A 128032-nucleotide genomic window follows, 5' to 3' on the forward strand; every position below is an offset into this window, starting at 1 on the left:
ATCCTGGTTCATATCTAGTCGTCTTTGCGCGAGAACGTTAAAAGCGAACAGAGCCTCTCTCGTTCCTAGTCCTCCTCTGAATCCAAACTGGGTGTCATCTATATCTTCTTCTATTTTTTTGAGAAATATCTTAAGTGTGTGGCTTATTAAGGAAATTGTTCTGTACTGGGAGCATTCTGTCGCATGTACTGACTTTGGTAGTGTTACAAACGTGGACAGCAACCAATCTTGGGGTATTACTCCTATTGTATATACTTTGTTGAACAGATATAAAAGTATATGCAGTGTTTCTTCGTCAATGCATTTAATTAGTTCAGTGGGTATCTGATCGGGGCCTACTGATTTTGCAGTCTTTGCATTTCTAATTGCCTGTTCTAATTCGCACATTATTATTTTCGGTCCTGTTTGTTCTTGTGATTCTTCTTGTATCATTCTATCATCGTCGAATAGTTTCATTATGTATTCTTGCCAATATCTTAGTTTATTTTTGATGTCTCTAATGAGTTTACCATTATCATCTTTGAGTATTCCATAGTGTGCTTGCTTTTTGGTATTTATTAGTTCTTTTATTTTTTTTGATTTGGACCCTCTTTTTTTTGGGTTTCCCATTTATCATTTTTATCTTCAATCAGCGGACGGTTGATATCCTTAACAGGCGCCACGGGTGCAATTGAACTGCTTGGTATTCTTGGTTTAGATTGCAGCTCCGACAAATCAATGGAACAAAGTGGCTGTTCTGTGACTGCGTCAACCGACCTTATAGTCTCTTTCAAATCATTTTGTTCTTTTAAAATTAATGGATTGTTATTGTTATTCTTAGTTTTTGCAGAATTTTTTACCTCCATGGAATTTTTTGTTAACTTTTTCTCTATGCTTTCTATTTTTTCCCACAGCAGCCTATTATTTTCCTCTAGGAATCAATTTTTACTTAACTTACAAATTAGTTCATTTAGCAGATGAATGATCGTATTTTCCATGAAATCCCCACTATTTAAGGTTATATTAGAATCACAACAAATCACACGCGTTTTATCTAAAATTTGAAGTTTTCCGGCCCAATTCCGTGCCGTGCATGATTTATGGAAGGCTTTTCCACACTTTACACATATTATTGTGCTTATTTTCTTAGTTTTGCCACAAGTAAACTTGGTTTTTTCGCTCTCACTGTCGCGATCATCCTTATCGGGCGCCATCTTTTTATTGGTCAGTTTTTTTTTTGGTTTGTTCTATTCTAATGATTTCTCTTATCTTGCACTTGCCTCACTATAAATATAGCTTCGATGTATAATCTCGATGCCGACCTAAAACCTTGTTGTTCTTCTGCTAATACTTTGGTTGTTGGTTCTGCTTTGGTTGTTAATTTTAGTGTGGTGTTTAATAAATTAACTGCTCTGTAATTCTATGGGTCCCATTTGTCTCGATTTTTGAAAAAAAGTATTAGGGTGCTCCATTCTTGTGGTATTTTGTTTTGTTCTATTATTTGTTTGATTAGTTTTAATAGTTGTTTGGTCAGATCGGGTCCTCTGTACTTTAGGAGCTTATTGGATTTTCTGTTCCCTCTTGATGATTTTCTATTGTTCTTAAAAAAATATTAAAAAATAAAATAAACTTATTAAATTATAATATTTCTTTTGATCCAAAAAAAAACATTGTTAAATTTTGGGTATATAGGTCAGAGGTAACCAATGTACAAGTCGATGTAAAGTATTGAAACTTGATATACAGATACTATAAAAACTTAATTGCTCAGTTTATTGGTTAATTGCCTTTAACACTTATAATATTTTTAGATACCTAATATTAGCGAGATAATGGACAAATCTAAAGATGATAAACAAGAAGACAAGGAAGATTTGGGACTTAAAATAGACCATGCCTATTTTTGTAATTCGACTATTCCGGTAATAAAACACATGTGTGATAATAATTTTTTGTAACTTATTACCTTATTAATTGTAAGTATTTTATAACTATATAATAAATTAGAAACTTAATTTATTTGCTTTATTTATATTTATACTTAAATTGAATTAGGAACATGAACAAAGCAGAACGCAGTTTCCATATCACAATTTGTGATATGGAAGGTACCGTTTAATATACAGAACGAGATTCTATAATTTTTAATTTTCTTAAATCAGTACTTTTAGAGTAAAACCAAAGTATTTTCCAAATAATCATTGAAATGGCTGATAAATGGCCCGAGTACAGGCACTCCTTAAATAAAGCAGGAGCGCTAAGAATCTCCCGAATAGCTAGAAGCATGAATACATTTTCTAATGAAAGAAAACTAGATACATGAAATGTAAGGAGCATGTACGAACTAGGAAATGTTCACAACACCATAAAAGAAATGAAGCGCCTAAATCGCACCTCAGTAACAACACTGTCATAAGTCAAAAATTGCCATTTTGAATAAATCGGGTATGAAGATTATCCTTACTATTTAATATTCGATTATTTCTATAAATTGAAATTTACTTCAATAAGATTAATTTAGGTTATTTTATCAATTAGTATTCAGTATTGTAGAAATTTAAAACTAACATATTAATTATTAACAAATGTGTCTGTGTTGCTGAAAACCCAAGGGTCTATCATAAAAATGTGCCACTGTTACTGATCATAGTGGTTAGTAATTGCGGTTCAATGTGAAAATTGTGATAGGTTACAATAATTGTCAAAGCATTTTAATACATTTATTTAAAAAAATACCACAAAAAGGTAAAAACATAAGAACATAAAGTAAATTTGCTTATTACCTATTACAACATAATCGTTAGAAACATTTATCTATTTAGATTTTTAACATTAATTTTAAAGTAACTACTGGTTTTTGATGCCTTTCTTTGATGAATGTTGCATGTTGCTCTTGTACAAACTTAGAGAAGGGTCTATTTTGCATCCTTAAGATCGATAAAAGTCATGCTATTTTAAAATAATGTAATTTTTGTTGCATCAAAAGCTCAAGGCATCTAATTTATTTTGAGCAAGTTTCAATGGTGCGTTATAAGAGCTGTTTTAATTCAATATTATCATGAGTTAAGCAAATGGAATTTCTGCTGTTTGTTTTCCGAATTAAAGTTTTTTTGAAGTTACTATCACTGTAATAAGTTTTGTAATAAACGGTAAACAGTTCATCTTTAAATACTTTCAAAGTTACAATATCGGACCACAAAACTTTTTCTCCATCGGAATTTAAAACCAAATTCGTTTCCATTTTCTCCTGCAAATATTTTATGTCAAAAAAAACCTCTTAAATTCATTTCTATAATTTTGCGAGCAGTACCAGTTTTTTGCATTGGAAATTACAGGAATCCATTGCGAAGGAGTGTAAGTGGGACCAGATCTTAGCACACGTTTTTTCTGTTTTTTAATCAGGGAGTTCATGTTGTCCCCTTCATTTTGGGTATCACCAACAACCAAAAACTTTAAAGAAATTAAAGGAATATCGAGTTTACTTACTGTATAAAGAAGTAACGAGGTTATAAATTTATTTTTGTTTTGACCATAGCAATTGTCGCAGTATGACACAGCAGGAAGGCCTTTAGAATATTGATTTTTAAGAAATGAGTATAAATGTGATCCTACCTCGTTATATCCGCGATTACCTTCTCTTTCGTCCAAGACGTAGCAGAAACCATTTAATAAGCCTAAGTCAAATATAGTAAAGGTATACGTACTTAACTTTGATTTATAGTTAAAGGAGTTGATGTCCCCACAAGGTGTCTGGGAACTGTCTGTAAATCAAAACAGACAGTAATACACTCACGTTCTTTGCTTCTTTGCTTATCTTTATCTTTTTTAATACGTGACAGATCTTTTTCCTTTAAATGACGATAATAATTTTCTTGTCAATGGACCTTACTCTTACTTTTTACTTTTTATACTCTTCACACGTACCGCACTGATCTTTCTTAGGATGAAAAAATGAGATATTAAAGTCATTCCTAAAAATTCGTGAGAACATGGTGACATTCCCATAACTTTTATTTTCTTTCATACAAATTGTTTTGTAATCTCTATAGATGTCAGCTATTTGCTGACAGCTATCTCGATACATGTATTTTGACCGACCAATTATTTTTCTACGACAAATTCACAAAAAACACATTATTAACAAACAGAAAACACACCATGTAGCTTTCAGAATAATGTAACAGTGTTGTTGTCAAGACCTACCGCTATTAGTAAATAATACTAGTATAGCACACTTAATTTGAAAAAAATATATCTAAATATTACTGCAACACTGTCATAAGTGAGTTGTTACACTGTTGCTGAATACAGTTCTACAAAAATAGTTATAGCTTTAATAGACATAAGTCGCCATCTAGCTCTTATATGACAAAATATCTTTTCAGCAGTGATTCTGACGAAAGTTTAACAAAATACCCATTTAATGTAACAAAAATAAAAAAAATACTGAATTTCGACTTGTGACAGTGTTGATGCCGATGTGCGAAATGTAAATTTGCTTGGAATAAGTGAAATGGAAAGACCAGGGTCTAACAAAGTTACTACAATATAGACGATCTCATTGAAGATCCCATTGGAGATTTCATTGGAGGTCCCATCTCAACAACCCCATTGAGTTGATCAAATATGTAGACTTATATATTTTTACTTCTACTATACTATTTTACACATATTTAGTTTGAATATAATTTTAATCCAAATTGCCTACAGTATTATTTAACCAATATTCTTGGTACTAGTGTATATATTCCTTCCCCTTTTTTTCATATATTACATTTTTTTTTATTACAATACATTAATTTTACACTTTTGCGTTAAACATAGTACCTTCTACCTGTATTCTAAACCATTCTATACTGACACTACTCGCTCTTTGAATTTCACTTAAGGAAGGTAATTTCAATAGGTAATTATTTACACTCACAATATTCATATACCTATTTCCTTTTGAAACTGCACAAGTTTTCCATTCATATCAGAGATATGTAAGACAGGGGATATGACATACGGTGAAATAGATGGGATCGGTTCGCCATATTAATGAGTATCTGACAGATTGTTGTTTGTGTCGAGTAGTTCTGTGCATAGAAATTTAATTTTAAAAATATTTTGAGCTTATTTTTGTACGGTTTTTACGTTTATTTAAAGTGAAACTATTATGACATCGTGTTCTTTTATTTTATGTCCAAATAACACTCGTAATAATAAGAAAATCTCCACTGGAATATCTATTCATAGGTTAGTATGAAATTGTAAACAGTATACAGGGCGGTATTACTTCCGTTTTTAGTGATGCCGCGTGTAAAAAGAACATGTAATCTTTTTAATTTGGTTTATGTGGTTGTAGATTTCCTAAAGATGTTGAAAGAAGAAATGCCTGGATACAGTTCGTAAATAGTGTGGGAACTGGGAACCTTCAAAATTTAGTAAATTGGACATTATAATTATAATTACACCTGGACATTACACAGTATACAACTTCAATTGTACATTTCACTTGCTTTCATTTGCAAATAAGTAAGTTTGTATAGGTGTGAACAAAGAGATTTCAACTAGAAGGTTCTTGATATTTTGTATAAAGTACTAGTTAATAATTAATCACATTTTTGTTGTGGCCATTCTTTAAATATGTACTATTTGACATTTTTTTTGATGTAACAACAGCAGTTTTTTGCGTTTAAAAATATGATTTATGCTTTTTTATAATAAAGCTACTTTATTTGTGTACAAAATGAAGTTTCAGTCAGCTTATAAAAAAATTTTGGTGTATGTTGAACTGAAAAATAAATTTAGCGGTAACTGCTTTCCTTTAGAAGATTTAAATATTTTAAAATGCAATCCCACCGATCACATTAATGTCACTTCCAGAGAATATAGATTGAGTAATAGTTGTGATACTGATGTGTCAGTAGATATAATTCATGATCACAGCTATAACAATCCTTTCTCTCAATACTCTAAAAGCATAACTACATACATTGCTGGTTATATTGTGTTTTACTTACAAAAAAGATTAGTCTGTAGTGAATGTTTAAGCGCCTCAGTAAGTGTCACTCGGAACAACTTTTTATTTTCATTTATTGATAAAAAAAATAAAAAAGGATTGCAATATCCATCTGAAAGTGTAATTGATATATGCTTTATGGCTGAGACAATTTTAAAAGAAATCCCTTCTCCAACTTGTATGAGTATCAACGATTTAGTTACAAAAGTTTTACGGAGGTACATAAACAAAGACATCTTTTTAAATTTACTTAGTCATAGCATTGATCAACAATTCTCAGATAATCACAGAATACTTCTAATAAAGGCTGTAGCAAGTCGCTATATTGATATTAGGATGTTCTATATGTGCAAGAGTAAGACTGACAAATCTCTCAGTATGAGACCTCTTATTAATAAAGTGGTATTATTTAGTAGACACTTTAGTGGAATTCAAATTGTTAAAAAAAAATTAAATAAAAATATTGTTTAAAAATTCTTGTAAACATTGTTAACATCAATATAATAAAGCTCTTTCATTTTTATAATTTTTATTCGAGGGCTCGATATACCACCATATTGTGAGCTAGTTTTTGTACCAGCTTTATACATAGGATGAGTGTCTCAAACTTTATATGTTACGGAAAATAAACGAAAAGCCGGTGAATATCGACAATCGCCTGTTGAGTTAGTTATTGTTGACAGTTGCAACAGCTAAAAAGTAGTATTTTCAACCGTTTAAAATATCCCGCGACTTTGACACTAGCTATAATATCCCTTATCATAGGCTCGCATTACTGGAAAAGGGATCTTTATATGCAGATATAGATTGAGTAATAGTTGTGATACTGATGTGTCAGTAGATATAATTCATGATCACAGCTATAACAATCCGTTCTCTCAATACTCTAAAAGCATAACTACATACATTGCTGGTTATGTTGTGTTTTACTTACAAAAAAGATTAGTCTGTAGTGAATGTTTAAGCGCCTCAGTAAGTGTCACTCGTAACAACTTTTTATTTTCATTTATTGATAAAAAAAAATAAAAAAAGGATTGCAATATCCATCTGAAAGTGTAATTGATATATGCTTTATGGCTGAGACAATTTTAAAAGAAATCCCTTCTCCAACTTGTATGAGTACCAACGATTTAGTTACAAAAGTTTTACGGAGGTACATAAACAAAGACATCTTTTTAAATTTACTTAGTCATAGCATTGATCAACAATTCTCAGATAATCACAGAATACTTCTAATAAAGGCTGTAGCAAGTCGCTATTTCCATAGAAACCACAATAAGTTAAAAAAGGATAAAGAACACGGCATGTCTTTGATACAATTCTTTAACTACCTACCTATACACAATAACTAATTTTTATATTTTTTATATAAATTTATAAAATAATTATATATAAATATATAATTTATATTAATAGTACATGGAACTAACATATCTAAATGTATATAAACTTATGTAAGTGCACTTGCTAATTGTTGTTTTTTACTTGTATGTAAATGTTATAATTTTAAAACCATATCATTGACTGGTTTTGTACATTTTCTTAAACTTTATGTATGTAATAAATTTTATAATTAATAATAAAGTGTACTTGAAGAGTACTAAAAATGAAAGTAATTTTATTCCAAATAACTATTATTAATCTAACTCAATGCTTATTTCCACACTAAACAGTAAATCGTAAATACAGTTTGAATTAATTTGAATCCGGACCTGCCCGTCGCCATATTGGAGAGTACATCCTGTCAAATTAAGTGGTCCAATTTAATAGATACAGAAATATCGTTTGTGTCATATCCCCTCTCTTACATATCTCTGATTCATATTATATTTGAATTTAAAGTTAGACAGATACTTACACATAGTCAACTTAGGTCTAGTTTAGGTCTACGACCTAAAAAAAAAAATAGTGCACTATTATACGCATACCGTTCGTTTCTGTCTCATCTTATTTATTTTCTCGAGGTGATAGTATTTTACCGATTTCCGGTTTTTTCTTCGGTTGTTGGGGACCAGCAAGTAATGTATACTGCCGTCCTAAGCAAAAAAGCAGTATCTCCACAAATCGACGGTGTCACGACAAAAAGGCATAAGCGCCATTGACAGTTTTTTTCAGGAGACACAAAAAACGTTTAATATCGCTTAATATTTCTTTTTTTTACATTTTTTTGGCATTTTATTATTATCGAACTGAGGCACTCTGACTTACCATATGTTATTTATAAAACAATTATTATAAACATGAGATATTTAACATTTTGGTGCTTACGCCTTTAATGTTAGGTTCTGTGGTGTTTAAGCCTTTTTGAAAGGCGGTTACCATATTTCGAAAAAAGTATTTTGATGAAAAAATGTCGCTTAGGAACTTGTACGCCTTTTAATTTTACGGAATTATAACAAAAATGGAGAATAAAGTAAAAATAATACAAATTAAACAATACACAATAATATATTTATGAGTTTCTTAGAGTTATATTGGTGTAAAAAAATACAAAAATAAAAGTTAATATAATTATCACGTTATATTAAGTAAAAAACAACAAAAACTATTAAAACGTACCGTTTTTTTTACATTGATAACTAAGTAAGTTGTATTATAAAACTAATAGAAATAAAATGCAAATCAAAATTTAATAACAGAAAATAACATTTATCAATAACAAAACAAACTAATAGAAACTAAGAACCGATATAACAGAAAATTGAACCAGTTGATGAGCTAGAACGTAGTGAGCTAGAACTAATGCTGTCAATTTCAGTCTCATTTTTAAAAAATACTGTCGAGGATGATGAATCTGATTCGGAGTCGGATTCGGAGAATCATTTTGTTGTATAAAATCATTACAACCTATCTTATCATCAACTAATGAACTAAATACTATTGCGGCATTATTACTACTATCATCAGTATCATCACTATCTGAGTAAGGTACAAGCTTTTTATCACAGGTTAATAAATCAGTCTCTTCTTCGGCAGTTTCATCAATATTCGAAAATAAACGGCTGTCAATATTCAAATTTAGACTTGAGGAAAACTGAAATCCACAATGGCATCATCATCTAGAACAGAACTAGGCATTTGGAGTTGTTGTTCATGGTCTTTTAGTACAGGCTCCAAAAGAATATCATGCTTTAGCGCTTCATTGAGGACCTCATTTTCAGTGGAAAATGAACCATGGTTTTTATTATTTCCGCTGGATTCCTGCACATTGCTTTTCTGATCTTCCCAAATGGATTGCAATGCAAGATTCATTATTTTCTGCCCCCGAGAAACCATTCTAAAAACCATTAAAAAAAAAAAGAAGTAAGCGCCATTCAAATTTTAGTTTTTTAAAATATTATTACTACCAAAATATAACTTTAAAATTAAAAAAAAAACTATACAACAAAGTTAATATATATTTTATTTAGGTTCAAACCTTATAAACCTTATTTAAGTCGGTTAAGTAGTAACTTTTCTATGGCAAATCTAAGTCATAGTGTATTTTAAATGGCCAAATAGCGGTTAGATAAACGAAAAAATTTTTTCTGAAAAGGCCTAACCGACAGTCGGTAAAATTGTACATTCTTATGGTATATTATGATTTCTCAAGATAAATAATCTAACTAAACGCTTAACAAAACATTAAATATTAATAATATTTCAAATTATTGTTTACCTTATTGATATAACCACGTTTTCAGACCCAAGACGTAAGCACCACCTTCCACTACGGATCTCGTCGCTTACAGATTTCGATGTCACATCTTTTAAGAAACTCGTTTGGCGGTTAGAAAATTCAAAGCTTGTTTTAGTCGAGTTGGAATTTTTTAGAGCAGCGTCATTTTAATAGTCGATAGGACGTAAAATGTATTTTGTTTTGATACCAAAACATAAATTTATAAATTTTGGCGCTCATGCCTTTTTGTCGTGACGCCATCGAAATGTAAGTTTCGAGATAATGCAGATTTTAATAAAGAGGGCTTTTTTTTTTTGATATCATTGAATAAGTTTATTTTTTTGTAAGCTATTTTTATAAATTTTAATGAAAATGGCTAATACTGCTTTTAAGCAAGGTATATTATTTACAACCGTTAAGAATGAATTACATAAAAAAGCAGTAACTCCAATTAGTTTGATGTTACTGCTTTTTAGTGTAATATTTCTTCAACGGAAAGCACGGTGATAACAAAAATCATTTCGTTTTATTAACTTTATTAGTTAAGAACTTTCTTAAAACATCATTAAGTTTAACTCTACATTTTGTTGAAAAACAAATAATTAGTCAAAACAGATTATTAATTATTAAAAAAACACAAAATCTATTTATGAAACATCATCAAACTCCGATCTTAAATCTGCGGCTGCATCATTGACGGGAAGGCTTTGCCAAAATTGTCTTCGATTTTCAGGAATTAATGTAACCAAATTTTGTAAAATCGTTAGCTTCCTTTCTTCTGTAATTCCTCTTGGTTTTGAAATACTGACAGGTTCTTTGAAGCCAGACTTGGCTATATTAATTTTTAAAAATTTAATTCTTTTGTTTCGTTAGAAACAAAACTTGTTTTATAAAATAAATTAAAGATACCTCGCTTAGCAACAACTGTAACCATGTCTTTCAAGTAGGGTCGTGGTGTTGTATGGTTTATTTTGTAAATTAATGAGTTGTCAGGCCAAACAAAGAAATCCTCAAGCTTCATTTTTTTGGTCTCAACCTTTCCAGAATTAGCTGACTGAACGCAAGACACAAAATCAGCGAAGTCATAAACCTTTTTCATTCGCTACAAAGACTGCTCCACCTGATGGTGAAAACTGTCAGCTGACATAAAGGAATGACCTGGTTCAAAATATCTAAAGGTAATTGTCTGTGCTTAAATTATATTAGAATTGATAATGTATATTTAGTATGAGAACAGTGACCAATTCTTGTTTTGGCCCGTACAGTTGTCAAGCCAAATGATTGTATTATGTTCTACATCACGCATGTGCAACATAAATGCATCAAATGTACTTATCAAGTCTTCCCTTTTCCTTCCTGACATGCATTTATGCCAGAGGCACGCAAAGGATTTGATTTTCTGTTTCTTTCCGACGGCTACAAAGGTTTCGTTGAAAACTATAATTCTTTGGCAAAACACAACTTTTTTGAACATATCGATTCTGGGCAACATAATCATCTTCTCCAAGTCAGCTGAAACACAAACTATGCTTGATGGATAATCATACTCTGCATCAGCCCTGTACTTTTCACGTGCTTTCTTAGATTTTTTGGTATGTTCTTTCCAAAAGTTACAGTTACTACAATCCTCCGATAATGAATGTTCGGTATGTTCAGGATTGTGAAGCTTAAAACCCTCACACAATTCGCACTCCTCATGGCCCAACGATGCAAAGGAAATATTTAAATCCTTAGACACACATTTTCTATATAGTTCATATGAATACTTTATATTTGGATGAACTGTAATAAAATCTCTATGCATACTTCGAATGGTGATATCACTCGGAAGATATCTCTTGAGAGGAGCATGTTCCCTGCGATAATGGGACATAGAAGGGTTGAAAGATTCAACATGTTTTTTTTATTAATTCCCTGTCTACACGGGGTGTTTTTGTATGTTTTCCTCTTCTATGAAATAAAAGTACGATATTCTCAGGGTCTTCTTTCGCCATAACATTTGTAATGATTTTGTTGTTATTTGAATGATATCCTAGAGTGCACAGAAAAAGTTTTTGCACACTTTATGCTTTTTACCATTACTTTTTAAAAAATAATGAACTGAAATGAAAATAACTTTCTCGTCTAAGACTCATTCTGAAAAATATTTTATAGCTACTTTAAATTTGGCGCCTTTGCATTCCCGGACATGTCCTCTATATCGACCCCTGCAAAGAATAACGTTGTAACCAGCATTTATGATATTCTTCAGAAATGATAAAAAAATATACCAATTTCTATGATTTCTTTTTTATATGTATGTTACATTTTTTCAGTGTAAGAAGTAAGTAGTTATATAAATGTTGAACTCCTCTTTTAGAATAAGGTCTATTTTTTTTATTAGAGTATTCTGTTTTGAATACTCACAGGTTTTTGAACTGTGGTAGTTACAACTTTTGATATAAATATAAAGTTTCATCGAATAATCTTGTAACTGCACTTACGATATTCTTATCGCAAAAGTTAATATGAATTTTAAATTATTGTTCATTGTAGGTTAAGGAATAATAACAGTAGATATTTTTGAAAATGCAAATTTTATTACAAACTAAATATAAATTCGAATTAAATTTAAAATGAACATATTTATTTTATGTCTAGTCTTCCATATCGCTGTCTTAATTAATGTTTTTGCAATCAACTGGGTGATTTTTAAAATAATCGTGGTAAGTGACAGGAATGCACTGGCTTCGACATAAACTCTGCAGATCATCATATTTTGCTTTTGTTATCCTTAGATAAGATGAATATGCTAGATGTAGATTCTTACAAAGACCTTTACTAGAAGTTGCTAACCGTTTTTTGTTTCCTGGAGATATGTTTCTGTAGCAAGTTTAACTTAATTTTTTTATCGGATATGAAATCATATTGAATATTCACCGCGCCAGGATTTGTTTCAGAAATATTTATCTGTTTCATCATGTTCCAGACCATTTTTTCGTTTTCTTTATTTATATATCAATTGCAAATGTTGTCATAAGTTTTTTAAAATCAAATATATTGTCTTTGTGCAGTTCAGTTACGAAATACGGTTTACCTGTTGTTTTTGCACATCTTACTAAGCTTATCCATTGTTCGGGAATAAAAACTGTTTGGTTCTTTTTACGTCTCTCTATTAAGGCGTGCATGGAATCTTCCTCATTTTGAGAATGTTTTAACTGCAACAGAATACATCGCAAATATTCTGTTTCTATTTTGTCCTCCACAATTATCACTATAAAATATAAATATTTTATCCTTTTAAAACATTAGTTGCAATGAAATTATAAACACTGCTACTTATTTCGTTAGCTCCCTTCCTTCCTCTGATTTCATCCCACATGTAGCAAAATCTTTCATTGCGTCCTATGTCAAATGTGAAATTATAAACGCATAATTTTCGTTTATAGTAAAACATTGACAGTTCAGACTGAGATGTGGTGAGAACTTTCTGCAAGTCGTAACAAGCAACTATAGTTTCCATTGAATTTTTAGCGATCTCTTTATCCCTTTCCTTAAGTTGTCTTACAACAGTCTTATTAGCAATGGTTAGTGTACTTCAGATTCATATCTGCTTTTTCGTCTTCACTTGCATTTCGGTAAACATGACAGAAGACACACTGGTCTTTTTTTGGTTTAAAAAACTTGATGTTAAATTCGTTGTTGAATATCTCACGGTATTGTCTTAATGTTGCAGTAGACGAGATAGGATGTTCTTTCGGCATCCACTCCGTATACAAATCAAAAAGGTTAGAAATATTTAGTTTCTCTTCAAAATATAATTTTGTTTTTTTCTAAGGTAATGAAACTCTACTGCTGGAATGGACGATATGTGTTTTCGAACAGTCTCATGTATTTCTTCTACTACTTGTTGTGGTCGAGTGGTGTGTTTTCCACGCATATCTTTAACAATTATACCAACTTCACTCTCTGACATCTTTTTAGACATTGTCATCACCCAACTATCGGTTATATCAAACGTATTAAGAAACATTTTTTTACATGCCACAATGTGGCTATCACTTATAGCCACTTTGTACTGAAATGTCCACTTCCTTCGAGATTCAATGGTAGTATTTAAAATACGAGTTCTTGTGTATCTAGTAACCAAACGACTAATATATTGGGTCTGAAGGTTGTGATCTCCCATTTTCCAAAACTCTTTAAAAAGTTGTTGTCTTGTAAGATTCAGTTTTTCTTGTTACTTTCGGATACATTTGTCCATACAACCACCTTTAAGTTGTCGTTGTTTTACAACTTTACCTTTTTTATTTATAAATTGTTCTCTTTTGTTTTTTTTACGAATTACATCTTTTCATTCCGTTCTATTAGCTTTACCTGGCTATAAATAGTGATGTCGATTTATTATTGTTCCGCCGGAGGTAATCACCCAAACCGGAATGATTCTGATGTAGAGTAGAACTTTTTGATGATTCTGTAAATAATTAAAATAATTAAAAAACTTATGACTAACAAAACAATAAATTTACCAGATGATGAAGAATTATACTCCGAAACGTCGGGAGAAAAAGCTTCTTCAATTTCACTTTGCTCAAAATCATCAAATATTTCATTTTGTTTCTCTAACGTTTTTTTAAAAGTTGATTAGTTCATCTCCTAAAAATAAGATCAGAACAATAAAAAGAATATTTAATGTAGACCTTATAGAGGGTCTTAATATATAATGTAGAACTTAAACCATTTTATATAAGAACCAATTATTTACCAGTATTTACAAATGAATAACAACTTGCTTGTCCAAGTTCCACGTCTTTAGTACCATTACTAGAGGACCAACTCGACATCGAGTTTTATAAAAAAGTTTTATAATTTAAAAAAATCTACCGGAAGTAAAAATATTTTTATGAATAACTCAAAAACTATAAATGATAATTTCGTGAACTTACATTTTTGAACTCTACGTTGAATTCTCTATTAATTTGACTAATAAAAACGAAACCGGAAGTCGACCTCAAAACCGGAATGCAATTTTTAGTTCATCAAATGTCGACGTGGATATCATTTAGCAGTTAATTTTGCATGCTGATCACGAATCCGGTGTCAGATTTGCTTTATCTTGACGTTTTATGCGCGTTTTGGGTCACTTCCGGTGTCGGATCGCAACCGAAAGTACATATTTAGATTTGTCTTGACGAGACCGTTCGATCCACATATACATTGTGGGGTCTAAAACTTAAAGTAAATTTTAACTTCCGGTCATCTCAAAACCGGAAGTGAATTTTTGTACCAAAAGTATATCTTGACAATCTCATACGTAATACTAATAATATTCCGACAAAATATTTTAATTATCTAATATGGTTTTTGAGTAAAGTGGTGGACAAGAAAAGGGCTTAGCGTTTTAGTATATAAGATGTTCTTCTACGGGACCTTCTAAAAATTAACCTTGTATCGTTATTTATTTTTAGAAAATTATAAAATACCAACTTGTTTGTTGTAACGCCAACAGGATCAGTCGAGAACTGCGTTGATGTCTGCTCATGATTTTTAAAAAATAACACCTGCACTGTGTACTATTCAACTGCAAACTAAACACCGGGGACCGGGAAATAATCAAAATCTGTCTTGTTTATTTTCCCCTATTATTCTCACAATAATGCCGCGAAATATTGACACACGACATGTAGTATCTACCTGCATAATTATCGGAACTTAGCAGCCAATGCGGCGAATAAAATTGTAATTACAGTTACGGTGTAGTTTCTGAAATATGAGAATTATTTTGATACACTATGGTACGATACAGTATTTTTCGACGAAAATTTGATTTGGTTCAACGTTGTATATGTAGTTACTCTGTTATTCTACAAATAATTCAATTTTTTTTATACTTACGGTATTATTCCATTCGGAATATTTCTTATTAATGCAGTTACAGCCACACCGACCATGTTGGCAGATAGAGCGTAAAAAGTTATCCAAGAAGAACACTGTAACTCAAAATCACCAAAAATGTTAGTTACAACGTTATTCTATGCAGGGGTCGATATTAAGAGGCCACTTTTATGAATTTAATTTTTTTTTTCATAACGATTAGATTCCTTCTTTTGTCTTTTTGCTCGATGGTTCATTCTTTTGTATTTAATTTGTTAAAAATATATAATATGTTTGTTGATGATTATATTTAATTCTTCTTGACCTTATGTTGCCTGCAGTTATGTATTATTTGTTTACCTCTGGCCAAAGGCCCTCTAGCTGGATTATGCTGTTCTCAGAGCGTAACCTAACTATTATGTAAATTCATAACCCACATGTTTTCTTTATAGCTACGTTCAGTTTGTTCTAGTTCTGTATTAAATAATTATCTCCTATATTGTGTCGTATGATATTTTTTCGTAACCTTGTTAAAGATAAAAATATGCTAATTAAATTGAACTATCATTAGTTTGACCTAGAGATTTTATCGGCTTTACAGTTTCAGATTAACTAAGATAACTTATCATGTAAAAAGATAAGTACCTCACCGTTTAATATAAAACACATAGAAAGTCACAGTTAATTGTAAAAACGTTTCAAAGTGACAGAAAAATGACACAAGTACTATCAAAAGACCTTAGTAACTTATTAGAAAGTGCTTTAAATGAAAAAATCGAAAGTTTCGACATCCACATAGAGGGCAACGGTATGGGAGAGGGTTATTTAGGAGAAGTTCTTTTTATAACATTAACTAACAAAAGCACCAACAAAATTGACAATGTTGTAGTTAAACAGGTACTTGAAAGTTCTACGGAGAGTACTATGAATTTTATGTCATCAACTTTCATGAATGAAATTCACTTCTACGAAAAGTTTCTCCCAGCTATACAAGAATTTCAGAGAACATATCCCAGGGCCGAAATTTTTAACCATGCTCCCAGATGTCTGGCTACATGTCTAGAAAAAGGAAAAGAAAAGTTAATATTAGAAAACTTAAAGTTTAGGAATTTTACTTTGCATCCTAAAAAAGAATTCGTAGGATATAAAATGTACGAAACTATATTTAACACATACGGAAAGTACCATGGAGCTTGTTTAGCCTTTAAACATAACCAACCAGAAAAGTTTATAGAATTAGCAAATGGTTTTCAGAACAACTTTAAAAAATTTATTAAGGCTGGTATGTATTTTTAGCTTTTTGTTTTATACTACTTATATTTTATTTAGTTACCATTTTCGAAAAAAAATTTCTTGTTCTATATCTACCTGTGATTTCTTCTACTTTTTTGTGAACGTTCTTTTTCGATTCTGGCCTTACCCATTGTTTATTTCTGTACTTGCCATTTTGTGAATACCATGTCTTTTTCTCGGATCATGGTTAATTTTTGTTTATAAAATACTCTTTCTTCAATATTTTGATTTTGAATTAGCTGGCGCGAATGTTTCTGACAGCGGGATTTTGATTGGTGGTGAAGTAGACGATAGTGTCTTTATGAGCGGTTTCCATGTTGAAAGTAATGAATTCCGCCATCTCTATTATTGGGACAATTCAGTTTTTTTTGAAAATTTTACCTCTATACGCGCGCTCCACGTTGGAAATTTGTACGGCAGTGAATCGGTAAAATCATTACATATGTAAGATAATGAGTACAAGAGAAACAGAAGATATATTTTCTCTCTCTTCCTCTCTCGAGAATAAAAATGTTCCTTTTGTATATATATTTATTATTATATATATATTATATATATATATATATATATATATATATATATATATATATATATATATATATATATATATATATAGTAAACTCTTAAATATTGGGGAAATCTGCAAGAAATACTCTAATGTGTATCAATTGTTTCGCCGAACGTTTTCGCCAAAGAGAATTAATTTGGCTTCTTCAGGGCTGAAAGAGAATAAATTATAATTAGCTACCATATATTATCTATTAAAACATTATTGATCTTACCGTAACTTAGAATTGTAGAGTTAGAATATTAAAAAACTTTGCTAGTAACATAGTGGTGTTTTTTGTTACTATGTGCAAAAAAAGTTTTTTATAAGAATTGAAATGTATGGTAGCTTCGAACTTGACACGTAAAGGCTTACCCAAGGTTAATCGAAAAACCCAATGCAACTACATTTAAAAGGAGGTAATTCTTTGAATTGTCGGCAATAACTAAATTTTTGATTTTAAATAGTTAAAAGTGAGGTTCTGTTTAAGCCAGAACGCAAGCGCTGACAACTTCATTATAATTGGTATGAATCTTTATGTCGTTAAAGTTCATTGGTAAAAAACGAATGAATTTAAATCCCAGTAAAGGGAAATATTATTTTGATTTTCTTTATTTAATTATATTATATTGTTCATGTATTATTGAATCTTATTGAGACGTATCTAAGAAAAGCAAGGGAATGTTATATATTTTTTGTTAATGAAAATTACTTATAAAGGTATGTTAGTTGTTAATGGATATATCAGTCAAGTTAGTAATCTGTGATATAGTATTGTTCTTGGTATCTGATTTAAGTAACAGGTGGTATATATCGCTTAGATTCTTGATGTCACTCTTAACATTAATGGAGAAATCGTTAAGAAAAATATAAGACATTTCAATGAACTCTCTTTTAGATTTATTGTTCTCACGGTGGAGAATTGTGGTGTTGGTATAGTCCATGAGATGACCAGTGGAATGGACATGTTTGGCTAATGCACAACGGTCAGGGTGAAGTCGAGAATCACTTTTGTGTAGTGTAATACGTGATTTTAATAATTGAGATGTTTGACCGATGTAGGAATTGTTGCAAGAGAGACATGGAATGTTGTAGACAATATTACTAAGCCTATCTATGGGAGTCTTATCTTTTATCTTAGAATAAAGATTATTAATTGTTAGGGCTGATCTACAAGCTACATTAAGTTTAATGTTGTTATTATTATTGTTATAATGTTGTTATTATTATTGTTATTATTAATAATAATAACAACATTAAACTTAATGTAGCTTGTAGATCAGCCCTAACAATTAATAATCTTTATTCTAAGATAAAAGATAAGACTCCCATAGATAGGCTTAGTAATATTGTCTACAACATTCCATGTCTCTCTTGCAACAATTCCTACATCGGTCAAACATCTCAATTATTAAAATCACGTATTACACTACACAAAAGTGATTCTCGACTTCACCCTGACCGTTGTGCATTAGCCAAACATGTCCATTCCACTGGTCATCTCATGGACTATACCAACACCACAATTCTCCACCGTGAGAACAATAAATCTAAAAGAGAGTTCATTGAAATGTCTTATATTTTTCTTAACGATTTCTCCATTAATGTTAAGAGTGACATCAAGAATCTAAGCGATATATACCACCTGTTACTTAAATCAGATACCAAGAACAATACTATATCACAGATTACTAACTTGACTGATATATCCATTAACAACTAACATACCTTTTTAAGTAATTTTCATTAACAAAAAATATATAACATTCCCTTGCTTTTCTTAGATACGTCTCAATAAGATTCAATAATACATGAACAATATAATATAATTAAATAAAGAAAATCAAAATAATATTTCCCTTTACTGGGATTTAAATTCATTCGTTTTTTACCAATGAACCTTAACGACATAAAGATTCATACCAATTATAATGAAGTTGTCAGCGCTTGCGTTCTGGCTTAAACAGAACCTCACTTTTAACTATTTAAAATCAAAAATTTAGTTATTGCCGACAATTCAAAGAATTACCTCCTTTTAAATGTAGTTGCATTGGGTTTTTTCGATTAACCTTGGGTAAGCCTTTACGTGTCAAGTTCGAAGCTACCATACATTTCAATTCTTATAAAAAACTTTTTTTGCACATAGTAACAAAAAACACCACTATGTTACTAGCAAAGTTTTTTAATATTCTAACTCTACAATTCTAAGTTACGGTAAGATCAATAATGTTTTAATAGATAATATATGGTAGCTAATTATAATTTATTCTCTTTCAGCCCTGAAGAAGCCAAATTAATTCTCTTTGGCGAAAACGTTCGGCGAAACAATTGATACACATTAGAGTATTTCTTGCAGATTTCCCTAATATTTAAGAGTTTACTATATATATATATATATATATATATATATATATATATATATATATATATATATATATATATATATATATATATATATATACATATATATGTATATATATAATATAATATTTATTAATATTATTATTTATGTGATATGTTTTGTATTATTTATTAAATGTTCATAATTATTTTAGTCTTTAGTATTTCAACATAATAATCCAAATAAATCACTGTATGACCGAGAAATATCAATTTTGAAATATGTTTGTGTCATGACTAATTGGCAAATGTTTTACGTGTTTGGTTCATACGCTGGTGTATGTGAGTTCGAATCCCAATATGAATTTACTTTTTTATTTTTGAAATATTTAAAAATACCACGTTCATTTTATTAAATATATGTAATATACGCAAAAATGCTAAATTTTAAAATAAAAAGAAAATTTACAACATAATCCGAGTTGTTGGTTTTTGAAATTATACTTCTATACGCGCGTTCGACTTTGGAAATTTGCACGGGAGTGAATCGGAAATTTTGCACGGGAGTTACAAGCCTCGTTAGGCATGTTAAATTATAAATTAAAACTTGTAAATATTTTAAGAAAGTTCAAATGTGTACTTATATACACAACAAACAACAATTAAATATTGTATTTGTCAATGTCAGATAAATTGACAGTTGTATCACCAAACAATATTTTTTTTATGAATATTGTTATCATGGTAAATTAAACATATGCGTAAGTAAGTTATGTATATTGTCATTTTTAAATACTTATGAATATTTCATTTTAATTTGTATTGTATTATTATATAGAATTATGATGCAGTTTATTGTATTGTATTTTTATATTAATAACAAAATTAACAATGAATTTTACTGCAAAGTACGTGTAAAAAAATGTTTTTTAATTCAATTCCTTTTATACATATATGAAAATAAAAATATATATTTTCATCAAAATATTGATTCAATCCTTTATTTACCTACTATACTCCTATTACAGGTCAAATGTTTTTATACAGCAAACGATGCACCATATACCTGTATACCTAATTATTTTTCGCTTTCTGCTCTCTCTTACCTATAGCATTACATATGTAATGATTGTGCAGATTGACTCCCATATAAATTTGTAACGACGAACGCGTGTATAGAAGTATAACTTCTACCGGCAGTCCCACTGGACTGCCACATCCGTTTTTGTTTCTATGGCTTTGTGAATAATTTTTTGTTTATAGAAGAGAATAGAGGCTATTGTTCTGAAGTTTTCAAATTCAATTTTGTGAACTGTATCAAGATTGTGTTGACCTAGAGCTGAAATTGAATCGGAGTTTTGAACAAAAGTGTAATGTTCATAAATACTATTTTTTGTTATACGAATTGTTTGGCCTATATAAGATAGGGAGCAACCTGCACAAAGAATTTCATAAACTCCGTTCTGTTCATTTGGAATTTTGTCTTTGACTGATCGGACAAGAAATAAAAGTTTTTGTTAGAAGGTAAATATGTATTGTCTTTATTTTTCTTGATTTAAGGATTTTGCCGATTTTCTCAGTGAAACCTTTGATGTTCTCAGTGAAACCAAGAAAAGATATGCTTTCTTAATAATGTGTTTGGATTAAAATTGAGTATGAAATTGATGTGGGAAATGTTTAATGAGATACGTGAGAGATAAGTGGTCTTGCTGGATACTGTATTTAGTTTTCAGAATATTTAGAGATTCGTCTATAGGGATAGGGACAGTAAGATAGGATATTGTTTAAGAAGTTCGATGAAATGAAAAGAATTTTTCACGAAGGATGAAGCATTTTTAGCGAGAGGTTGTAGCGTTTCGGCAAAGTACTTGGCCAGTGGTTGTGTAGAACACTTAGACCTTTTGGATAGACCATATATTCAAGGTGTTCTGGAAGACTTTTCACGAAGAATTTGAGATTGTTTTATGTCAACTGGAAGAGAGGTTTTATTGATAATAGCTTTTGTTGTTTTCTCCAGATAGGTTGTTGGATTATTAGCAATTGGTGTCTAGTCTAGGATATTTATGAGATTTGAGAGTTTGTTAATATAAGAAGTGTTTAGGATAACGGTGGTCATGCCTTTATCGGTTTTGAATTTGACTGAAGTTCTTTCAGGGCTTTTTTCGGATTTGCTGATGTTTGGTTGGAGTAGGAGGCTTTGAGTTTCTAAGAACTCTAGCCATATTTTGTCTAGCTATTTCAGCATCTTCAGTATGACAGATAATTATTGTCTCAATTGAAATGTGACTTGGGGTAACAGAGTAATTGAAACCTTTTGCTAAAGCTTGAGTGGCAATGGTCAAAATAGGAGTATCGGAAAATTTATGAACCACTGTAGTGGATTTCAACGTTGTTGTTTTTGGATTTTATTCGGAAATTAGATGCGCTAATTTGCGCTTTTAAATTTCAGTCTTAGATTCGAAAGTGTTTAGGGCTGTTTGTATGTTGATACGGTCGAAACTATCCCATAAGATAGAATGTACATTGAAAGAATAAATAGATGAATAAATAGTTAATTTTTGGTATTTTTTTTATTTTGACCAATGGCTTCATTTGGATGTTTTGTTAAAGCTCTTTTAAGGGCCAAACCACACTAGTATATTTCAGTTGTTTGCTATGCGTTGGTGAATGTCGTTATTTGGAATACAGTAAGGTACGATTATCGAGGGAATTTCAAGGATGGATCGCTAATGATAATTATGTAATTATGTTGTTTGCACAATATTTTGGTAATCGTGAAATCGATAGTGTATTTAGTTGAAATGGCACAAGATAGTTTAGAGATCCTAATGTCCCTTTTGTGGGACGTTAGTCGCCTTTGAAGAGAGCGGCTGGTCTGGTCAATATAGCAGGAGTTGCACTCTGCACAGGGTATGTGATAGACGACAATAGTTTGTTCTAAATGGCTCAATGGAGTTTTGTCTTCGAAAATAGTTTTTTAAGGCTATTTTAACAGGTAAGTTTTTAAAAAGTTTTGTAAGCTTGTTCGTGATTTGTGGGAAGTACGGGACCGAAACATATTTTGTGGTTTGTTCAGGGGTGAGTGGGGAATTATTCATCTGTATTTTATTAGAAATAGACGCTAATGTTATCCCATTGGGTATTTCAGTAATTGACTGTCCGAGAGAGAGGTCGTTTTGGGTAAATAATGCGACATGATTGAAAGTTGGTTTTGATTGGATGGAAAATTAATTGTGGGGGGAACGATTTGGAAGTCGGAGAATGAATGAGGAGAGTGCAGCAGTGTGTTTTGTTCGATCGAAAGAAGAAGTCCAGTTTTGAGTGCAGTGTACTAAAAAAGGAAAAGGCCGGTTTGTGTTTGAAAAGTTAGCATCATCAAAAAAACCGTGGAACGAGTAATAGGCCAAGTCAAGAGATGATATAAATTCTTGAGTCTAAAGTATCCAGTATTGTGTTAAGTGATTCAAAAATTTGAAAGATTGCATCAGGAGAAAGCCGGAACGAGTACGGTACGAAGCAGTGAGAGGAAAGGAGAACAAAATATAGCAGAGGAGCAGAGACATTCTTGGGGGACGTGGACGAGTTTTCCTTTGATCGAAACACCAGCAAGTAAGGAAACGTGTTATGGGTGAAGACAGTGTATAATCATCAGCAAAGGTCAGTTGTTTTCTGTTATGATATGAATGTATTGTTTTTCGTGTTAAATACCACAGGACATATAGAACTACATATTTCACTATTATAAAATCATCAAATTTCATTGCTACATACAAATCACTACATAAATCATTGTAGTTGACTTTTTTTATGATACAATAATATTGATAAATAAAAATTGTTTTTATATCAAGAAAATTGAACATCGAGAACATTCTGTAAAGCAGAATTAGAGAGATTTTTATAATTTCTAATTGAAATACATATGTGTATTATTTTGATTCTCTTTTGTCTATCCCTATAAGGAAACCACTGAGAAATATTTAAAGCCACAAAAGTGCCCTGAGATTTATATTTTATTTATGTTTTGATTTGTTTAATTAATGAAATAATTAATTGAAGTAGATTACATCTATAAACATCAATAGAGTCAAAGTAGATCATAATAACATGGCCCCCAACGTGTAAAGGCATTGAAAAGATTTCTAGTGGCAAATTTGAAAGGATAGAAAAAGAAAATACCGGTAATTGAAAATTTATTGGCCCGTGGTTAAAAGTAAGATATTTGCATTTGATGACATAAAATTTTAGATCTCTTTAGGTTCAAATTTCCCATAATTGATTTATTTAATTGATATTTACATTTGATATATTTTCTTGACAATTTATTATATTTGGGCGAGAAAAGTTTCGTCTTAGCAACATACTAGTTGAATTTCATATTTGGCGGGGATAAAAGTCTAAAAATATGTCGATCACAAGAAGCAGAAGCAAAGACAACAAAAAACAGGAAGAACATTCAGAACAAGAAGACGTTTTAGAAACAACAATCATGGAAACAGAATAACAGAAAGAATCGGGAATAGAGAAATTATTACAACTGTTGCAAATACAATCACAAATAATGAATGAAACATCAAAGAAAATGGATAGAAATCAACAGGAAATAAAACAAATAATAAATGAAACATCAAAGAAAATAGATGAAACAAAAAAAACAATGCAAGAAAATTAGAAGGAAACAAAACAAACCATAGAAGAGAACAACAAGAAAATGGAGGAACACATAGAAAAGTATGAAAAGGAAATAAAAGGATGTTTGACAATGATGAAGAACGAAATGAAAGATCAAGAAATGAAAATTCAAAATAAAATGAAGGATATACAAAATTGCCAGAGAAAGGAACTAGAGAACTTAGAAACCAAATTTAAAAACGCGTTACAAGAAGACATGCAAGAAATAGAAAGAAAAATGGAGGAAATCAAGAATCAACAAAATTTCGGGGAAAGAAGGGAAACAATTATCTATAGTACAAAGGAAGTGAAAATACGGTTTGGAGGGGTGTCCTTCATAAATAATTTAAAAAAGAAAGTACAATACATCGGACATTTTGAAGCAGCAAAAGAAACAATTAGAAACCATCTCAAAGATGAAGCAAGTCTATGGTTTGACAGCAAAGAGGAGGAGTTTGACAGTTGGCACAAATTTGAACGCAATTTTTTGAGTTATTTCTGGGGAAAAATCCAACAAGTACAAGTAATTAATTTATTTTAAGAATTGTAATTCCTTCTCTTATTTTATTGTAGGTGTATTGAAGGGAGCTATAATTAACATGAGTTCAATGGTAAAATCCATATTAAAAGAGAAACAACCAGAATTATACAAAAAGTTTATACCATTTGCTGATAATGCCGTAGAAATGTTCTTGAATTGTTTAGATTATAAAAGCCCATATTCTGTTATTACTCATGGTGATTGTTGGAGTAACAATATGATGTTTAAAATAAACGTGAGTAAAGTCCTTTTACCCTATGACGGCCGATATGCAATTAAGATATGATCAGTGGGCCTCAAACAGTGGGGCGTTAATATTTAATTCAGATCGCTTGAAAAGTAAAAATATTTAAAAAAATTTTAATAGAATCCTTTATAAAAAGGTATATAAAAACTCAGTCGGGCTATGTTAAATAGACAAAACGTTTTCGAAATAAATATTCCATCATCAGTGTCAGGTTAATACATGAATGTATCCACTAAATATGGGGGTAAAAACCCTTTAAAAATTACTAATTGAAATTTAGTTTACATTATGTCTTGTTTAAAAATCAAGGTTTCTATAAGTCTCTATTTTGCGTAGAGTGAAATATATACGAATGGTTTTGCATGAAGTAAAATTGAAAAATACTTGCCAAGTTGTTGGTATGTCCAAATTTAAATAAAATACATCCTAGACTTTCTACAGACACTGCATTAAATATATACCTTAAAACAAATTGGCACTAAATCACTTCCGATGTTTCAGCAAAACAAAAGATTTAAATACGTGTAGTCCAGTAATTTATTAATACCAAAGCTATTGGGAGTAGGCAGTCCGTAATTAGACCGAAGGTACTCTATCGTTTAACTAAAACACACCACAAAGTCCGAATTGAATTCCCGAAACACTTTCTTGTTACTTCTTTTTAGCAAACGATTTGTCCTATTTACTGTCTGATATTTCACTATCAGAGTCGTCACTATTTGAATCATCTATCCGAATAATTGGAGGCCGGACCCCATCTATAACTCGCTCGGTTTGAAAAGACTGAACGATTATGTCTTCCGTATGTCTAATACAATTTTGCCATTGTTCTTCCTTTATTTGTTCTAGCGATTCTTTCCATAAACTCAGAACGCTAGTGTCATCTGTTTTTTTGGATGCATGTTTATCACAAAAATTTTTGGCTATACCTCTAACTAACTCAATTGCATTATAGTTCTAATGGTAGGGCGGAAGTAGAAGAACTTCATGGCCATATTTAAGAGCCATTTGGTCAGTAACAAATTTCTTTTGAATTTTGTGCCCTCCACACCTTTGAAGTAAATCGACTTTTAAAAATGTGTCACTGTGTTAAATTTTCTTTTCTGTCAACCACAACTTCATTTTTTCTTTTGTCCACCTGCTGGAAGGAAATCTCTCTTCTACTCTAGAGTGGTAGAATGCGTTATCCTACACTATTATGGATGGTCGCTCCAATTTTTAAACAAATTTTTTTCAAACCATTCTTCAAAAATATTTGCATCCATATTTCCATGGTAATCACCTCGTTTCTTTGTGGACGAAAAAATTAAACTAGCCACAGGAATAAAACCCTCATCATTTCCAGCATGAACTATAATGTAGCGTTTATCATTACCGGAACGGCTAGAAGAATAACATTTCGTGGTGTCATCTTGCAATGATGATTTCGACATATTTCCTTTAGCGAAAATCCAAGTTTCATCTAAAAATAAAACTTGCCTCGGACTATCAGACGTTTTATTGTTCATGTATTTTCTTAGAAAATGCCACCGTTTTGAAACAACATTAGAGAGTTCACACAATACTTGTCTATTATTTGTCTTTGTTTATTGTATTGTAACTAGGCAAAATTAAAACTATGGTGGACTGTAAAACACTGGCTTTAATGCTGTTTAAAACAAAAACATTGCCTTTTGTAAAATGAAAACTTATACGAATTTATTGTCTTTTTACCGAAACTGCCTCACTGTTTTCTGCTTGATGTCTAGTCGTCTCTCTTCCCCCTTGTCGTCTCTTCGGTGCGCGCACTGCTGGGTGAAGACACGCACACTGTTGCCGGTTGTAATAAAAAGTCTAATATAATTGTTTGCGGCGCAAACATGCCCCCGGCCTTGAAAGCAAAGGGCCTTAGCTTTCAATTGGTAATGGACAAATTTTTGTAAAGCTCCGCTTAACGATTCCATCTTGGGTCTTGATTGATGCTACTCTTGCGACGTTATCAGAGCCTTTGAAAATATGAACGATGCGACCTAGACGCCATTGAGTAGGTAGAGTATTGTCCGACTTGAGTAAAACAAGAGAACCCTCAGATGGGCTGCCATGGTTGGTTTTCCACTTGGTTCTGTATTGAAGTTCGGCTATGTATTCGAGACTCCAACGTCGCCAAAAATGCTGACACAATAACTGGATGTGCTGATATCTGGTAAGACGGTTTACCCTTTCTTCAGTAATGTTGCGGTCTGGACATGCAACCAATGGTCGACCAATTAAAAAATGAGCAGGAGTTAATGGAGTATAGTCGGATGGATCGGATGATAGCGGACAGAGCGGACGGGAATTTAATATAGCCTCAATTTGATTTAACATAGTATTGAATTCCTCAAATGTAAAATGAGTGTTTTGAAGAACTCTCTTTAAATGGTGCTTACAACTCTTAACACCCGCTTCCCAGATTCCGCCCATATGTGGTGAATACGGTGGGTTGAAATGCCATGAAATAGCTTCTTGAGTATATGCTTTCTGCAAGGTTAGTTCGTTATTAGAAAGAAAAGTACCTAACTCTTTAAATGCCCCAACAAAATTAGTTCCGTTGTCGGAAAATATCTTTATAGGCTTGCCCCTCCGTGCAACAAATCTACGAAGAGCAAGTAAAAATTCGTTTGCTGAAAGACTTGAAACAAGTTCCATATGCACCGCCTTTGTAGTGAAGCAGATAAACAAGCTGATGTAACCTTTAATTATAGAACCACCACGCCCCTTGTGCGTTTTGATATTGAAAGGTCCAGCATAATCTACTCCGGTATAGCTAAAAGGACTAGACAAATTGAGGCGCTCCTTAGGTAAGTTACCCATCATAGGTTGTATGGTCTTTGGATTAAATCGAAAACAAGTGAGGCACGATTTAACTGTTGACCTAGCGAATCTTCTGCCCCCGATGGGCCAGAATTGTTCTCGGATAGTGGCTAACAAACCCTGAGGACCAAGATGCATTAATCTATAGTGCTCAAATTGAAAAAGAAGCTGACAAAACTTGTGCTTTGAGTCTAAAACAATAGGATGAATTTTATTAAATTCATAGGAAGAATTGATCAGACGACCGCCTACCCGCAGAAGTCCTTTATCGTCCAAAAATGGGTTTAGACTAGCTAGTTTGCCCTTAATTATTGATTTGTTATTGGTTAAGAGTTCAATTTCATTTGAGAAAGATTCCTTTTGTGACATTCGAATTAATGAATGAAAAGCTTGATCTAATTCGTCAATGGAAATAGGAAATTTATTAAGAGATCTTTTCTCCTTATCTGAGCGCAGAGAATTTGATTTGAAACGAAAACACACAGCAACCACTCTTTTTAAATGACTAAGACGTGAAAAGCGCTCAAATGGAAATAACTTTGAGGCAGTGGCCAAATGAGTGAAATTCTGTTGCTTTAATTCTGGTAGGTCTAAAATATAGTCGAACTTTGAGGTGGGCCAAGAGGATTCATTCAACTGAAGCCATGGAGGACCTGACCACCATATCTCGTGATTCAAAATATGGCTGGGAAATAGACCTCTGGACAAGATGTCACATGGATTGTCACGTGATGATACGTGTCGCCATTTGCAATTGGAAGTGAGAGATTGAATTTCGGATACTCGATTACTGACGAATGTGTTCAGTAAATTTGGACTGGTGCGAATCCAGGATAGTACTATAGTAGAATCCGACCATAAAATGGTTTCGTTTATTGTTATTCTCAAAGATTGCTTCACTTTATTGAATAAACGTGCTAACAAAAGTGCTCCGCAAAGCTCTAACCTAGGAATACTAATTGTTTTTATTGGAGCTACCTTTGACTTGGAGCAAAGTAAATGAATGTGGACCTGATTGTCATGATCTAGACTACGCAAATAAATGCACGCCCCATATGCAATACTAGAGCTATCGGCAAATCCATGAATTTCAATGTATTTGTAATTTTTGCATATGGCATGCCTAGGAAGATTGACTTGACTAAGCTGGGCTAATTCAGATTGGAATTTAATCCAACGTTCTGCTAAATCGTTTGGAATGGGTGCATCCCAAGAAATCTTCTCGAGCCAAAGTTTTTGCATTATAGTTTTGGCTAACACTGTGCATGGACCTAAAAGTCCTAATGGATCAAAAATCTTGGATATTGAAGAAAGAACAGATCGCTTCGTAGGAATTTTATTGATGGGTAGTGTTTCCACCTCAAAATGTAGTAAATCCGCATTACATGACCATGTTAGTCCAAGCGTTTTTGCCTTTTCTTCTGGATCAAACTTCAAAATACATGCATCGTTTGAATGCTGCAAGCCATCTAATACTTTATTGTCATTAGAATACCATTTTCGTAGATTAAAACAACCTGCCTTTAAAATGTTTGAGACGGTTTGACAAATATGTTGGGCGTCTTCAATAGTGTCTGCTCCAGTAAGCATATCGTCAACGTAGAAATCGCGCAGAATAATTTCCGCTATCTCGGGAAAAGTTTTTTCATTGTCTGTGGCGAGTTTGATGAGACATCTTATTGCTAAGTAAGACGCACATGCTTGTCCGTATGTAACGGTGTTTAGAACAAATGTTTTTATTGGTTCGGAAGGATCGTCCCTCCATAATATTCTTTGTAAGTTTTTGCATTCATCGTCAACAGTAATCATGCGATACATTTTCTCGATGTCCGCTGTTACGACATATCGGTGCTGACGAAATCTAATTAGTATTGAAAATAGATCATCCTGTAAGGTAGGCCCGACGCATTGAATATGGTTCAAAGACAACCCTGATGTGGTCGGTGCTGAACAGTCAAATACTACTCGTAGTTTGGTAGTCAAACTTTGTTCACGAAGCACTCCATGATGTGGCATATAGTATACAGGATGAGGATAATCGTTTTCTTCTATCGCAGTCATGTGATTAAGCTCTTGGTATTCTTGCATGAACTGAACGTACAATTCGCGGAATGATGGATTTCTTTTTAGTTTTCTTTCAAGGCTGTAGAATCTCTGTTCTGCTTGAACCTTGGATTCACCTAGTGATTCTGGTGACTGCTTTAATGGAAGACGCACAATAAATCGACCGTTCTCGTTACGACGTGTATTTTCCTTGAAGTGCTCTTCACAAAATTGCTCTTCAGTGGAGAGAATCTTCGTAGATTGGCATTCCTCCAATTCCCAAAATTTTGCTAATTGCATTTGCAAATCCAAATTAATGCTAGTGCTGAGGTGGCATCTGATATTGTTTAAACTAGAGAGGCCGACCTGACCCGATGCAACCCATCCTAGATGAGTCTCTTGGAAAACGTACTGGTTGATTTTGATTTGGTTGGGACATAATAGTTGCCAAAATAGATCTGCCCCAATTAAAATGTCAATAGGTCTAGATTCGAGAAACTTAGAATCTGCTAGGATAATATTGCTTGGGATATTCAAGGTTTCATTATCGACAAATGTTGCAGGTAGATTGCTAGTTATTTCCTTTAGAATAAAAAATGTAACATCAGCCTTAAAATAGTGATATTGTGATTCTATACATATATTGCACTTTCTGGAAGAACAAGAAGTCTGATTGCTGATGCCAGTGATAGAAAGATTGGTAGCTTGACCCTGAAAACCTAAGAGATTGAAGAAGCGCTCGGTTATGAATGATTTCTGAGAACCTGAATCTAGAAGCGCACGCGCAATGTGATATTTACCCCTCGAATCTGCTATTTTTACACAGGCAGTTGATAAAATTGTTTGCTGCACAGAGGGCAATGCAGTTATGGTAGTTAGAGAAGTGTTATTGTTTGCTATAGTTTCATTGTTTTCATGTTTATTACTAGAGATTTCCTCATGAATAAGAGTATTGTGCCATTGCTTACATTTTCGGCAAGGCCCTAGTTTGCATTTAGAACGAATATGGCCTGTTCTTAAGCAGTTTAGACATAATTTGGCTTTATTGACAAAATTGCGCCTCTCAAAAATAGAAAGCCTAAGAAATTGCTCACAGGAATAAATTGAATGATCGCCCTTGCAGAAAACACAACCTTTGCTAGTACCATTAAACTCGCTTGTAGAAGTAAAACTTCGAGCATACCCTTTAGACCGTTGCTTGGCATCGAATTTACCCGATTTCTCTTGTATTGAAGGCTGCTTTTCAATCTTACCCTCTATTTTTTCTAAATAGTCTGCACGATCCCTTAGAAATCGCTTTAAATCGCTCCACGTTTCGTCTTGCATCTCTTTAGTATGTTTTTCCCAATCACGTAAAATATTGTTGTCAAATTTAGATGTAATCATATGAATCAAGAGTAGATCCCAATTGTCAGTACTTTTATTTAAATTCTCTAATGCCTGCAAATGATTAGAAACTTCATCAACCAATGCTCGTATTTTGTGTGAGGTTTCTTTGCTTATTGTTTCTATATTAAAAAGTGCTTTTACGTGCTTGTGAATTAACATTTTAGCCCTATCGTATCTTTCGCATAGTGAGTTCCAAGCACTGTTGTAATAAGAAGCCCCGAATTTAATTTCTTTAATGACTTGTGCCGCGGAACCTTCTAATGAACCTTTAAGATAATAATATTTTTTCATATCGTCCAATTTTTTATTGCTGTGTATCATGGCTATGTAAGTATCGCGGAATTCGATCCAGTCCTCGTAGTTACCGCTAAATGTTTTTAGATGCATTGGAGGCAAAGAACTCAAATTTATATTGTCATTATCAGGAATATTGCTTGAATTTGAATTATCGTATTTGCTTATCAAGTGTTTGGCTAGTGCCACAGAATCGAAATAATTATTTTCGAAAGTGAACCTTTCGTTATCCTGAGTTTGTTGTAATTCTAGTTCTCCCTCAGCATTGATATCGATATCGCTTTGAATACTATCGAATTCCCCACATAATGGTTCTATCTTTTCTAGTCTTAATTTTAATTTTAAAATGTCCTGTTCTGAAATATTTGCCTCATTTGCCATATTGTTAACTATGCTCGTAAAGCTTGATAGTTTAGAATTTAGCGATGTGCGGCGCGAAATGAGTTTTTTCAGTTCTGCTTTCATGTTTAATCGAGTGCAAACACCACCAAAGATCGTTTAAATATAGTGTAATGTTAGCTAGATATGTTTGAAAAGAAAGAAAATAAAAAATATTTTAAGTTGAAAATTGATTCACCCTGTATATTGAATTTGCAGTAATTTTAACCTACTTAAAATAAATATCGTATTTGAGGTGACTGTAATATAGTTCAAACTTAAATTTATAGCTTTATTTTCAAAACAAATAAATTAAATTAATGAGGCTATAATAAAAAATGTTATTGTTTGGAATAGATAAAAAGGATCGCTCACCAATTTGCCGGTAAAAAGTGTTTGTCTTTCTTTTCTTGGCGTCGACACAACCGTAGAAACTTGAATTTCAGCCTTTCTATAGTTCGTCAAGAAATGTTCCATCCGTGCTCGTTTGGACCAATAATGTTTATTGTATTGTAACTAGGCAAAATTAAAACTATGGTGGACTGTAAAACACTGGCTTTAATGCTGTTTAAAACAAAAACATTGCCTTTTGTAAAATGAAAACTTATACGAATTTATTGTCTTTTTACCGAAACTGCCTCACTGTTTTCTGCTTGATGTCTAGTCGTCTCTCTTCCCCCTTGTCGTCTCTTCGGTGCGCGCACTGCTGGGTGAAGACACGCACACTGTTGCCGGTTGTAATAAAAAGTCTAATATAATTGTTTGCGGCGCAAACAGTCTTTTTATATCGAAAACCTAAATGTTTCAGCAATCTCCACAAACTTGTTAAACTAATATCACACAGTTCCTTTTTTTTTATTTTTTGTAACACAGCATTAGTTGTTACATGTTCTTGGGCTTTATACATATATAAAATATTTTTAATTTTAAGTTTAATTGACTTGTGCAAATCTAAAGTTTCTGGATGTCGACGATTTCTCTTGCTTACTTTATTTATTTCATCCTCACTCATGTTATTAATTCTTCGGAATGTCCTCTCTGAGATACCGCAAGCATCGCATGTGCGTTTCTGAACTGCCATAACAGATGTCATTGGACCCATATTATTTTTTTCCAAATTGAAATAACTTTCGACTTTCAGAACTAAACGCCATTCTTCTGGAGATAACACTCTACGTTTCGACTGTATTTTCTTTTCTTCGAAATTACTCATTTTACTTTAAAGTACCGTTTCACTACACAACTATAAAAAAATAGGTACTTATATACAACTACTACACCCTAAAAAGGACGAGGGTTGTACAACAGACGAAACAATCGAACACAAATTATTTAACAGCCAATGCTAAACAAGCATAAACACTGCATTGATTGCGATTGCAAAAACAGTTTGCATGTTTTAAATAAGATTTTTGATGATTATATATTTTGCTAAATTATTAAATAACACCAATACAACCTACGACCATCAATTAATTTTTAACGATATACAGAAGTGTAATATGATGACAAGTTTGAATTTGATCTACTTTGTCGATAACAGTGTCGTTAACAGAAAGATATTTTTTAATGGCATGAATCATTTTTCAATGATTGTTTGGATTTAAGAAATACATTACTAAACAAATTTGTATCAAGGATTTGCGCAAAGTGTGTATAAAGGAGATTACAATTATTATGACACATGGTACTCCTTATTTTTCAAATAATATGTTCTTATAAAGGCATAACTTTGATTATTGGGTAAAATTACATTATAGGATACGTCAGAAGAAATTAAAAAAAAATTAATATGTAATAAATTCACTGTTTAAATATATATTCCGTACTCGTACTATTGCAATAAAATATTAAAACCAATAAACTATAACTTGTTGAGCAGTGCTGATTGAAACAACAGAGCAGTAAAATGTTATTCATAAAGGTAGTGTAAAATATATCGCCGCTTATCTGGTTCGCTAGTAATAAAGTTACCAGCATTTAATTGCAAAGCGGTCTTCTTAGGTGAAAAATACTTTATACCATTTTGTAGAAATATGATAATATACGAAATAGATCAGACAACTCACTATAATATTTACGTTCGCTATAAGTATGGGCATTTTCCTATACTTCAGCAAATAAAAAATGAAATGAGTCATAAGCTTGATCACTAAGTTTGTCGTATCGTTCATAAATCGCTATGAGTTTTACAAGGAAGCATGTCTTTAGCGAAGTATTTATTTTTTTATTTTGCATATTGCATACAATAATAACACACAAGTAAAAGAATTTTTTTATATAGAAAACATTAAATTGAGTATTACAAATGAACAATTAAATATATCAATATAATCTAAAACATTTTCGGTCGTATTCAGGAATTCCATCTTTATAGTTTTTCTTGCTGTTCTGTCAATATATTTCTTTTCTTGTCTGCTTTTGTTTAGTTTCTGGTAAAAATTTTTGTCTCTCTTGGCTTACTCAGTTCTTGTGGTTCTAGAAATTCTTTGTTCATATTTTCTCTCTTCTTTCTGCTGTAGTCTTTCTTTTCTTCTGAGCCTTGTTGCATCAGTAAATATGATCTGTTTTTTCTTTCTATTATAATACGACATTATTCTTCAAAACAGTCATTCGTTCTTGTTCTTCTTTGTATACCTTCTATGTCTAGTAATTTCTCAGCTGTTTTCATAAATTATTAATAAATGTTCACTTATTGAAAGCACCGCCACTACTTACCGCTTCAAACGTTCAGAGCAAATAGCACTGAATATTTGTATAGGTTAACTTTAAGTTTTTGAAACATTTTCGATAGTATCCCTGATTTTTTATATACACATTAAACCCGCACACCCAGTAATCATATCGAAATTTTTAGTTAAATATTTTAGTTTTAGAGATATTGTTTACGTTAGCATGCTAGTAATAACATCATAAAATACAACTAATGTCGTAATGACTAAAAGCTTTAACTAATGTTTTAGGAATCAGGTGCCATAGAAGATATTCAACTAATTGATTTCCAGATGTCGTGGCTAGGCACCCCAGTTATGGATCTAACGTATAGTTTGTATTCAGGCACTGGAAATGAGAACTTAGACAAGCTAGAGGATCTCCTAAAAGTTTACCATGACAGTCTAAGCGAAACGTTGAAAAGTTATGACTGTGACATTGAAAAAATCTTCCCATTCGATGCACTTAAGAAGGAGTGGAAGGAGTACAATGCGTTTGGATTTATAATGGGCTTACTCTTGTGGTTAAACAAAAGTATGGAACTCAGAGAGGTACGATGTAAATTTAACCCTTCACTGTATGATTTTTTATTTTTCGTTACAAAAAAGTTTGCACACTGGGTTTTCGTTATTTTTACGGAAAAAAATAATAAAAAAGATTTTGAACAACTATTTTTTTTATTTTGGAAAAATATAAGTGTTGTTTATAAACAACATTATGCAAATAAGGATATACTTGAAACAATTTTTAGGAAAAATGACCTCACAGACCTCACATGACTTTTGATGAACTTACAGAAATTATCAAGAAGCGTAAAACGTCTTATCTTGGACACATATTTATACACGACAGGTATAACTTCCTTCAGCTTATTATAGAAGGGAAAATAGAAGGCAGACGAAGCCCGGGTAGACAACAAATAACCTGGCTGCGCAATATCAAAGATTGGACAGAATTAGACTTTCAAAGTTTAATAAGGAAAGCCCAAAATAGGAAAGACTTTGCAGAGGTCATCGTCAACCTTCGCTAAGAAGACGGTACCTAAACAAGAAGAAGGAAAAATGAAAATTTTTAAAACATTTCTTCGTTTTAGTGAAGCAAAGTGCTACACCACACTTTTCGCACAACATATGTGTATAGCCATTTCACTGTGGAAATTTGCACCTTATTTGTTTTTCGGACCATACAGGCCAATGGTGAATTCCATCCATTCAAACATACTTTACTGGCATAACCTATGCTGGGCCTTTTCTCTTCTATATTTGTAGCGCCTCCTCAGTTTCACTTGCTGAATGTTCTCCTAGTTTTGCAATGGTGGATGGCTCTTCTCTCCTGCATGATGCTTCTACCAGTTTTGTTCTAAAATGAGCGTGTGTGACTTTAGGGTTTGCGTCAGTTCTATGTTAGGTCCAGTAGATGGTAAAATATTCTAAAATACCATTTTTTACTCCATAGAATAATTTAATTTAGTTCTATATTGCTATCCAACTAATCAACATCGCCCATATGACTCTTGTACAAGATATTAACTTACTTCTTTTGTTCCCTTTTCTTTCTTGTCATATCTCTTGACAGTAGTTTTAGGAACTTAGCTAGCGAAAGTTAATTGAAACGTGACTAATTTCTTATCCTTCCACACTAAGCTACTTATTTACACACCATCACCAGTACCAACAAACTCTACACTAGTTCCTGTTTCTTCATTTTTCATAACCTTTTTATCCGGAAGCTTACAATTTGGAATCCTATTCCTTCTTACGGTTCCTAAACTGTGAATACCTTGTTTGGAAAGATATACAAGGAGAGATATAAAAGAGTAATAATTGTCAAAATAAAGCCTGTGACTCATATTCCTAGAAATAATTCTAGCCAATCTCACCACAACATTTGCAGTTGCTCCGAGGTCAGGTTCAAAAGCAGGTCTCGTTTTTTGATAATTCTCTTGTCCTGTATATAAATCTATACGATACGCATATCCAAAGCTACTGCATAAGATAAAAGATTTAAAATCCTATTTATGTGGCTTGTTTGGTAGGTACTGCTTCATGTAGGGCCTAGCTTTAATAGAACTAATTTGCTCATCGACAAACAGATATTGTTCTAATGGAATTCCGTTTGTAAATGCTTCATTTAGGTGGTCAATTACTGGTCTTATTTTATAAACTCTATCTTAGTTTGGATTGTCACGGAATAAGGCATTCTCGTTATTATTGAAATATAAAAATTTTCTGATATTTTCTTACCTGTTGACTGACTAGCATTTTTTAATTTTCTCAGAGCCAATTTCTTCTAACCAATATGCCCTTGTATTAGGCAAATGAACAAGAGACATATATATTGTAATTCCAATAAACTGCTTTATGTCACATCATGTAATATTCAGTGGTTTGTTAGGATTCTGCTGTATGGCATATAAATTTGACTCCTTCACAATTTTGTCTAAAAGGCTATCTGTGAAGAATAAATTAAAATATTCATAGGGACTTTCTAGTTGTAGGATATGACGTGGAAGGCTCTGATTTCCTTTAAATTCCATTTGCTAAGTTCAATTCTTTTTTCTTTATATAATGTCTAAAATAAAAAAAAAACATTCAGTATTTTTAATCACAAATTGATTGTAAAATAAGTATACATTTGCCCTTGGAGTAAACCAGAGTATCTGGAAGCTCCTCTTCTACAGTGCTATTAACTATATTAATGTCTACAGCATTATTATAGATTTCTTTTACTGGTGTAGAATCCTTACTATTAGACTCATCATATGTACCAACTTGTTCGTTAGGTAAGAAATCTGAATCGAATATCATCATCATCATCATCATCATCATCAAAACCATCTTCCCTATCCCAAAGCCTATCTATCATATCGGCAAGTTCCTTGTCAGTCAGCGGCCTTTTATCTATGCAATTCATGATGTTTTATCTAAAAGATAAAGTTTAAAAGATATGCATGATGTTGTTTGTAAACAACAACAACAAAATAGAATAAAAAATTAATTAAAATCCTTTGTAAAAGGTATATATTTAAAAACCCAAACGGGCTGTGTTAGACAAAACGTTTTCGGAATACATCATTCCATCATCGGTGTCTAGGAGTACATGAATATAGCCACTAAATATATGGATAAAAACCCGTTAACAAATAATTAGTTACATTTGTTCGACATTATATCTTATAAATACTTATGATGTTAAAGTTACCGTTGGATTAGGTAACATGGCGACATATGACTCCACGTTGAAGTTGCAAGTCCTGAGACGGTGTGTCTACGAGGACTTTATGGTTCCTTGTGAAAATAGAATACATCATTATGAGAAAAATATGCGCAATAGTGTATACCGCAAGAAATCATGCATTTTACTTACCTTATTAATAAGACGTAAAATATTTTAACTCAAATTACTTTGGTAAAACTAACAAAAACAATCTGAAGCACATGTCAGTGTCTAATCGTGTACACTACCTAACTAAGAAGACATCAGATACTGGTAACCAACACCATCTATGATTGTTTAGTCTACTTACGCTGATTAATACTACATTGTTAGTGAACAACGTCATGCACAAACTGGTACATCTTTAGCTGCTATTAAAATAAATCTTTATTTTTAGTATGTTTTTTTTTAACATGATGCAGTGAAGGGTTAAGATAATTACAATTTAAAATATGTTCAATAATTTTACATGTATCATTTTTAATTATTTTGTTTGAATTTCTCATTCTTCTAGCCGATACTCTAATAGATTTCAAATGCTGTGTCTTGTTCAAAACTTTTACTTTATGTTGTTATCGATTTAAGTCACTCTTTCATATAAATATAGAGAATATTTAGATGTTGCGTATATATTTTTTCATATTTCACATTTGTTTATGTTGCACATATACAGAGTGTCTCTAAATAAGTACCACAAGCTTCGGTAATTCTGCGTAAAAAAATACTGACAGTTGTTATTGGTCATTTTTTGACATACAATTAGGAATTTTATGTTTATTATTGGTATTTATATGGGTAATGTTCTCAAGTTTTTTAAAGAAAACAAAAACTACTCTACTAAGATATTTCAGAATTATTTATAAATTTCTCGTTTAATTTATGACAAGAACTTTTTTTTTATTATTTTTCATATAAACCTCTGTTCTTATGCAAAAAATTATCTTATGGCTTATTTGTCATTTCTTTAATACATTCGATAGTAAAATACTGTCAACAATTGTCAGTTATTTTATTTATTTTGTTTAATACGAAATTTCAAATTAATGTTTCTACATTATTAAGGTTTTAGTATGACATAACATTATTTTAGGTAATTAATCTTTCTTTTGTCGACAAAAATGGAAAATTTTACCAATGCGAAATTGTCAGAAATGCATTTTTTCTATGGTCGAAATAATGGAAATTGTCAACAAGCGACGATTGTATCATCATTATCATTATCTTTCGCTCAATAATCCTTTGTGGATCCTGGCCTGCTCTAAGATTAGTCGCCATGGTCTCATTTTGCCAGACAAAAAGTAAAAGTTTGTGCAGTGCTTGTAGCAGGGCGTCACCACCATTCTTGTAGAGCTCACTACAAATTTGATCAGTTCCTGGTGCTTTATTATTTTTAAGCTATTTAATGGCTTTTATTTGGGTTGAATACATTCCAATCAATCTGCTTGTTTGATATAAGGGTCGTTATATTTTGCGTCGAAAAATTCAACCCACCAGTTCAAGATTGAGGTCGTATTACTTTTCTTAGGATATTTTCTTCTCCATCCTTACAGCTCCCTATTCTTGGCTTAAACTCTTTACTCATTTTGTTTACATTTCTGTAGAAATTTCGAGCTTTGTTTTAATTTCTTACCCATTCTATGTTTTCTAACTTCTTTTTTTTAATTGACTTTTTTTTCTTTTATATAATCTTTTTTCTACCCGTCTTAGGGTTTGGTATTCCTCCCTTGCTCTTCTTGTGCATATAGCTTGATTTGTCTTTAGTTATACTCTCTTTTGTTATCTGTTGCTTCTTGGCACCCTTGTCAAAACATTCTTTTTGTCTAACTGGTTTGGTTTTACTTAATTTCCGATGCCTTTTCAGTTATATGTTTATATTTTATCCACAATAATTACATTTATTCCGCTTCCAGAATTTCTATTTTTTCATCCATTTGTCTCCTATACTCTCTCGCAACACTAATTCTGTATTGTTTTATATGTTTATCCTTATTTAGGTTTGAAATTCTTCCTCTGATTTTAGTCATTACAAGAAAATGGTCACTATTTAGGTTTGGACCTCGGTAGCTTCTGACATCCATGAGGTCGAAAGAAGGCCTTGCATCTATTAGGATGTCATCTATCTGGTTAACAGTTTTGTTGTCAGGTGATTTCCATGTTTCTTTGTGTATTATTTTATGGGGAAATCTTGTTCCTTGTACTGTCATGTTTTTGTTTCTGCAAAATTTATTAGACTCAAACGTTATCATTTGCCTCTTTATGCAAGCTCTCACATCCTATAGTTAGCTGGAAAAATTGTTCTTCGCCAATTTTTGCATTAAGGTCACCAGCAATTATTTTCCCGTCATGACGTGGATATCGATCATATTCCATGTCATAGAAGGTGTCATAGAATTCAACTTTTTCGTCGTCTTCCTTTTCTTCTGTGGGTGCGTGTACACTAATAAGCTATAGTTAAAAAGAATCCACGATTGTATGCTGAGTTGTATCTAGGACGTAGGGTACTCCATCGCAAAATAGTAGCTGGTCTTACCAATCTTTGTGCCAAAATAGTACATTTAAAAAACAAACGGCTGACTGCGGCGACATTGATAAGTACGAGCTGTGCAACTTGAAGAAGAATTTCTCGAATTTAAAATTCGTACAGGCTCTACAACCTAAACTGCTTTTAAAATAAATTGTATACGAAATTTCCATGATTATTTCCCCCATAATAACAGGCAAATCTTACCTTAAATTCCTATAGGAAGATTTACCTATTCTTTTTAAAGAAATTTTGCTACAAATGAGAAAAACTAGGCAAGAAAGTTTCCTGTAATTTTTCTCAATGGAGTATTCTGAAGTATTCTCAATTGTACTGTTTTAACGTATCAGTTACGCCATATAGTGCTAGACATTCTGCTAATCTATTTGCTCTTTGTACTTATTTTTCAACGTCTCCATAGCTCCACAGTGTAATCCCTATGTACTTAATTCCCATTACTTGTCCAATGCTAACTCCATCAACATCAAGTTTGCATCTCATATGTTCTATACTGATCACTTCTGTTCTAATTTTCGAGTTTAAATCGTCATGTTAAATTCTTTTGCTCTTGTATTAAACCTGTAAACTAGTCTCTAAAGGCTATCTTAATTTATGGATATTAAAATCGCATCGTCTGCGTAACATTAAATATAGTAAATCCCCTTGTCATTCCATTGCCTGTATCTATAGGTTCCGTGAGATGTTCATCTATTCTGACTTCCAGCTTATTGTTTTGATAGACGTTTTTAATTAAATTTTGATAAAGTCTTTATAATATTAAGCAGGATCCCTTTATTATACAAGAAAATAGTATAACACTTTTATTATTTTTAGTATAACCTTAGCGAGATGATGGATAGCTCTCAAAACGGCGAACCAGAAGAAAAGAAAAATGTGGATATTAAATTGGATCATGCCTTCTTTTCTAAATCGACTATACCTATAATAAAACATATGTGTGATAATGATTTTTTGTAACTCAATAAAATAAAAACACAATCTAATTGTTTTATTTATATTTATACTTTAATTGAATTAAGAGACCATAAACAAGATAGACGCCATTTTTTGGTTACAGCTGGTAGTATGAAAGGCACGTACCGTTTAGTCTTCAGATTAAGGAACCGTTATCTTTAATGTCCTAAAGAAAATACTTTAAGGTAAAAGAGTTTTCTGATTTTTTGTCTTAAATATAAAAATTGGTGCAAAAATTTTAATCAAGATTAAATTTTTAGAGGTTAATAATGTAAATATTAGTCAATAGATTAGTGAGATTTCAAATTTACGATTGTGAAATGTTCAGTAGCTAACATCTTCTTTGCTATATATTTTTAAACATTTTTTTACCGTCTCTAAAAGACCAGTAAACGTAAAATAAAAAAAAACATAAATAAGATGTCAAAACTTTAAACGTGATAGTAATTTATGCATCTCAGAATAACCTAGATGGCATTACAATAAAACGCTTCTCCGAAATCGTTGTTCCTTAGTGAAATTGACTGCATCGGTAGTTAGCTTTAACCACCGATCAGGAAAATGTTGTCGAAGATAGCTCGTAGATTACTCTACTTTGAAGATAATTGGAATTAATATTATTAACAATACCTCTTACAGTAATTCTAGATGATGTTGCTTCTTAAATAGTACTAAATTTAAACTTTACTCAACTTTAGTATGAAACACTAAAGTTAGTTTAGAATGTATATTTGATCTACTCGGGTATTAGATCAAACTACTTGAGATACAATAGAAGTGTATTTATATATATAAATATATATATATATATATATATATATATATATATATATATATATATATACACTACTCCAAGAAATTAACGCACCATTTACAAAAACAAAAAAAGCGATTTATTGGTGTTTTAAATTTAATTGTATTCATTTTTGTAAGGAGTATACCATATATCTGGAATGTTTTTATCAGCTTACTTGTATTGTTTTTTTGTTTCAACCGGTTTCAAAAGAAACACAAAACAAAGGTGCTGTAAATTTGTTAATGTCGATAAGAGGATAGTATCATTTTTCAGTCGTTGTGTGAACTATTGCTGTTTGGTGGTAACATTTTGCTATTGTTTTAATCAAAATGCAACATGAATCGAGAAATTTTACTAATGAAGAGTGTGCTCAAGTAGTGGTTTTGCACTAAGAAGGTTAGAGTTACAGACATTTAGGGGAACGGTTCGGCGGACACCATACTTCGATCTCACGAATGATGGAACGGTACAGAGAGACCGGTAGTCACTCTGAGCGTCCAGGATAAGGTCGACATCGTGTAACAACGTCCGTTCAAGACCGTATTTTACGACTTCGCACCATAAGACAACGATTTGTAACTAAAAGAAGCTTACAATCCCAACTTGAAGATGTTCATAATGTTCGAATCAGCTGCGAAACTGTTCGCCAACATCTCAAGGAAGGTAATTTGGTAAATCGTATACCTGCCAGAGGGCCAGCCTTGACCGTAGCTCATCGCAGAGCGCATTTAGAATTTGCACGAAATCTTATCCATTGGTTGGAGGCTGATTGGAATAGAGTTCTGTTTACAGATGAGAACAGATTCTGTCTTTACAATTATTGTGAAAGGTACATTCGCGTGTACCGATGTCAGGACGAACGGTATGCACAGTGTAACATGCGAGGAACGACGTTATTCGGTGGAGGGTTGGTTATGGTCTGGTGTGGCGTTTCTTTAACGGGTGGTACATCAACACTCACCGATATATCGTTGACGTTCTTCAAAACTTCGTTGTGCCATTTGTTCCGTATATTGGCAAAAATTTTGTTCTAATGCACGATAATGCAAGACCGCACGTTGCAAATATAGTGAAAAATTATCTAGAGGAAGCTGAAATCGACGTTATGGAATGGCCAGCGAATAGTGCCGATTTAAATCCTATAGAGAATGTTTGAGACTTGCTTGGTAGACGTCTACGGAATTTTCCTAATCAGCCAAACACTCTGCAGGAACAGAAACAACGTCTTGTCCAAATTTGAAATGAACTGGATCAGAATACTTTAAGACCGTTTATTTTAAATTTAAATCGTCGATGCTAAGCTGTCATTCGTAGAAGGGGTGGAAATACGTCGTAAAGCAAAAAAAAAATTGAACAATTTCTATTTTTAGAAATAGAGATTTTGCTGTTAATTTTTAAGATTGTGTTAAGTTTATGAATATGTTTATTGACCATAAAAGTGACACTTTTGCGTGTCAAAAAAATGAAAATTTTACTTTTATTAATCCTAAATGTAGTATCTGCAATATAAATTTTGCACCATAAGCACCATAATCTATATAAGCCATTCAACATAATTTGAATTCCTAGATAAAATAGTTTACAATAAAGTTAAAAATTATCTCGATTTGTGGATTTTACCAAGTCATCAAGTTTGATTAAATTTATAAAAATTTTACCAGTCATAATATTATTATCTTGAATGCACGATCTGAGATCAGAATTATTGCATATTTATATGCCAAACAACACAAAATGATAAAAATGTAATTCTAGCTAACCGGAGATATGCTGAAACAGTAGACGCGCCTTGGGCAATGTCCTATACCTATTTGCATACACTGCTGGTTATTCACTATAACTCCTTTCCCCTTAAAATGAAGCTCCTTCAGGAAGTTGAACTTTGTTTTCTTTTTGTTTTGATCTTCTTGCTGCTTTTCTCTGTTGTTTTCTTTTGTAAATAAAGTATAATAAAGATAGGATAATACCAACATACAGTAGAATAGTCCATACGCTTGGAATGAGGAATTTTTGTATTTTTCGTCGGAATAGGAAATGGTCCATTGGTATGCATTTCTTTAAGTTCCAGTGACTTAAGGTTAATTTTCATTGGTACAATTTTTGTGGCATTAAATTGAATATTTGGTTTGTTTATTATAAGTGGTTGTCCATATGTTTTTTCTAAAAAGACCAATTCTGGATTTCTAAACGTTATTTTGCAATTCGAATTTTCCATAAGATATATTCCGGTTAATGTTTTAATCTCTGTTCCTTGTGGACAATTTAGTTAATTTTTCTGGCAAAGGAAATGCTAAAAATTTTTTTAATTCTGGGATGATTTCTATATCATTTTTTGAAATATCAACTTTGATATATTGGCTTTGTTGTTGCACGTCTTCAACTTGAATGCAATCGAAAACATTTGTCAGGTCTATAAAACATAGATATGCTGGTTTATTGTAATCGATCACCTTTTCTGGGATTTTTCATAGTACAAATGCGGCGTCTACACAGGATCTTCCGGATCTAACTCCTTGTTGTTTATCTCATAAAGTTGTTAGTTTATTGATTTTAATGGTTAGGACTTTTGTGGTAAGCTTAAGTGCGGTGTTCAGTAGATTTATACCTCCAAAATTGTTAGAGTCTTCTTAAAAACTATTACACAGTTTATCCAAACAATATATAAGAAAAAAACATGCGATGACCCTGCCAGTCAGCAATCTTACACTTTGACAAAGAAAGCAGGGAATACTCCACAGAAACACAATACTCCACAGGGAGGGACCGAACTAGAGAGAGAGTGAGAGATATGCTAAATGTTCATAATTTATCTGACGATGTAATATACTGCGCGGCATAAGTTAGGGATATTGCTAATATAATGGTAATGATACTTAATTCTGCATCAATTATTTGTAAGTAAACAATTAAAACTTTTTATAGTTTTTAAAAATCATGAAAACTTGAGACCTTTGAAAGAGAATCAGACAAAAAAAACATTCTAGATATTGACAAAGCACCTGTTCATAAAAATAAAAATAAAAATAAAAAATAAAACCTTTTATTGCCTTATATAAATTTACATGTCATTCATTTCATTCATTTTAGCCTTCTTTCTTCTTCAGCGTCCCGCTCATGCACCGCCAGCTTCTTGATGTTTTGACCTCTCGGCATCCTGGACATCTTTGTGTGGATATATCCTCGTCTTCTTCTGTAGGTACTAATTTAAGGCACCGTACCTACTTCCCTGCATGGCTGTTTTCCGGCAACCATCCGGCTAGACCCTGATCAGATGGTCGATCAGTCTATGGGTAGATCTATGCATCCTCTGGATCCTGTTATTCTCGAGGATGCCCCTGGTCTTATGGAGTCTTCTTGTGGCCTGGTGGAAGAAATACCTGGTCCTTTTCTCAGCCACGTCCCTCAGTGGTATGTACTGGAGCCTTTCTCTGATGGTTGCGTTCGTGATTCTGTTCTCCCATGATGTTCCGTCGATGATACGGTAGCATGAAGTTTCCGTGGCTTCTAATCTTCTCCAGTGTGTCTCTGCTATGGAACTCCACACTGGTACAGCATATAGCATCACCGATCTAACATAGGCCTGGTATAACTGAATCTTCTTGGCCTTGGACAGTGGACTGGTCCTAAAAATGAAAGGGAGAATTAGTCTTTTAGCTGCATTACCTTTTACCTTAGTTTTTTGTGCATGCACCCGGAAGTTGAGTCTTCTGTCGAGGTGGACTCCTAGGTACTTGACTGTTATTTCATCCTGGATCATGTTGCCTCCTACTCTGATTTGGTTTCGTGGTAGTCTGGAACTCTGGCTGAAGACTATGAATTGCATCTTTTGGACGTTGATTTTTATCTTCCATTTTTCGGTGTATCTCGTGATTTTGTCCAAGTGGTTTTCTATGTCCCTGATTATTCTTCCTTCGTCTTTTCCGGATGTGAACACTGCTGTGTCGGCTGCATACAGAGCTGTTGAAGTTCTTGGATCTGTAGGTAGGTCTGAAACAAAAATGTTATATAAAATTGGCGATAAAATGCTGCCCTGAGGCATTCCTTCCTGAATATCCTGGATTGCTGACATCTTTTGGTCCGCTGATACTTGGAATGTTCTGTTGGACAGATAAGTGTCACAGATATTGATGAGGTAGTGTGGTAGCCTAGCTTTGTCCATCTTGAAGATAAGTGCCTTTTTCCAAACCGTGTCATATGCTTTTTCTATGTCCAGTATGGCTAGTCCTGTCCTTTGTTTCCTGTTGAATTTTATTTTGGTGTCGCTGATGATCCTTGCTAGCTGCAGTTCGCAGTTTCTTCCTTTTCTGAATCCGAATTGGTCCTCTTGGATAATTCTTCTTCTTTCTGTGTGCTTCATCAGTCTCTTGTAGATGATCTTTTCCAGAATTTTTCCCATGGTTTCCAGGAGAGAAATAGGCCTGTAGCTTTCTGGTCTTCTTCCATCTTTCTTCGGTTTTAGAAGTGGGATGATCTTCGCGTGTTTCCAGTTGCTCGGAAAATGTCCTTTTTCCAACTGCACCATATAGTGCAGTTGCACTATGATCTTCTTTGGGAGTTCCTTTAGGGTGATGTTGTGAATCCCTTCTGGTCCTGGTGCTCTGCTTCCTTTGAGTTTCCTGATAATCCTTGCAACTACATATGGGCTGGAGTAGTCTTCTTCTTCTACTTGGAATTCGTTTCTTCTTTTTATCCTGTTGTATTCGTAGTCGACTTCTCTTCTTGTTCTTGGGTCCGACATGTCCTGGTTTTGTCTGTGTATAGCTGCCATGTTCCTTGCTATGGCATCTACTTTTCCTTGAGTAAAATGTATTCCCTCGTTGTCCATAATTTGTGGCATCTTTTGTTTTCCTCTTCTCTTCGCTTTCAGCATTTTCCAGACATTTCCTTCGTTTTCTTTAGCTTTCCTGATGTTATTATGCCACTGGTTTTCAGTAAGACTTCTCAGTCTTACTCTTATTTCTTCGGATAGGGTGTCTCCGTATTCCTTGTATTCCTGCCTTCTGGTCCTCTGGAATGCTCTTCTGGCCTTATTTCTATCCTTGATGATGTCCTGAAGTTCTGTAGGTATGATCAGTCCTTTGTTGTTCGTCATAGACTTCGGTATGTTGTCCACCATGGCTTGTTGTATTCTCCTAGTTATCTCTTCTATTTTTCTTTCGACTTCTTCTATTGAATGAAATTCCCCCTTCATCTCGATTTGGTTGAGTTGTCTTCTGTAGTTGGGCCAGTTTGCGTCTTTCCATCGCCATCTTTCTGCTGGTTCTATGGTGGGTAGATCGACTCTTGATGTCATCCTTCCAGTGACTGGTTTGTGATCCGAACTGCATTCGAAGTTGGCTCTAACATCTGGATGGACGTATGATGACGTCCTTTGTGACAAATAAGTCCAGTGGTGAATTGTTGTGTCCTCTTATTGGGCTGATCCTTGTTGGTTCGTCTGAGCACCTGTTCAGCCATTCGAAAAGACCTTTGTTCTCTTAAATCGTTCGAAAAGACCTTTGTTCTCTTAAATCGGATGAACAAATATAACTAATTAAAAACTACCTGACCGATTGTGCTCATCTTTCGCAAATGAAGTAACTACATAAAAACTCACATTATGAAATGTATTTTAAATGTTTTCATTGTTTAGTTTAATAATTATAACCAATTGAAAAACATGCTTATTTCGGGTTTAATTTGCAACAATTTTTTTGTTTATAAACAATTTTTAATTTTCATTTTAAAGAGGTATTTTCAAGAAAGTCGCCTGTTAAACGTTTTTATCTATGCAGAATTAATTTTTTCACAATATTGAAAAGAATTAAAAAAGTCGTTTTTTGCCATAATGTCATAACGCAGTGAGAGTTTAGATAACCATGAGATAATATGCCTTTTTTACTAACTTTTTCCTGATATTCCATTTAAAAAATAGCGCTTAGTAATTTTTCGATTTTTAAATTGATTTTTTGGTTCCGTTTCATGGGATAATAAACTATAAACAACTTATAAATTTAATTTAATTATTAAATTTTTGAATAAGGAAAATAAAAAACCAGTGTTAATTGTTGATGTAGATAAGTAAGTTATTAGATGATTTATACAGTTTTATAATTGTTGTATTATTATTTATTTATTATTGAGCTAAATCTCTACTTATGCGTCGGAGTTGGGCGGGCATGTTTTCGACGCTGAAGTACCTGAGGGTCTTAAAAGTAACCTTGTTTTGGACGCTGCCGGAAGGATTATCGCAGGTACCAGATATTAGATATAATTAGGGTTTAATAATGGTCATTGAAATTAACTTAGTTACTAGTTATTAGTTTGCCAGAGAATAGTGAAAAGTGAACATGGAAATTTCAACGTTAGTAAGTAATCATGGTAAAATTTTGCTCAAAGTGAACAGTTTTATTTTTTCTCAAGATAAAGTACTAAAATCGGGAGAACCGTATTGGAGGTGCGTAAAACGGTTGTGTAAAGCGAAGATATTCACGAAAGGGCCAGAAAAGTTAGTGATCCGAAGTAATCTAGAACATAATCACGAGTGTGATATCAAGACGGTTAATAGACAGATTGTGCGTAGCAGTGCCAAAAGGAAGGCTAAGGATAATTTGACCGAAAGGCCGTCCAAAATCATACATAGTGCGTTGAAAGAAAATGTAGATTGCTTGAGCCACATGTCTGTTAAAGACGTTAATTTAATACGAAATCAAATATACAGTGAACGGCGAATGGCTCAACCGAAACTGCCCAAAAGTAAAGAAGAAACTATTGCTGCGGTAAATATTATGAATATCAAAACACTTAAAGACGAGAATTTTATATTTGCGGTTGAACTAAGTTCTAACATTATCATCTTCTCGTGTAACACTAACATGCGTTTTCTGTGCGGCAGTGAAACGATTTATATGGACGGTACATTTAGTTACTGTGCTCAATATTTCAAGCAATTTTTTACCATACATGTATTTATCAATGGACATTAAATACCATTGTGTTATTGTTTACTTCCCTACAAATCGGAACAAACCTATATAAAACTATTTAATATTTTGAAACGCAAATGTGAAGTAATTGGTCTAAAATTCAATCCAAAAATCATTTTCTCCGATTTTGAAATTGCTATCCACAACGCTGCGCGTTTTGAATTTCTAAATGTGCACATTAAAGGGTGCCGTTTTCATCTTATGCAAGCTTGGTATCGTAATATCGGTGGTTGTGGCTTAATTTGGGAATATAAATTGGCAGACAGTGAAATATCTAAATGGCTGAAATATATTTTTGGGCTGCCATTTTTACCTCCCTCAGAAGTCGAAGAATCTTTCATATATGATTTTATGGCTATTCAACCAAAGGATTCAAAAATTGAAAAGTTTTCCGACTACTTATTGGACAACTACATTGGCGACCACGCAACATTTCCGTCGGAGATGTGGGCTGCGATGAGTGAGAGTTTACAATTAACAACTAATGCTTGTGAATCGTTCCACTCGCGTTTTAATGATAATTTTTACCATGCTCATCCAAATATTTTCCATTTTATTGATGTTTTAAAAAATTTTCAAACTGAAACTTACATTAAAATTAATAGTGACTGTAATAGTGAAAGTAATAGACTTAAAGATCCAAAGAGTAGAAAAAAAATTATGTTCGTTAGAAATAGGATACATGAGTATCAAACTAACTGTATCGATCGATTCCATTTCGTAAAATGTATGTCGTATTTATTTCAAAGTGACAAATAAACCTTATCAAGCTTAATCTCTAGAATTTTATTACCTGACTTTCCATTTACATTTCAATTACACCCAGCGTCCAAATCATGTATGCAGAAACAGGTAATTTTATTTTTCAGTGTCAAATTTTAAATTTAGCGTCCAAATCATGCACGCCCTCGGAGTTCATATCATAGTACTTCAAGGTCATAAGCAGTGTGAACTTTGACAACTCATTCATCAACGAAACTCATATTTAATAAAATAATATTATTTACTTATTTAGTTCGATATAATCTAACTAAAATAACTATATTTAGTTAGATATACTTATCATCTCTTATATTATTTAATCACAAAACTATGGGTATATATAAGAGCGGATACTTGTAGTTCGATAGTAAAATTTTTATACCGGTAAAAGATGATACCAAAAGATATTTGCGATCTACTAGAAGAGTCTTTAAATGAAAAGATAGAAAATTTTGAAATTCAGGAACATGAAGGCAACGAAAAAGGTCAGGGATATTTATCTGAAATGTTATTCTTGTCCTTGAAAAACAAAAATACCGGCGAAGATCATCATTTCGTGGTTAAACAATGTCTCGTAGGTTCTGAAGAAACAAGCAAATTTATGTCGATATGTTTTAAAAACGAAGTGCATTTTTATACAAAAGTAATTCCAGCATTAAAAGAGTTCCAAAAATTTTATCCCAAAGTTGAAATTTTTGACAATATACCAAAATGTTTTGCAACGAGCTCAAAAGAAGGAAAAGAAAAACTTGTAATGGAAAACTTAAAGCTAAATGACTACAAAATCCACCCTAAGAAAATACCATTAAATAGTAAAATGTACGAAACTATCTTTAAAACGTATGGAAAGTTTCATGGAATTTCTTATGCTTTTAAACATTACCATCCTGAGCAGTTTACTGAATTAGGCAAAGGGTATTATCAGACTATAAAAATGTTGTTTGATCAAGGTACGTAATTATTTTATTTTCTCATTTGTCATAATTCACTTATTAAACGAGTCATTAGTTTTTCTTTCGATATTGCGCATTTTAGTTAGCGGTTTGATAAAAAGGAGTAAACTTTTTTTTAATTACAAAAAATAGTGGCTTGAACCCCCTGGGTCATTAGCGACATTAGTTAGTACATTATATTAAATTTTAAGAATTGTATTTCTAAAATAGCTTGCGAATGCGATCCGTTTTATTTAGATGAAACATCAAGGCCATTAAATATCTTTAATGTCCATAATTAAATTCTTCGTTCCTTCTTGTTTATTGTTAGGTTTAGTTTTAGACAAAATAGATCTCAATGTGTTTGTTGTTTTGAATGTTGTTGAAATGTTGAATTTATTTCCTATCCTTTTAAGTTTTTCTGATAATCCTTATCGAATTACAAGTTATAAAATTCCACAGAGTTCAAAAATAAGTAAAAGTTAAGTGCATACAAGTGATAGTAGTTAATAATGGAAATACCATCAGAGGGCGTAGGAAATTTCGACACTAAGCAGGTAGCAACTAAAATTTAATGGCAATTTTCGACACCAGCCCCAATTCCCGTTTTTATCTTACAGGTATATTCGACACCAAATAAATATAGCTGCGACATAAATAAAATACCATAATTAATTTATTTATTTATTTTAATAAAAGTAATGTGCATTTTATTTCTTTATAACTGTAATAATATCTAAATATAATACAACTATTACCTAATTTTTGTACATTTTACCGTTAATATACTTGTATACAATGATTTATTTGCTATTATAGGAATGATAAGATACAGCTTTTATAAAATCTAACCTACGTATTTGTTGGAATCGTAGTTTATCCATCATTTTCTCCAAAAATGCCAACTTAGCCTTAACAGTAGTATCTTTGATTTTTGCTGGTATATGTAAACTATTTATTTTGACATAAGTGTCTACTTGAAATTCTTTTAACTTTTCAATAAAAATAAAAATAGAAGGATGTGTTGAATAAAAAGAAGAATTAAATCTCGAATGAAAGGATTCACAGGCATTTGTGGTCCTCGCAATAGACGGATTCTGATTAGACCATATGTGTGGTGGAAATAGAGCGATATCGAAAATGTAATTTTCCAGTAAATAATCTGCATATATATCAAGTGTTGCGTTTATAGGTTTATATGACATTAAATCATAAAGAAAGCATTCTTCAACTTCTGCTGGATTTAAATAAGTTAAACCAAACGTATGCCTTAACCATTTTCCAATTTCTGAATTTGTATCCTTATATTCTTATACCAAACCCAAAGATTGAATTTTTTTAAACCAGTTTTGGTGTAAGTGAAAAAGGCATCCACTAATTTTTGCATTGGGCCACATATACAATAAAGCACAGTGAATTGCTTTTTCAAAGTCCACAAATATTTCAGTTGGCTCTAATGATAATTGAAATGTTTCAAAAATCTTAGACCTTAATAAAGAAAATAAATTTTTGTGTCATTGACAATTTGTCCTTTAACAAACAGTATGCTAAAGGAACATAATGTCCATTTTCCAAGCCATGTATAGTAAATAATTGTAGAAAATATTTGGTACTGTATGAAAATGTACCATCCATATACAAAGTTTTTAATTTACAGAACAAACGAATATTTGTCTCGCATGAAAATACAATTACATTTAATTCAGGATGATTTAAAAACAAAAAACTTTCATTGCGACAGGTTTTAGGAGAATAATTACTAACCGCGTTATGGACTTCTGATATGCTTCTTGGTAACGGACCTGGTAACAGTTTACGACGACAGTTGTAAATGTTCTTTCTTATGCTAGCTATGTCAGGAACCGTCAGCAAATTGGCATCACACTCAGCAACAGCAGTTCTTGTAATTTTGGCTTTTCCGATATGTCCTCTTGGGCTTTTCTTTTACATGCATTGGTTACCATCTTTACTTCAAGCTTTTTTGGATCGGCTTCATGATTATGTACCAAATCACTTCTTGTGATGGTGAGGTCCTCACAGCCTATTGTAAACACTTTTGCGGAACACTTAGTGTTTCTTTGGATGCAGCGCCAAAATATCTCGCCGCTTTTTAACACTTTCTGTTTCGAGAACGAATGATGCTCCACCACTAATAAATCTCGACCACGGGAACTTTTTATCAAACTCATTTTTTAAATATCCGTATACGTGCACAAGTCAATGTCAAACAAGAAATAAATTACAACTGAAATAATTTAGTCACAAGTACACAAGTGCCACGCCTCCCGCCGTGACAATAAATATTGGGAAAACCCGCTTGTCCTGCTTGGGTGCAAATGTCCATCGCCGCTAATTACCTACCTACCTGCTTTAAGCCGCGGTGTCGAAATTTCCTATAATAAAATTTGACCCTTCGATTACCCCAGGTACAAAGACAATTTGGTGTCGAAAGTTCGCCCGCCGCCATCAGATAAGTAAGATAGAACTATTTTAATAATTTTAACAAGTTTTGAGTAAATAAAATAATTTTGAGAAAGATTAAAAACTGGTTTTGGCGAAGTCCGAGGGGTCAACCCGCTTAGGTATTCCTACGCGTTTATTTTTGGTTTTTTTGGCAGATAAGAAAGTAATTAGTGCAAGAAATTAAATATCAAAATAAAAGCCACATAATGTTATTACAAAAATACAGATCCGGCCTTAAAATAAATTAGATTAAAGGTAAGATTAGAATTAAATTAAATTAAAATAATAAATAATAATTGTTATTGTAATAAAAAAGTTTATACAATATAGGGAAATAAATAGAATGTAGGAATGTTTTGTGAAGAAGAAACACGGCAAAACTACAAAGAGATAAAGAAAATACCCGAAATGCAATCGAAAACTATGTGACAAGAAGAAGGGAAGTGAAAAGAATTTGCAGAAAAAAGAAAAGAGAACAGTTAGAAAAGCAATTGAAAAACATAAAAGAAGCCTACATAAACAGAGGTAAATAATTTTTACCAAGAAGTTAAGAAATTCAGAGAAACTACAAAGAATAATTCACAGTATTGCAGAAACAAAGAAGGCTTATTTCTAGGTGAAACAACAGAAAAATTAAACAGATGGGCGGAATATTTCGAAGATCTATTAAATACAGACCAATACGAGAACCTTGAGCGAAATGAGAAATGCCGAAACCATGGAATAGTGCTCTTATTTGTCCTATCTATAAAAAAGGAGACAAAACGGAGTGCAAAAACTATAGAGGTATAGCTCTATTAGAAGTAGTCTATAAAATACTTGTAAAAATTATTAGGAAAAGATTAATAAAATATGATAACAAAGTGATTGGAGAATACCAGGAAGGTTTTAGATTAGGAAGAACATCTACTGATCAAATAAGTATGTTAAAATTAATACAAAATAATAGCTACGAACAAAACTTAGAAGTACATTTGCTACTTATCGATTTTACACAACCATATGACTCCCTATCTCGAACGATGCTGTATGAGGCCATGAGAACATTAGAAATACCATAAAAACTTATAAGGCTAGTCATAATGACGCTTAGGAACACGATGAATAGGGTAACGATGGAAGGAAGCTTTTCACGAGAGTTCACAGTGAATAGAGATTTAAAACAAGGGGATCCGCTATCAACGAATTTATTTGTGAACAGTGCATAGCGTACGTGGATGGTGTGGTGATACTAGCGAAAACAAAAAAACATTTACAAAAAAGTTTTCCAGAAATTTGAAGAAGAAGCAAAAAGATACGGATTAATAATAAACCAAACAAAAAGGCAATATATGAAAATGAGAGGAGATATAACAAATAATAACAAATATATCAAAATGAAAGGAGCAGAGACTGTCTATAGTTCTGAAAAAGTGTTGGAATTTGAATATTTAGGAGTAACCATAACGAACACGGAAAAAAAGAGATAGGCAAAAGATTATTGAAGGGAAGCAGAGCAATAGGGTCACTAAATTCATTACTGAAATTAAAAAACGTGTCAAAAACAGCTAAACTGCAGAGTTCAAACTCTTCAATGGATGGAATAAAGACGGCAAAGAATATTTAGAAAAGACGAACGAATAAAGAAATAATGAGGATGTATGGAAAACCAGCAATTACGGCAAAAATACAAGCCCAAAGAGCTAGATGGCTTGGTCACATTATCCGAATGCCAGAGAATCGAAATGTTAAAACAATACTGAAGGAGAGAGAAATGGAGAAAAAAAGAAGAGGACGTCCGAAGAAAAAGTGGTTGGAAGCAGTAAAGCAAGACTTATCATTAATAGGACCGCATTATCTAATAGCGGATTAAGCGCCAAAATGTAGTTTTGAGATAAATGGGATTTTAATTTTGTTTTTGGTGCTATTTCTAAAATATAGTAATGACATATTTCATATTTTATAGATTATTGCAAATATAAATAGACTTTCACATGTTTTTTAAATTTTTAAAAAATAGTTTATATTTTAAAAGTTATTCGATCAAATGTCGCTTAATTCGTTAATGATTTTTTAAGATATGCATGAGTTAAGATCCGAATATCGGATTAAAAGACATATTTAGCGCTTAATCTGATATTTCAAAATAAGAAATGCTTGTTATAATAATGTTTTATTCATTTTTTACGTTAATACATATAAAAAGTTACATCGTTTACATAGAAAATACACCAAAAACACTTCACTAAGATAAGTCTTCAATATCGAAATCCAATGATCCATTAAAGCCGTCAATGTCATCTTGAATGTCTTCGTTCCCTACGATATTTTCATAGAATTGTTTAGCATCCAATGGGATAAGTTCCAATAATGACATGATGTCATTAAGTTTTGGGATAGAGACAGGTTTTCCATTAGGCCACAAAATTTGAAGTTTGGAGGAATACGAAAATTCTGTAGTTCTTGTTGCATGTCTTTTGACTCGTTTACTTATGTCTACTTCTTGAAAATTTCCGCCGTGATTTTTGCTAAAATATATTTTAAAAGGATTTTCTTTGAAGAGCAGTATTTCTTTAGTTTGAAGCCAGTTAATTGAGTTCTCATTTATATCTTTCTTTCTATTTACGATATTTTTTAAAATATTCCCAACTCCTTTAAACTCTTCTTTTTGTACCATTTGAACCGTTAATTTGTTTCGTTTTCGGCAACTTTTCATAACGTTTATATAATCGTCTGGAGTGTACAACCGATTTTGGATCTTTAGTGCTGATTCTATGTCCCCAAATTCGGAGTCATTGGGCATAAAACTGTGTCCTGATACTAGAAAGCGCATCGTTATTTTTTTCAAAGAAGGTATAAGCTCAAGCACAAATTTTAAGAGCATCACAATTTTAATATTGCGGTTTTGTCCTCCGCAACTGTCAGACCATAATATTAATTCAGTTATTTGAGGTGTTAAGTTCTCTTGCAAATATTTTAGTAAAACTGAACCTACTTCCTGTGCTCCTTTTCCTGCTGTGCCTTCGACCCAAATATAGCAATATCCTCGCACAGTTTTTCCTGAATGTATACCGCAGTTATAAAACCACAACTGCCTTTTGTAAAATACAATGTTCGTTGGAATGCGTGGTAGTGGTAGGGTTTTTTCCAAATCAAATGTCAGTAATACCTCCACATTTTCTTCATTTTTAGATTTTTGGAGATCTGAATTCATGAGATTTTTAGCCGCTTTTGCTTCATCTTGATGAGTATCTCTCAAACTGTTTTTTCTCTTGCTCAGATGTAGAACTTTGAATTTTAACTGCAAAATTATCGCATTTATTGCATGTGTCCTTTTTCAGTCGTTTTCTTTGCAAATTAAAATTGTCATAAAATATGCGTTTATAGGAGAAAAAGAAACACTATCCTGATGTTCTTCTTTATACAAGTTAAACATTTTGTCTAATGTTACATCACTATTTAAAAAAAGGCGTTCACTTTGATTTCTACAATAATGTGACTTATACTTTGGAAATTTGCTTATATGGTCAATAATTCTTTGACTACGATCTTCAGGCATTTTTCGATGGATAGCTGTCTTTTCTCCCCTGCGATCTTTAATGACATTTGTTGAACTAACTTTTTTTAAGTATCGGTCTACTCTTGCCGAGGATATTCTCAAAGTTTGAATATACATTTTTGAGCATACTTCTTTACCAGCTAGGTGGTATATCCTTGTGTGGGTTCTTTTAGATGTTAGTTTAGCTCTTTTTCTTTTTTTAGGCACCACAAAGACGGAAGAAGATATATAGAGGCACTTAGCTTGATAGTTATTAAGTGCCCAAAATTTGTTGAATTCTTGTTGCCTTTCTTTCAAACTTATTTTGTCGTAACATTTATCTTTGCAGCGATAATCTCTAAACTGTCTAGCTTCTACCGATTTGCCCTTTTGACTTACATACGGCTTATTGGTTTCGCATAAAACTTTTCGAGATTGCCGGGATTGATTTTCTACTCGTCTTTTGCGACCTTTTCTTGGTCTTCCTTGTTTATATGTCTCCATGATTTCTGTTTCTAATATATTTTCTTTATTTTCATTTCCTTGCTCTCTAGCAGCTTCTGTATGACCTCCATTAGATTCTTTGGAGGATTCTTCATTATTTGCGTGTGTTGTTAAATGATTGTCGTTTTCTAAGCCAAAGGCTTCCTCGTTTGTTTCTTGCACTTGTTGTGTACTACTTTTTACGTTTTGTTGGAAGTTTAGCTGAAAATTTTCGACTGTAACTTGCTCGGATCTAGTAACGTTTGTGTTGTTTTTCATATCGACACTCAAACTTCTATTTCTATGCAATAAATCAAAAGAATGCGGACTCGTTGAATGGTTTGAGACATATAGGCTAGTGCAGGGAATACTCACATTAGAATAGGATATATCCAATAATACTGAGTCCTCAGGTAATTTCTCCTCTCCCATAGAACTGACTTCATTAGGGCAGGTACTTTCATTATTTAATGTCGAGTTTATTGATGCGTTCATTAGAAACTCACTTGCCTCGTATGCTTTTTGCACCTAAAAAAGTACCTAGTTAAGTAAAGTTACAGTAGTTTAAAACACAAGTCATGAGAAATCTTGTGTTAAGCGAAAAGATTTCAGTAAATGATATTCATATCGAAAAAAACACTTCTTATAAGTACTTGGGGCATGAGATACGCATAGGAAGAGATAATCAAACGTGCGAAATAAGCCGCCGCATATGACTCAGTTGGGTGGCATTCGGCAAACTGAGATATGTCCTTAAGTCAGAACTGCATATTATGTGTCTCAAAATAAAAGTCTAAAATCAGTGTGTCTTGCCAGTACTTACATGTGGTTGATATAGTGCAGAAATTCTAACAGTAACCTATAAAAGTAGTAATAAAATTTGTGTTACACAAAGAGTCATGGAACTCTCGATGTTAGGCATTTCTCGTAGGGATCGGATTACGAACAAGGAAATAAGACGGAGAGCAGGAGTACAAGATGCCATAGAAAAAATTAGGACCCTTAAGTGGAACCGGACGGGGCACGTAGCTAGAATGTCGGATAACAGATGGATACAGCGAATCGTACATTGGAGACCAAGATGCGAAGCATATGGAAGTAGAGGTCGTCCGCCAACAAGATGGTCTGATGACATAAAACGGATCGACAAAAATTGGATGCAAACACCACAAAACAGAAATACATGGAAAAGACTGAGGGAGACCTACATCCAGCAGTGGATAGATCGGGGTTGAAGGATGATGATGATGATGAAAGTTTAAAAGGTAGTAAAAAAGGTAGTTTAAATGGACTCACTGTACTTAAATGTAATTATATATAATACGTACCTCCGGCTCCGGTAATAAATTTTCATTCTTTTCCAAGGAAAAAGAGACTGCACTTTTTTCTAAAGCTGTGCATATAAGTTTGTATTATAACTTCTAGAACTTTTATTCATAAGGCTTGGATTATTCATTTTGATAGATTAAAAAGGTAGATCTAAGCTAATTATTTTATTATGCACGTCGTGTAACCTGATAAGAAATGACAACACTCTGATCACTTGTTGGTTAACGACTGAGGTACAATGATACAATGATTCAACAGAGCGCGCATTTTGTTTTAAAATAACGAATTACCTGACAAAGAATGTCTTTTAATTCGATATCTTGAACGTTAGACAATATGTTGTGTTTTGTAATAAAGAACTCAGCGCTTGATTCGTTATTACATTTAAAAGATGCGGATTTTTGTTTATGACAATGGATTATATACCATTATTGGCGCTTGATTTGATATTACATTTTTTGTTGTAAGGGTTTTTAATTCTGTAAAATCAACTTGGCGTTTAAATCGATATTACAAATCCTATTGTGTGATTTTTTTAATAAAATAAAAAATGTCGCTTAATACAGGCGTTCAAAAACCGCTTTTTTTGAATTTTTTTTTCACCAAACCTATTTTTATACATAGATTTGCACCCTAGCTGCAAGATACTATTATCTCGATTTTGAATTTTTGGCGGTTAATCCGTTATTACATAACGCGGTCCAATAGGCATATATAATATTTTTCTCGTATTATTCCTTGTGTATCCTGTAGTATCTCGTTCAAAGATATTTTGTTCTATTCGGTCGATTGTTAAAAATTCCTTATTAATAAACGATAAAGGATAATCTTTTTTTAATAAAACAAATGTTAACAACTGTTTTTCCTCCAAGAATTCATTTTTGTTAGAACAAGCAATTTTGGCTCTATCGTATAAGGATTTAGTGATTCCCTTTTTAATAGTAATGTTGTGATTTGATTTAAAATTTAAATATGTATCTGTTGGTGTGTGTTGGTTTTCTATACACCTGAGTCTCATATCCTGTATCGTTGTTACAGATTAAAACATCCAGGAAAGGTAATCAGAAGGCAATCAGGTAATAATCAGAAATCAAATAGATTAGATCGCTGCACCAATCAGGTTTAGAAACTCCATCAAAGCCGTAAAAACTTACCCGGGTGCAGACGTAGCATCAGACCACAATCCGGTGGTATGTAAGTTTGAAGTAAAGTTAAAAAAGCCAAATGTAAAGAACAGGCCCGAAACGCTAGATATTAGGAAGCTTTCCAACGATAATATTAAACAACAGATGCAGGAGAATTTAAATACCGAAATATCAAAAATCCTTAAAAATAACAATGAACCGCTGGAAAAGTGGAGTGAAATTAAAGAAGAGATTAGGACTTCAAGCACTAAGTTTTTACTACCTGATAAGAGAAAAAAGAAAGACTGGATGACTGCAGAAATCCTTAACATGATGGAAGAGAGACGGATATATAAAACTAAAGATACTGCCAAATACCGTGAAACCCATAGACGAATAAGAGCTAAGATAAAAAAAACTAAAGAGAAATGGTTCTCGGAGAGATGCGAAGAAATCGAACAGTGCGAAAAGGTATACGACTATCACAATATGCATAAGAAGATAAAGGAACTTACAACAAAGAAAAGCTACAATATTTTATCGAAAGGGCTGTGCGATAATAATGGAAATCTACAACTAGACCCCGACAAAATAGTTAGAATCTGGGAAACTTATGTGGAACAACTGTTTAATGATGACCGTCCTAGTGGGTATACACTGAGCAATGATGATACTGGCCCGTCTATTCTAAAATTAGAAGTGGAGAATGCTATAAAGGGTCTTAAAAATAACAAAAGACCAGGCAACGATAACGTATACGGGGGAGTATTGAAAATGCTGTGCGAAACAAATAGTCAATTTCTAGACTCACTCGTCAGACTCTTTAACAATATTTATAACAGCGGAGAGTTTCCTGAAGACTGGCTAGAGTCAACTTTTGTTGCCATACCGGAAAAACCAAAAGCAAAGTCTTGTGATCAACATCGGATGATAAGTCTAATTAACCACATTTCGAAGGCATACACCAAGGTTATTTACAACATAATAAGCAAAAAATGCGAGGATAACATTGGAGATTCGCAGTTTGGGTTTCGGAATTGTCTTGGGACAAGAGAAGCACTTTTTAGTCTACAGGTACTCATCCAGCGCTGCAGAGATATGAACAAAGACGTGTACATATGCTTTATAGACTACGCAAAAGCATTCGATAACGTAAAGCACGAAAAGATAATTGAAGTTCTCCATAAGATCGGAGTCGACTACAGAGACATTCGAACAATAGCGAGTCTATATTGGGATCAAACAGCTAAAGTGAAAGTAGGATCTACATTGACCAATAAAATTGAGATCAAGAAAGGGGTACGACAGGGCTGTATCTTGTCGCCTATTCTCTTTAATATATACTCAGAAGAAGTATTTAAGACAGCGCTCGAGGAAAGCACAGAAGGCATAAAGATAAATGGAGAAATAATTAATAACATAAGGTATGCTGATGACACTGTGATTTTAGCAAGTAGCATGGAGGAACTGAGTTGCCTAATGAGTAAGATACAAAAAACAAGTGCACAATACGGACTCAGACTAAATATCACAAAAACCAAATGGATGTTAGTAAGCAAAACCCAACAACCACCACAGCAACTGATATTAGACAATGAAAGAATTGAACACGTGGATTCGTACATCTACTTGGGAACAACAGTTAACTCAAATTGGGATCAAGCGAAGGAAATACGTATAAGAGTAGAAAAGGCAAGAGCATCGTTCACTAGCATGAGGCAAATTTTCACCTCTAAAAGCCTCACCCTACCTCTCAAAATTCGACTTCTGAAATGTTATGTATTCCCGGTTTTGTTATATGGAATGGAGGCGTGGACAATGACCGCAACATTGATGAAAAAAGTAGAGGCCTTCGAAATGTGGGCTTACCGACGTATATTACGTATATCCTGGACTGAGCACGTGACCAACGAAGAGGTACTACGCCGGATAGGTAAAGAGAGGGAGGTAGGAATAAGTATAAAGAAAAGAAAGTTGGAATACTTGGGTCACGTTATGAGACATAAAAAATATAGAGTACTACAGCTGATCGTTCAAGGGAAAATAGACAGCAGAAGGGGTCCAGGGAGGAGAAGACATTCGTGGCTCCAAAACTTGCGGCAATGGTTCGGATTGTCATCTGCTGAACTATTCAGATCTGCCGTAAACAAAGTCAGAATAGCCATGTTGATTGCCAACGTTCGGAACGGACAAGGCACATGAAGAAGAAGGAAAGGTAATGTGTTATTATATTCCTTTTTCCATGGTAAATGTTTTGACTTGGTGAGCTCTTTCTAGGTTTACTAGGCGCCACGGTTTCACTGTAGATTTAATTTCTTTTATTTTAGATACCGATAAATCCCACTTATTTTAATAAATTAGACGGAACCAGATTCTTGTAAGACAGCAAGTTCTTTCTTGGCAAATAAGGCTATAGGGGTTTTAGTATATAGTTGACCAATTGTTGTTAACGAGTTTAGAGAATTTGTAATAATAACGGAAGAAGAATAGTTTGAACCTTTGATATGCATTAGGGTTTGTAATAATGCATATAATTCTGCTGTGTAGACATTAATTTAATTTAAGAAGATACATGTGGAGTGACAAATGCTGATCATACGCCGTGAGCAGATTTGGAAGCATCTGTAAAAATGCAAAAACTGTCCTTGCAAGTCTCTAGTTCCTTTAAAAATGACTGTAGAATTACATTGGCTGATGTCTCCAATTTGTGATATTGAAGTAGTATCGTATTGATTTCGAGAATTAACCAAGAAGGATGAGTTTTTACGCTTGAAGGAAAGTGGTCAGGAATTTGGAGTTGCAGATCTTTTAAATTTCTTTTGGTTTCTTCTCTAATTTTTTTAGAAAGTATTCTGCTTTTTCCGGGCTTGGAACTCGCTGTATCTGGAATAGAGATACTAAGTTCACCCAACCTTACAACCAATATAGAAAGACTTACTAAAACTTATTTTTAACGCTAAAAGTTAAAAGTTCCCTGTTTAATACGGCGATGTTAAAACGTATCAAGAGTATCAAGAATTAAAAACAAGAAACAACTAGAAGAATTTTATGAAGAATAGAATGTAAGAAGGTTAAAAACTAAAAGCGTTAAGGATAGTAATATTTATATTTTTTCTAATATCCACTTTAAACGTAAATATTTTACTTCTTATTTTACTTATTATATGCTATTTTTATAGGTCTCATGCAAAGTGCAATTGTCAATTGTTGTAACAAGATAAAAGAATTTTTAGAAGAGGAAGATGAAATAAAAATTCTCGATAATTTTAAAAAATATTGTGATAACGGTCCTCAAATGTTTCTTGATGCACTTGAATACAAAAGCCCATATTCAGTTTTGGCCCACGGTGACTGTTGGAGTAATAATATGATGTTCAAATACAATGTAAGTAAATAAGTAAATTTTATATGGTACTGTGAAAAACGGCAGAATGTCTAATGTCTAGATTTTTTGGTAAATATAATCATTCTCTAAGTCGTTTAATGCATGTTAGAAGTACTTCGTTAAATAATATCATTATTTCTTACCTATACTGATGAAATACAACGGCTATACTGGAAATACGATGAACAGGGCCGCCGCTAAGGTTTTGGCCGCCCGTGTGCAACTTAATATTTGCCGTCCCCCTTCCGACACTTTAGACATACATACTATTATTTAAAGAAATGTGCAGAAGATGCATAATATAACAATAATAATTTGTAAATAGATAAATACTTACTTGAACATTTAGACTAATCTCCATGATCCAACGTCCATATATTATCCTAATGTATATCCTAATATCCCATCCTAATATCCTAATTTAAACGTCCTTTATCCTAATTTAATAACCATGATCCAACGTCCAGAATATGTATAATATCCTAATATCCTAATTTAAACGTCCATTTAATTAAAATAAACCGTGAATAGAAACATAAACACATAAAAAAACTAAAAACGCACTTTTCGGGCTTTCGTCTCGGTCCAATATCTGTCCAATGTCGCACACACTTCATGTTCTATAGATAACATTGCTAAAGCAGAAAGTCTTCTTGCTTCATTGAGGATCGCAAATAGTTTTTAATAATCTTAAGTTTTGAAAACGAGGGCTCACCCGTAGCTACAGTAACAGGTAGAGTTAGGAATTTACGTACTATTATAGTTAAGTTGGGAAATGTTGATACAAGATTATTTTTGTAAATATATTCAAGAATATCACTAGGACTTTTTTCTGCGGAAAAAATGGTTGAATAGCTTTTATTTTTTCATATAAATCGGTTGCACTAATGTCAGTCGCTGAACTGTTTATGTCTGTAAGGGCTCAGAGAGTTTTCTTCTGCAATCCAATGTGTTTACCACGCATATTGGCTCCATTATCGTAACCCTTACGCAAATTATTAATATTTTTTATTTAATTCATTCAGTTTATTTTCTATTAATTCAAACAGACCTTGTCCAGTTACGTCAGTTACAGGAGAAAAGCCCAAGAAGCTTCAAATATCTGAACTGGTGTTGAAGTTGAAACACATCTTACTACAATTGTTATTTGTTCTACGTGCGTTATATCTGGGGTACAATCTAATATGATAGAAAAACATTTAGATTCTCGAATTTGTTTTAGGATAACGTCCTGAACAGAGTTTGCCAATAAAAAAATCAATTCATTTTGATGCTGCCATCCTAAATAATGTCGTATATTTGTACTCTTGGATTCCACACGACGAAGATGCTCTGATAATTTTTTTTTGTTTAATGGCATAGGCAAGTGCCATACAACCAGTCACAACATGAAAATTTTCTACCCAGAAAGAATAAAAAGATAATATTACTTTCAAACTTAAGTAGCATTACAAATTTTAAGCATTAAAATTATTATTAAGGATAGGTTAGAGATAAAACATGGACACTCGTTTCTCGTCTAGGGACCCATTAAGTCATTGCTTTTACGACAAACTAAATTGAGTCACGGATAAAAGGTAATAACAAATGGGGTAAAGCAGAGGTTAGAATTCTAATTACAGTTAAATATTAAGCTTACTTTTGCAAATAAATTCCATCAAACATTCATTTACAACTGTTATATTTAGAGATAGCAGATAGCACATATTGTACGGAGGAAAAATTTTTATGTTGACTAAATTTTTTATTAGATCTTCAGTTTGTTTTGTGTATTTTTTACATTCGAAGAAAATGTGATCTAGATCACCTTCTTTTGGACAGTCTGGACATAAATTTGAATTTACGATTTTTAGTTTGGACAAATGACTAGGATAGCAGGCGTGTCCAAATTTTATTCTAATTATATATATATATATATATATATATATATATATATATATATATATATATATATATATATATTGATACGATTAGGGTTTATAGAAAATAATTTATAAGTTATATACTAGAGAATTTTATAAAAATTATTTATGTTAGGGCATTTTAAGAAATTAGCATATAATAATTGTAAAAAGTTGTATTTTAGTAGTTATGATTTTGTAGATATTTTTAAGTGAGCCATGTGACTAGGCAACACACTATACCCTCCATTCCTAAGTGTCATTTTAAGAATTTTACGAATATAAGTGGGGTTATATTGTTTGAAATGTGTATTTTATTAAATTAGAGTGTTAGTTACTAATTTGAATGTTTATTCTGATCTGAAAAGCCTAAATGTCAACAAAATTATCAATGGAACATTAACGATTTCTCCAGAGTGCAGAATTTGACTATTGTTTACGGTCGAACATTCTCGAAATAATGATTATGGCGGTGGATCGAACAGATATTTTTTTCGAGAACATCTATATAGAGGTAATAGAACAAATTGGAACATGATCTCTTACCAGATGGTTCTAGAAATCCAAAAACATATAAATACCCGTGATTTGGATTCAAGATGGCAGTTTTGGAAGTTTTTAGTCAGAAGTCAGGCCAGTTTAGTATGAAAGTCTAGTAAATTGTTCAGAATTTTCAAGAAGTCAGTCAGAAAAGTTTAGTAAGAAATATGAAAGTTAGTTGGAGTCAGTGAATCAGGTACAAATAGTCGAATTGTTTAATATAGTGAGTTAAATGAAGATTAAAAATTATGCATATAATTAATGCACATTTATAATTATACACAAATAATTATTGAAGATTATAAAAGTATATTGGAAGAAATTAAATTATATTATGGTTGGAGATTAGTATAAATCAACTTATAATAATTGGATATTGGTATATTGAAAAGAAGAATAAATATAAATGCTGTTTGCTGGTTTGGTTGGTGGTGTATAAATGCTGGTGAAGAAAACTATATCTTAAATTGGTAGAAGCTGATAATTGGAAAAAGTAATTTCACAAAAAACAAGGATAACTGAAATACGAAGACATTCAGTGGTGATTAGAATCTATATAGTGGAAAACAGTTCATTTAGGCATTCAGTGAAAGAAAGGTACAAAATTTTGTTAATATAATTTAGTTAGTGTCATAACAATTTCAATTTTGAAGATAGTTTGTTTAAATTTTAGATTGTCTATAGAATTTAATTAGTTTTATAAGAATATCAGTTTAAAGATAGTTTATTTTAAATTTACATTGACTAGGTTAGATATATATGTGTGTTTCATAATAGTTATAATAAAGATAATTTAAAAAAGTACTTACAAGCTAATTCTTTGAGAACCGCGATAAAAACCCTATATATTATATTATTAAAAATACTCATTGCTCATCATTCAAACAAAAAACACATCATAACAATATATATATATATATATATATATATATATATATATATATATATATATATATATATAACATCCATATACCTTCGTGGAACAGAATAATTTTTAAACCAATAATCACTTAGAATTAAAGGCTGTATAGAAGCATATTGCGAGGAAGACTGCGTACTATATATGTGCCAAGATTGTTTCCATTTACTATTGATATTATTTTTAATTATTGTTAATGCGTCTTGTCTACAGATTTGGTGATCAGCTTGCGTTCCGGTATCAATGGCCTTTTTAGCTAATAGGTCAACATGTTCGTTGCATTTAAGACCTGTGATAATACAGCGTCAAACTTCATTTAATCTAACTGCAAATAATTTCCATTATTTGGTTCAAATATCTTATTGGATGATCCTCTAAAAGCTAAACATTGTTTAGATAAAAATTTTACAATTGATAATAATCTTTCAACAACAGCGTCCCAATGTTTTTTCTCCATTTCAACAAAACAGTTTACAAGGTGCACAAAAAACACTATTGAGTGATAATGAGTAAAGTAACCACGGGCGATGAATTTGGTCTTGATTAGGTAATGTGCGATAATAATAAGTTTCTGAAAATTTCCTATTATTTGTATTTCTGGGGAAGTTAATTTTTGTAAATTGCTAAGAAAAATTTTCAACAACAAATTGAACTTAAATTGAATTCATATTTGCAGGCCATTTTCCGGGATCATCTGAAACCAAGTATATGCTGGAGCTTCCTACACTACAATCCAGATTAACTGGAACATTATTTTTTCTGTCTTGGTTGGTGGTTTCAGGTTTAGGCGTTTCAGCATCAGACTCGCACTATCGCTATTATTGTAATCAAATCCTCCATCTCTATTCGCAGGAATATTCAATTGTTTGGTACTTTTTTCTATGGTTTGGACTTCTCTTGAAGTTGAAGGTTCTAAATTTATATCCGAGTCTTCTATATTTTCATGTATGTTTTTCATCAAAAATAATTCCAGTGCACCGCTAAGTTTTTTTTTCTCCTCAGTTTTTGCCTTTTTTATCTTTCTATATTGCAAGCCTGAAAGTCGTTTTCTTTTTCTTTCGGACATTTTGAAATTATCACTTAAGAACGAAGCCGGGCGAATTTAACAAAATAAATCCAAAAACACTTCAAATAAGTTGTCCAAATAATATCTAGCCGTAACGCGTATACGAATAAAATTGTTCTGATCTCGACGTTACTTCGAAATACAGTACCTACTGCGCAAAAGAAACGGGTACACTACTATATTTTACAAACAAAATCGTTTATCAAATGCGTGTCTAAATTTATCTAATTCTCAACTAAGACTGAACATAAGACGTAATAACACATCTATAAACATAACCGTAGAAACAATATTATCACAGAAACTTTACAACCACTTGCCTAAATTCTTGTAAAGTATCTACGCGTGGAATCCCAAATAACTAAAGTCCGAAAGCCGCCAGCCGCTTTGAATTAAAAAGTATTTCCGAAACTGCTTTATGACTGTACCTGCAAAAGGGCGGCAGCTCATACAATAAATAATATTTTCTGACATTTTTTTTAGATTAGGATGAAAAAAAGAAGTATACATGATAAATGAAATGCATTTGAGTATTATCACGTACTGAATAATTATTATTGTTTGGAATATTAGAGTTCACAGAATTATCTGAATCATTACTATTTAATTATTTGAATTTATTTTCGTTTTAAAAAAGTATTATCATCAGTGGACTGCTTTTTGCCGCCCCTATTGTTGGCCACCCGTGTGCGATGCACACTTGGCACACATGGTAGCGGCGGCCCTGACGATGAAACTTAAGCGAGAAAGAAAAGAAAAACAAAGAATAATATAGGTCACTAAATAAAAGAACAATGGTTTCAAGATGAAGGAAACTCGCCAAAGTAAAAAAAAAGATACAAGCTGAAAAAAAGACACAAAATAGCAAAAACATAAATATAATTAGAGTTTTATAAAAACTTCTATACCAACCAAAGACCACAAGACATTTTGATTTATTTTTCTTTTCATTCTTCCTTAATTTATAAAATACATCTTGGTTCAAATTGTTTCCTGATTTTATCTAATATTTGTCGATTATTACTTTGACTTAGTTTTATTTCGATTAGTGTAACGAGGTTTATTGTTCTTACAAAAGTTTCAGCATTATCTATTTTTTCCAAAACAGGGTTTCTAAAAAGGCAGTCTGCTTCTACATTTTCTTTTCCAGGTTCATATTTAATTTTACAAAACTAAAGGAAAAATGTAAAGAAAAGAAAAAAGCTTACCTGAAATACATGTCAACCAAAACACAAGAGGCATATCATAATTACAAGACAATTAGAAACGAAACACATGCACTTGTAAGAAAAATAAATAATGATCACTGGGAGCGCTTTTCGAAAGAAATATAACATAATTTTTACGGTCTGCAAAATTAAATATGGCGCTTCATAAGAGGTCAAATAATGAAGGTAAAGGAACTAGTAGAACTAGTAAAACACATAGAAAAGTATACGTGGATTGACTACCTAAAAAAGCTTTATGCAGAGGAAGAACAAACGGCGCTAAAACCGGAAAACAGCTAAACTGCGAGTGTACGAGACAGTAATCAGACCCACAGTGATGTATGCCAGTGAAACGTGGATTATGATCCAGCAGGAAAAAAAGAAAGTAGAGATCTGGAAAGAAAGGTGCTTAGAGAAATCTTCAATGGAATAAAGACGGCAAAGAATATTTAGAAAAGATGAACAAATAAAGAAATAATGAGGATGTATGGAAAACCAGCAATTACGGCAAAAATACGAGCCCAAAGAGCTAGATGGCTTGGTCACATTATCCGAATGCCAGAGAATCGAAATGTTAAAACAATACTAAAGGAGGGAGAAATGGAGAAAAAAAGAAGAGGACGTCCGAAGAAAAAGTGGTTGGAAGCAGTAAAGCAAGACTTATCATTAATAGGCATATATAATATTTTTCTCGTATTATTCCTTGTGTATCCTGTAGTATCTCGTTCAAAGTTATTTTGTTCTATTCGGTCGATTGTTAAAAATTCCTTATTAATAAACGATAAAGGATAATCTTTTTTTAATAAAACAAATGTTAACAAGTGTTTTTCCTCCAAGAACGAATTTTTGTTAGAACAAGCAATTTTGGCTCTATCGTATAAGGATTTAGTGATTTCCTTTTTAATATTAATGTTGTGATTTGATTTAAAATTTAAATATGTATCTGTTGGTGTGTGTTGGTTTTCTATACACCTGAGTCTCATATCCTATATCGTTGTTAGAGATTAAAACATCCAGGAAAGGTAATGTGTTATTATATTCCTTTTTCCATGGTAAATGTTTTGACTTGGTGAGCTCTTTCTAGGTTTACTAGGCGCCACGGTTTCACTGTAGATTTAATTTCTTTTATTTTAGATACCGATAAATCCCACTTATTTTAATAAATTAGACGGAACCAGATTCTTGTACACAGGTATGTAACAAAGGTATCATTTTAACATCAAGTTTTGAATCTTTTGGCTGTAGTAATCCTATGTTTAACTAATATTGTTTCATGGTACACTGACATTTTGTTTTTGACACCGTTCATGGGTATCTTGTCAATCAGTTACCAGCTGAAGTCCGTTTGAAGAGGTTTACTCTCCGGACACTGGAACTCACTTAAAGCATTTGTGTGTGTTTTCTGAAGTAAAATTTAATTAAAATATTAAACATCAAATAATATTATCAACATCATGTACTATCTTTGGTAACACAATATATTTTAAAGGGTTTTTACCCAAATATTTTGGTGGCTTAGGCATGGTAACCTGTAAGTATAACCATTTTGCTTTTTTAACCTAAAAAATTTTAAACCACGTTTACTTTAATTAAATGGTCTATACTTATTTTAGGTATTTTAACCTGATGATGAAACTGTTGTTCCGAAAACGTTCGTGTTTTTAATGTAGCCCTTTTTAGGGTTTTTATAAAATATACCCGTATACAAAGATTAACCTCTTTTTGTGATACGTGGTATACAGCCAGCTGCAGGAATTATTTTCCTTGTGGATTTTTTTTTTAATAATTAGTGTTTTATTTTTCACTTCTTTAGCTTGTTTACTTACAACTAATTTTCTACTGTTCTTTTACATAATCTGTTCATTTGATCAGTAGTGGTACAAATATAACAGTTGTATTAAATGCTAGGCTTATATTAATTAATATTTAATCAAAAAAATTTATTGTATGATTTATTTTCTTAGAAATCCGGAGAAATAGAAGATATTATATTGTTCGACTTCCAACTAGCTACGGTAGCGTCACCTGTTTTGGATCTGACATACAGTTTCTACTCAGGAGCTGACGAAGAAACTATATCTAATTTGGATCATTTCCTTGAAATATATTACCAAAGCCTTAGTGATACCTTAAAGGAGTATGGGTGTACTGCAGAAGAAGTTCTGCCATTTACAGAATTAAAAAAAGAATGGAAAGAACACAACTCGTTTGGCGTTTTAATGGGGTTATTGATATGGAGTAATAAAAACTTGGATCCAAATGACGTAAGTTGTTTTTGCAGATTAGTGCATTATGTACTTTTTAAATAGGTTGTACCTTGTACAATAAACAAGAACATTATGCATTTAAACGTTGTACAAAAAAATAATATATAGGTGATAAATTCCGTATCTATCATTAGCACATGAGAAAGAAATAGTTTAAAAATACGAAACAAAATGTTTAGTGTCCGGAGCTTTTTTCACAAGAATATATTAAGGTAAACTTTAACTAAGTATATTCTATTTAAAAAACTTAGTCAAATATAACCCTCTTTTTGTAGAACCTATATGTTTAGAATGGTAACGACCATCATGGCAATCTGTTTTTGCACACTGCTGCACTGAAAAGATTTGTGGTTGTTGTGTTAAACCACGTACGTAGATTTCGTCTTTTTGGTCCGCGTGTTTTTCAACTTTTTTTAGTAAAATTAGTTGCAACAATCCATATCTTTCGTTATTTCTCATGATGTGACTGAGGTATTTAATTTTGGCTCTTTTTATTGTGGTTACAGCTCTTTTTCTTTTTCTATTCTTATTAAAACATCCTGATTTGTACCGTGGTCAACATAAGATTCCTTTAGAATTCGACGATAAACCCATATTTCGCAAGCCTCAATTTGCTTGCAGGTAGCGTCTGTGAGAGTCTACGACTCAACTCCGTACAAAAGTATCAGAAAGATTTAACATCATTGTAACATTTAAAGTGTTAACTAAGGTACTAAAACTACAAGACTATGCCGCAAATGAAGCTGATCCCTATTTATAGAGAGAGAAATTTATTGCTTAAAATGATTTACATTTATAAAACACAACATGATACAGTACAAACAAAGTACAAGATATTAAAATACATACTAACTATAAAATTTTCATAATAACAAAGCTATCAATTAGTGCTACTGTCCTAAAAAAAATTCCTCGATACTATAGTAACATTTAGACTTTACAACTTCTTGATTGCTTTACGGAATAGAAAGATATTGTGTAAGGCTTTTATATCGAATGGTAAGTGATTAAACACTTTCTTCTCAGTGTATATGAATGATTTTTTAATTAATGTAGAAGAGGAAATTGGAAGAAGGAGAACACAAATTAGACGAGCGCAATAAAATGAATCTGTCCAAATATCCTCTTTATATTTTTTTAAAAATTAAGCATTCTATTTTAAGGATATATATGCAAGGAAGTATCAACATACCTTATTTCTGGAACAAAGGTGTCACTGAACAATGATGCACCAAACTTGGCCTTGCATAAATATCTGAGTGCTCTCTTTTATAGCATAAAAAGTCTGCTGAAATGGTAAAGGGAACAGCTATCAAATGCACCAAACTTGACCTTGCATAAATATCTGAGTGCTCTCTTTTGTAGGATTAAAAAGTCCGCTGAAATGGGCAAGAGAAGAGCTACCCCAAAAGGCAATACCGTATCTCAACTTAGATTCAATTAAGGCTACCTAAACACTTTTTGCAATCTTAAAATCCAATTTTTGTGCAACTGATGTGACAGCAAAGCAACCTGATGGTATCTTTTTGCTTAAATATACAGTGTCTTGCTCAAATTTAAGTTTATTAAATTATTACCAATATAGAGACCTACAATTTTATTTCCAATCTCAGAACAAATGCCTTGATTGTCCAAAGTTAAGTTGTTTAGATTATCAAATTTTGTTGTTTGTTGTTGTTGTTTAGATTGTCAAATGATTAGCTTTGCACCACTCTTAGATTTTTAGTAGATCAATACTAATAGTTTTATTCAGTATGTCGTTCTTGTTTTACCATAAAATTGTGGTGTCATCAGCAAATATAGTAAACCGGCCATTAATTTCGAGGCTAATTATGTCATTAAAATATATCAAGAAAAAGATAGGACCCAGAGCCTTGAGGTACTCCACAACTAATAAAGGTGTTACTAGAGTAGCGCTCATTAATTGATATAGACCATCACTTGTCTTTCAAGTATGAACTATAACTAATCTTTATAATGTAGTCCCAAAATTAAAAATATGTGTTTTTTATAGTACTTAATGTTATAATATCGATTTGAAAAGAAAAAAAAATTAATATTTAATGTGAAGTAAACCAAATTTTTTTTTAATTATATTTTTGTACAGTTTACAATAGTTTCTGCAAAAATAAATTTATTTATAACAATATTTTTAGACACTAAACGTCGCTGAACTAATAGACGCAGATTCTACAAACGACAGTATCAGCAGTTTAATTCAAAAGACGGATTCTACAGGTTTTAAAAGGGCTAGTTTATCAGTCATGAAACATTTGTACAAAAATAACTTTTTATAACTAATTTTTAATGCTTTGTAATATTTCGTATCTTCAGGAAATTGTTTATCTAAGTTTAATAAATCGACTGTTAATTGTATGTTCTTTTAATAAACGGTAAAACAAGTGACAGAATTATTTATATTAACCTATTAGCGCCCAGCGTTCTCATTAAAAAACAGTTTTATTGTTCATGAAATCATGTTAATTTTTAGACTACTTAGAGATACGATGTCCCTTTAGATAATATCTCTTCAGTTTTAAAGTATTTTTTTTTGACGTACCCAGACATAGTAGAATTGCCGGTCTGACGAGCCATTCATGAATATAAATAATAATCGGAAATCTATCCTTGAGGTGATCTTGAGGTTGATAGCACCTAACGAAGACACAATTGTTTTAATCCCAATGCTCTTAAGTCACTTCACATCCTCACACATACTATTATACCGTAGGCAGACTATTATAATCCTAATTGCGTGCAATGTGAAAGTCCTGGGAAACGGACCTGACAACCAATATATCTAATTTGAGATGTTCCATATCTTTTATAATATTTATGTTTATTACTGATTGCCTGTATATTGTATATTCCACATTCCTAAATGCATTATCCGTATTTGTTGCCGATTTTTTTATGGATTATATCCGTACCTTGTTCCAATATTTAGTATAAGCTTTATAAGAGATAGATTACTGGTCGATCGCATTAACCCTCAACCTGAATAACTAGATAATTTTTTTTAGGGTTTTCTTTCCCTAAACCAAATGTTATCCAGACTATAAATAGAGATCAGTCGACCCTTATAGTCTTTATTATGTTTTTCAGCTGCTCCAACCATTGTTAACTGTCTTCGCCCGCTTTTTGGACCATTGACATATTCTTTCCCTGTATTCCTAAACAGATGCCCTTACAAGGTACTATCAGCTGGAGCCAACTGCGCCTTGTTTTTTTAAAAGGTTGTTAATACTTCTCCTACTTCATTATCTGGACTTGGGATCGGAAAAACTAAAGCTAAACTACTCAAGTCGTCTAGTAGCCCTACACGCAGAGTAGTAATTTGAGATTTTTAAGAAGAAGGTAATATGTATCAATTAGTATTCCAAAGAAAACTGGAGAGTAGAAGAAGCCGGGGCCGATAACTAGCCAGTTGGACGGATACAGACAAAAAATTATTAAACACAAACGTCATCAATGCTGCTATTACTTAATGTTATTACTTAAAAGACAACAGTTTTGGGGATATTTGAATTAAGCCGATCTTAGGACGCAATCTTCAAAAAGCTCTAGCTCCCTTAAAAAACATGTTTCAATAGGTTGATTTACATAATATTGATATAAAATGAGCTTAGTTTTGTTCTTTTTACTTTTATTTGGTAATACTTATTGACCTTAACACTACTTACGTCGTATTAATAATTTATCTGACGACGTAATATAAATACAGCAGTTCAAGGTCATATACATTGTGCAATTTGAAAACTCAATCATCATCGAAACTCATAGTCCAGTCGTCACAGACGAAAATGTCACTTATCCTGACTAAAGTTTGGGATCCCAAGAAATACGCAAAAAAGTCTACGGGCTTCCTCCTAAAACCCCGCTCGTATGGGCAAAACAGAAAACATCGATTTACCAAGAATCTTTACACTGTAAAAAAAAATGTTTTATACAAGAAATGTAGCTGATATAATTTTGAACAACAATATTTATTAGCATTTCTTCTCTTTTTTTAAACGACAGTTACGCGGGCAAAATCAATTTTTTGAACAAAATTTGTATTCACTCGGTAAAAATTGGATATTTTTTGATCAGAATGTCCTATCGACAAAAATCAAGAAGTGTTTGAAATGTGACACAAGATGTTAAATAAATAAAGATTACGAGATTTTTTTTGTTTTTTTTTTAATTCTCATGAGATCAATAAAATTTATTACTTCCATTAGCAGGTTCCTAAATTCAAAATTGGTTGAATAAGTCGGTCAATATCAGTAGAAGCTGAAGTATCTACAAAAAACGACCCTTCTGGCTGACGCTTAACGTAAACGTCACAGCCGCGTGTTGCAGTGACACAAATTTGGGCGATGGAACTATCCTATGTAATCTCCCGTTCTTGGTCACAATCGGTCAAATAGTTTTTTAACAATTATAATATTTGTTTATCCCGCGAAAACAAAGGTCATTTTTAAATGACTGTGCAGTTGCTTTGTCAATAATTAAAATGTTTTTTTTTGGTCTGATTCTCTTTATAAGGTCTCAAATTTTCAGGATTTTTAAAAACTATAATACTTTGAATTGATACAGAGTAAAGTACCATTACCAGTATATTGGCAATATCCCTAACTTATGCCGCGCAGTATATTTTAACTCCATTTTAATTTGCAACGAATTTAAACTGCTATTGAAAGTTTAAAAACAAAAAATACCTGTACTAATGTACGGTAAAAAAATGTGGTGTCCTTGAATAATTATAGATAATTTATCATCTCTTATATGATTTAATCACACCATGATATGTATATTATATAAGAGCGAATACTTCGAGTTTGTTAGTAATATTTTTATACCGGTAAAGATGATACCAAAAGATATATGTGATCTATTAGAAAATGCTCTGGAAGACAAGATAGAAAATTTTGAAATTCAGGAACATGAAGGCAACGAAAAGGGTCAGGGACATTTAGGTGAAATGGTATTCTTAACCTTAAAAAACAAAAATACCGACGAAGATCATCATTTAGTGGTTAAACAATGTCTCGTAGGTTCTGAAGAAACTAGCAAATTTATGTCAATATGTTTTATGAACGAAGTGCATTTTTATACAAAAGTAATTCCAGCTCTACAAGAGTTCCAAAAGTCTTTTCCTAAAGTTGAAATTTTTAACAATATACCAAAATGTTTTGCAACGAGCTCAATAAAAGGAAAAGAAAAACTTGTAATGGAAAATTTAAAGCTAAAAGACTACAAAATCCATCCTAAGAAAATACCTCTAAACAGTAAAATGTATGAAATTATTTTTAAAACGTATGGAAAGTTTCATGGAATTTCTTATGCTTTTAAACATTACCATCCTCAAAAGTTTAACGAATTAGGCGCAGAGTATCATAAGAGTGCGCGCATGTTGTTTGATCAAGGTATGTAATTTTTTTATTTTCTAATTTGTCATTAATAACTTATCAAACGATTTATTAAATCGCTCAGCGTTAAGTTTCTTACTTCACTCGCGGTTTTACTTATGGCAGGTTAGGCATGTCTCATTTTAACTGAGGTCAGAGCTTCATGTTTGTTAATAGAGAGTTTAGAGTTTAAAGGTTAGAGTTTATTTATTTATCTACTTAACAAATCGACGGTTAAACTGCAAAACCTCATAAGTCAGTTTTATGTAACTTTACAGGAGAGACGAAAAACGTTTTGGCTTCTTGATTTAACATTCAGTTTTCTCGTTTTTTTTGTGTGTAGGGTTCTTTTTAGGTAACAATTACATTACTCTTGAGTAAAATTCAGTAACATTGTTTTTTTTTGTCAAAAAGCCACTTACGAGGTTTTGCAACTTAAAATCTTAACCTGTCAGTAAACTTACGAGGTTTTGTCTCATAAAAAAAATACTTCCGAGGTTAAAAAAAAGCAATAAATTAAATTATTTTTAATTAAATTATTACATTACATCACCTATGATATAAAACTTATAAAATATTCTTAAAAACGAGCAGTGACAACCAATCTTTATACTTAAAAAGTAAAAAAAATCAAAACCAAAATTGCCGTAGTTTATAAAACTTGCTAATATTCACTATTAAATTAAATTCTGTCCATGAGAAAGAATAAAAAATAAAAAATAAAAATTGTAATACTTTATAACTGGCTAATATCCTCTATTTACTCATGAGGAAGAGACTCATAAAAATGCCGAAAATCTTTAGTGTTATTTTTGGTGCAGTAGGATATGATAATGGCGGAGCATTATTTGCTTTTTCTTTGTTGGGTCGTTGCGGTAGTAGTTTCCAGTCATCTTCGTAATACAATTTGTACCGTATAAGACTATTCCGACGATATGCTAGACACCATAAATTTGTGACTGTAGGATCACCTTTCTTCTTACCTGGACGAATTGAGGGGTATGCTTCAATCTGGGAATAATCCTTAAAGAAAAGATGATCTAGGTAATGAACATTATAAGGATGCTGTAATTTTGCATTTTTACAAATTTGAACATAACAGCCAGGTACATAAATGTCTCTATTTTTCAGCTGACGCTCGATGCAGGCGTGCATCGAGTCGCACTCCATTTGAGTATGTCCTTTTTCCAAATAGTTTTGGTAAATTTAAATATTCTTTGCTGCTGCAAAATTGGATAAAGCACTACTCAAAGTTGAATTCCTGTTTTGGTAATTGCAGCCATCAGAGAAAAAAATAACTTCTTTTGTTTCTTCTGTTACATACTTTTCAATCTGGTGAATGACAATTAATGTGAAGTCAGAAGCTTTTATATTTTCGGCTCCCTCATGCCAGATGTAACAGTCACCCTTATCTGATGCTAGATTAAAAAAGCACAAGTTGAGAACATTAAGTTTATTTTTATAGTACGAAACAGATACTTGCAATTTTGGCGCACTTAAAACCGTTTGTAAATCCATAGTGAGCAACAATTTAGTTGAATGGTTTTTAGTGGACTGTTTTAATTTTTCCTTTTCTTGGCGAGCAGCATTTTTTCTAATAATATGTAACTGATAATCTTCATTACTTACAGTCCCAACAATGTTACTAGTGCAAATGTCACACTGGTCCTTCCTAAAAAAAATTGATTTATTGGAGGCAAAAAAATAACAATAAGTAAACTCTTACTTTGGCCTAAACAGAGACAAATTTTGGTCCTCAAATTGTCTTCTAAAATACGTGTGACTTACTGGGGCGTGTTCGTTGGTTGATCGACATTCATTAGTGTAACATCTATATAATTCGTTTATGTTTTGCCACATTGGTTCTAAATACAATTTAGATGTTTCTTTACGGCAATAGTGGCTTTTAAGTTTAGGCAACTTTTGAAAAAAGTTAATTAGGAACTTTTTCTTTTCCGTTGGATCGGATTTACAATTAGTATTCAATTCCTCAATATTTTGGGTTTGGGTTACGTTTATCTAACTTGCTACACTCCACTCTCCTACAGATCATCATCATCATCAGTGGTGCTACAGCTCTAGTTGAGCCTTGACCTTCCCCAGTCTATTTCGCCAGTCGTTTCTGTTCATCGCCAACCGTTGCCAATTTGCGGCGCCGATTTTCCTTGCGTCCTCGTCCACACCGTCCCTCCATCTCAGTCGTGGTCTGCCTCTACTCCTATTTCCCACTGGGACCGATAATAGAGTTCGTCTGGGTGGGTAATTTTCATTTGCTCTTGACACATGTCCAGCCCATCTAAGCCTACCTATTTTTATGAAGGATATTACATCTCTACCATTTACTATTTTTTTATACTTCTCGTACAATTCGAAATTATATCGCCTTCTCCAAATACCATTCTCACAGAATGCGCTCATTATTCTTCTTAGTATCTTCCTTTCGAAGACGAGCAGAAGATTTGCGTCTGTTTTGGAGATGGTCCATGTTTCTGACCCATATGTCAGCACTGGTAGGATGAGTGTTCTATATATTATTAGTTTGGTTTTCTGGCTCCTACAGATAGTGTCTCTAAAAACATTTTTTTACACACCCGAAGTCGTATAGTATTCTTTTTAAAATGAAAACATAAGGTGCCTTTCTGGTGTTTCTCAATGACTTCTAAAATCAAATTTATTTTAGTAAACCTATTATAGAGTTTAAAAATATTAGTTACCTGCTTTGCGTAGTTTAATTGGTGCTGTATCAACAAGGGCTTTTACAAACATTTTTTTCTCGTCCCAACTCAACTGCCAAAAGTTATTGAATAACTGTAACCTATCTTCTTGACTAAATATTCTGCAAAAGAGTTTTGATGATTTTAAAGACAATTTGCATTCACAAGCTGGACCCATTTGTCTTTGATTTCTTTCAACGGTTACGTACTTTTTAGTAGTTTTTTCATACATTTTGGAATCATATTTCTCACCTCGCATTCTTTATATTCTGTTGTTAGAGCGACCCCATTTTTCTTTGTTTACATTCCATTATTTTTTTGCCCTTTTCTTTTTGGTTTGTGTCATCGGTAGACACTACATATTCAGATCCACTGTCTTCAAATGGTTCCGTTTCTTCAGAATTTAAATTTATAGCATCATTATTACTGTTATTCAAACTCTGAGATAGAGACTTTAAATCATGGCTTTTATTTGTGTAATTATTATCATTAAGTGATGCCTGATCATCTTGTATACTAAAAAGATAACCTCGCTTTATTGATTACGAACAAATTATCTTAATATTACATTAAAAATAATTATACAACAGTAAACTTACCCCTCTTGGCAATCTGCACTGTTTGTTTTTGTTAAGCTTAAGATATATTTTCCTCTTGAATTCATTATCCAAATTATGTAATACCAATAGTTATTATTAGACTTCGGCAAATATGCAAATAAAAATGTAGAAAATATGCGCATAAATATGCACGTGTTTACCCGAAAATATGCAAATATTTTACAAAATATGCATACAAATAAATAAAAAAATCGTAAAATAGTAACAATTTTATTTAAAAAAAAAGTGTACATAACTAAATATTTCCTACTATTCATTAAGATTTACATTTATTTTAAGTAACTACATCATTTTTAAGTATGAATAAACTTATTTAGAATTATGGTAACAATAAATGACCAAGTGGTGTTCAAAATTTTCTAACAAAAACTTGTGGCTTCTGTCTGAGTACATATATTTATATATGGAAAAACTTCGTTCAACATCAACTGATGTAACGGGAGCATTTTTCAAACTAACCAAAACATTTGGTTCTAAATTAATTGTTTCCGAAATATTTCCAGCTAGAACACTGACTACTTCAGAAAGAATATGGTAACCTTTATTTTTTTCCATAGTAGCTTCAAATTTTTTTAAAATATCTTTTCCAATATTACCTCTAACGTTCCGACAACATGACGCAAATTCTTTTATTAATGCTGTACTTTCGAACAATTACAGTTTTGGTGATTCTAACTGAGTAATTGTTTTTTGAACAAAACTTTCAACTTCTTGTTGAAGCAAGTTACTCTGAAAAGTTTGTTTAGAATCCAAAAGAGATTGGGAACTTTCATCTGTTAACGTATCAATTATGTTCTTTATTTTAACAAAATGATCTGCATAAAAATTAGCTGCTTCTAACCATGTTCCCCATCGCGTTAAAATAGGTTGTGGTGGAAGAGGAATGTTAGGTAGCATTTCTTTATAAAGTTGAATTCTTATAGGAGATTTAAGAAATACTTTTTTGACACTGGATATCATTGTATTTACAAGAGGAAACTTTTTTCGTATTTCCTCTGCAACTCTGTTTAATCCATGCGCTACACAAGTAACATGTATTAAATCTGGGAAAAATATTTTTAAATTTTGTCCTGCTTTCACCATATGAGAAGCAGCATCCGATTAAATGAGCAGTAATTTATTAGAAGGAATAGTTGTCGGAAGAAAAAAAGTTGCTAATGTTTCTTGTATAAAACGCGAAATTGTTAAAGCATTTGTTTTCTCAAGTTGCTGGCATGAAATAAGATGAGATTTTGGTAAGGTATCTTCTTTAAGAACACCAATCAATAAATGAGCAATATACTTTCCTGAGGAATGAGTGGTTTCGTCTACAGATATGTAAAAATAATTATCTTTAATTTCTTCCTTAATATTAATTAACACCGACGAGTATAGCCCGTTCACATTATTTCTTCTTAGAGACCGATCACTTGGAACATTAAGTTTGCAATATTTTTTTAGAAACGAACTGAAATTTATATTTGCTAATTTTGAAAGCGGTATGTTTGCAGACACTAATGCGAGACACAAGTCTTCATTAAAAGTTTCTTGCTCATCTAATTTTTTTGAAGTAGATTGGAAACATTTAGCCATTGAAGTTTGATGTTTTTCTCCAATTTTTCCTTTTTTTGCAATGTGTGAAGCAGTTCTCACATGTTGGTCTATCTGAAATTTCTTCTCACATGCTATCTATAAATAAAAATAAAAACCTTTATTTTAACCCAACCTTTAAAATATAAAAATATACAAGGTGTTTTTGGTTAATCAAATAACTGGTTTGGAAAAAAAAAACACTCGCTAAGTGTTTTAAATGCAGTATTAATCCACAAATTAGTTTTTGTTACTAACCATTAGTACATCATATAACTTATTTTAAAATTCAACAAAAGTTTTTTTTTGTTAATTCAATTACAATAAAAATAATTGTGTTTTAGAATAGCTGACTTCATAAAAAAAAGTAAAGGTGAAAAATTTTGCTAAATACACACCATTGTATTGTACCATGGACAATTTTTTCTCACTAAAGGAAGCTATTTTTCATTTAAAAACAACCTACGAGTACTAAATTTCAAGTAAATACGTTTATTGGTTTTAAAGTTATTGTTGTTATTAACTAAAAGAATTTAATTTTTTTTAATTTTAACACCCTGTATCTCGAAAAGTAAATAAGTTTGACCCCTCATTAACTATATCGTTTTGTTCAATTTTTCGAGAAGTATCTACAGTCAAACGTTGTAAGTGTCATTTGGAAACACCCTGTATGTATGAAATATTAGATATTTAATAGAAAATATTAGATACTTATAATTTTGCCACAGACTGAACAGTAGATTTTTCCCATATCCATAGACAGCTCTTTATAAGGTTTAATCCAAGTTGAAGCACTGGTTGTTTTAGGCATTATAAAATCACAATCTTCCTTTTTGTTACGCACAACGAGTGTTTACGCTTTGAATATCAAAACAAAAATGATTTACAAATCTGAGCATCAAATTAGAAATGTTTAGGTACCTAATTCAATAAACTGGGAGATTTTGGAAAATCCCTAAATTAGGAACAAAACTATTAGCCGTTTACCTGCTGTTAAGATACAAAAAATTGTAGATAGATTTGGGGATTAGATCATAAAATGCAAATGAGCGAACCCTTAGCGATTATCCAATAACTGAATGCCTCAGTGACCGAGACTTTCTAAGAATGTTGAGGGCTACTTAAATTGATTTTCTTTGAAATTGTAAATGTTTTGTACCTGTAGAGATTACGTACTTAGATCATTTCTTGATTAAAATGACTACAAAATTTTATACAAGAATTGAAATAAATTGGTATGTTTAAAAATTTTCAAATACAGTATAAAAATCTGAACTTTTATTCACTTTATGCAAACTTTTATACAAATATGCCAAAATATGAAATATTTGCATAAAATATGCATAATATGCAAAATATGCAATATGCATATTTGCCGAAGTCTAGTTATTATCTTCTCAAAATCTCATTAACACAACAACAAAATTGACAACCACCACTCAAGTAATGAAATAGTTTCTGGAAGTCCCACAAAATTAAACTCCAAAACCACGCAAGTCGAACTTAAGAGTTTTCTGCTAACGGTTAGTTTTACGAGGTTTGTGTAGATGTCACTAGTACCATTAAATTTAAATATAGACTTACAAGGTTTCGTAGTTTAAAAGATATGGAAAAATATAAACGAAAAAAGTATAAAAGTCATAATTGACCAAAAATCGACTTACGAGGTTTTGCAGTTTAACCGTCGAAATACAAATATTGTTTGTAGCAAGTCAAAAATACATAGTATAAAAAAAAGAAAAATAAAACGTAACTTCAATATATCACAAACAAGAACACAGATTAAACAGAAAACGATTTAGTAGTAGCAGTAAACAGTTCAGTGGATGTTCTGCAATAAGTCATGTATTCTTCTGAGTAGTAAAAGCAATGTTTCAGAAGATATTTTGTTATACCTTTTTCGAAACCATTGCAGCTTAGTTGTTTAATACTTTTTGGTAAAATATTGTAATAGTTATGATTAAGGCAATTTTTATCTGAAAGACGTAATCTACAGCGATTTGTTCGTAAGTAGTGACAGTTTCGCGTACTGTGAACGTAAACATCAGACTGCGTTATTAAATGTTCCCGATTTCTGTAAATTTTAGTCATAACTTAAAATATTAACAAAGTAGGTAGCATAATGTTAAATTGGATAAAGAAAGTTCGGCAGTGTTCTAGATAACTAACCCATGCTAAAATTCTGATAGCATTCTTTTGCATTCTAAAAATTTGAAGTGCATTTGTTTAGATGCCCCATATAATTACATCATAGTTTAGGTGACAGTAGAATAAAGAAAAATATGCCATTTTTAATGTTTCAATGTTGACAACCCTTGCTAGATGGTCAATAACAAGTCATGAACTTGATAGCTTTTTCTTTAATTGTGAGATATGAGCCGACCTTTCAGTCGATTATCTATGGTTATTCCCAATAGTTTAACAGTCTCTTTATTATCTGGATCATTATGTAAATAACTTGCAGATATAACCAAATTTTGTGTTCTATCGGAGTTAAGTTTCAGTTTGTTTGTAGCAAAAAATGTGCTAGATTTGAATAATGTTAAATTGGATAAAGAAAGTTCGGCAGTGTTCTAGATAACTAACCCATGCTAAAGTTCTGATAGCATTCTTTTGCATTCTAAAAATTTGAAGTGCATTTGTTTAGATGCCCCATATAATTACACCATAGTTTAGGTGACAGTAGAATAAAGAAAAATATGCCATTTTTAATGTTTCAAAGTTGACAACCCTTGCTAGATGGCCAATAACAAATCAGGAACTTGATAGCTTTTTCTTTAATTCTGAGATATGAGCCGACCGGTTCAGTCGATTATCTATGGTTATTCCCAATAGTTTAAAAGCCTCTTTGTTATCTGGATTATTATGTAAATTACTTGCAGATATAACCAAATTTTGCGCTTTATGGGAATTAAGTTTCAGTTTGTTTATAGCAGATAATGTGCTAGATTTAGTAGAAACTTTTTCATAAGACATTTTTAAATCATCAATATTTTTTCCTGAATATAACGTATGTCATAACATCTGCGAATTGTATGGATTTGTCTTCTTCTTCTTCTTTGTGTGCCGTGCTTGTATTCAAGCGTTGGCAATCGTCATATTGACAAGCTGATGAAATGATTCTCGGTCGGCAGCTAGATGAAACAGTTCCTTGACCATTCGACCTGTCCATTGTCTAATGTTACGCAGCCAGGACAGTTGTTATCTTAAGACCCAACGTTTTCCTTCGATTTTGCCCTGAATGAATAACCGGAGTAAGCGATATTTAGGTCCTCTCTTTATATGACCGAAGTATTGGACCTTTCTCATTTTGATGATGTTGATCAATGCTCGCTCTTTGTGCACGGTCTCTAGCACGCGTTCGTTAGATATGTGTGCTGTCCACGGGATTCTGAGCATGCGACGGTAACACCATAACTCAAACGCTTCTAATTTGTTAAGATTATTTATTTTTGTTGTCCAGGTTTCACATCCATAGAACAAAGTGGACCAGACGTAGCACTTCAATACTTTTAGACGTGTGGTCAATGACAGACTTCTACTGCATAATACAGAACGCCAGTTAATAAAGTTTTTTGTGCGAGTTCTATTCTGGTCGAAATTTCCTCGTCACTTTCAAACCTGCAGTCAATCCAGCTACCCAGATATCTAAAGTGTTCCACCCTTTCCAGGATTTTGTTATCTAATCTTAGTACTGAGTCTTCGATATAAATTTTTCCGACCACCATCCATTTTGTTTTTTTTTGCGTTGATTGTTAAGCCCTTTTCAGTGCCTTCGTTGTTTACAGCATTCAACAGGGTTTGAAGATCTTCTAGACTCTCTGCCATTATTGCGGTGTCATCGGCGTATCTGATGTTGTTAATAATTTCACCACCGATCTTAACACCTTCGCGGCGATTATTTAACGCTATTTCAAAAACTTGTTCAGTGTAGGCATTAAACAACATTGGTGACATAACACATCCCTGTCTGACACCACGCTTAATAGAAACTTTAGCTGAAACCTCTTGGTCCACCTTAACACAAGCGGTCTGATTGTAGTAAAGATTTTTAAGCAATCTAATGTCATACGTGTCCAGACCAACTGAGTCTAAGCATTGAAATAATGGATTTGTACGGAGATATAAATTTAGGCAAATCGTTGACATACATAATAAACAAAAGAGGTCCTAAGACCAAACCTTGTCGGACTCCATGTTTTACGAATTTTCTATCGGAAAGATGACTTTTAGATTCTACCGCCTGGTGTCTGCCACATAGGTAAAAAGTTATAAGCTTAAGAGGGATACCTCTTATTCCATAGTAATTTAATTTGTGGAGCAAAATGTGTGACACGCAGACGACAACGAGCACTTCTGAATCCATATTGTGAGTTGTTAAAGTAATTATTGGACTCAAAATAGGAATAGAATTGTTGTTTTATATATATATATATATATATATATATATATATACCCGGTATTTAGGCGTTCCACGCCCTTCCGGTAGGGATCTATGGAGGAGTATCACCTAGCCGCAAGCCCTTATCTCTTGCCGTACTGCTCCACCATAGGCCGATCAGATACCAGCGTATTCTAGACTAAGCCGCAGATTCATTTTAGAATTTTAAACTACTGCGTTAGCCTTTTTGTTTGCTATTCACCGAGCCGGGGATTTGAACTGACATCTCTCGCATTGAAGCGAAGGAGAAGCCAGTCGCCCAGCCCGCTTGGCTATCCGATCGACGATTGTTGTTTTATAACATTATCAAATCACTTTCCCAAAAGTAGAAACAATGCTTATGAGCTTGTAATTGTCAGTTTTTGAGAAATTACCTTTTTTGTAGATCGGTAGTACTTTTGATTATTTTAGTACTTCCGGAAATACTCCAGTTGATAGAATTAAATTAATAAGATAATTGAAAGGTGTTAACACTATTTGGTAAGTTTCTCTTAAAATTCTAAACGTACAATTAGAATTAGAATTATTAAGAGACTTTATTATTTGAGAGACCTCTTCTTCCACAACTGGACGAAAAAAGGGACTTGCTCCGAGAAGGATAATTTCTGTAATTGAACAGGATATCGATATTAATAGTGGAAATAGATGTAATTGTATTCTCTGCAATTGTAATAAAAAATGATTTATTTCGTGTGGAGGCAGATCAGGTTGTACCGAACTGGATCTTTTATCTTCCGAAATTTACTTTTTTCCAGCAGTCCATAGGATTAGTATTGTAATGAGTAATAAAATCACAGTAACCTGACTTTTAAGCATTTTTTACTTGCCGATTATATTCAAATTTTTGTTAGTTTTATACTTTGAACCAATCGGGATCCTTAGTAGCATTTGCAATGTGTTTAATAAGAGAAAGATTAGATCTATAAGACCTTAATTCATTATTAAACCATTGTACGGGTGTTTTTCAGCCATTTGTCGTACGTGTTTTAGTAGAAAATGCTTTATTGTTAAGTTGTTAAGAGTATAAGTTTTGGTAAGAAAGACTGTCAAAAAACAGGATCATTTTTAATATCATAGAAAAAGTCTATCTTTGTACTAGCTAGCGAATGTTTAAGCTTCTGTAAACCAGTTCAAATATGCCGACTCTGTAGATATTTGCATAAAAATTTGTCATAACAACTCGCGACAACTACTGAACTGGGACGTGATTCTAGTATAACCGTTTATAGTTACTTTTTGACCAGAAGATATTAATAGATTCTGAATATTGAAAGTAAGGTCAGATTTAATTATAAAATTTATATTACAATCACCAAGCATAATCAGTTTGTTCGCTTTACTAAGCAAGAACGTTATGACGGTCTCAAAATTCACTACAAACAAGTTAGTCACCTATACCTGATCTGTATACAGTTAAAATATTGGCTTTTATTTAAGGTACATACATTGCACCAAACTCTAAATTTGCTTTACATTGTGTTCTAAATTACATTTAGATTAAGAGAAGAATACATAAGATTTTCTTTTACATAAATTGCAACTTCACCTTGTTTTTTTTTACCCTTCAAAAGAAATTAGATAATGAAAAGTCGGAGATGCTAATTATTTTTAAATTTTTTTCACTTTGCCAGTCATCGTAAAAACAGGTGACGTCATAGAAATTTAAAAAACATTAATCATATCGACTTTATTTAAAATACACTGCAAATTTACATAAAACATGCTTAACGTACCTTGTCGAATTAGTTTATTTTGATAATAGTCTAGGCGGGATCTGTTTTGGATTGGACATTTTCCATAGGAAGCTATTTTTTTGCTGGAATCCCTTCAGGATGTGCCCGATATCGATAATCACGATATGCGTCAGTCGCAAACCCTGTGCTAAATTTTTTATTTAACAAAATCTGAAAAAAATTAAAAATTTCTCATTTTTTTGCTCCTATTTTCGTTTATAATTCGGAAAATATTGATCCTAGAGAAAAAATTATAGGAAGGTAAAAGTTTCGTTATTCAATTTTACACAATATTTTGTTAGCTAGAAATTGAAAATTTAATGTTTATTGTTGAAAAAATAGCAATAATTGGAAAAAAATTACAAAAAAATATAGTTAATGCTTTAAATGTTTTCGACTTTCTAAACCTGACTTACAAGCTCCATATTCCGCCTAGAAATACTTTTTAATATGTTTAAAACGTGTGCTAAATTTTGTTAAGATCAGTCGGATAGGTTTTGCATAATAATTTTGCAATCCAGCCTACTGGAAAAAAATCGCAAATTTTCAAATTTATAGTAGACCTTAAATAAGGCCCTCAGATAGTTGCAAATTTTTTTACATATAAAAAAAGGCTCAAACTTTCAAACGCTCAAAACGCTCAAAGGTCGAGTTGTGTTTTTGTTAAATGACAATTTAATGGGTTCTTGACTGGTAGAACCAGAGTTGCTCGGGCCTGCTTTATTTACAGTTTTTTCGCTAGATGACGTTAGTAAGGGTATGGCCAAATTCATATTATATTTATGTTTTAATAAAAAATTAAATCTTGTTGCTTTCCACACATTTTTCTAAATGGAATGATAGTTTACATACTACTGCGAGTTCACTTTTCATTTTATTTAGTTCCTTGTTTGTTTTTACACACCCCATTACTCTTCTAAATGTTAAAACTAAATGTTTAAAATTTAATTTATGCAACATAAGAAATAATAATTTACGTACGTATGAGTTTTCAATCCTTGAAAATGTTCGTATATTTCAGATTCTATCGCTTGTAACTCGAAAACAGACAACTTTAAAGAAAAATGATAACAGGCCTTTTTTGTTTAAAATGATCTAAAAATCTAAAATAATGTTTTTGCTCTAAGAAACTTGTTTAAAAAACTTTTGACCAAAAGTTTCGCGCAGCGCTCTTCTGATTTGTTTAAGGTGGGCATTTTTAAATAGAAATCAGCAAAGAAACCGAATGAGAAACATTTTTCTTATGCGAGCGGCCTTACACATATTATGGCCATCATAATATATTATATTTTTGTTAATAAGACTATACGTCACTAAAGAATATTTATATACAAATTTTTTTATCCTGAATTAAAGAAGTAAAAAGTCTAAATAATAACGCAACAAATAAGAACCATTTCAATTAAAACGTATTTGTTATAATAATTATTATAATTTATATTTATAACATTGATCAAGTACAATCAGGTGTAAAATGTTGAAAGTATACATATTTATTTAATTTAAATGAATAACTGGCTCTTGAATGACTGTAACTACGCTCTCTTTTATTTGTTTATAATTTAAAGGTTATAGTCCAACCTGTATGGATAAAAATGAATGATTTTGAGAATTAGTGAATTTTTGAAGCCAGCACAGCGTTATACGTGCAACTCCAAACTATTGGCTATAAATCTTTTATGGTAACTTTAAGGTGCAAAAAACGGTGTTTTTCATTATTTTAGTTTTATTTTTTTTTACAAAACAGTCGCATCAACCTCTGAGGTTATTAGCGACATATATACATATACATAAGATAATTTATTTACAAATGTTAGATTTTGTTAAATACATTGATATCTTTAACCTTTAACTACGGGCTACGGTGTACACAGTACACCATGCGTGTTAAGTTGGTTGCCGTTTCTTAAAACTATTTTCTGCATTTACGGCGCTCGACGTAACCTATCAGTATCAGTATAGTATCAACCATTGTCTGTTACAGTCGATACGTGATTTTTGATCTACTAGTTGAGTTGTGATAAAAAATATCAAAGTGAGTTCCCGGACGGTGCCTTCAGTACACCACGCACATAGTTATATAAGTAAATTTAACGAATGTTAAACTTTAAATTATCTGCAATCGACTTATTTTCTGTGTAGTAAATGTTACGTTGTACTTTATATACAAAAATGTGAACTGGAAACTTAGGAGAAATATTTTTTATAGGGATCGAGTGCGTGTTAGAAACCCTACAAGTCTCACACAAGATGAGCTTAAAGCTATAGCTGAAGCATTATTCGAAGAAGAACCTGAGGAAGAAGTTAGGGGAGAAGAGGATGCTAGTTCGTCAGAAGAAGAGGAAGAAATTACGGAAGACAACGATTATAACACTGAGTAGGAGATAAAACTAAATGATAAAGAGTCTTCTGATTCAGACGAGAGAGATGGTGAGAGTTTAGAAAGCGATGAAGACGAGTATTTTATAGCGAAAGATAAACAAACAAAGTGGTATAAATATTTAGTGGTGAGCAAATGTAGCAAAACTTCCAGCAGAATATTTTAAAAATACTTCCTGGGCCAAAACTGAGTGCTAGACATATCACCAATGAGAGAAGTGCATTCGAAAAAATTTTTAGTGATGACATTATTGAAAATATAGTTGAGTGTACAAACTTGAAAATTGCAAATATGAGAATAAAGTATAACCAGCCGAGACGGACTAAAGACACAACAAAAAGAGAAATTATGGCATTTATCGGACTACGACTTCTTGCAGGAACTAAAAAGCTGAGTGCTGATTGATTTTTATTTTTGCTTGCTGCTCTAAGATTTGATGACAAAAATAGTAGAGGGATACGCAAGGAAACTGATAAGCTTGCTGCTATTCGAGTTACACTGGATCGTTTTGTGGAGAACTGCAACAATAACTACTGTTTAGGAGAAGAAATAACAATTGACGAAATGTTAATACCTTTCAGAGGTAGATGCAGTTTTATTCAATATATCCCGTCCAAGCCTGCAAAGTATGGGTTAAAAGTATTTGTATTGTGTAATGCTTAGACATTTTACGTTCAAATTTAGAGGTATATTGTGGTAATCAGCCACAAGGACCTTACAACAAATCAAATAAACCTGTTGATATTGTACATCGTTTACTTCAAGACTGAAAAGGGCAAAACTGGAACTTGACATGTGATAATTGGTACACAAGTTACTCATTGGCCAATGATCTTTTGAAAGATAAAGTAACAATGGTTGGCACAGTAAAGAAAAATAAACGGGAGCTGCCGTTGGAGTTCCTACCACATAAAGAAAGAGAAGTTGGATCGTCCCTTTTCGGATTTCAAAAAGAGGTAACTATAGTGTTATATGTCCCTGCAAAAAATAAAGCTATGCCTTTGATATCAGCCATGCATAATAATTCTGCAGTAGCTCCGGAGAGAAAAAAGCCAAATATAATTTTAGATTATAATTCTCACAAAGGAGGTGTCGACACAGTAGATAAAATGTGCGGTACATACTCGGTATCAAGGAGAACGCAAAGGCGGCCGATAGTTATATTTTTTCAGCTCCTAAACATCCTAGGAATTAACAGCCAAATCCTGTATAATGCTGCAAATATAAACAATCCTCAAAAATATAGAAGGATATTTTTAAAGGAATTATCTTTATCTTTGTTGAGACCACACCTTTCAGAACGAGCTGAAATACAGAGTTTGCCCTTAGATTTAAAACCATTTCTAAAGAAATATAAAGCTACTGTAGTGGAAAAAGAAGAAGAAGAACCACCAGCAAAAATACGAGGAAGGTGCTATTGCTGCGGAAGGCGTAAAAATAGAGTGACAACCATTTCGTGTCAGACATGCAGGAGAATGGTTTGCAAAGAACATTCCACCATTATTTGTCCTGAGTGTATTAACTCAAATAACCAGGAAGAAGACGAAAGTGAATAAAGACTCGTATGTCTTTATTTTTCTACCGAGTTAAAAATTTAAAAATTTTCGCATATTTTTTTAGTTTGGTGTTTCAATATGTAATAAATTACTGTTTTCGTTTTTTCTCACTGGTTTACCATTTTGAATTATTTTTTAGTTTTATTTTTTATTATATAATAACTAATTATTGATTAAACACAAGTTGTGCAATTTAATATAGTTCTAATTATTAAAGAAATTTTGTTTCTGTAGCTATTTGTAACTGGTGTATAGAGTACACCGCGCCCGTATTTGAGATTCATGGTTGGGCGCCCGTAGTTAAAGGTTAAGGAATTTTACCAAATGTTCAATTTTACAATTTTCTCCTAAGATTTCGTTTGTTGATCCGATGATGTGGTTGTTCTGTCTCTGCAACTGATATCTTGGGCACTCTACATGTACATACTTAACACTTAGTGGGATATTACAGTTTTCACATAAAGTGAAATTAGTGTGACCAATTATGTGTCCGTGGGTAAGTCGGGTATGTCCTAGACGAAGACGAGTAGCAATGATTTCGTGAGTTCTGTTGGGAATTTTAGATTTCCACGGTTTTACAAACGTTTTCACTTCGTGAAATTTTGAAGTTGAACCGTCGCACCGGTTTTGGCACAGATTTTCGACTTTCACTTTAATAAATGATTTTAAATCGTTAAGAACTACATCTCTCACTTCACTCGCGGTTTCACTGTTCCTGGCTTGTTGAGCTGTACGATCCGCTTCTCCATTTCCTTGAAGGCCAATGTGTGAAGGAACCCATAGGAATTGTACAGTATAGTTATTGTTTTGAATGGTAGCTAGTTCTTTTTTGATTAGAAGAGCAATTGGATGCTTCGTGTACAGTTGGTTAATGGTATTGATGGAACTGAGGGAATCGGTAATTATCAGAGCATTGGATATATTGCTGGAGTTAATATGAACGAGAGTTTGATAGATTTCGTATAGCTCGGCAGTATGTATACAGCTTAGGGATGGTAGTTTATACACAAGTGTTATATTTAGAGTAATGACAACTCTAATGGAATGGAATGGAGTAATATTTGGAGTTATTTTGTAAAGTTCTAAGGGTTTGCCTAACTCTTTCGTAGAATGGCGGTTTCATGTTCCTATTTTTAGTATATAGGTTTTTAAAACGATCAGAATTCCTGTTCCAATGGTTCAAATGTTCCTGTTCCGGTGCCAATTTTGATCCGTGCGGAAGCGTTTTCTGTGCTCATCTGTGCTAATCGTACCAGCTTTCCAGGTACCTTTCTACCATGGTTTCCTACAATGCTTTTCTGCTAACACAATCGTAAGCTTGTTTAAATCCACGAAGATTTGGTATGTATCGCGGTTGAATTCCCAGTTTTTTTCCAACACCTGGCGTAGGACGAATATCTGGTCTATAGTCTATGGTCGCTTTAATATTTGTCGACTATGAAAAGGCATTCGACACCGTAAATCAACAAAAAATGTTGGAAGCCTTGACAGAATGCCGAATTGACTATCGGTATATAAATATAATTAAACATATATACCAAAACGCAACAGCCAAGGTGATCGTCAAACCCAGAAATTCCCGATACAACGTGGAGTACGCCAGGAAGACACCATATCGCCGAAACTGTTCACTACGCTTTTGGAATATATATGTAAAAGGGCAAAACTGACCGACAAGGGCATAAACATAAACGGAGAAAAGCTTAGCCATCTAAGGTTTGCAGATGATATTGTACTAATAGCTGATAGGATAGATGAGGCCAAAGAACTTTTAAATCAGCTCTACCTTTCCTCGCTAGAAGGGGGATTGAAAATAAATATATCTAAAACCCAGATGATGACAAATCTTGTAGTCAGCGAAGATATATGCGTAGGAACAAGATCCATAGAACCATATAAATACCTAGGTCATGAGATTCGCATAGGAAAAGATAACCAAACCGTTGAGCTTCTCCGTCGTATAAGACTGACTTGGGCAGCCTTCGGCAAGCTGAACCATATTTTCAAATCGTCTGATATACCAATATGCCTTAAAAGAAAAACGTTTAATCAGTGTGTTTTGCCAGTGTTAACTTACGGTGCTGAAACGTTGACCATGACAAGGAGAACAGTTCAAAAGATCCGTGTGTGTCAAAGGGCGATGGAGCGTGCTATGTTGGGCGTTTCACTACGAGACAAGATCCCAAATCGCCAGCTACGACAAAGAACAGGAGTGGCTGATGCAGTAGAGAGAGTAGCAACACTAAAATGGAACTGGGCAGGTCACGTGGCTCGAATGACAGACAATAGATGGACAAAGCGGATACTGGAATGGAGACCAAGAGATGATGCCTACCGAAGTAGAGGTCGTCCACCAACACGTTGGACTGACGATCTAAAACGTTGTCATAGGAATTGGATGCAAGAGGCACAAGATCGAAATAGATGGAAAATTATGAGGGAGATCTATGTCCAGCAGTGGATAAGCGAAGATTGAATGATGATGAGTCGACCTTCCCGGTCTGAATCCACTTTGGTAGTCGCCTATTATTTCTTCTGCGTATGGAGTTAGCCTTCTAGACAGTATTATGGATATAATTTTGAACGTTGTATTGATTAACGATATTCCTCTATAGTTCCGACATATTTGTTTGTCTCCCTTCTTGTGAATAGGTACTATATGGCTTTCATGCCAGTGTTTCGATATTTCTTCTCTTACACAACAGACACAACAAAAAAACTAAAAGATTAAAGACTGAAAAACTTAAGACTATTAAGTGTTTCATTATAGGATATGAGAAGTTTAAATAAATAGTAGTTATAAGGATAACAGTATTCATATTTTTTCGTACATTTATTTTAACAGAAAATATTTTACTTTTTAATTCACTTGTTATCTGATTTTTTGTAGGTCTCGTGAAAAAAGGAATGAGCAGTTGTTGTAACAGGACAAAAGAATTTTTAGAAGAAGAAGATGAAATAAAAATTCTCGATAGCTTTAAAAAATATTCTGATAACAGTTCTCAAATGTTCCTCAGTGCACTTGAATACAAAAGTCCGTATTCAGTTTTCATCCACGGTGACTGTTGGAGTAATAATATGATGTTCAAATACAATGTAAGTAAATTAGTAAATACGGTACTGTGAAAAAAAGGAAGACTGTCTAATATCTAATTTTTTCAGTAAATCTCATCATTTTTTAAATTGTGTGATATGTGTCAGAAGTACTTAATATCCATATTTCTTACCTAAACCGGTGAAACACAACAATGCAACCGAAAATACGATCAAACTTACTAACGGCTTGGAAGAACACGGGTCACTAGAGAACACGGTTTTCGTCTTTGCCGTTTCAGACTGGCACACATTCACACTCAAACACATTCACACACACATACATACACAATACTCACACTAGCATGACAGTGAAAGGGGTCCTGTTTCTGATACCGAATCATCCTCGCCGCTGGGACCTCCGATTGACAACAGAACCCTGCGCATGACATGGGATCTGGGGTCGGATAGGGCTGTCCAAGTGACTGACGGAGCCAAGGTAACATCGAAATGGTAGCATCCATCACTGTTAGCCTAACACACACATATTCACACTGGGCTACCTGCGGCAATCAGACTCTCTAAAGCCGACGAGGCTTGACCATTAACGAAAACACCCAATAACAAAATTTTAGTGCAATACACTAGTTTTAAAGTTGAGTCTAGACGTAAAAACGGCTACAGGAACAATAGTAACTAGAGACACGATTATGTCGCTCCTAGCTCGAAACACACACTTCCTCTCTAGCAAGAACACCACAGCCAGACAAGCCTCTCGCTTCTGATTCAATAATAGTGACTACCTCTCAACAGCCTCCAAGATGCTCCACCACAAAACACCGCTACCTCAGTTGTGTTTTTCGACCTGTTTTGCTTTTGTCCGTTACAAAAACACATTCAACTCTAGCCTGAAGACGATCCAACGATCCTAAACGGGTACGCAGATGTTAATTTCTTTTCGTAATAAAGAGTTCCCTAACCTATCCCGCAAAATGAACATTGAGTCAGTCAGTCATTCAATAGAGGATATATTTAACAATTGCAAAAATTTTAATAACTCACGTTTTGCAGATGATACAGTAATAATGACGGATAAGAACAAATATTTCCTGAGAATTTAAAGGAAACTAAATTTATGATCATGACTAAACCAGCAGATGAAAACATCCAATTGATTATTACAAATAATTAGATAGATTAGAGAAAGATTAAATCATACAAGGTTTGCCGATGACATTGTGTTAATTGCAGATAACTTACAAGACACAATTTTCATGATATATTTGCTTAACAGACACAGTCGAAAAGAGCAGGAGCTCTTAAATATTTAAGAAAACTAAACTTACAAAAAATATCTTAATGAGCAGAAATATAACTATTGACAATATTGCCATACAACAAGCAGTCACTTACAAATATCTGGAAAAAGAGATCAAAATAAACCAAGAAAAACATAGTCTACTTAAACACTGATTAAGGTTAAACACAGACAGGGCAGTTTGCGTTGCGCTGCCTATGCTGAGTACCATGCGCCGTCGGCGGTTTTATGACTTTTGGCGGTACCAGAAATAGATATCTCGTGACTGTTTTGCAGTGGTTTTATTTGGTTGCTTTTGTGAGTGTTTACCAAATTTTTATATATATTATGGAAGCTATAGATATTGATAAATTAATTAAAATAAAAATTTATTTTATAAAATGTATTTTTCTTATATTTTTTTTGCATTTAAAAAAACACAACAAACGGGAGAAACATTGTTAAAAACTAAATAAACAAAATACATAAATAATGCATACATAATAAATTATTAGTTTTTCTTCTGGTGGTATGCTTTCTCTTATATGGGTGTTATTTCTTGAACATGGCTCTTTAATAATTTCTAATAGCTCTTGCAAATATTGCTTATACATTCGGATAAAATTAAAAAACTTTTCTGGGTCATCTTTAATTTCTTTATCTAACGTGTAAAACATTCCTTTATTTTTTCGTTCATTTACTATAGGATGTATCCAATACCTGCGTTTCTTCTTCTTAGAGTAAACTGCTTAGAGTCTAAACATTTTAATTTAAATCAATACATGTTTCATCATCGGTTTCATCATCTGCAATTTTATCGAGATATCGAAGAGGCACTTAGAATAACGAAAACAAGAAAAATCACGATAGTCCTAGGTGATCTCAATGCAAAGATTGGAAAGGGACAAAGCGGAAAGTGTATAGGAAACTATAGTCTGGGAAATCGAAACGAGAGAGGAGACCGTCTGTTACAATTCTGTCAAGAGCAGAACTTTATTATTACAAACACATTTTTTATGTTACCAAACAGACGACTGTATACATGGCGATCGCCCGCAGATACACAGGAGAAAGTAGTCAGGAACCAGATAGATTACATTATGATCAATGAAAAATACCGTAATGCTGTTAAAGCCGTGAAAGCATATCCTGGATCAGACGTGGCCTCAGATCACAATCCACTTATAGCCAAAATTACACTCACCCTTAAAAATATTAAAAGACATCAAAGAATGCCTACAATAGACACAAGAAAACTTAAAGAACCTAAAGTAAAAGAATGCCTCCAACATGAACTGCATGTGAACTGCAACAAATTGAACACAAACACCAACGATATTGACGAGTACTGGAATCGACTAAAAGATTGTCTACTGGAACCCTGTAAAGAAATATTAAAGACTTCCTCAAGGAGAAAAGAGGAATGGATGAATGACGAGATACTCAATATGATGGAACAACGGAGACAATTTAAAAACAAGGATAACAATAAATACAGAGAGATAAACCACGAGATCAGAAAGACGATAAAGCAGGCAAAAGAAAAATACTTTGAAGAGCAATGCAAAGAGATCGAAGACCTTCAAAATAAATATGATCTGTTTAACCTACACAAGAAAGTCAAAGAACTGGCAGGACTAAGAAAACAAAATCCCACTTGTGCAATTCTGGATAGACACGGTACTGCTATAACACATACGGACGAGAAAATACAAAGATGGACAGAATATATCCATGAATTGTTCGATGATGAAAGAGGAGATCTGGAGCACATAGAACTTACGTCAGAAGAAATAGGTCCATATATTACAAAAGAAGAAATATTGCACGCATTAAAAACAATGAAGAGAGGGAAAAGCCCTGGACCTGATATGCTTCCTATAGAAATCCTAAAAATTCTAGATGAGGAGCACATTGAAGTTTTAGTGACACTTTTGAACCAAATTTCAAGCGTATTCAGCGTTAGTTCAAGCGTATTACCCAAAGAGTGGTTAACATCTATTTTTATTTGTTTCCCTAAAAAGAAAAACGCAAGAGAATGCAGCGATTACCGCACCATTAGCTTAATGTTTCATACGCTAAAGTTACTACTTAAAGTCATCCATAACCGAATATATCACAAACTGGACATAGACGTTAATAATACACAATTTGGTTTCCGCAAAGGCCTAGGAACACGTGAAGCTCTTTTTTCACTTAATATACTAATACAAAGATGCCTGGACGTCAATCAAGATATATACGCATGTTTTATTGACTATAATAAAGCATTCGATAAAGTACGACATAAACATTTAATGAATGTCCTGAAATCAAAGAAGATTGACTACAACGACCTCAGGATCATATCAAATTTATACTATAAACAGCGAGCAAAAGTACGTGTTAACGAACAGCTGTCAGAAGAAATTGAAATTAGATGTAGAGTAAGACAGGGATGCGTATTGTCGCCAATTCTTTTCAACGCCTACTCCGAAGAGGTCCTGAAAAAAGCTCTTGAGGGTGAAACAGCTGGAGTTCCCATTAACAACATTAGATATGCGGACGACACTGTGATTTTAGCCGAAAACATTGAAGATCTTTAGAGACTGGTGATCAGAATAGCAGAGTATGGAAAAGAGTATGGTCTAACAATGAATGTCAAGAAGACGAAATTTATGAGAATATCGAAAACTCAAAGAAATAACGAGAATCTTCTAATAAACGAAACCAACGTCGAACAAGTAGACAAATATGCATACCTGGGAACAATGATTAACTCCACAAATGATCACAATCAGGAGATAAAAATAAGAATAGAAAAGGCTAGATCAAATTTCAACAAAATGAGAAGAGTTCTGTGTACCAGGGATTTAAAACTGGAACTAAGAGTTAGGTTGGCGAGGTGCTATGTTTTTTCGACCTTATTTTATGGAATGGAATCTTGGACCTTAAATGCTACATCAATGAAAAAACTGGAATCATTTGAGCTGTGGGTGTACAGAAGAATTCTGAAAATATCATGGACAGAACACGTCACAAACAAAGAGGTTCTGAGAAGGATGAACAAAGAAATGGAAATTTTAAATTCAATAAAAACAAAAAAATTGAAATATCTCGGACATATTACACGTGGAAAGAAATACACCTTGCTCCAACTGATCATGCAGGGAAAGATCCAAGGAAAGAGAAGCATAGGGAGGCGTAGAATGTCATGGCTGCGCAACCTGAGAGAGTGGTACGGATGTACATCAAATGAACTTTTCAGAGCAGCCGTCTCAAAAGTTCGAATAGCTATGATGATTGCCGACCTCCGCCGCGGAGATGGCACTTGAAGAAGAAGATGTTTCATCAGAATATTCATTGGTATTACCCAGTTTCTTGTGGGACATATCCACGGCACGGTCTGTGTCAATATCCGATTTTCGCTACTTTAGCTCATTTAGGATAATTTTCTACTATTGTTATACATTATTTGGTCATCTGATCAGTAGTGGTGCATTTAATCAAAATAATACAATTTAGGATTTATTTTTTTTTAGAAATCGGGCGATATAGAAGATATTAAATTGTTTGACTTCCAAATGGCTGCGGTGGGTTCTCCTATTTTGGACCTGACATACAGTTTCTACTCAGGAGCTGACGAAGAAACCATATCTAACTTGGACCATTTCCTTGACATCTATTATAAAAGTCTTAGTAAGACCTTAAAGGAGTATGGATGTAGTGCAGAAGAAATTCTGCCATTTAGTGAATTAAAAAAAGAATGGAAAGAACACAACGCATTTGGTGTTTTATTGGGGTTAATGATATGGAGTAATAAAAACTTGGATCCAAAGGACGTAAGTTGTTTTTTCAGATTTTTGCTATCACTATAAAGATACTATACTTTTTAAATTGGTTATACTTTGTATAATGATCAGGAGAATTAAGTATTCAAACGCAGCGCAAAAAAATAATTTATAGGTGAAAAATTTCGTATCTATGAATTAGTACATGAGAAACAGAAAATAGATCTTTTAAAAATACGAAGTAAAGATACAAATAGAATATAGTCTATGGAGATTTAATGACAGCAGTAAAAATATCGCACCCTCAGTGCAAGACTGCAGTAAATTAGAATAAGTAAGTTTCGAGATAAAGACGATTTTGTTTATTTTCGTGCTAATATCGGTGAAATAAGACACAAGTTTTAAGAAAAATTAGCATTTAATCATGATTTTGCATGCTTTTTAGCCTATATTATATTAACCAAAAATAGAAATTTAAATAAAATAATATTAATGCTAAAAAAATTAGGAATTAGGATATTAGGATAGAAAATAGGTTAAAAAAAATCGGTTGCCTGTAAAGTCGGTTTTACGGGCGAAGATTTTACGTGACAACGTCTTTTTCTCGGTAGAATATTTATTGATATGAATATTATTAAATTGCACAATAGGAACAAGGAATTGAATGAAAATAAGAATTGCACAAATTTTAACTATAGAAATATATTTTGATTACTAAAACATTGTACATGTAAACTTAAACTTAACTAATTTCTATTTGAGTGATTTTGTTGAGGATAGGACGATGATAGGAGAAATATGAAATGAAAGGAAGTGTTTCTGCTGTAATGTGTAATCCAACGCCAAGAACGCTCGAGAAAGACAGAGACACAAGCACGCACCGATTCAACGCGCCTAATTCTCTAGTGCTGCGCGCGCAGCGGACCGATCATGTTTGAGTGGGAGAGAGGCGCAAGGCATTCACCGGTCCGGCGGGCCTCTCTCTCGTTCGGTGACTCATCGTAACAGACGTGAGTGGGCGTTACACTTTTTCATGAGTGACTCCGAGCCACAACCTAATTTAAGACGTTGTCACGTCAAAAAAAAAATACGTATATATATTTTAAGATAACTGTTTTTCCTTTCATAAGAAAAAATACTTTTTGACTGTAAATAATTAGTCTTATGTGTTTATAATCTAATCTAATAAATAAATGGCCAAACGATATTGTACACATTTTATGGAAAATATAATGTCACACAAAGGACAAAAAACTTACATGAATAGATTGCTCTCGTAAATCTTTGTTTATTGTCTCGGCTGTTAATGGATTACGTAGACACGCTCTAGGTATATTAAAATTAAACAAAACAGACATATATACTAAAATAACAAATATCTTACTTTTTTCGTGCCTTTCATTGCTTGTTATCGAAACCATTGCAATGTTCAGTGCAAAACTGTTGTAACTCTGTTACATTAGAATTACAACACTTTTGCACGGAACTTAGTTCTGTGTAAAAAACGCAAAATAGTTCAACTGTTTTTGTTGTAATATTTAGCCGGTTAAGCATTTGAAAGTTACTAAAGTTTTACAGGGGATAGATATACATGTTTACAATCGAATTCCGTGATTCCACTTCATTTTCATAAAATTTTGAGTTACTGCAGTCTTGCACTGAGGGTGCGATATAATAAGATAAGTATGAGAAACGAGTTTATAAGACCTCCGAAAACTTTAACGTTGACTCACGTTTGACATCGACTGGACGTAGCTGAAAGGTATAGACTATACAACCAAGCACACGAATTTATAGCTAATATTTATTGTAACTTCAAAGTCTTAAATTATTCACATCGCTACGTGAAAGTAGAGCGTCATATCTCAAAAATGTGAGAAACGGGCTACGTCAGTCAACAGTTTTTAAATATTTTATATTTTTTTATATAATAACGTCATAAAGTTATTATGTTATTAGGCATATGGCCATCAGATGGTAGAATTGTCATTATTAATAATAAGTTAAACAACAGAAGTTTGTTCCGCATTTTGCAATACTGTCATATTTTGAGTTATGCCGTTTTTGCTCAAAACCACAACAAAATAATACAATACTTTCTGTGAAGAATAAGGCATTATATTGAGTTTGGTCAGTTTGTAAAGAAGTTAACGTTATATTTAAAATGAGTGCGTAGTATTATTTTGAGTTATTTAAGTATTTTCGAAAATAATTACCTTTCATTTATATTATTTATTATATAACTTATTTTTAGTTTTTACACTATAGCGTCTTTGTTCTTATTTGTATGTGAGAAATCTACATTTGTAGACGACACGTAAAATAATGTCTAATAACGAAGTGAATTATCTCCAAACACCGAACACAATCTTTTTATGAACGTCACAACTCAAAAATTGTATGGCCTAAAATAGGACTAAAGAAGTATGGAATTTACAGGCTAGTGCACACAGAAGCCAAAATATTAGCCTGTTCACAGTTATGTGTAAAGTTTTAGTTTAACACCTTGACTTCGTCACGTATCCCCAGGGGCATGTGCGTAATTTTTTAACTGTGCTGTGACAAAATCGGTCAAAACGTCGCACCGTTCAGTAGCGATAAAAATGGTATTTATGTATCATTATATATATATATTAAGAAATAACCATCGATAACACATTTTTAGTTTTCGCTACTAATATCCATAATATGAGACATGCCCTCAGAGATAGGTACCGCACATAAGCAAAAGTTTATTTTTATCATGCGTCACAGAACCCGAGAGGCATGTGTCATTTGTTTTGACTTGTCGGTGCTAAGAGTAGTGGTAATGCTGATTTAAAATTTTCAAATAATAATGGAACCTGGTAACATTCTCGTTATAGATGAATCCACCTAGGTACCCTTCAGATGGAGACTACATTTTCGTCAGTACATCCCCAACAAGACTCATAAATATAATGTGAAACTGTACAAACTGTATTCACCTAAAGGCTATATTTTCAATGTAGGTATCTATACAGAAAAAAATTAGCAACAACCAGATAATGTTGCACACTTTGAAGCAGTTGTTCTAAAATTACTTCAGTATATCATAAAAATGCTGGCAAAATATTATGTGCCGATAACTTTTATTTCAGTATACCTCTCGTTTAAAGACTCTTCGCAGAAAATATAATGTACTGTGAGAAAGGAAACAATGAAAGGAGTACCGCCTATTTTTATATAGTCCAAAAAGATTAAGCAAACAGAAGTTGTTGGAAAAAAGAAAGACATGGACATTATTAAGTGTGTAACGTAATATTTTGCTCACCAAATAGGTTATTATTATGTTTGGTTGAAAATTGGAGACAGAAGTTACTGGGGTAAAGACAGGGTAAGCAAAATAAACGAGACTTATGCGAATGGCACTCAGAGTTTATTTGGAGTAGCTGGGTCGTGGATAAGTGGAATGGCAAGGGAGTTGGATTAAGGCAACTAAAAAAATGGACAAACAAAACAACAGGAAGGACCTCTAGGAATTTAAAATGAACGCCGCTTCGAGGTGCCAAATTATAACGAATACAACAACTAGTTGTAACTATTGAAATAATTATTAGAAATGAAAAATATATCTTTTTAAATGAAACTCAAAAAAGGGGTTAAAAACTTTTTTCCTAAATAAATAAAAAATGGTTTAGACAAGTAAATCAAACATTTATTAAATAGACAATACAAAAATGCTCAAAAATTTTCTTCTTCTTGATGTGCCTATCCGTTACGAATGTTGGCGATCATCATGGCAATCTTTAACTTATCTGCAGCAGCGCGGAAAAGCTGCACAGATGTTATATTGAACCAGATTCTGAGGTTCTTTAACCAAGATGTTCTTCTTCTTCCTGGACCTCGTGTTCCACATATTTTTCCTTGCAGGATGGCTTGAAGGAGAGCATATCTGGATTCATTTCGCACTCAAAAATAGTGATTATATTTATATAATATAATCACTATATTATAATTATATTATGTATTTATAACACAAATAAAATACAGTAAAACCTCGATATAACGGACTAATTGGGGGGACCGTTAAAGCCAAAAGTCCGTTATATAAAAATATGTTTAAAATAAATCGAAAAAACTTTTTTTTTTAAATATGTACTGTATTTGGATGTATATAAAAAATTCAAAATACAAACAAAATTCTATTTAATTGACTTCGGACATTCGTCGTGAAGTGACGTTGCTGTTGATATCGACGCGCTTGCTGTCGATAATCCAGTTTTGAAAAGGAAATCAGGTTTCGTAATCAATAACTGTTATTAGATCGTCGAGATGCGATCTTACCTCTGATAACTTCATTTTTAGCAATGTTGTTTTGTCATCTTCTTCGGTATCATCACTTCTATCCTCATTTTTTAGGTTCATAACTTCATCTGCTATTTCACATCTAGTCATGGTGTTATACCCCTTCATCTACCTCTAGCCATTTTAAAACACCTTCCTCGGCTATATGTTCTCCGGCATTATTATGTATTGTCCTACAGAAATCAGCAACTTCCAACCCTTCCAAATCTGTGCATGCATCTAGGCCATCAAACAAATTCTTCCAACCATGTTTTAATGTTTGCTCTTTCACCTCCTCTCATGCTGTAGCAAAATTAAAAATTGTTGATTTTAAATTGTAAGACCTTAAGTTTTGCAAGGTACGCTGCCCTCTTGTATCTTCTGCATTATCTCCATCGATCAATACAACTATTACATCCTCTAAAAACTTTCTGCGATATATTCGTTTGGTTACCAAAATTATTCCCTGATCCATTGGTTGAATAAGCAGTGTTGTATTTTTTGACAAAAACACACAGCTAAAGTTGCTAGGTTTACGAGATATGCCAACCATTACAGGAGTCAATCTATGCGATCCATCGGCGTTAGCACAAAACCGAGATCCTCTTCTTGCTGATTTTTCTTCCAGAATTAGATTTTTCATATTTGGAGGCTTGTGTGCTTTCAGGCAAAGTAAGCCATAACAAACCAGTTTCGTCAGTATTGTAAATCTGAGATTCTAAAAGGTTCTATTTCTTCTTTTGGGGCACATGAGGCTTTGCCTCATTATTTTATTCACGATTCCGTGCTTTTTGCGAAAGCGCTAGAGCCATTCATCACTTGCTTTGAATGGTATGTCCATATGATTTGCTAATTTAATTGCATAAGATTTTAATTCGACTGCCCGGATCGGGACCCCTCTAGAACGTTGTTGGCCGTACCATTTTAAGATTGCTTCTTCCAGTGAAGTTTTACGAGCCAATTTCATTCGTTTTCTGAGATTGCTGTTCTCTCCTACATCACACATGAATGCAAATTTATTTATTTTGCTTTTGTTTTTTTATGTCCGAAACAGTTTTTTATGCCATATTAATCACATTTATGAGACACAGACGTTCCAGACTCCAACTTTTGTATAATATCTAGATTTTTATTGATTTTTAGATTGATTCTTTTTCGTTTGTCCATATTTAAAGGGTAGGATTGCGAAAATTTTAACTTACTGGAGTACACTAAATGTGTTCATTTACAACGAGTAAGCAAGTCAAACTGCTGTAGAAAGTTGCATGATTCCCCAGACAGCGTGGTAAACACCCATATAATCATAGAAACCTACGTGTTATTATATTAGGGAATCCCCTAATAATATGTGATAATCTCACTTTCCGTCTCTTCCCTACAAATGTGCAAATTTATATCTCATGTGTGTATTTTTTATGTTTCTCTTACAAATTTATTTTTCAGCAAAAAAATATATATATATTACTATTAGAAATGACTCTTATCTAAATTTTGTTGAAATTCTTTGTAAAATACAGTGGTATGGGACGGGTTAAGTATTTATAATATTAACAGTACGTTTTTATTTTGTTTTATATTTGACCGGATTTTTTGTCCGTTATATCCGAAGTCCGTTAAATAGAGGTCCGTTATATCGAGGTTTTACTGTATTACAAATAAAAATTTATCTTTTTAAATGATGAAAGCAATTATAAATCACAATGTTTATTTTTACTTTTCCATTAAAATTTAAACACAAAAGTTACCTGGATTTGCACTGTGGTTTTACACAAAAATGCTGGGGGTGGAAACTAGACTTCACTGGACAATTTCTGGGAGAACTGGGCTTAAACTCTCTGCCACACGAACAAAAGCTGCATATCACACTGCGAATTATTAAAGTTGGAAGTTGGAGCACTGGAACACAAACTTTAAAAACTTTTCTCCTTAAAAAAACTGAAACAGGTAGAAGTGAATGAAATGGCAACATGTGGTTATCTTTAAAATTCGGACTAAACGCTGAAGCCTACCGCTCTTGACCACGCCTCAGCGAGAGTGAGCACTTATCTTTTAAATTCATTTGCTTAACTTGGTATAAACAAAACACTAAACGGGAATATTTATTTAAAACGCAGTATCGAGCGGTTAAATGATCAAAGAATGCCGAGAAAATACAGATCTGTCAAATAATAGACAAACTCTAAATTGGTTTATTTTCGACCTCGGTGACGCTAAGATGAATTGAAAGAATTCGGATTTTTAATACGAACGAAAGTAAATGAAATACACTAAAAATATTCTACGATAATTTAGCAAATACGAGGAGATTTCAATACATATCCAAAGAATTTGCAAATGCCACAAGTGGATATATATATATATATATATATATATATATATATATATATATATATATATATATATATATATATATATATATATATATAGAGACTTATGTTAATGATTTTAAGTCTCTCAACCCATAGTAGAAAGTTGATTCCAACAGGAACTCACAATAGCACAAAAATATTGTAAAACCGAAATGTACAATTTATTACAACTCTGCAAAGAAAGGCGTAGACTATTCCGACCAGATGTCATCCTACCATACAGTGTACAATTACAATCTCTTTCTTTTACTATTTATTAATTTAGAAGAGTGAGACTTGGAACAACTATTGCTAATAGTTTAATTATATTCAATATGAGCTCTGAAACAAAAATGAACATTCAAGAATTTAGACGTCAGTTAGTTTATAATTCAGTACAATCACTTGAAGAAAAACCACTTAAAAAAAAAGGGTACATAATTTTAATAAGGAAGCGATAAAAACCTTGTACAGGCTATCGTCAAATAATAAAATCTGCAGGTTTAAGTTACCGTGAAGTTGATAAAAAAGTTCGTAGGATTATAACTTTTTGTTTCAATTGCACTGATCAACCTGGTTACTGTTTGTCTTGATTTTAACAAGGCACATATTTAATTATAAGAAGCAAAAATTACCAATTAATTTTAAAATGTGGTTGTTTTTTTTTAATATTAAATAGTTTGTTTTTATAGACACATTCAATTTTATTTAATTACATCTAAAAGAAAATTTGTTTAGCTGTTTGTACGAATCGCTGGCGGCATGTCGTGTTTGAGAGGAAATTAGATTAATACTTCTATAATAGTTTTCTTTGTGTAGTATATGCAAAAGTTATACTTTTTTGCAAGAAGTACTTTAGGATATAGCCTGTATTAATAATCATAATACACACCACAAGCTTTCTGCTTAATTTTCTATTTAACAAAATCTGAAAAAAAAATCAAAAATGTTTGCTTTTTGCGCTTATATTTTATGGCCCATAACTAGAGAGATATCGCTCCTACACAAAAACTTATCGACTATTAAATACAATCTAAAAGCTTAGTTTTTTAAATCTATATAACTACGCGTTCACCTTGATTAGTTTCACGTCCAGTCGAATTTTTTCCAGTATCAATTTGTCCAGTAAGTGGATACGATTTATTGGCGTCACAAACTCACCAAACCTTGATGCCATACTTGGCAGGTTCTGCTGGCATATATTGCGTGAAACGTGTCCTACCTCTAAAAGGAAATAGCTGTTCATCCACAGTAAGAGAATCCGACGGTACATAGTTACGACGTAAATGATCATTGAGAAGATGGAATATATCTGTAATAGCTGCAGCTTTATCATTTTGCAAACGTTCTGCACGTGTTTTGTCATTGTCAAACCGTAAGAATCTGCTGATGCTCCAAAAGCGATTTATGCCCATACTTGCTGGGTACAAAGGATGAGAGTCTGTTTTCCATAAATCTTTCGAGTGCTCTGAATTTGAATGCCCGTACTCCTGCTGTAATAAGAATACCTAAGTATGCATCAAATTCTTCTGTTGTGAGTGACTTTCAAACATTTCGAGGTTTGTCGGGGTTTTCAAAATTATACTTTTCACAAACGCTATTAGCTCTTCGATTGGTTTCGCGTATAATTATGTCACACATTACGTCACTAAAAACACATTTGAATGTATCTCTAATCGAAAGAGTTTTAGTAGAACGTACTGGGCCCGTTTTTTTCACGCAAAAGGTTACGTTTCAGTGTTCGACTTGCAGTAAACGGTTTTCGTTGCCAAATCGTTTGATCTTTTGCAACCAGAACATCACTTTGGGAAGAACTTTCTTGAAAATCGTCAAAATCTTCATCACTACTATCGTCGCCGTCGGTATCGATTTCAATCTTATTATTGATATCAGTAAAAACGTCCTCTACGTCAGAAGCTTTATCTCCATCCGGTTTGCTTTGCGAAACATAGTCCTCATCTGATTCCTGGTTTTCGATATTTTTGTCTACTTCCTCATCTATATCGTCTATAAATTGTTGCAAGTACTTCTGTTGCTTTTCATACGTCATTCTAAAATTACGTAAAAAAATAAACAGTATTTAAACATAAATTTACATACGTAAAAATAAACAGTAATAACTTACCTTCTAAATTCGCTAGCACTCACTTCTCTTCTTGCCATTATTACAAGTAATTACAACATAAAACACGCATATAGTCACAAAAATATTAACAATCTGTAAGCACAGTTAAATAAACACTGATAGCAAACAAAGAAAAATCCCAATTGTCTGTTATTTTCGGAATGTACAAGCGAAGTTTACCGAAACAATGCCGGGTACCTGGGTAGCACGGGTATAGACTCCCGTATCAGGTACTTGGGTATTGACATAACGGTTAAATACAATCTAAAAGCTTAGTTTTTTAAATCTATATAATATTTAACTAGCTGGAAATTAAGCATTTAATGTTTATTGTTTAACAAATGGCAATAATTGTCAAAAAAGTGCAAAAAATACAACATTTCCTTTAAATTTTTTTCACCCCTCAAACATATCTTACAGTCTTCATATTTCGTCATAAATGACTTTATAATACAAGTAAAACGTGTTTTAAATTTCGTTAAAATCCATTTAATAATTTGCATAATATTTTTGCAATCCAGGGTCCGAAAAAAACTGAAAAATTTGCAAAATTATGCTGGAATCAAAATAAGAAATTTAATTATTCGAATTTTTCACTTCAATTGCAATCGGCAAACTTGAAAAATTAATTAATAAATATAAAACTGCTCAAATAAATGAATTTTAAGAGGTAAATTACTTTAAAAATTGCATTAATTGCAATTTAAAGAATGCATCCCATTGCATCTTACCGTAACAGAGTTTCCAGCAATGAAAAAACAAAAATTAATATTCTAAATTTGTTAATTAAAGTGGTAATACCAGCAATTTATGTTAAATTCAATAATTATTGTATTTTGTTTTGAAAAAGCTGTTTGCATTGTAAAAAACAAATTGGTTAGTTTAAATATATTTTTAGACGTAGGATAGTTTTGTTTATGATTTTGCAGACTACTTTTTTTCTTCCATGTTATAAAAGATTATTTTGGACCTGGATATGTTTTCGTCCTACCTCGTATTGTGTCTTAATGAGATTAATGGTGATGAAAAATACTTACTAATTAAAAAATACAATATCTTTTATACTTTAAGCTTTTAATTTTTAATTGTTATAAAATAAATCTTCGGGATATCCAGGTTATTAAATGTTAAAATGTCGACTTTAAAAATCTAAAAATTAAGCTAATGTGAAATAACACTAATTTTACGTATAGTATTTTTCATATAAAAATGCGTGCACGTCATTCAAGATTTACGACGTCAGAACCTAACAGCGTTGCCAAAACATCAGATTAGTTAGTGAGGAATTTTTAAAATGTCAACTATTTGTCAAACTATTATATTAACACTGAATTCACTTAGTTTTAAGATTACTGCAACACATCAAAATACATAAGAAAACATTTTAATACAAAATTATATATTTTAAATTTGAAACTTACCACTTTTAGAGCATTAATAATAAAAACGGCCCGCCATTATTTCTTGTTCAAAAAAATCTGTTATATGAAAGCTTTCTACAGACTATTTAGTTGTTTTGGCATAGCACAATCACAATACACAATAATTAGTTTTTAAAACTATTAATCTAAATTTAATATGTATTTATAAATAGCATTTATTAATCTATATTATATTATGATTAGACTTCGGCAAATATGCAAATAAAAATGTAGAAAATATGCGCATAAATATGCACGTGTTTACCCGAAAATATGAAAATATTTTACAAAATATGCATACAAATAAATAAAAAAATCGTAAAATAGTAACAATTTTTTTAAAAAAACATAATACATAACTAAATATTTCCTACTATTCATTAAGATTTACATTTATTTTAAGTAACTACATCATTTTTAAGTATGAATAAACTTATTTAGAATTATGGTAACAATAAATGACCAAGTGGTGTTCAAAATTATCTAACAAAAACTTGTGGCTTCTGTCTGAGTACATATATTTATATATGAAAAAACTTCGTTCAACATCAACTGATGTAACGGGAGCATTTTTCAAACTAACCAAAACATTTGGTTCTAAATTAATTGTTTCCGAAATATTTCCAGCTAGAACACTGACTACTTCAGAAAGAATATGGTAACCTTTATTTTTTTCCATAGTAGCTTCAAATTGTTTTAAAATATCTTTTCCAATATTACCTCTAACGTTCCGACAACATGACGCAAATTCTTTTATTAATGCTGTACTTTCGAACAATGACAGTTTTGGTGATTCTAACTGAGTAATTGTTTTTTGAACAAAACTAAAATTTGATTTTATAAATGAAAGTTCTTGTTGAAGCAAGTTACTCTGAAAAGTTTGTTTAGAATCCAAAAGAGATTGGGAACTTTCATCTGTTAACGTATCAATTATGTTCTTTATTTTAACAAAATGATCTGCATAAAAATTAGCTGCTTCTAACCATGTTCCCCATCGCGTTAAAATAGGTTGTGGTGGAAGAGGAATGTTAGGTAGCATTTCTTTATAAAGTTGAATTTCTATAGGAGATTTAAGAAATACTTTTTTGACACTGGATATCATGGTATTTACAAGAGGAAACTTTTTTCGTATTTCCTCTGCAACTCTGTTTAATCCATGCGCTACACAAGTGACATGTATTAAATCTGGGAAAAATATTTTTAAATTTTGTCCTGCTTTCATCATATAAGGAGCAGCATCCGATAAAATAAGCAGTAATTTATTAGAAGGAATAGTTGTCGGAAGAAAAAAAGTTGCTAATGTTTCTTGTATAAAACGCGAAATTGTTAAAGAATTTGTTTTCTCAAGTTGCTGACATGAAATAAGATGAGATTTTGGTAAGGTATCTTCTTTAAGAACACCAATCAATAAATGAGCAATATACTTTCCTGAGGAATCAGTGGTTTCGTCTACAGATATGTAAAAATAATTATCAGTAATTTCTTCCTTAATATTAATTAACACCGACGAGTATATCCCGTTCACATTATTTCTTCTTAGAGACCGATCACTTGGAACATTAAGTCTGCAATATTTTTTTAGAAACGAACTAAAATTTACATTTGCTAATTTTGAAAGCGGTATGTTTGCAGACACTAATGCGCGACACAAGTCTTCATTAAAAGTTTCTTGCTCATCTAATTTTTTTGAAGTAGATTGGAAACATTTAGCCATTGAAGTTTGATGTTTTCCTCCTATTTTTCCTTTTTTTGCAATGTGTGAAGCACTTCTCACATGTTGGTCTATCTGAAATTTCTTCTCACATGCTATCTATAAATAAAAATAAAAACCTTTATTTTAACCCAACCTTTAAAATATAAAAATGTACAAGGTGTTTTTGGTTAATCAAATAACTGGTTTGGAAAAAAAAAACACTCGCTAAGTGTTTTAAATGCATTATTAATCCACAAATTAGTTTTTGTTACTAACCATTAGTACATCATATAACTTATTTTAAAATTCAACAAAAGTTTTTTTTTTGTTAATTCAATTACAATAAAAATAATTGTGTTTTAGAATAGCTGACTTCATAAAAAAAAGTAAAGGTGAAAAATTTTTCTAAATACACACCATTGTATTGTACCATGGACAATTTTTTCTCACTAAAGGAAGCTATTTTTCATTTAAAAACAACCTACTAGTACTAAATTTCAAGTAAATACGTTTATTGGTTTTAAAGTTATTGTTGTTATTAACTAAAAGAATTTAATTTTTTTTTAATTTTAACACCCTGTATCTCGAAAAGTAAATAAGTTTGACCCCTCATTAACTATATCGTTTTGTTCAATTTTTCGAGAAGTATCTACAGTCAAACGTTGTAAGTGTCATTTGGAAACACCCTGTATGTATGAAATATTAGATATTTAATAGAAAATATGAGATACTTACAATTTTGCCACAGACTGAACAGTAGATTTTTCCCATATCCATAGACAGCTCTTTATAAGGTTTAATCCAAGTTGAAGCACTGGTTGTTTTAGGCATTATAAAATCACAATCTTCCTTTTTGTTATGCACAACGAGTGTTTACGCTTTGAATATCAAAACAAAAATGATTTACAAATCTGAGCATCAAATTAGAAATGTTTAGGTACCTAATTCAATAAACTGGGAGATTTTGGAAAATCCCTAAATTAGGAACAAAACTATTAGCCGTTTACCTGCTGTTAAGATACAATAAATTGTAGATAGATTTGGGGATTAGATCATAAAATGCAAATGAGCGAACCCTTAGCGATTATCCAATAACTGAATGCCTCAGTGACCGAGACTTTCTAAGAATGTTGAGGGCTACTTAAATTGATCTTCTTTGAAATTGTAAATGTTTTGTACCTGTAGAGATTACGTACTTAGATCATTTCTTGATTAAAATGACTACAAAATTTTATACAAGAATTGAAATAAATTGGTATGTTTAAAAATTTTCAAATACAGTATAAAAATCTGAACTTTTATGCACTTTATGCAAACTTTTATACAAATATGCCAAAATATAAAATATTTGCATAAAATATGCACAATATGCAAAATATGCAATATGCAAATTTGCCGAAGTCTAATTATGATCAAATTGTATTAAAAATCAAAACATAAACAAAATTCTTATTCTAAAAAAGCGGCAACATTTTAAACAATTTTACCACACGCTGAACTGTCAAAAAATTTGAATTATTCCTGTATCAATTGCGTACAATTTTCTAACATATTTAATTAAAATTATTATTTTGTGAAATATTGGACTTAAAGAGTTATTTCATAAAATTTATATTAGTGATAATAACAAATGTTTTTGGTTATTTAATCAATATAATTCTAAAATTCCCAATATTATAATGATTACATTTTTCTGATTATTATACCATGTTGACGCCTATGATAGATAGAGCAGTTCAGTATGGGTTTCGTATTATTAGCTGTGTTAGGAAAATTTGAATTCTAAGATTGACGTTCTGAAAATTTTAAATATAAGGATATAAGTCTCGTCACTTTATATAAATTGTGACGTGCAAGCATTTTTATATGAAAAATAGTATATTACAATTTTTTACATTTGTTTAAAATCATCATTTTGGTTTACAACCCTACGTGGGTCCTAGCCTCCTCAAGAATTTCTCTCCAGTCGTCCCTATCCATCGCCTTTCTCCTCCAAGCACGTATTCCCATATATTTATAGTTTCTATAAAAACAAATTAAATTATGAACATATTTTTAGACACCAAACGTCACTGATCTATTGGACGCAGATTCCTCAGTCGACAAAATGAGCCAATCGGTACAGAAGGCGGATTCTATAGGTTTTAAAAGAGCTAGTTTATCAGTCATGAGACATTTGTACAAAAATAACTTTTTATAACTAATACCTTAGTATTTTTGATGCTTTGTAATATTTAGTATTTTAAGGAAATTTTTAGATAGAGACGAGGTGTATCTTTGTAATAAAGGGATTATTTCTTTTCAGTTTTAAAATCTTTTCTTGTACATACCCGCACACAGCAATATTGCTTGCCTGAAGAGCCATTCATGAAAGTACAGCAAATAACAATCAGACTTCCTAGGAGAATTATTAGTACCTAGCCTAGACTTTTTTTTTTCGTCCAAATGCTCTTCAGACCATCTCCACACACAGTTACACCGTCTGAGGTCTACTAAAGTATTTTCTACCTAAGAAGACCGCTTTGCAATTAAATGCTGGTAACTTTATTATTAGCGGACCAGATAAACGAAAAAGAAAGACTGGATGACTGCAAAAATCCTTGACATGATGGAAGACAAATATATAAAACTAAAGATACTGCCAAATACCGTGAAACCCATAGACGAATATGAGCTGAGAAAAACTAAAGAGAAATGGTTCTCGGAGAGATGCGAAAAAATCAAACAGTGCGAAAAGGTATACGACTATCACAATATGCATAAGAAGATAAAGGAACTCACAACAAAGAAAAGCTACAATATTTTATCAAAAGGGCTGTGCGATGATAATGGAAATCTACAACTAGACCCCGACAAAATAGTTAGAATCTGGGAAACTTATGTGGAACAACTGTTTAATGATAACCGTCCTAGTGGGTATACACTGAGCAATGATGATACTGGCCCTTCTATTCTAAAATCAGAAGTGGAGAATGCTATAAAGGGTCTTAAAAATAACAAAAGACCAGGCAACTATAACGTATACGGGGAAGTATTGAAAATGCTGTGCGAAACAAACAGTCAATTTCTAGACTCACTCGTCAGACTTTTTAACAATATTTATAACAGCGGGGAGTTTTCTGAAGACTGGCTAGAGTCAACTTTTGTTGCCATACCGAAAAAACCAAAAGCAAAGTCTTGTGATCAACATCGGATGATAAGTCTAATTAACCACATTTCGAAGGCATACACCAAGGTTATTTACAACAAAATAATCAAAAAATGCGAGGATAACATTGGAGATTCGCAGTTTGGGTTTCGGAATTCTCTTGGGACAAGAGAAGCACTTTTTAGTTTACAGGTACTCATCCAGCGCTGCAGAGATATGAACAAAGACGTGTACATATGCTTTATAGACTACGCAAAAGCATTCGATAACGTAAAGCACGAAAAAATAATTGAAGTTCTCCACAAGATCGGAGTCGACTACAGAGACATTCGAACAATAGCGAGTCTCTATTGGGGTCAAACAGCTAAAGTGAAAGTAGGATCTACATTGACCAATAAAATTGAGATCAAGAAAGGGGTACGACAGAGCTGTATCTTGTCTCTTATTCTCTTTAATATATACTCAGAAGAAGTATTTAAGACAGCGCTGGAGGAAAGCACAGAAGGCATAAAGATAAATGGAGAAATAATTAATAACATAAGGTATCTGGATGACACTGTGATTCTAGAAAGTACCATCGAGGAACTGAGTTGCCTAATGAGTAAAATACAAAAAACAAGTGCACAATACGGACTCAGACTAAATATCACAAAAACTAAAAGGATGTTAGTAAGCAAAACCCAACAACCACCACAGCAACTGATATTAGACAATGAAAGAATTGAACACGTGGATTCGTACATCTACTTGGGAACAACAGTTAACTTAAATTGGGATCAAGCGAAGGAAATACGTATAAGAGTAGAAAAGGCAAGAGCATCGTTCACTTGCATGAAGCAAATTTTCACCTCTAAAAGCCTCACCCTACCTCTCGAAATTCGACTTCTGAAATGTTATGTATTCCCGGTTTTGTTATATGGAATGGAGGCGTGGACAATGACCCCAAAATTGATGAAAAAAGTAGAGGCCTTCGAAATGTGGGCTTACCGACGTATATTACGTATATCCTGGACTGAGCACGTGACCAACGAAGAGGTACTACGCCGGATAGGTAAAGAGAGAGAGAGAGAGGTAGGAATAAGTATAAAGAAAAGAAAGTTGGAATACTTGGGTCACGTTATGAGACATAATTAATATAGAGTACTACAGCTGATCGTTCAAGGGAAAATAGACAGCAGAAGGGGTCCAGGGAGGAGAAGACAAGCGTGGCTCCAAAACTTGCGGCAATGGTTTGGATTGTCATCTGCTGAAATACTCAGATCTGCCGTAAACAAAGTCAGAATAGCCATGTTGATTGCCAACGTTTTGAACGGACAAGGCACATGAAGAAGAAGAAGATAAGCTATAATATATTTTACACTATCTTTATGAATAACATTTTACAGCTTTGTTGTTTCAATCAGTACTGCTCAAAAAGTTATAGTTTATTGGTTTTAATACTTTATTGAAATAGTACGAGTACGGAATATTTATGTAAACAGTTAATTTATTACATGTTAATTTTTTTTAATTTCTCCTCTCGTATCGCATAATGTAGGTTTATCCAATAATCAAAGTTATGCCTTTAAAAGAACATAATATTTAAAAAATTAGGAGTGCCGTGTGTCATAATAATTGTATTTTCCTTTATACACACTTTAAAAATTTGTTTCGTAATGTATTTCTAAAATCCACACAATCATTGAAAAATGATTCATGCTATTTAAAACGCCGTCTACACTTTCGATCGAAGTTCTTCGGACGAAGTGTCGAAGTGAAATTAATCAAGGCGAGGTGTCTACATACTCGTGAAGTCGAGTAATGTTGTGTGAATCTTGTTGTTTGGACTTCGGTCCCTTTGACGCGAACGCGAAAAATTGGCTCAAATCGAAAGTAGAACGAGGCGAAGCGAAGTCGTATAAAGTACCTGTCTACTTGAGTAGTATAGTGGCCGCTTAAAAATTTCTTTCTGTTAACGACACTGTTATCGACAAAATAGATCCAATTCAAACTTGTCATCATATTACGCTTCTGTTTATAGTTAAAAATTAATTGTTGGTCGTGGGTTGTATTGGTGTTATTTAATAATTTAGCACAATACATAATCAACAAAAATCTTATTTAAAACATGCGAACGATTTTTATAATCACAATAAATGTAGTGTTTATGCTTGTTTAGCATTATTTGTGTTCGATTGTTTCGTCTGTTTTACAACCCTCGTTCTTTTTAGGGTGTAGTAGTTGTATATAAGTACCTCTTTTTAATAATAGTGTAGTGAAGCGGTACTTTAAAGTAAAATGAGTAATTTGGAAGAAAATAAAATACAGTCGAAACGTAGAGTGTTATCTCCAGAAGAACGGTGTTTAGTTCTAAAAGTCTAAAGTTATTTTAATTTGGAAAAAAATTTTTGAAAAAGAAGTCCATTGACATCTGTTATGGCAGTTCAGAAACGCACATGCGATGCTTGTGGTATCTCAGAGAGGATATTCCGAAGAATTAATAGCATAAATGAGGATGAAATAAATAAAGTAAGCAAGAGAAATCGTCGACATCCAAAAACTTTAGATTTGCAACAGTAAAATAAACTTGCAATTAAAAATATTATATATAATATGTATAAAGCCAAAGAACATGTAACAATTAGTGCTTTGTTACAAAAAAAACAAAAGACAAGGAACTATGTGATATTAGTTTAACAAGTTTTTGGAGAGTGCTGAAACATTTATTTTTTCGATATAAAAAGACAAATAATACACAAGTATTGTGTGAACTCGCTAATGTTGTTTCAAAACGGTGGTATGTTTTTAAAAAATACATAAACAATAAAACGTCTGATAGTCCGTGGCAAGTTGTATTTTTAGATGAAACTTGGATTTTCGCTAAAGGAAATATGTCAAAATCATCCTGGCAAGATGGCACCACGAAATATTATTCTTTTACTTGTTCCGGTAAAGGTAAAGGCTACATTATACTTCATGCTGGAAATCATGAGGGTCTTATTCCTGACGCTAGTTTAATTTTTTTGCCCACAAAGAATACAAGTGATTACCATGAAAATATGGATGCAAATATTTTTGAAGAATGGTTTGAAGAAAATTTGTTAAAAAAGTTGGAGCGACCATCCATAATAGTGTTGGATAATGCATCCTACCACTCAAGAGTAGAAGAGAGATTTCCTTGAAGCAGCTGGACAAAAGAAGTAATAAAGTTGTGGTTGACAGAAAAGAAAATTTATCACAGTGACATATTTTTAAAAGTCGATTTACTTCAAATGTGTGGAGAGCTCAAAATTCAAAAGAAATTCGTTACTGACCAAATGGCGGTGAAAATCTTCTACTTCCGCCCTACCATTGCCACTATAATGCAATTAAGTAAGTTTGGGGTATAGCCAAAAATGTTTATGATAAATATGCATCCAAAACAATAGATGAAGCTAGTGTTCTTAGTTTATGGAAAGAATCGCTAGAACAAATAAAGGCAGAGCAATGGTAAAATTATTATATTAGACTTACGGAAGACATAATCGTTCAGTCTTTTCAAACCGAGCGGGTTATAGATGAGGTCCGGCCTCTAATTATTCGGATAGATGATTCAGATAGTGACCACTCTGATAGTGAAATATCAGATAGTGAATAGGATAAATCATTTGCTAAAAAGAAGTAACAAACAAGTGTTTCGGGAATTCAATTCGGACTTTGTAGTGTGTTTTAGTTAAACGATAAAGTACCTTCGGTCTAATTACTGGACTGCATACTCTCAATAGCTTTGGTATTAATTACTGGACTACACGTGTTTAAACCTTTTCTTTTGCTGAAATCTCGGAAGTGATTTAGTGCCAATTTGTTTCAAGGTTATATTTAATAGCAGAAAGTAAAGTCTTGGATGTATTTTATTCAAATTTGTACATAAAAGCAACTTAGCAAGTATTTTTCAATTTTACTGCATGCAAAGCCATTCGTATAATTTTCACACTACGCAAAATAGAGACTTATAGAGACCTTAATGAACATTTGATGTCGACAAATAATTTCGAGTTTTCTAAATATTCCGTCCCACTTCTTTTAACACGCCCTGTATATACATATTATATTTACTTTATTTGCCTTTGATACAGTCAAATTCAATATTATTACTGAACATAAAATACAGGAAATTAAATATTTTTACTTTTCAAGCGATCGGAATTAAATATTAACGCCCCACTGTTTGAGTCCCACTGATCATATCTTAATTGCATATCGGCCGCCATAGGGTAAAAGGACTTTATCATGTTAATTGCGGTTCATGTGAAAGTCCTAAGAAATATACCTTGACGTCTTCTTTGAGTAAAGAACAAGAACAATGTAAGCTGGTCGGTTTGTCGGGTCGTGTTGTTGTTTATGTACCTGGGCGATTAGTCTCCGTTCCAAGCCATGTCTTCTGCGACGACTAGGTGTGAGTGGTTCCTATTATTTTTATTGCTTTTGTTCGTAGTATTTTTTTTAGCAAATGTCATTTTTCTTTTTGGTTTCTATAATTTTTTATAGGCGAAAGGACTAAGTACTGTCAACTAGATGTAGTCAGGGAAGGATTAGAAGTGGTTTCGTAGACGTAGAATACTATCTATCTTTCGCAGAATATGATGTGAGTTCAAACTTTTTATTTATGTAAAGCTGTAAAGCAATTTCTCGAGTTAACAATTTTAATAATTTTTAAAACTGTAACTTTTAAACTTCCAAAATATTCAAATTTGAAAATTTAATTGTAACAAGATTGTTTATAAAAATTGGTACCACTTTTTAAGATGGTAAAGTTACATATTCTTATGCAGAGAAAAATCTTACGTAAGATAAAATACTTTTTAACTATCCAACCTTCCATGCATACAGGTACCATACTGCCGGACTATAAATTCCGTTTGTTTTTCATATGACTCGATATAATAATTGTTATTGGTTTCAATACATTAAAGATTAAAAAACAAATATAATACGCAAAAATATAATTATAAATTATTTACATAGAAAAATTATACCAGGGCTTAGCAAAAAATATGGGAAATTGTAGTGAAATTTTATTTTCAATAACCGTAACCTCTTGTAATTAATTTGTCTAAAAATCAAAGTGAATAAATACATTGGTACATAATATATATATAGTTATTTATTGTATAAGACGATAAAATTGTACTTTATCTACGAGAGCGTTTTTTAGCGTCAAGACGTCAGTCGAGACGCTAATTATGCTCGAGAAGATAATGCGATTTTATCGTCGTGTGCAATACAACATTTTTTTCTATAGCAAGACTTCAAGTTCAGGTGAAAAATAGAATTTCAAAGAAAATTGTAATTTTTGGCACAAAAATCGCAATTGTGTTGCTCAGTTGCTAGGGATATGAATTGAAGGAGTGAGTGGATGAAGGGAGTAAGTGACATTTTTGAAGAAAATGAGTTATCCGCATGGATGAAGGTGGTAAGTGCTAAATTAAATTTTCCACTTATCCCCAGCTTTCTATTTTTCAAAATAACTGAGATAGCCAGCATATGAAGGAGGTAATTGACCATACTACTTTGGAATAAAGGAGGTAAGTAACAAGATAAAGTACTTACTTCCTTCATCCATACCACAGAGAATAAAAATTGCTAAAAAAACTAGATGTAAATGCAAAAACTGCCATCTTTTTAAGAACATTAAAAAAAGGGAACCAATGAGAAAGAAAACTGGAGCATTAAAGCATAAAACTGCCACCTACCAATACAATTTAAGTTGTAGTGGCCGGCAAAGTACTGTATGCAAACGGGCTTTCATTTCCTTGTTTGCAATCAGCTTGAAAAACTGATTCCAAACTTCAATAAAATCAGGGAAAAATGCTCCTGAGCTGGACAGAAGGGGAAAACACGCAGTCAGACCTAACAAGACCCCTGCTGAAGTTGCTGCTTACGTCATTGAGCATATTTCCAGTTTCCCAGCAGAAAAGTCGCACTACTCCAGGCATTGTAATATTCACAAAAAATATCTTTCACCGCAACTTTCGATCCCTAGAATGCATAAACTTTACCTAGACAAATGCCGAACTGACGGAAGAAATGAAAAATTTCAAATAAAAGAGGCTACATACCGATTCATTTTTAATAATGAATTTAATCTGTCTTTTGGATATCCCAAAAGCGATACATGTAGCACATGCGCTTCTGGCAAAAGTAATGAAGAGCACACTGAAAATTACAAATCAGCATTTGAATCTCAAAAAGCAGATAGAGAATTTGCTAGCAAATCAGATAACACTATGTATGTAACATTGGATCTACAGCAAACTATGCCCCTACCTAGGCTTAGTACCTCCAAAGCCTTTTATCTTAGACAAATGTGGTTTTACAACTTAGGTATCCACATAATAACCAAAAATGTGGAAAAAACTGTTTTCTGCACATGGACGGAAAATCAAGCTTCCAGAGGTAGCTCGAAAATTTTTAGTTGTTTTCTACGAACAATCGAAGTGGATCCAGCCTTCAAAGTAAGAGATCATCTAATTTTGTGAAGGGACTCGTGTGCCGGGCAAAATAAAATTTTTTTGATGGTATGTTTGTTTCAGTATCTTGTGGGCAAAGGCATCTTTAAAACGATTGAGCACAAGTTTCCAGAGTTAGGACACTCGTACTTAGACTCGGATAGAGCATTTGGACGTATTGAGAAACGACTAAAGAAACATCAAAACATTTACATCCCTGATGAATATCGTGATGTGATTGTTTCTTCAACCACGAAAAATATGGTGATAGACATGCAACATCACTTTAGAGACACGGAAAATATTATGAAGACCATGAAACTAATGAATAGAAAAAAAGATCTTCTTACTAAAAAGGTTAATTTCAAAACTGGAATCAAGTGGATTCGCGTAGATGTCTTACGCGAATCATACCTTTTCAAGGAGTCTTACGATTACTACACACCTTTCAAAATGGTATGTATCCTCAAGCAGAAAAGTTTCCCATCCCTTCTACCTGAAGAATTCAACATTCGAAGACATATCCCAAATACTGGATCCTTAAGCAATGAAAAGGTAGACAATCTAAAAGAACAACTTTGCTTCATTCCAGAAAGGGATAAGTGGTATGAAGCCATCATAGAGCAACAAAAATTTTAAGAAGGTGGTACAATATCCTTAGACTGATTCAAAAGCTACTTAGAAATTCAGTGTTTGTCATTCCTTTGTAAAACCAAAAATATAAGTGTTTACTTGGCATCCATGTTATTTTTTTCCTGATTATAGCGCTTATTCAAAAGAAAATGCAAATATTTATTCTAGATAAAGGAGGTAAGTCCACATACCCCCTTCATTTTGGCATAGACATAATTTCTAACACAAAAAAGTTTTTGGATAAAAGAGGTAAGTACAAATATATATTTTTCAAATAAGTTTTTAAAAATCGGGGGGATTTTTGTTTTTACAATAAAATTTATACATATCCTACCTGTGAGAATAAAAAAAATCGGTTTAAAAAATCGATTAATAAAAAAGTACCAGCAATAAAACTTTGGAGTTAAATTTCTCAAAAACTTACTTTTGTTACTTACTCCCTTCATCCACTCACCCCTTCAATTACTCTGTCAACAAATGTCAAACAAATGTAACGTTTTGGTTTTTGCGGAGAATATTGTTGCGTTTTGTGTACAAAGTGAATAAATACGAAATGGACGGAAAAGAATTGACACAAGAAAAGGAAAACCTACCATCAGTTGTAGAAAATGCAGCGTTGGAAGCAGAAAGTTTATTGTTGCCACAAGAATCAAGTGTTTAAGCAAACAAGTACAAGTTGTGATGCTTTAAAAATAGATATTTCTAATAATGTGAATTGTAAAACTTCCGTTGTTTTTAATCCTTAATGTGTTTGAATTTGTTAATTTTATTGAATAAAAAAAAGTTAAAACATTTTATCTACTCTTGCTGTTAAAGTGTCACTTTATCTACCCTTCCGGTTAAAGTGATACTTTATCTACTCAAAACAGTTGTTATAGCAACACTTTAACATTAGCTATGGAAAAAAATAAATTATTACTTATAATATGTGATACCTCTTCTTTTTAACAGCTAGTAACCCTAATTTGGGACCATTTTTCTCAGACAACTTTATATCGGCATACTAAGAAAAAAATTAGCTTTAATTTTACATAAAAAACATGCATATTATACTAAAAAATTAATAAACGAAATAAAATTTTTGTCCAAGAACTAATTATTATTAATTGAATTGGCAACCTATTATCTATGTATTCTCCTAATTTTAAATCTATGTAAAAATGTGATCAATTCTTCCTTCCTTTAACTTTTGATATTTACCCGCGATCAGTACCGCCGTTAGAAATCTTACATTTTCAGCTGTTTTTGAATTACATACTTTACTTTTGCGCTTAGTATATTCATGTCCTGCTAGCTGTCTCGCGAACCGTTTTGTCTAGTTTACCATCATCATTAATTTAGATTGAAATTATTGAATAGTTAGGCCGGTCGTCCTTTGGATGCGTTTTCGTCCGAATTATTTTCGTCAGAAATCGGAGGAATAATTTCGTCAGATTTCTTATATGTGGTATCGTCCCCTAGACACGTTTTCGCATTGTACGAAGTCAGCCGTATGTAGTGATTTATCAAATAAGCATACTATAATAATTATTAATAATATGGATCATTTTCTTTTGAAAAATAGTTATCTAGTTAGACGGCGATTAAAATTTAAAAAAAAGTGTTGGGTTAATGACATATTAACAAAACGAAAAGAGAATTCGGAGAATTTCATCATTTACATGATGATTTGATGAAGGACGAGAGACAAGGTAAGTTATAAATACAGTAGTTGCAACATTTTTAATTTTATTATTTAAAAATACAAAGAAAAGGAATACATTGTTTTATGCGCTGAAGTGAGAAATATAGTTCTCAATGGACAACAGCTGTTGATAGGAACCATCTTCTCTTTTTTCACTTGAATATTGTGAGAACCCGGAAGATTCTGTATATTTCAAAGATGAAGAATGATGTGGTGTTGATATTAAGTCATTACAATAGAATGGCGCTCTAGATATTGGAGATGGCAACGGTGTTGATGTAATTGTTTCATTGGAACTCTATGATATGCTGCTCCGAGCGCATGTCTTGTAGATAATTGTTCTTCTTCAAGAAATACTTGCTGCAATTTACTTCTCACCAATATTTGTCGCATATTCTAACATGAGGTATGTAGATGATGTATTCTCAATATGGCCTCATGGATCAGAGTTGTTGGACACATTCCTGAATGATATAAACGATAAAAAAGAGACAATGACATTTACCACGGAAAAAGAATATAATAACACACTACCCTTCCTGGATGTTTTAATCTCTAAGAACGATACTGGATATGAGACTCGGGTGTATAGAAAACCAACACACACCAACAGATATTTTAATTTCAAATCAAATCACAATATTAATAATAAATGGGAATCATTAAATCAATATACGATAGAGCCAAAATTATTTGTTCTAACTAAAAATCGTTCTTGGAGAACAAACATTTGTTAACATCTGTTTTATTAAAAAATGATTATCCTTTATCGTTTGTAAATAAGGAATTTTCAACAATCGACCGAATAGAACAGAACAACTTAGAACGAGATCTTACAGCATACAAAAGGAATAATACGGAGAAAATAACAATTCCATATATAAAAAGATTATCAGAAAAACTTAAAAGGATAGGAAATAAATTCAACTTTTCAATAACATTTAAAACGACAAACACATTGAGATCTATTTTGTCTAAAAACAAACCTAACCATGAATAAGAAAGGACAAAGAATTGCATTTATAAAATACCTTGTGAATGAGATCAGTTTTATTTAGGTGATACATCAAGGCCATTAAATGTTAGAATAAGTGAACATCAATCTTATATTAAAAATAGAGAATTTGCTAGATCTCAAATATGTAAACACGCATGGGATAATGAACATAGGGTTCAATGAAATGATTCAAATATAGTCCTAAAAGAATCGGATGGTAAAAAGAGAAAAATCAAAGAAGCGGTTCTAATTATGCTAAGTGGACCAATTGTGTCGCAAATTCCTCGGCAGAATGTAGTAGGATCTGGTTACCCATATTAAAAGAGGAAGTTATTAAAAGGAAAATACCAGTATTAGTAAGTCAGTAACATATAGAGGATACATCATTTATATTTTTTAAATAACAAACATATAAAATCAGAATTTGGTGTTTATTGAAAATAAACTAAACGCACGACCAAATACTTACCATGTTGGGATAGTATTATGAGGTTTTTTCCTGGTTTTTCCCTCATAATTTAATATAGGAGATTTTTACTGTTATCATGGCATGTATTTGTCTTTTTAAAGACGAAACACATGCTATGATTTTTTCTGACGGATAGTCTCAAGTTAAAGTTGATTTCATGTAATCGAATGAACTATCTTATAAGTAAAGTCGTCCCAGGAACGCAACTCAACAATATTGGCAATATCATTTTAAAGTCGTCTACTTTAAAATGTATAATGTATGTCTCAATTGTCAATATAAATGAGTCAGATTAAATTAAAGTATTAAAAGAATTTTTCACCAAATACCGAAAAATCAAAATTTGTTTAATTTACTATAGTGTATTTTTTATGTATGAGAGAGTAATAAAACAATAAATTATGTATGCAAATCCCTAAACTGTTGATACGGGCGACTCAATGAAAAACAGATATTTTTCAACAAGTTTACAGAAGTATATAGGAAAACAATTTTAAATTGAGTATGACCACCAGGTATAAAGGTTGGAGCAGAATAGAATACAATAGTTGTGAGGGTTACTAATCCCTAAATAAGGTTGCCAGTGTCGGAGTGATGGAGGTTAACAGGTACTAATGAATTTGCAAGAAATGTAAGATGTTTATTTTATTGGTTATATATAACCAATAAAAGTTTAATAAGTACCTACCTATTTGCAAAATAAAGTTTAATTCTTCAGATAAAATAAAACGTTTTATTTTATCCATTTGCAAAATAAAGTTTAATTCTTTGCCTATTTGCAAAATAAAGTTTAATTCTTTAGATAAAATAAAACGTTTTATTTTATCTGAAATGAGTGCATTCCACGAAGTAAGGGTTTCAACAATCAAACATTTAATTCTTTAATTCCAGGAATCTACGACAGTAATTGACTAGATAATTACCTTCTAAACTTATTCCACAGAAAATGTGATAGTGGGTTTTTCCATTTTGTATATAGGAAGGTCCAAGTGGCGTATTCAAAATTCTTAGCAGTTCACTAAAAGTAGGTACTTCAGTTGCAAGGTGCAGTTTATTGTGTATACTAGTGTTATGGAAAATTTGGAAGTGCCGTGTAAACGCCGAAAAATTGGTCCTCTAACAGTTAATGAAAAAACATTAATATTTAATTGTTTTAAATCATTTACAGACAAACGTTTATGTGAAAGTGTTGATGAGACCGTTGAGTTAGTTAGCAGTACACTTGGTGTTGGGAAATCTACGATTTACAGAGTTATTAAAGAAGAGAAATGTGGTAGTTTTCAAATGCCACGTAATGCTCCAGGGAAACCAAAATTTCAAATAGAATATCATTTTAAAGAAGGACTTCGACGGAAAGTGCATGAATTCTTCTTTAGACAAGAATTTCCAACATTGGATAAAGTTTTTGTCTCAGTTCGAGATGATAAGGATTACCCAGAAATGAGTCGAAGTACGTTATGGAAACTTTTAAAAGAAATAGGCTTCCGCTGGAAAAAGAATCCCAGAAAGTCTATTTTATTAAAAAGAAGCGATATTGTCATATGGAGAAGACATTTTCTAAGAACCATAAAGGAAATGAGAAACCAAAAAAGAAAAATATTTTATCTTGATGAAACATGGATCAACGAGGGTCATACACCAAATAAATTTTGGCAGGATGAAACTGTTACAAGTCAAAGGCACGCTTTTGTAAATAACTTATCTACTGGTTTAAACCCACCATCAGGAAAGGGACGCAGGCTGATAATAGTACACATTGGCAGTTCAGACGGTTTTGTTGAAGGTGGTTTATTAACTTTTGAATCAACTCGTACCGGTGACTACCATGAAGACATGAACGCTGATGTCTTTCAAGAATGGTTCGAACAAATGATAGATCTTCTTCCTAAGAACTGTGTAATAGTAATGGATAATGCAAGTTATCACTCCAGACTTATAGAAGGACTGCCCACAACCAAGTGGTTAAAAAAAGACTTGCAGAATTGGCTGAGTTCAAAAAATATTACGTACCATCCCGGATCTATAAGAAAGGAACTTTATTCGTTGTGTGCCCTTCATAAAGAAAAATTTAAAAAATACGAAATTGATGAAATTGCCAAAAATCGTGGAATGACAGTACTTAGATCCCCACCATATCATTGTGAATTAAACCTGATTGAACTGGTATGGGCACAGATAAAGAGTGAAGTTTCAAGAAAAAATACCACTTTTAAAATTCATGATGTTAAACAGTTGTTTTTGGAGGCCGTAAATAATGTAAAACCTGAAAACTGGGAAAAGGCAGTAAATCACACTATTAAAGAAGAGGAAAAAATGTGGAAGCTGGACAATATTACTGATAAAATGATCGAGCCAGTTATTATAAATCTTGGTTCTGAAAGTTCATCTTCTGAATCTGATTTGGATTTGTAACAAGTAGCTGTGAGTTTTATATTAATATTTTTATTCATCTATTTAACATACCTTAGACGGTTTTAAAAACTCTTTTTCTCTTTTGTAATTTTTAAAAATTAAAAAAAATGTGAATTTTTTAAAACCCTTTTTAATGTAGGCCAGTCAGTTCTAATATAGTGTGTGATAAAAGAGGTCACTTTTGTTTACATACACATAACACTTTATAACACTGAAATAATTCATTTATTTTTTACAATTATTCAAAGTAATTTTTCAATTAATCTTGAGCACGCCCATGAAGTGGTCGGAGCTACCAGTTAAAATTATGCTAATTACTCTCTCGTTCATAAAAATAAACTATAATGTTTGTAAAATATATAATTGAAACGTCAATAAACGTATTTTAACCTTTAATTGTGGCTTATTCCCATTTAAATAATAATTAATTTACTAATGTTTGTATTTTGAGAACGATCTCCGAAGTGGAAATTGAAACGTCAATAAACTTACTTTAACCTTTAATTGTGGCTTATTCCCATTTAAATAATAATTACTTTAAAATGCCATAAGAAAATAGCTTCAAAACCATATTAATGTACAAAATGTTATCACTTAAATAACTATCTTTAAAAAGGTCTATAATAGTTTATACAAGTTTCCTTAGAAAACATGTTTCAATAGGATGATTTACA

At 32.4% G+C, this 128032-nt stretch overlaps 4 protein-coding genes across 4 annotated transcripts in view; all 4 read left to right on the forward strand.

Annotated features, from left to right (window-relative positions):
- LOC140440068 (uncharacterized) overlaps positions 1–1994 on the forward strand; it is an 18024-nt gene extending 16030 nt beyond the window's left edge. The window contains exon 4 of the mRNA XM_072530337.1: positions 1791–1994. Within this exon, the coding sequence (XP_072386438.1) occupies positions 1791–1937 (147 nt within the window). The 3' untranslated portion in view covers positions 1938–1994. The remainder of the gene's footprint in view (positions 1–1790) is intronic.
- Positions 1995–16150: 14156 nt separating this feature from the next.
- On the forward strand, positions 16151–41517 carry LOC140438415 (uncharacterized). Its single transcript, XM_072528095.1, has 4 exons — positions 16151–16776; positions 24919–25121; positions 35033–35332; positions 41353–41517. Exons 1-4 carry the CDS (start codon positions 16209–16211, stop codon positions 41494–41496), a joined length of 1215 nt encoding a protein of 404 aa, XP_072384196.1. The 5' UTR covers positions 16151–16208; the 3' UTR covers positions 41497–41517.
- Positions 41518–50286: 8769 nt separating this feature from the next.
- On the forward strand, positions 50287–73547 carry LOC140440069 (uncharacterized). The gene is made up of 4 exons (XM_072530338.1): positions 50287–50966; positions 63044–63249; positions 70848–71147; positions 73307–73547. Exons 1-4 carry the CDS (start codon positions 50408–50410, stop codon positions 73445–73447), a joined length of 1206 nt encoding a protein of 401 aa, XP_072386439.1. The 5' UTR covers positions 50287–50407; the 3' UTR covers positions 73448–73547.
- A 2412-nt stretch (positions 73548–75959) lies between these two features.
- On the forward strand, positions 75960–113852 carry LOC140440070 (uncharacterized). Its single transcript, XM_072530339.1, has 4 exons — positions 75960–76561; positions 94447–94652; positions 99408–99707; positions 113608–113852. The coding sequence occupies exons 1-4, from the start codon at positions 76003–76005 to the stop codon at positions 113746–113748; spliced, it is 1206 nt and encodes a 401-aa protein (XP_072386440.1). The 5' UTR covers positions 75960–76002; the 3' UTR covers positions 113749–113852.
- Positions 113853–128032: the final 14180 nt, after the last annotated feature.

Source organism: Diabrotica undecimpunctata, chromosome 4 (assembly GCF_040954645.1).
Source record: "Diabrotica undecimpunctata isolate CICGRU chromosome 4, icDiaUnde3, whole genome shotgun sequence".
NCBI lineage: Eukaryota > Metazoa > Arthropoda > Insecta > Coleoptera > Chrysomelidae > Diabrotica > Diabrotica undecimpunctata.

Excerpts from the sequence above, each read along its gene's own strand:
- LOC140438415 (XM_072528095.1), top strand. The coding sequence starts at position 16,209 with ATGACACAAGTACTATCAAAAGACCTTAGTAACTTATTAGAAAGTGCT. Across the intron at positions 16,777-24,918 it reads TAAAAAATTTATTAAGGCTG|GTGTATTGAAGGGAGCTATA; the intron begins GTATGTATTTTT and ends ATTTTATTGTAG. Across the intron at positions 25,122-35,032 it reads ATATGATGTTTAAAATAAAC|GAATCAGGTGCCATAGAAGA; the intron begins GTGAGTAAAGTC and ends CTAATGTTTTAG.
- LOC140440069 (XM_072530338.1), top strand. The coding sequence starts at position 50,408 with ATGATACCAAAAGATATTTGCGATCTACTAGAAGAGTCTTTAAATGAA. Across the intron at positions 63,250-70,847 it reads ATATGATGTTCAAATACAAT|AAATCCGGAGAAATAGAAGA; the intron begins GTAAGTAAATAA and ends TTATTTTCTTAG. Across the intron at positions 71,148-73,306 it reads AAAACTTGGATCCAAATGAC|ACACTAAACGTCGCTGAACT; the intron begins GTAAGTTGTTTT and ends CAATATTTTTAG.
- LOC140440070 (XM_072530339.1), top strand. The coding sequence starts at position 76,003 with ATGATACCAAAAGATATATGTGATCTATTAGAAAATGCTCTGGAAGAC. Across the intron at positions 76,562-94,446 it reads GCGCATGTTGTTTGATCAAG|GTCTCGTGAAAAAAGGAATG; the intron begins GTATGTAATTTT and ends GATTTTTTGTAG. Across the intron at positions 99,708-113,607 it reads AAAACTTGGATCCAAAGGAC|ACACCAAACGTCACTGATCT; the intron begins GTAAGTTGTTTT and ends ACATATTTTTAG.